General features: G+C 46.9%; 3 protein-coding genes across 5 annotated transcripts; 1 reads left to right on the top strand and 2 right to left on the bottom strand.

Moving 5' to 3' along the window:
- Nucleotides 1–5,389: 5,389 nt before the first annotated feature.
- On the bottom strand, nt 5,390–40,281 carry PRCP (prolylcarboxypeptidase). Its single transcript, XM_075417133.1, has 9 exons — nt 40,126–40,281; nt 21,334–21,474; nt 19,860–19,961; nt 19,384–19,565; nt 17,683–17,840; nt 16,428–16,600; nt 14,225–14,389; nt 11,665–11,852; nt 5,390–7,450 (listed from the first exon to the last, which is right to left on the bottom strand). Exons 1-9 carry the CDS (start codon nt 40,237–40,239, stop codon nt 7,246–7,248), a joined length of 1,428 nt encoding a protein of 475 aa, XP_075273248.1. The 5' UTR covers nt 40,240–40,281; the 3' UTR covers nt 5,390–7,245.
- A 464-nt stretch (nt 40,282–40,745) lies between these two features.
- DDIAS (DNA damage induced apoptosis suppressor) lies at nt 40,746–50,411 on the top strand. 2 transcript variants are annotated; one of them, XM_075417112.1, is made up of 6 exons: nt 40,746–40,926; nt 41,204–41,301; nt 43,251–43,379; nt 44,381–44,542; nt 45,700–45,817; nt 47,609–50,411. In XM_075417112.1, the coding sequence occupies exons 3-6, from the start codon at nt 43,267–43,269 to the stop codon at nt 50,168–50,170; spliced, it is 2,955 nt and encodes a 984-aa protein (XP_075273227.1). In that variant the 5' UTR covers nt 40,746–40,926; nt 41,204–41,301; nt 43,251–43,266; the 3' UTR covers nt 50,171–50,411. The 2 variants fall into 2 exon arrangements, with proteins under 2 accessions (XP_075273227.1, XP_075273236.1); XM_075417121.1 differs by having other exon boundaries at nt 40,746–40,965.
- Nucleotides 50,412–55,280: 4,869 nt separating this feature from the next.
- RAB30 (RAB30, member RAS oncogene family) lies at nt 55,281–116,770 on the bottom strand. 2 transcript variants are annotated; one of them, XM_075417089.1, is made up of 5 exons: nt 116,221–116,770; nt 72,800–72,900; nt 71,317–71,400; nt 66,397–66,580; nt 55,281–63,862 (listed from the first exon to the last, which is right to left on the bottom strand). In XM_075417089.1, exons 2-5 carry the CDS (start codon nt 72,890–72,892, stop codon nt 63,612–63,614), a joined length of 612 nt encoding a protein of 203 aa, XP_075273204.1. In that variant the 5' UTR covers nt 72,893–72,900; nt 116,221–116,770; the 3' UTR covers nt 55,281–63,611. The 2 variants fall into 2 exon arrangements, with proteins under 2 accessions (XP_075273204.1, XP_075273214.1); XM_075417099.1 differs by lacking the exon at nt 116,221–116,770 and adding an exon at nt 115,970–116,051.
- Between the last annotated feature and the right edge of the window lie 5,126 nt (nt 116,771–121,896).

Below are 121,896 nucleotides of genomic sequence, written 5' to 3'. Positions count from 1 at the left end.
AGTCCTGACCCTTTGGAAAGGAAGGACCGACTGCAGCGGTGCAGTCTGGGCACGGATCGCCTGGGGAGCAGCTCTGCGGGAAAGGCCCTGGAGGTCCTGGTGGACATCAAGCTGGGCATGAGCCAGCTGTGTGTCCTGGCAGCAGAGAGACCAACAGCCTTCTGTGCCATATGAGCAGGAGCAGAGCCAACAGATCCAGGGAAGGGATCACCCCCCTCTAGTTGGTGCTTGGTGACCACAAATCAAATGCTGCACCCAGTTTGGGGCCTGCCAGTGGAAGACATCGATCTGGAGCAAGTTTAGGGGAGGACCACTGGGGTGGTTGAGGCTGTAGCACTTAACATGTGAGGAGAGGATGGGGGAGCTGGGCTTGTTCAGCCTGGAAAAGGAACAGCTCTGGGGGCACTTAACAGCACCTCCCAGTGCCTATGGGTGTCATCAAGAAGGCAGAGCAGGACTCTCCATGATGGTGCATGGTGGGAGGATAAAAGACTACACACATAAACACGAGGTTCAGATTAGATGTGAAACTTTTCCACCACACGTACAGTCAAGCACAATGCGCAGAGAGGCTGTGCAGGCTCCGTCCTTGGAGGTTCTCAGCACCCAACTGGATATGTTGCTGAGCATCCTGGTCTGACCCTGTCACTGACCCTGCTGTGAGTAGGAGGCTGAACCAGAGATCTCCTGAGGTCCCTTCAACCTAAATCGTCTCACAATTACTGATTGTCAGCAGCCTGCTAGGGAGGTTCCAAGGCCTCATCTGTACAAATTGCTTTCCCCCGCTTCAGAAAATTCAGTCTGATACAATCTGGGACTGATTTCTAGGTTGTGCACTGAGTCCTTGAATGCTGTCTCTCTCCACAACAGCAAACCCAACCCCAACTCCACAGCCGGGGTAGCCAGACGAGTGTGCAGGGCTAGAGCTCAGTGCCTGTCTCCGTGAAAAGGATCCAGTGACACTGAGGTACCTCTTTTCCCTGTGTTACTCTGCTGGGTGGTGAGAGGAGATGGCGCGTTTCACTCAAACTGGGAAAGGCAGCAGCTCAATGCATGCACACTCTTGCTGGAGCGTGTCCAGAGAAGGGCCACGAGGCTGGTGAGGGGTCTGGAGAACAAGTCTTATGAGGAGCGGCTGAGGGAGCTGGAGCTGTTTAGCCTGGAGAAGAGGAGGCTGAGGGGGGACCTTATCGCTCTCTACAACTACCAGAAAGCAGGGTGTAGTGAGGCAGGTGTTGGTCTCTTCTCCCAAGTAGCTAGCGACAGGATGAGAGGCAATGGCCTCAAGTTGCCCCAGGAGAGGTTTAGACTGGATATTGGGAAAAATGTCTTTACTGAAAGAGTGGTCAGGCATTGGAACAGGCTGCCCAGGGAGGTGGTTGAGTCACCTTCCCCAGAGGTGTTCAAAAAATGTGTAGATGTGGCACTTCAGGACATGGTTTAGCAGGCATGGTGGTGTTGGGCGGATGGTTGGACTTTATGATCTTAGAGGTCCTTTCCAACCTATGATTCTATGATTCTATATCCTTTTCCTCCTTATGTGCTGTTTTGAGGATGTTTGGATAACAAATTACAAAACACCACCTGTTTGCCCCTGCTGTAACACCAAACCCACGTGCTACAGAGTCCCAGAGCCAACACTTGTTTCGATAAAGACTTCAGCAAGGTGGAGGGGTCTACCTATCTTGCTAACTGTTGCGGACAATAGGATTTTCTCATGTTTCTAAGATCTGTGTATCCAGACGGACACGGAGAAATCAAAGATTCACAAGCACAGACCTACGAACAGCGGAAGAGCTGAGCAACGCCAGGCTGGTACCAGCCGAGGTCCAGCTGTGGCTGTATCCTGCAGCATCACCCCTCGGTGCTGCCCTCCCTGCCCGAGCACAACCACGTTCACCCCTGCTCAGGCTTCACCCTGAAGGCAATAACTTGTCAGCAGATCCAGACCTTTCCCAAGGGTTGATACGGACGACAGGACCTTTGGAGATCTCCCCAACGCCATGGGTCCGTGGAGGAAGGGCTGCTCGACACACAAAACCAGGCAGGGTTCTGTCATCGTAGAATCACGGAGCCGCTTCCCTGCACGCTCAGAAAAGAGCGTTTCTCTATTTCACGTCGTGGGGGACGCGGTGTTGCAGGAGGGCGAAAGGAGGGACCCTCTATTCAGGTCGCTGTCAAAGGGAGCGGAGGGTGCTCGGCCGCCCGCCGGAATTGGCCCCGTATTGGTTACACCCCCGGCTATTTGAGGAAAAACTTGGCCTCTCAAAGCTCTCTGCCTCTCTCCTGCGCCTTTGTGTTCTCTAGAAGGTGAAGCATAGGGGTATAAAAAGCTGCAAACAAGTTCCTACCTCTGGAGAGCAGGCATTTACTCTAAGAAAGAAAGACCAATTGCTTCCCAGAGCATTGTCCACCCACATTAGAGAAAGGATTAAGCAGATACATTCAGCTATTCTAACAGATTTTCTTTAAACCTTGAATACGCCTCTCACACTCGGTAAGATAATCACATTAGTTTTGTCATTAAAAGATCCCTTTTATAGAAAGTACCTAAACCGCTTAAACCACCCAGAGAGGTCGCATACATTAGAAAACAACAAGACAAACGGAAGGGATTTGCTATTCCCGGTCTCAGTGTTTTGCTGCTCCTACTTTCTCATCTGGGGGATGGAACTGAAAGAATTCGGAGATCACCGCGGAGGGGAAAGCCCCCGAGCGCTGGGCAGCAGCCACCCCCCTCCCCCCCCCCCCGCAAAGGAGCCCTCGCTCCCCACCAAGGAAACACTCGGATACAGCACTGAGGGCAACGGAAAATACATTTTCCGGTATGGAGATGCCCACACGTTAGACCCAAAGCACCCCAACAGCCAGCGGGCACCCAGATGTTTGCATCTGGCACCCAAAACCCGACTGCAAGACAAGCAACGGCTGGCGTAGTTTATTGCTGCCTTGGAGAGCACAAATATGGGAGGAGCACGCTCTCGCTCTTCTCAAAGGCTGCGGGCATTTGCCGTCTCCACACCGTGCCCCGGGACCGGGGGGCCTCCAGCGCGGGGCTGCCGAGGGCACGGAGCAGGTCCCCACGCCGGCGAGGCTCAGAGTAGCAACACAATTAGCTGTTCGCAATAGGACTAATGCTATAAAGCGATTTCTTTATTGGGCTTGTGTTACGGGAAGGACAAAGAGAAGGAAACTGCCCTAAAGGACGTGGATCAAACACTTTTAGATTTGCCAGTGAAAATGAGCTGGGCGGGGGATGAAAGGCTGACCTGGGGCTTCAGTGCTCACGTCTCTGCTCCTGGAGGCAGCGCTGTGACATCGGGGAGCCAAGATAAGGCAGGAGCACAAGTCTGCTGATGTCAGCGGAAGCTGCAATCAGATGTCCAGCGTCTTTAAAATGATAAAGTAAGGGCTTTTTTATTTTTAAAAATCGGAAGGGTAACTTTGAAAAGCACTTAAGAACCATGAATGTATCCCACATGTCAGCCTCAGTTCAGATCTTCTTCTGCCATTCCTTCGCTGCTCAGGTAACACACGGTAACACACATTTTCTGCTAAAACAGACCATTTTAGGTTTTTAACATGGACACTCTTAAAGAAGCTGGATATGTAAAGTTATTTGTTTAAGACTGAGGCTTTGGTTTAAAACCACACAGAGAGGCTGAATTATAAAGAATCTCGAGGCTACAGTAGTAACCCCTGGACAGGCTGCAGAGTTGGGCAGAGAGGAACCTGATGAAGTTCAACAAGGGCAAGTGCAGGGTCCTGCACCTGGGGAGGAACAACCCCATGCACCAGTACAGGCTGGGGCGGACCTGCTGGAGAGCAGCTCTGAGGAGAAGGACCTGGGAGTGCAGGCAGACAACAGGTTAACCGTGAGCCAGCAGCACGTGTTATGGGAGACAGCGTCAAGTCTTGCTTGTTTTTTCCCCCACTATAGCTAGCTCGACTGCATTCAGCATGGTCACCCGTGGAGAACCACCAGTTCATACAGCTGCTCCTCCCCGGGCAGCGAAACCTCTGCCACAAGAAACTGCCAAGTGACAGCAGACTCCTCAGCACCCGACGCCGCGACGGCTGCGTGTGTGTGCGCAGCTTGAGGGTTGCCCTGACCAGCTCTCCTCCCGCTCCACCGGAGTCAAGCACAAACCAGACAACGTTATTTGCAGAACTCCAAATCTGCCAACGTATAAAAATCCATGTCCTTGCAAAACAAAATCCGGTTCTGGAAACTCACGTTTCATTATTTCACTGCATTCTTATTGATACACACTCCAGTTTCACCAGTAAGATTCATGCTTTGACCAAATCATTCATTCTTTTTCCTTCTGCTTTTTCCCCAGTGAGCAGGAAATGTACATTTTTAAATTCCGGTCATTCCCAACACGTGCCAAGGACATGCGTAGGCCTCAGAAGAAGTCTGGCCCATCATCACATACCCGGGAAGAGAAACCAGCCATTTCCCATGGCCTCTTTGTTCCCACCAGCACGAAACAAGCTGGAGAGCCAACATCGATGTGAGGGAGCCAGACACCACAGACAGTCCCCAGGTAGGGTGCAGACACGTGTACAGGGATTTTAAGATGAAGTCTACATGCTTAAGGTAAGATCTGAAGTTTCAACTACTGAACTTGAGGGAAAAAGCAGTAAAAAGGAAGCACAATTAAAATCAACAGAGAGCCAGTCACCCAATTCATAAGCTGGTCCAAGTAGGAAGAACCTGATCCAAAGGGCACTGGAATCCGAGTCTCGCAGACACAACCTGAATAGAACAGTAAAATTTAATACAAAAACAAACAAACAAAAAAGCCCCAACAAACCTCAAGCCACAAAACACTGAACAGTTTGTTTTTAAATGCAATTTCTCAAAATTCAAAAAAGCAGGGTTGTTTTTTTAAAGTTTCATTACAGCCAATTTTTTTTCTGCTTACTGGGGGGAGGAACAAAAGAGGAACAACAGTTTAGATCACTTATTCTGACTGAAACTACAAAATGTTTTCTGGACAACAAAGCAGCAGCTGCTTCCTGCGACAGTGACTTCGCTGGCAGGGGAGAGAGAGGAGGAGACCCAAGCTGATCATTTGATATTGCTACATAGAGGGGCTGTTGACTGGGACCACTCGCAGCCCGTTGCGTGACTATCCCGCCGTCTGGCTCCACACCACGTAGCAGGGTTTTTCCCAGCGTTTGCACTCGGAGCAGCCCCCTGAGCCATCAGCGGGAGCAGCTGGACCAGGCTCTCGCTGGCAGTTACCAGCCAGTGGTGAACCCCAAACTGACATTTACTCTTGCTGATTCCATCTCTTGCCTTGGAGTAAAACCAGGATACTACTGCACATCAATTAATACATAAGAAAATACAATGGCATTTCTAAAAACTTCACTGTAATTCACTTTATTAGAAAACAATCGTTTTTATTCGTTTCAGAAAAATTCAAGGCCACCATGCCATTATAAAGTACCACGAGCAAGACACTAGAGCGTATTTACAGGAGAGTGCCAAAAATTGGAACTATTGGAAAAGGGACTGCCAACAGGTTTCAGTCAACAGATTTCAGGCAAATTCTACGAAGCTCTTCCTTTTCATCCCGCCGTAGTTCTCTGGTCTTGTTCTCTGCAGTCTCTTAAGTAATTATCTTGCCCAAGAGCATGAGAGGTTCAGATTGCAGACTCTATACACAAATGCCATGTTTCACACAAGGCGAGGGAAGGCCAGGAAGTCTATTGGAAGGAAGATGCAGAGGAGTGGTTTAAAAGATAAAATTTCAGTGTTGGGTTTGCTTTGTTCCCGGAAGATGGGAGGAGACTGGAAACAGAAAAGGCCAACCAGTGCCTTCAGAAAATACACAACTATCAGGCACGTCGACAAAGCTGAGAAAACTTTTCAAGAGAATTGCAGTTTTAAGAGTCTGGGGAGAAGCAGCCTTGCCCGAGCCTTTCTGAAATGGAGTTGTCCTTTAAACGGCAAAGGATCCTTTCTGAAGGGCTTCAGTGTGAATGAAGCCAAAGCTGGAAAACGAGGGGACTGCCCTGGCCATTTATTAATGTCAAATATGCCGTCTCATGAAACAGGGCAGTTTGTCTGTGCTGGAAGCCTGACAGAAAGCCCAGTGCACCTGGCTTGTTGAGCCCAGCATCAGCTTTAGGCTGATCCAAGAGGATAGCTGCATTCTGTGTTCTGAATAGTTTGTCCCGCAAACAATTTTTTTAAAAAGGCTTTTATTGAAGAGCCATCAGCAAACAGATCATGCAGAATTTGAACAATACACAGAACGGGGGGGAGGGAGGAACCCACACAAGGCACAGCCCTAATTATTTGTCACTTCATAAGATCTCGCCAGCACAAGTGTCACATTTGCTCTTCCAGAGAACAGCTTCAAAAGCTTCCTGACTCGAAAAAGCAAAGTGTTTGTGGGGGGATACACACATATACACACACACAAAATATACCCAGAGCTTTCTTTGGCAACTATTGTCACAGTGGCAGGTATTTCAGGATTAGGACAAACAGCAAAGGAAGAAATAAAACCCTGATGCAGATTGCGCGCGCTCAGCCAGTTATCAGCAGAGTGAGCCTGGGCCCAGCCCCGACCAGTCAGTACAGCGCAGAAGGGAAGAGCCACCTAAGGCAGCTTTGATTACTAAGCTGCCAGAAAACTAAGAAATAAAAATATTTACTACTTTGCCAGCATTGATTCCAAAGGGTAAGGGCTGTTTAGTTTCTTTACAAACAGGACAGCCAGTGTCCCCATGCCTTCCCTACCTCTCCATCCAACATCACGTACGATGTGATTCCTGTTCCCCCAAGTTCACCTCCATGCCCCTGCCATGGAAGTTTACACCAGCTGAGGATGCCCAAAAGTCAGTCCCATGGAAGGCAGCGGGAGTTTCATCACGAACAGCACTGCCCTGGATGTACCAGCAGTCAGGACAGTCACCTGGCACAGAGAGGAAGGCATCAAGCCAAGAACAGGAACTCTTTACCATAAAGTGCAGCATTTGAGCAGAGCAGAAGAAAGCAAGCCAGAGCAGGCAGCTCAATCCATGCACTTTGACTTATTTTAGTATCTGGTAACACTCTCCATCCATCTGCTGCCTGCTTCTCTCACAGCACAAGCAATGGTTAGCACTGCAACGCAGGTGAGGAAGCAGGAGTGAAATGTTCGGGTGACCATGCGTAAGGCCTGGCCCTGCTCCCAGCAAAGCCAGCGGAGGTATAATGGCCGCAGTTGTCACAGTACAACTTCAGTGGCTCTGCCCGGCCTTCTCAATCCACTGCTTCATGTAGCGGATTTCCAAGGCTCGAGCTTGCTGCACAGATTTGGGGTCCCCAGGGTTGCGGCTGCGTAGGTCCAGGTGATGGGCTCCATCCGGGATCAAGATCGCCACGAGAGAATCAGTGATGTTCTCGGTCACTCCACCTGCAGACCACGGGTCCAGGCCACCGTTGCTGTAAGGAGAGAACACTTCGTTAGGGTACCCCTGCACAGCAGGCGGCAGTGGGGCTGCCGCTCACATCGATGCATCCACACTGACTTGTAACTAGTTTTGCATATGTACCCACAGAAACAGACCTCAGCCCTTTCTCCAGGTCTTGTGCCCACCCCTCTGCTGAGGGGAGCCTTCTGGACAGAGCTATGGAGCTACTGGCAGTGAGCAAAGCTATGCTTCTGTCGTTAATTATCTGCTAATTCAGACAATAACCTTTAACAGTGCCACAGCCTCTGGAGACAGATCTGCTGCCTGTTGTCATTGTCATAAAGGTTCAGGTTCCCCGGTCCTGAGATGTCCAAATTCCCAAATCAAAGCACTTCACTTTCCTTCTTCAGTCTGCCATGAACCAATAACCAACTGGACCCTTCAGAGCTGAATTTTCAGGACATTCCACCTTTTGCTGTCTAAGCTGTGTGCCAGCCTGGTTTTGCAAAGAAATACTTGGACATTTCATTAGTCCTCTTATTTGTAACACGAACCATATTAAAGTAAAGCTTTTATCACTCAAGAAATTGTCTAAAATTGCTTCCTCCGTGACAGGAGAACTTAACGCAATTTACTCCCCCTTCTCCCTCATGTCAAATCAATGAAAGCATTCCTTGCACGGAAGATCTGGCTCCAAATAACGCCTGGTCCATGGATCAAGCCAATGGGGCGAGAGTTTCTCATGTCTCAGTCCTAACTTCAGACTTGACCCAGTAATCCCTACATCTTATTTTCCACTACCAGAATGTTCTTCCCACATGTGGTTCATGTTTCTGCACAGAGAAATCCACATCCATATACTTATGGAACTACGCAGATCGAGATCTGCTCCTCACTTAAAACACTGGACCTGTCCACAAAAGGAAATATTAGAGATGGGCTACTGCATGTCAGTGTAAATTTCTAGGAGGGTCTAAGAAATTAAAACATCCTTAGACATTAAGAGATACGTAGCTAGAAAAGTATCACAGTACCAGAAAATAGCAGAAAGAAATAATGAGTCAAAAAGTTTTGTAGAAATAATTAAGAGTAAAAACCTGATGGGATCTGAAATAATACTTCATTTCTCTATTGAAAAAAACAGGTATCTTGGATCTCTATAGTTCTTTCAGAACGATTCTAAATATGACTTAGGAGAAGAGAAATATTTTGTGTTGGCAAAACAAAAACCATACAGAGCTGCCCAGTAAGCAAAAAGCACTGGATTTAAAAGGTCGCCTGAATCAGCACAGCACCTTGGCAACAGGGGGATGAGTTGCTGAGAGACCCAAGATGATCCAAGTCCAGGATCTTTTGGTCCCAGTCACGTGGAAACGAAGCATGCCACAAGAAAACAACGCTGTCTCTGGCTTCTCTTGGAGCTCCTGGCTACGTCGTCCGTAGCTCCTGCCAAATGACGCACCAGCGGCACTGACGCAGTTTGGGAAGCGATACTTGCTGAGAGGAGGGGGGCATGGAGGGCTCACCACAAAATAGTCATAAGTCTAACCAGTTTAACAGAATAAGATAGTTAGGTACCAACTGGAATGGATTATTTATGTGTTAAAACTAAGCACGTATACAAGTGCTCCGCTGCCCGTCTTACAGGACGGAAGTTTCCCAATGTTCCCTTTCCCAAGCAGCTCCCTTCCCTACCATCTCTTCAGAGCCTCTGCAGCCCTCCAGCCCTGCCCAGAACAAGGAGAGGTTTTACACAAATCTCAGCAGCACTGGCTGTGCAGCCTTTACAATGCCAACTCTCCACAACTGCCAAGTTTCCTCTTCTTAACTTTTTTCTCTTGCTGCTTCTCTTCAGCCAGGCATTATTCTGCCTTCTCCTCTTTTCCTCATTCCCTTCTTTTATGCTAACAGTCCCCGCTTCTGCGCATAGCTCCAGTATCTCTCAGAACAGAGCCTTCACTTTGTGCCTCTCCCCTGCTAGTGCAGAACGGGACTGGTGGGTGCCCTAACTTCAAAGCATACAACCCAGGTGTGATCCATCCAGACTGAAACAATTGAATTTTCAGACTGTGCACACAAAATGCCATACCGTCTGATAGAACCTGGGCTGATTTTGTCTACCACAGTATGTTGACGATGAGACACTACCAACTGCTACAAGCTCTCTGCCACCACATGCATGAAGAGTATTAAAATGCTGTTTCCACCACTGTGCAGCACCTCCACACCAAGTACAGAGCATGTTCCAAGAAACAGTACCAGGACTGGAAACTGCTGGAAGTGAGCTGGCAAAGGGTTCTGAAAATCCCAGTTTCCTTAAGCTAGTGTTTTAATAAAGATGTGGTGCCCAGCACAAGCATGTAATACCTGCCCACAGCCTAAGTAAGCACTCGCACACTAATTGCACACCTCCAAGCAGGTACCAGGGTGGCAATGGCGACTCCTGCATCAATACCACCCAATACATACAGCACAGTGTCAGTCTGCAGAGAGTTTAAACACCAGTTCAGGCATCCTGGCCAAATCCCTCCACGGCTGGATAAATCCACCCTACAGCGGTTCTGTTGAGAGGGAGGATCCTTTCCTTCCTGCGCTGAACTGTTGTGCAAGTTGCCTGACACTTGAAACAGTGGTTTTTACCCCACAGGGAGCCGCATCCCCTGGTAAACACAGGGATATTTTTTGTAGAGCACTCTGCAGTGTTCAAGGATAAAGGGCTCTTCTATAGAATGTACAGTGTTGACAATGTATTTGTTTGAAGAGAAACAACCCAGCTTGAGATCCAAAGCTTTGTGTGTACAGCACTACTCCTTCATTCATTTGGTGGCTTTCAAGCGTTTCTCATTTCAAGCTCCTTCAGCTGGCATAAATTCTGAAACACTTAGATTTGTTTGCTTGTCTATCACTTACAAAGTGGATTTCCACTGTACAGAGCTGTGAAGTCTTGGAAATAAGCACCACTCTGTAGAAATTAAGTTAAACCAGTATTTTTTTTTTTTTTTATTAAAAGTTTTTATTAAAGTTTTCCAAAAGAGCATGGAATTTCTCACTCTAGAACAGATATCCTGCTGGGACAGAAACAGTAAGAGGCAAACGAGGAAAGCAACAGGCCTTTGGGGCTAAACAGACCAATGCTAACAGCTGAAAACCAGAGAATAATCCCCAATTCAAGTGAGGACTTCTTACTTTTAAAATACACACCTATTTACCAAGTCCAACAGACTAATTCTGATTTTTGTTTAAAGAACTGGTGGTTTGTTGTTTTTTTAAAAAAGGTCTTGCACAATTTGAACCAGAGCGCAGAGGAGTATATGCAGGAGATGCCCACGGTGGGCAATCAGTACAGCAAGGCAGGATTCCTGAGGGCACAGCCTTCAATCTGTTTATTAAACACCTCCCTGACACGTAACAACCTAATGAACAGCCAGTACTTAGCTGTTCAAAATTTACATCACCTCACAACAGAATTACAGCTACATGAACCTCCCTTTAAAGAAAGCAGAGTTTAACCTTAAAAATAAGGAAAGTGAGGGCTGAGCAGAGAGCAAGCAACATGCACTAGTTTTTACACTAGACCAAAACATGTCTTTCATTCTTTGTCCACATGCAAAGGTGTTACAGACAAACTTCTGTTGTATTACCAGTATGCCCTACTAGAACGGAAACATCTCTTTGTAATTGGATCTTACACAAGTTCGTTGAAACTCGTCTAATTACCACTAAAAGGAAAGGGCAATTGGCAGTGATAGGAAAGCTCCCCAAGTTACTTCCCTCATTTCTCTATCAAAGGGAAAAATGCCAGATCACGACAGCCCCTCCCTGAGGCTATTGCCCACAGCAACAGTTTTAGTGACCAAGATCCTGTGTCACAGCTAGAGCTTGTTTAGACTTTCCTTTTATGTGGAAGAGACAGTGCTTTGGCTTCACAAAAGCTAGCTGGACTTACCAGCATGGGAAACATGGACTTTGGCCACGAGATAAGAAGGAATCCACACAGGAAGAAAATTATGTTTGGCAGAATCCCAATCCAGATTCTTCTTTTAGAAGCACATAGGCAGTGACAGAACAGTTGGGAGTAAAATGGTCAGTCTGCAGTGGCCGAAGAAGCCAAGAGCAACACAAAGCACACCCATCATTTATTCAGCTGGAGCACTGGAGACCAATCCTCTCGCTACTCAGGGCAGGCTCTCTGCACTGACAACCTGAACTGGTAGAAGACTGCACTCCAGCTGAAACAAGGCTCACCTGAAGACAATGTTGCTGTGTGAGCTGATGTTTTTCCCTCCATACATAGAGAGAATCCAAGAGGGGCGAGGCCTCACTCCCCACAGCCCATAACACTCTTCTGAAAGCGCATCAAAGTCCCATTTCTGAGGCTCGAACATGTCATTGACACCATCCGTGCACATGGGCATCACCATCTCAGTGCAAGCCTGAAAGAAAGAGCAGGGCAACAAGATGTATTCCCAGGAGACTGTCCAACAGCTGTTGGTGAAGTAGTTGAATAAAAAAAAGCTCAAACAGCAATTGATCAGTAATTACTGTCAAACTATCATAGAATCGTTTAGGATGGAAAAGACCCTTAAGATCATTGAGTCCAACCATTAACCTAACACCGTCAAGTCCACCACTAAACCACATCCCTAAGCACCACACATACACAGTTTTTTAACACCTCCAGGGATGGTGACTCCACCACTTCCCTGGGCAGCCTGTTCCAATGCTTGATAACCCTTTCCGTGACAAAGTTTTTCCTAACGTCCAATCTAAACCTCCTCTGATGCAACTTGAGGCCATTGCTTCTCATCCTATCACTTGTTATTTGGGAGGAGAGACCAACACCTGCCTCACTACAACCTCCTTTCAGGTAGTTGTAGAGAGCAATAAGGTTCTCCCTCAGCCTCCTCTTCTCCAGACTAAACAGCCCCAGCTCCCTCAGTCGCTCCTCATAAGACTTGTTCTCCAGACCCCTCACCAGCCTCGTTGCCCTTCTCTGGACACACTCCAGCACCTCAGTGTCCTTCTTGTAGTGAGGGGCCCAAAACTGAACACAGGACTCCAGGTGCGGCCTCACCAGTGCTCAGTACAGGGGCACGATCCCCTCCCTACTCCTGCTGGCCACACTATTCCTGATACAAGCCAGGGTGCCATTGGCCTGCTTGGCCACCTGGGTACACTGCTGGCTCATGTTCAGCTGGCTGTTGACCAACACCCTGAGGTGCCTTTCCTCCATGCAGCTTTCCAGCCACTCCTCTCCAAGCCTGTAGCGTTGCATGGGGCTGTTGAGACCCAAGGGCATGACCTGGCATTTGGCCATGTTGAACCTCATACAGCTGGCTTTGGCCCATCGATCCAGCCTGCCCAGATCCCTCTGCAGAGCCTGCCTACCCTCAAGCAGATCGACACTCCCACCCAGCCTGCTGTCATCTGCAAACTTAGTGAGGCAGCACTCAATCCCCTCATCCAGATCACTGTTAAAGATGTTACACAAGACCGGATCCAAAACTGAGCCCTGGGGGACACCATTTGTGACCGGCCGCCAGCTGGATTTAACTCCATTCACCACCACTCTCTGTGCTCGGCCATTCAGCTTGCGTTTTACCCAGCAAAGTGTACACTCGTCCAAGCCATGAGCAGCCAGTTTCTCCAGAATACTGTCGGAAACAGTGTCAAAGTCTTTGCTGAAGTCCAGCTAAACATCATCCACAGCCTTTCCCTCGTCCACTAAGCAGGGCATCACTAAGCTTGATCCCCTGGTTGCCCTGTACATGCTGTGATGGCACTCAAGATGATCTGCTCCATAACCCTCCTCAGCACCGAGGTCAGACTGACAGACCTCTAGTTCCCCAGATCCTCCTTACAGCCCTTCTTGTAGATGGGCCAGAAGACAGATACCAAGCAAAAGTTTTATCTTTCATACAAACTGTTCTCTGGCATCTTAGTGATACTAGCTAAAAAAGAAAACCAAGTTATATCCTGAAAGCAACATCATCCCCATCATGGCAATTAATCTAACCCACAGTGTGTTTCTACTTGCCCCCTTTCCCACACACCTGCAGAAGCAGGCAGGGAACAAACTGCAGAGCGGATGTGGTGTTTTGATGGGCCCAGCTGCCATATTCTTTGTTACCCATATGGTGTTTCCCCTGCTTTCTCAGAGGACAACTTATAAAGCCTGCACATCTCCTGGGGCTGTTCAGAACAAATACATAGGAGACAGCAGCCAAGAGCAGACGGTCACAACCTGAACACCAGTCCATAACTCCTTGCTGCTGGAAGCAGCTGCCCTGCTCCTTGGGAGAGAGACTGTATACAGCAGTGTTGCATGTGCTTAGTAAATGCGATGGGGAGAGCAGAATGTCCTGGACCCCTTTACCATACATATCTCTGGCTTTGTTACCTGCTTGATGAGCAAGGTTGGTCTTGGTGAGCTACAGGACAAACAGCTTTAGTTTAAAGAAATTAATACCAACATACCCTGATACATTTGCTTGCACAATTGAGGTGGACAGCTGTGATGGGGCGATTAGAAGACCAAGATGCTGCTGCTGTACATCATTTTCAGTCGCTATGAAGAGCTGAAACTCAACAATTAGCTAGATAATGAAGACACAACCTAAATCTCCTCAGAAAGCTGCTTCTCTTTTGTGCCTTGCCCTCCCCACTGCAATCATACTTGCTTCATGCTTACATTTGTCATCAGTACACCAGTTCCATCAGGTGCAATATATTGACAGTTAAATGACTTCACAATTCTCATCAGCTCAAGCCCAGAGTTACAATTTAGAAAGGACAGAACTCGTACCTGGTAGTACCAACCCAACTGGCCCAGATTCTTCGTTGCAGTCTCAGAGGTGTCTAAGCATGAGGCTTCTCCTGAGTAATTGTAGTACAAATTTACTGCCTGGAAAACACTCTGCAGCAACAATTTGTCAGAGAGACTGGGATCCTTCAAGAACTTGCAGACTTCCTGCAATGAAGAGAGAAGGGGGTAGTCTAAATCTGCAAGAAATAAAGATTAATAGATGATACCTCATGGGATATCAATTTCTTCTCAAAGTACAGTCAGACCACTTCCAGAAAGTGTCTTTCTATGCAATGCTATACCCGAGCATTGTCACGAAAAGCAGTATTCCATTCAAGCAGTGCATGCTACTCCGAGGAACCTGAAACTTTACATTTCTTGATTAAAACTTTAAAAACAGTGGAGCCTTAATATTTCATTCACCAAGCTTTTAAATCCATTTCCTGTTCTTTAAAACAGATAATAAAGAGTATTTAGCTCCTCTAATGAAAGATAACACATGCAAATATATAACAAAACCTTCAGGTATAGATTGGGGTTCCCTGCTGTTTGCTGTAGTACAAATGGAAACATTCATGTAAAGAATGTTCTAATATTTTTAAGTCCTTTTACATAGCAGCACTGCAAAATTCTCTTTGCAATACTCTTCTGCAAAGCATTTTCCTTACCCCTGCTCCCACAGAGCTGGGAATAACACAAAACAGTGAAGGGTAAAAGCTGTGACTGAGCTCCCAGACCATGGCAAGAATACAAAATTACTCTCTGCAGGGAGCAAAGGATGCACTGCAGCTCCAACACTGTTCAAGGACAGGCGCAGAGGCACACAGGGCCAACTCACATGGCCAACTGTGCATCTTCCAAGCAGTGAACTTACTACCCTTCCCTCCCTGGTATAATCTTTCCCCCTCATTTTCATTTGGAAGCTAGGAAACTGATCCCTCCCTTGCTCCCTACAGACAAGGTCAGAGCACAGCTTCCACATGTTGCCATTCCAAGCAGGTTTTATGGCTTGGCTGGCTCAGCCATGAGTTCTTAACTCCGCAGTCAGAGGCTTGGAAAGCTCACTAATTCATGCAATATACACTGCAGACAAGTATCAGAACAGAGGGCTGCAGACAGCCCTGTATCTGAAGCTCAGATTGCATGGTAGGGACAAGAGATTAATATTTCTGATAAATTACTGGCAACCCACAACACAGAACAGATTAAGCAACATACATATAGATCCAGCTACTCAAACACATTTTTCACCCCTTTCTAAGCCTCATAGTCAGACTAGAGCTTCTGTTTCATAAAAAGTATCTGAACAGATTAAATAACTCAGATTTCATACATCAGCATTGTCCAGACGAACTGCAACCTGTTCTGTTTTGGGTTTATACCTCAAACAGACAGCATGGACAGTGGTGAATGTGAGCACGTTTCTTCGGTTGTGTCAGATTGATAATAAAGCAGAAATAATTTTCAAGGTGTTCATACTGCCCTTTGCAGACAGCCACATAGGACAGATAAATGTCCTTCCCCTCCTCCATCAGACAGCTCCACACATGGGAATTTTTTTTTTTTAAACTACTGTTTAATAGCCAAATACACTAATACGTTGTCCACCTTACCTGCCATACACAGCAACCCAAAGCCATGCAGAGAAATACAGCCAGGGTCTTAAAAGACCAAAAACACTCCAGGAAAATAGAAATCTTGGAGAAAGCACTGGAGATAGACAGAACTGCACAAGTGAAGGTTTGGAAGAGTGAAAAGTGGTTCTGCTTTGAGAAATGACCCTCAAGGAATACATTTGTGGCGATCCGCATTTCCTCTCACACCAAAAAGGTCATAGGCTCAAAGCTTTCTTTTTCATTGCAAGCTCTGACACCTAAACCTGGCATCAGAAGCTCTAATTGTACGTGCTTTTTGCGTAGCATTTCTGTTCCTCAGGAACAACTCTGCAGGACAGCTGAGATTTTTCAGTCACCCTGACACTTTTCTTCTTCTGGGCTCTTGATGCAGCCTCTTAGCCCTACAATTCACAGACAGTCAACAAACCAGTTCATGCACAAGAAGACATTGCCCTGCTTCTCCTTTATTTTTCCAGCCTTGTTGGTTCTACAGAGCCAGAAGTAAAAGAAAAGGTGCAGACTGGGAGAGAAGGAGAGAATTAGTTAAACCAAATGCTCAATTCTGCAAGACACTGGTTCTCAATTACCTGTACAGGCCAAGCTGGCAGAGGCTGTAAGAAGTCAGCTTTATAGGGATAGTTCACCATAGCCAAGTTTACCCATGTTTCACTCAGCCAGCTTTTCAATATAGCAGCATCCTGGAGATTTTTTAATGGGCTGCACAAGTGAAATGTGCTGGAAAGCCACTGTAAACCTGCATCTTTAATAAAAAATAAAATAACATTTAACGTACTGTAACACATGTCAGTTGTGCTGCCGCTAAAAAATATTTCACTTTGTGTAAATAATCTGGTGAAGTTATTCCACCTGCATACAAGCATAGCAGATCAAATTTTAGTCAGCACCTCGAAGTGAAGGGAAATACAATATCCATACTTCAGTGTATGGGTATGTCACAGCTAAGACAACATTATCTAAAAAAAAAGAGAGACAGATTTACAAGACATTTGGCATTTCTTTGATAGGAAGTAACATCAGGGCGCCCTTCTTCCAATGAAACGAAAACTTCAAACCAGCTAGCTCACAGTGCAAGGCCTCTTAATAGATACTTCTCTTGGGACTCTCCTGACCTTTTCTTTCATTATTTTATCTGGTCTAGAACTCATCCAATTCAGCTTCCCTGATTTTAATTAGCTAAGTCATCATACCAGGACATACCTCTTTGGGACACTGAATTCAAGCAACAAGATTATTTTTTTTTTAAATTGAATTCCTCTGCTGTACAGTGAGCTCATCCAATAAGGAAGCATAGAATTGTTTAGGTTGGAAAAGACCCTTAAGATCATTGAGTCGAGCCATCAACTGTCAAATCAACACTGTCAAATCCCACCACTAAACCACATCCCTAAGCACCACGTCTACATGTCTTCTAAACACCTCCAGGGATGGTGACTTCCTTGGGCAGCCTGTTCCAATGTTTGACAATCCTTTCAATGAATAAGCTTTCCCTAATATCCAATCTAAGTCTCCCCTGGCACAACTTGAAGCCATTTCCTCTCATCCTATCACTTGTTACCTGGGAAAAAGACCAATACCCACCTCATTACAACCTCCTTTCAGGTAGCTACAGAATCATAGAATCATTTACATTGTAAAAGACCCTTAAGATCAAGATCAGCTGAGCCCCTAGCACTGAATCCATAAGGATTGCAGTGATTTTCTATACCTGATCACCTCTGTTGATATTTAAACTACTTTTTTTAGAGTAACAACTGTCTGGCTCTACTTGTCAGAAAGCAATACAAGCCTTGAGGTTCTGAAAAAGTATTAGTGAGGTCTCACCTGTTGAGGAAAGGTGGTTAATGGCGTTCCAGGAATTCCGGATGCTTTCTGAGCAGCCTGTCCCACTCTTTTTGAAATCATTAGTCACTATGCTGAAATAAGCACCACACGGAACCAAATCACCAAACTGCCAGATTGGGGCAGAGGCTGCCAGAGCTCTGCAAAGGGACATAAAAAGATTGTTTTGAAGAACATACACATCCTGAACCCCTACAAAGTGAACTTCTGTCCTCTGGTCAATACCCTCCCCACAGCCACTATCTAAGTAGCCTTTATAATTCAGCTTGGACACTGAGCCATAGGCAAACTAACCACAACATTGAAAAACTACTCCATAGGTCTGCATGCAAACACTGCTGAAGGTTGTAGGTCTTGGACTGTAGTATAAAGATATCAGTAAATACATAAAGTATAAATTTAGACTTGCTTACTTTATTATTTTTCATTCTCATCTAGCAGCTAGGACTTTCTCACTAGGCATTGTGCCAACTCAGCTGAAGACAACCCCTGCCCACAAAAATCTACTTCAGCAAGTGTGGTTGATGCACCTGAGGGACAGGATGCCATCCAGAGGGACATGGACAAGCTGGAGAAGTGGGCCCATGTGAACCACCAGTATTAATACAGGCTGGGGGATGAAGGGATGGAGAGCAGCCCTGCCAAGGAGGACTTGGGGGTACTGGTGGACAAAAAGCTGGACATGAGCCACCAATCTGTGCTCACAGCCCAGAATGCCAATCGTGTCCTGGGCTGCATCCCCAGCAGCGTGGCCAGCAGGATGAGGGAGGGGATTCTGCCCCTCTGCTCCGCCCTGGTGAGACCCCCACCTGGAGTTCTGCGTCCAGCTCTGGAGCCCTCAGCAGAGGACAGACCTGCAGCTGTTGGAGCGGGGCCAGAGGAGGCCACAGCAATGATCCGAGGGCTGGAACCCCTCTGCTGTGAGGAAAGACTGGGAGAGCTGGGGCTGTTCAGCCTGGAGAAGAGAAGGCTGCAGGGAGACCTTACTGTGGCCTTTCAGTACTTGAAGGGGGCCTACAGGAAAGCTGGAGAGGGACTCTTTTTACAAGGGCCTATAGGGATAGGACAAGGGGTGACAGCTTTAAACTGAAAGAGGGGAGATTTAGATTAGATATAAGGAAGAAATTCTTTACTGTGAGGGTGGTGAGGCCCCGGCACAGGTTGCTCATAGAATTGGTGGATGCCCCCTCCCTGACAGTGTTCAAGGCCACATTGGATGGGGCTTTGAGTATCCTGATGTGGCTGAAGATGTCCCTGCTTATTGCAGAGGGGTTAGACTAGACGACTTTTAAAGGTCCCTTCCAACCCAAACTGTTCTCTGATTCTATTTACTAATCTTGTTTCCCAGAAGGAAACTAAGGTACTGAAGAATTAAAGACCTGCCTCAAGTCACCAGAAAGTTTGGAGTCCCTAAGTTAGGTGCAAAGTCAGTGTTCATAATAGTTGCTTTTACAAAAGTAACAGATAGATCTGAAAATATACCCCATCCAGCACCTGCTGACCTACAGTTGCTTTATTAGGAAAACAGCGCCTCTTCCCAAATTCAAGGTAACTTAATTCCTCCTCCCAATACTGAAAATTTCAAGCGACCTTGAATTATGGTACTTCTCCGCGTGCTGTTATATTTATAGTACAGAAGTAACAAATGCCTGCTCTGTGTTTGAGCAGGATGAGTACACTCACCCAACTACCACATGGGGATACTTCATCCTAAACCAGGCTGCAAGCATTCCTCCATAAGATCCTCCTATAGCTATGACAGGACTGTAACGGGCTCCTGCAATAGTTGTCTTTAAGTACTCAATCAGTACTGCGAAGTCTGCCAGAGCTTGTTCTGATGTCAGATAATTCAGATGCTTGGAATCCTGAGACAAAGAACACAGGTTATATACAGCACAGGAGTGATTTCCAGCAGCTGTTGAGTTCTAAATCTGTGCCTGATAACAAATGACATTCTTTGCAGGTGACCCTTGAAGTACTAGAAAATATAATTATTTTTTTTTAATCCTGGAATTCATAGTTACAAAAATAGGACAGTTGTGTGCTTCTAGCACATCTAAATCATACTCTGGCTAACAGTCATTGCACTGGCAACAGTTACAATAGGCAGAATTACGTTACACAGAACGCATTTAAGGAAGACAAAAGACAAGACTTACGCTGAAAGACTCATTCCCAAAGGGCAAAGATTCTCCATAATATCTATGTTCAGCAAATACTAACATTGCATTAAGTTCTTCAGCCACATCCCACATAAAACCCTGGTTGGAGGAAAACAGACATTTAAATAAGTTGAATAAATTATTCTCAAAGTCTCTACTTTCAGTCTAGTGTATTCAACTCATTCTTTGATTAGAATTATATCACTATCAAAACACAACTCCAGAGACAGAGTGCAATTTGGTTTTAACTATCACTGAAGTAAGAAAGCACACAAAACAGATATCTACCCAGAGACAGGGACACAAAGAAAGTGTTTATATTTTAGTGCTCCAAAATACTAAGCAGTATTGTTTTGAGTACATACAGGCAATCCTGCCAGAACTCCTATCGCACAAGCTTAATCCATAGGAAATGAAAAACACCACAGAGGAAAAGCATGCATTTGAGTTAGGAATACATTACAGAAAACATGAAATTTGCTTGGTTTATTAACAATAGTCTAGAGCATTGCAATACACTTATTTGCAACTAGTAAATAACTACAGCTTGTTGACAGCAGCTAGATCTTTTCAGTGGTGCCCAGCAACAGGACAAGGGGCAATGGGCACAAACTGAAGCACGGGAAGTTCCACCTGAACATGAGGAAGAACTTCTTCCCTCTGAGGGTGACGGAGCACTGGAACAGGCTGCCCAGGGAGGTTGTGGAGTCTCCTTCTCTGGAGATATTCAAGACTCGCCTGGACAAGGTCCTCTACGGCCTACTGTAGGTGACCCTGCTTCAGCAGGAGGGTTGGACTAGATGACCCACAGAGGTCCCTTCCAACCCCAAACATTCTGTGATTCTGTAAGGGAACGGGCAGACAGATATCACCTGCTGACAGCACAAAGTGTGTAAGCAGTCCTTGGTTGCTTTGAGCCCAGCACATGTCACCTCCTGTTGTGTTACCGGACTTTGTATGGAAGCAGCTGAAAAATGCCCGCACGTGCCACTCGGCATTTGTATCAGTCAGGGAAGTAAAAACTTCCACAAGGCTTGCCAGAGAACAAGCATCATCTATCTTTGATTTCCAGGCCCCTTCACTTCACACTTTTCTTATGGAGGGAAAAAAAACCCCAAACATCAAAACCTCCCATTGTAGTTCGGGAATCTAAAGCACTGGGATAGCTGTAACTTGGTCCAAAACTTTGAATTCTTAGCTTGAGGCATCTTCCAGAGTTTTCTTCACTACTCCAGGAAGTTAATACAGGTGTGTCCCTTTGATTTTTATGTGCTTCAAATGGGACCCTGAACCCCCTAAAACTTTTTCTGTACTTTTTTCCAGCTTCCTCTTCCTCCTATAACAATTATAACAACCATTACACACTTCTGCTTAAATGATATTCTGACACTGTGTCCCTGTTCTTTCTTATTTTTCAGTAGGCCACTACTGGAAAGCAGGACTGTAATTCAAGAACCTATTTTCTACAAACCGTATTGTTGCAGAACCATGTGATGTCTCCTTCATTGCCTGTATAAAATAATATTGGTCCATTGTCTTTCTTCCAGTGCTGATCTGCTACTAGATACCGCTGCTGGAAGGTGAGATCTTCATCAAATCCAAAGTGATCAATCTGTAAGACCAAGGAATAACAACATGTTCAGAAACCTAAAATTGATCATGGAGTCCAGCGCAAGTGCTGACAGTCACTTTGCAGTTGAAAAAGAAAAGCAAGAAAGTTTTACTAAGATAAAAAAATGACATTGAATTAATTCATATTTTTAGATTCCTAATACATCAAAATTCTTCTGCTTTATGATAGAACCAGACAAGATTATAGGTGTATACACTGAAGGAGAAATGTTGTTTTCAGCTATAAAAAACATCCATGTCCTCTTTATAGTATCATACCTAACGTGAGATATTCTAAATATATTTACAAAATCAGACAAATCTGCTGAAGGATAGCAAAGTATCCGTGGTAATAAAACTGTATCAACAAGTAAAAAGAATCATTGTCCTGAAACATTTTGAGTCTTTGAAAATTCCTTACTAGTCTTATAATTTCTTTAAAAAAATTTAAAAAAACCCCCACACACCCACAACAAAAACCCCACCTCTTCCTTCTCCCCTCCTTTTGGCATAAGATTGAAATTTATACAGATTCTTGTTAGAAAGTAGGAGTTGTTTTAATTCTTAGAAAATACTAATTCTCTGTACTTCTTGTGCTATTGACAGATTTTTCAGACAGTTTTATGGAGTGCTTCTCCTTTTCTCCTTGCAATTTTCACTAACTCACGTATCCTCCCCAATTTTTTCCACTGCCCTATAAATATTGCAAGCCTACACATACCTCTTAACCCAAACCCCACAGTGTTAGCTTTATTCCCTCATTAGAAACTTAACTTCAGTTCCTAAGGTCAATTTTTCAGCTTTCATTCACACTGCTTTATATGCACTACCCCTCCTGACTCTTTCCCAAGTATTCATCCACACTAGAAAGTTTATCAATCGCTTTTACAAGGTAGCTCCCTGCGTGGGCACAATCTTATTCTGGAATACCCACACAGGCTTTTACTATAAAAGATGAAAAAACCAAACCAAAACACAAAACTACTCCAGATGAGCTATGCTGCTTAATTACCACATACTCACAAATCATCACTACTCTTGCTCATCAGCTGAAGATGACCTGTAGTTTGCCAGTTTTGACTTTGTCAGCACAAAGCATCATGCTTCCCTTTCACACTGCTCCTCGCTGGCAGTAACAGCCTGACATCTGCTGGCTTGAACACCTCTGCTCACCCCTCCGCCTCTCCACTGACAGCTCTGCCAAACCTCAGATGCTCCAGGAACCAACCCTCCACATCTCCTGCTTTGAGAACACCTGCAAATACGTGTTAAAAAGCAGCAAATCACACACAAATCCAAGCACTCCCTGCTAACAGAGTGACCCAGCTGCTAGGCAGACTCCTCCGGGCAGCTCAGCAAAGCCAAACCCTCAACCTGCAGGATCCAGCTACTCCACGCCATGTAATTATATCTGCTTTGTGTCAAAGAGAGTTCAGGAACTTATTTAATATATACAGTCTGCTGCAAAGTGTCTTTTCCAGACCATCTCTCCTGGACTGAAGTGAGAGGACAGCTGTGTTGCACCACGCTGCTAGCAGAACAGCAGAAGGTTTGTGCATGGTCTTGATAGACAAGAAACAAGCTCTTTGCCCTGAAAAACTTCAGGGACTGTTTCCAGACCTAAATAAAATTAATTTCTGGATGTTCTACAGTTTTACTCAGTAGGACCATTTACTACTTAGTCACAAGTACGTGGTGAAGCTATCATGCACATACCTAAGGGCTCTTTCACTGAATTCAAGTGCTGGCAACGTATGCTGGGCGCATATTTCACTCTGACAACTCACCTGCTCTGTTTTTGTTTGCAGTTCTCAATTTTAATCTCACTTTCTACATCAAGCATAATCAAGAGTGATTAGATGTAGAGAGGCAGAACAAGGTCAGCAACTGAAAAAATCTTTGGTCATTAGACCTTGGGAAAATTAAAGAGAAGGACTAGATAGTGCACATCTAATCAAAGTCACCGTATAGTTTATTAAAACTCACAACTTTATCAGAAAGTACAACTACTACATCTTTTGTTCCAGGTCTGTTTGTAAAGGGGACAAGTATCTTTTTCTATTTAACTTTTTCTCGTTAAGGTGCCAAACAGAAATAGGAAAAAACAGGCTCATGTGTCCTGCCTGCCTTTTATGGAATCATCTAAAATTAAACATTTAGCTTTAAAACTTGATCCTGCATCCTTCCTGCCTGAAGCCACAGCGCCAGCTACAAGACTACACCACAAAAAGTATTCAGCTTCCCTGAACTACAAAGATAGGTACCAAAAATCTTCTCAGTGCAAACAACTTCATAGGCTACACAGAAGAAACATACAGTGGAGGGTGGAGAAAAAAAAAAAAGAGACTAGTTTAACGGATAAGCATCCTTTTGGCACCAGGCTGAGGTTACCTGATAGGGTATTGGGCAGAACAGATTTTAAAGCCCATATTACTGTTCCCGTTCCACAGGAACTGGAAAATTAGGATAATAATATTCAGATATTAATATATTTCCAAATGATGGCTAATTTTCTTTTTAGAGATATGATTTACTATGGTTTCCTTATGATGTGATCTGTCAGTCTAATTCCACAAACAAACCTCAAAATCCCAATGCTCTAGCAAGTCTGCCTCTCAGTTCTGAGACAGAGAGAAGTACAGGAATTGAAGTTTTCTTTTGCCAGTTTAAGTAAGCACATTGATCAAAGCGTCCATCTCCATCTTGACTCTGAGCCACACTGTAGACACACTCATTGCCATCAGTCATGCTGTTCTTTCCCATTCCTCCCTCAATCTGTAAAATTCTGATAGCCTCACAGCAGCTAAGATGCCTCTGTTCATCATATTCACAACACATCAAGCCATGAACACGTGTAAAATCCCAGGCAAAACAACTTCAGACTTCTCCAGAAAAAAAAAAAAAAATCACAAGTACCTATTACTCAACTGAAGAGCAGGAACTCCTTTATTGCTAGATGATGGGGCTTCATACCCAGTAGTAACTTCTCTTTGCAAGGGTCAGACACATAATGTGACTGAAAAATCCTCAGGTTTGTAAAGCAGACAGAGAGAGACGTCACAACTGCTGGTTATTGTCAAGAAATTCAACGAACTACTAAATCCAGAACATCAAAATGCAGTTTGGAGGTGTCCCAAGGAGTATCTCCTCACAACAGCAAGAGCTGTTTGAAAGTGTACCAAGTCAAAGAGAAAAATTAATGAACAAAGGCCCCACCTGGAGTACTGTGTCCAGTTCTGGGCTCCCCACTTCAAGAAAGATGAGGAGCTACTGGAGAGAGTCCAGCGGAGGGCTACGAGGATGATGAGGGGACTGGAACATCTCTCCTACGAGGAGAGGCTGAGGGAGCTGGGCTTGTTCAGCCTGAAGAAGAGAAGGCTGCGAGGGGACCTTAGAAATGCCTATGAATATCTGAAGGGTGGGTGTCAGGAGGATGGGGCCAGACTCTTTTCAGTGGTGCCCAGCAACAGGACAAGGGGCAATGGGCACAAACTGGAGCACAGGAAGTTCCACCTGAACACGAGGAAGAACTTCTTCACTCTGAGGGTGATGGAGCACTGGAACAGGCTGCCCAGGGAGGTTGTGGAGTCTCCTTCTCTGGAGATATTCAAACCCCGCCTGGACAAGGTCCTGTGCAGCCTGCTGTAGGTGACCCTGCTTCGGCAGGGGGGTTGGACTGGGTGACCCACAGAGGTCCCTTCCAACCCCTACTGTTCTGTGATTCTGTGAAAAAGCACAAGAACTGATATAAAATTGTGAAGCGAGCGGCTGGGACCCACGGAGAAAGCTGCAGCTCAGTGACAGCAGATGGAGCTGCGGCATAGCCAAACCCTGCTGCAGGAACACGTGGGGCTGCCCACGGAGCCGCTGGGTCCCACTCAGCAAGCGCTTCCCTTCACTGGCCTTTACACAACACACGTGCAAACGAGTCAGAAACCCCACAGACTGTGTCAAGTATACTTTACAACTCCAGTCATCCAGAGTTTTTTTTCTTTTTTAAGTCAGATTTCATTAAAAAGTTGAACCAGAAAATTTCTTTTCCACCCTTATGTAAAAGGAATGAGACAAAAATCAATTACTTTTGCAACCAGACTTATTTAAAATAGACCACAACAGTAAAAGGAAAAAATCCATTTAGTATCCATTTACAATACCTTAACTGTTGGTTAAAAGTAATAATGGTAACAATATACTAGCATATATGAGGTTTTTCTAATTACAGTTTCCATAATTACAATCATTGCCAGGATGTCAGCAGTAAGTACAAGGTCCTCAGCAACCCAATGCCCTTTGAATTTGGCCCTGCTTTGAGTGTGAGGTTGAACCAGATGACACGCAGAGTTCCCTTCCAAAACTAAACTATTGTAGGATTAATCCAAACCAGTTACACAGCCTAAAATTTTAAGCTTCTGTAAAGAGGACTACCTAGCAAGTTTGGTTAAAGTCAGAATACAGTCATCATCGGCAATAAAACAGCGATGTTTTACAAATGAAAGTATCATGTACATGGAAGAATGACGCAAAATCAGTCCTTCTGATACTAATAAAATGGAGGATACAAATAGAAAAAGGAATACTGGAAACAGTAATTTATGAGTAAGTTTCAGGGAAACTTTTGTCAGCTGAGGTAGGCAGGATGGGAATGCTCTGGAGAGCTGGAGGTGTGAGGCAAAGAACGCGAGCAACAAAAGTTCAGTTCCATGTACACAAATCTTCATGAAATTTGTGTGGTTAAAAAGGGGAATCACCTTCTATTTTCCTGCACATCTTTGAGTCAAAAGACTCCCAGAGCTCTTGGGGAAGGCGCACACGTACGCAACAGACAGCTCAAGAGGCAGCCAGCTCCAGACAGAAGGCTGCAGCCGCTTCCCACACCACGGCCACGGCTGTGAGAACGGCACGCTCCGAGCCCGATTCAAACCGGCAGCAGGCAGCGCGGGCTGCTGTGCCCAAGAGGCTGAGGAGAGCTCCAGACTGAAGGCTCCAGCCAGCAGCTTTGATCCTGTAGCTCGGGGAAACCTTCTGCAGTGACGTGCAGCTCATCAGCTCAGGGCAAGGAGCTTTCTCTGGACTGGTCCACTGAACAAAGCTGGAAGGACCAAAACCCACCTCACTGCCTTCCGCACAGAATACACGGCACACTGCTCTGACTTTACCTTACATGTGCACATGTATCATGTGCTTATGTTGAACTCTCAAAGACAACTTAGGGTGTTTTTTTGTGTTTTTTTTTTAACATGCTTTTGTGTTGCTTTAGAAGTCCATTTAAAATAAAATAAGCCACTGGCACACATCTCCCCTGGGGAGGAAACAAAGAACAGCACAGCAGATGGTAGTTATTCTACAGATGTTATTCGGCTTAATATACTCCTGGAAGTATGCAGGAACTATAGCACTGTGTAAAGCATAAAGACAAAACAGGACACGTGGGCTAAAGCCCACTTCCTTCTCAACAGCATCTTAAGGTCATCAGTGACTACAGAGACAGGACAGCAAACCCAAGCCTTTACCAAAAAAAGACTAAAATTCATGGAGTAGCTTCCAATCAAAAGCATTTAATGTTATTCAAGGTGGTGAATCAGCACCTGATGGTTTTATGCTTTTGAGCTTCTGGCAGTATCGCCAGTGTCTGACAGCCTTTCTGTCACGCCTCGAATTTCAGCCTTCTAGGCAATAGCTTGATTTTCCCAAACTTGGATATTCCATTTGAAAACAAGTCAGTTGTATTACTAGTGAGAAGCCTGGGGGTTTAAGAGGCACACTCCACGCCCCTCCCAGCGCTCATGGAGCTGTTTTGAGTGCTCATCCTGTCTGAATTATTTCCTGAGGACAGGAAGGCACAGGACAGCCTGAGGATATCCTCCTGCGTGAACAGCAGTGTGGGCACTAGCCTCTTTGGGATTTCACTGATGTGTTTTCTGTTCCTGGTTTTACCCCTGACAGGCTGCGGGACTTCAGTCCAGTTAACTGGCCCTACTAGTTTTCTTTCCTCTTTAAAAAAAAAAAAATCTTTGCTTCCTCCATTTGAGTGCAGGGACTGCCTTGCTATCTTTGCAGAGCATAATATCCAAGGGGCCCCAAGTTTTGTTACAAGTACTACTACATATAATTAAATATTCAAGCTCATAAAAAACATTGCTGCAGTAGAGTGCCACTAAAAAAAAATACATATACACCATTTACGTCTTCATAGCAGGCAAGACACAGAACCAGAAATGAAAGCTAAATAAATAAAATCAATTTTAAAAGTCTCCCTCCCTGACACTATGCTTGTTACTTTCTCCTACTGCACATTTTTGCATATCATAACATGCCAGGACTCAGGCTTTATCTCACCAAGAGCTGGTAAGATTCTTGCAGTTTGTCTCTGCTCATTTAGTGAAGAAAAAAAAAAAAAGACAAGATCAAGGTTAGCTTTGTTTTATCTTTTCTATTTTACATGCAAGGAATTAGGTGTTTCCTTGCTTTCTAGGCTGATATTTGTAAAAGGGACAGCAAAGATGGAAGGTTAGCTCCAGTCTGTTGAAATGCAGAGTCATTTGATGCTCTGTTGAAGAGCAGGGAGATGTGAACTGCACTTCTTTGCATCAAAGCTACATTAGCCCACTAAGTGGAAAAGTCCTATTTGTAGCTGGAGAGGGACTTTTTACAGGGGCATGGAGTGATAGGACAAGGGGCAATTGCTTCAAGCTGAAAGAGCTGAGATTTAGATTACACAGAAGGAGGAAATTCTTCACTCTGAGGGCAGTGAGGCCCTGGCCCAGGCTGCCCAGAGAAGCTGTGGCTGCCCCCTCCCTGGGGCTCCTCCTTTGAGGAACCTGGTCTGGTGGAAGGTGTCCCTGCCCATGGCAGGGTTGGAACCAGATGATCTTTAAGGTCCCTTCCAACCCTTACGGTTCTATGATTCTATGATGCTAATATAAGAAAATTGGAAGAGATGGACTCTGTCATTGTAATCTTCCACACTACCCATAATTCATAGGTTTTGTTCCCTGGATTTAATTTTATTTCAATTATCTGTCACATTTCACAAAACATATGGGCATAATACACATGCTTTTTGCCTATTGATTCCAACTTCTGTCTATGGTCTAGCACAACAATTACCAATTTTTCCTTAGTCAGAATTAGCTTTCAGCCAAACACGCTCCCCAGAACAAACACAGGCTTAAGATCCTTGTAAGGGAGGGATCCCTTCGATTGGGATGATGTCCTTGTGAACACACAGGCCTTTGACCAGAATCATGCTTCATGTATTTTACTTCATTTTAAAAGCTTCTTTTACGCTGAAGAAACCATGTCACCTGCTCTTGGGAGGTTGCAACCATTTAAGGAAGTCTGCTTTTAGCACTCATTTATCGCTTCAGTGATTAAAAAGCACTGACAAGGAAAGCTTCAGACAGGAACTCTACCCCTGCCCTGAGTCACAGTTTGGACAAGCCACTGAAAAGAAAAAGACTGAAGAACATTTAAACAGCTACAGGATACGCTGTAGGAAAGCACCAGGCTACTCAGGTCAGCTCTTTTAGAAACAAACAGTTCCCAAACAGCCTATGATGAAAGGTTATTTTTATGTTGGAAACCTAAGCAGCTAACAAGAACACAAACAAATTGCTTTCAACTTCCACAAACCATTAGTAATTTCATGCTGCAAGTGAAACTCCAGATTCTCCTTACCATGCAAAGATGAAGCCCATAGACACATCTAGGCTTCAACTACTCCAGCATAAAATCCTCCTCCAGTCACAGTGAGGATGCAATTCCTTGTTGCAACTCCTGCACTTGGAGGGACACTCTGAGAGGTCCCACAGGCCCTCCCACTGTCTTCTGCCCCAGAATCATAGAATCATGGGTTGGAAAAGACCTCTAAGATCATCCAGTCCAACCATCCATCATCAGGTCCAACCACCCAGACTAGAGAGTGGCAAGGCTCCAGCCCAAGGGAGAGAACGGGTGACCAAGGCAGGAGATGGCAGGAATCGCTTCAGTCAGCATTACTGCTGATGCTCCTCAACCACGCTCTCCATTCCCCTGCCACTCCATTCTTCTCCAAGCAATGGAGAGGCTTGTGCTGCTGAGTCAGTCAGCTACACAAATTCATAACAGACTACCATGGCAACAAACACACCAAAAGTTCACATCATTGATGCTTCCATTCAAGGCAGCATTATCCTGGCAAAATTCTTCCACAGGACAAGGGATGGGGCAAGGAGTAGGGAACAAACGTATCAGAGCTATGTTACCCAAAGTGCATTATATCATAAGGCTCAAATAAGCACGAAGAAGATGCACTACACCAGTAAAAGCAAAGTCATCCTTGTGAAAGGTCTCTCAGACCCTTAACACACAAAGGCCTGTAAATTTTTACATCTGCCTTCAACACTGAGTTACAAATCCATCACATTTCGGAGATTAACTTCAGAGGAGAGGAGAAATTGGACATGAACCTTCAGTATGTCACAAATTAAGTAGTATAAAAATATTCCAGTTTTGCTGTTTCCTAAAGTTTTGATTAGGACTAACTGATACACAATACAAAAAAAGTTTGATCCTCCCTGATCAGAACGGTTTTCATTTGAAAGACTTCCTCAGTCTTTTTGTGAACAAGGACATGAAAAGGAAAGCATTTCAGATTCAAGACAATACTTTGATTTGGTCAAATTAAATATTTAACATACCTCTACCTCTCCCCAAAAAGGGCTTGACCTTTGTACTTTGCCAAGTATTTTTAAAGGTTCAACTCAAGTTGCAATTGTTTTACTTGCCAGATTTTCAGACCTACAAGGAAGTTTTCTCTGTTCTATCACTCTCCCAGCCTTAATTCAACCACTATTATTTGTATTTTATTTTCTACAGCTAAGCCCACACAAGACAGGGGATCCAAGCAAGAAGAGACAGATGTAGTGAAAGCAAACAGGAAAACCATCCTGTCATACATCTGGATATTCTTCTAATTAGACAAAACACATGCAAAACAGCAATAGCTCAGTGCAGGACTGGCAGTTTATCTGTATTATCATCATAGAATGGTTTGGGTTGGAAGGGACCCTATAGACCACCTCATTCCAAACCCCTGCCACAGGCAGGGACACATTCCACCAGCCCAGGGTGCTCAAAGCCTCGTCCAACCTGGCCTTGAACACTTCCAGGGAGGGGGCAGCCACAGCTTCTCTGGGCAACCTGTGCCAGTGTTTCACCACCCTCATGGTGAAGAATTTCTTCCTTATATCTAATCTAAATCTCCCCTCTTTCAGTTTGAAGCCATCACCTCTTGTCCTGTCACTACAGGCCCTTGTGCAAAGTCCCTCTCCAGCTTTCTTGTAGGCCCCCTTGGGTACTGGAAGGCTTCAACAGCTCCAGGTCTGTCCTGTGCTGAAGGCTCCAGAGCTGCACACAGGACTCCGGGGCGGGGGGGGGGGGTGTCTCACCTGAGTGGAGCAGAAACCCCTCCCTCGCCCTGCTGACCACCCTGCTGGGGATGCAGCCCAGGACACGGCAGGCCTTCCAGGCTGCAAGCACACACTGCTGGGTCATGTTGAACTTCTCATCAACCAGCATCCCCATGTCCTTCTCAGGGCTGCTCTCAATCCATTCTCCGCCCAGCCTGTGCTTGTGTTTGGGATTGCCCTGACCCACATGCAGGACCTTGCACTTGGCCTTGTTGAACTTCATGAGGTTCACACAGGCCCACATCCCAAGCCTGTCCAGGTCCCTCTGGATGGCATCCCTTCCTTCCAGCATGTGGACTGCACCACAAAGCTTGGTGTTGTTGGCAAACTGGCTGAGGGTGCGCTCGATCCCACAGTTCACATTGCCAAAGATGTTAAACAGTGCCAGTCCCAAGACTGACCCCCGAGGAACACCACTCATCACTGCTCTCCACTTAGACTTCAAGCCATTGACCACAACTCTGAGTGCGACCATCCAGCTAATTCCTTATCCACCAAGTGGTCCATCTGTCAAACCCATGTCTCTCTAATTTAGAGACTTCTTAAAAGTTTAGAGACTTAGGGGGTATTAAAAGGCACTGGACACCTACATAAGGTGGTAGGGATTTTACACGTGCCACTGTGGATCATTTATTTAACAGCCACCAATTCTGATGAGCATCTAAGATGGAGGAGGGGAAGAAAATTTCAGAAAACAAAGGATCAAAACAGCAATTAGTCATACAGCCCTTAAGCAATAGCAAAAATACCACACAAAAACTGCTGCTCTTGCAAGCTTGCAACACAGCCGAACCCTAAATAACAAATGTCTGCTTGCAGGGCCCCAAGACATTGGTAGACAGGGTCCCAGGGAGACCAGCAGCATTCAGGGAAGTAACATCCATAGCACCCCACAGGCAAAAAGTTTTTCTACAGATTGCTCTGCTTTAAAACAGAAATATCCAGGTCTCTTGTCACAACCATTACAAAAGTTCTCCAGCGGCTGAAAAGCTCTAACAAACATATGGATAAATGATGGGTCCTTATACCAGTGCAGTTAACACCCACAACTGAGCTGGACCACAGATGCTTTTCTTCCAGCAAAGCAACATCTTTCTCGTCTAAATAAAGGCTATCAGATTTTTATCCCAAAACATATTTCTGTTTTTCCTTTTCCACTTAAAACCAGGCAGGATCATTTTGTTATGAACTACCCTGTTCAGAACAGGATCTGAACAACTCCACAGACATTGCTAAAAGCCATTTGCCACCAGGTTGTAGGACGGGAGCTCCTGCTTAGGAGTCTTAGGAACTCTACATTCCCCCTCTCAGTAGCAGTGACTTGCAGGACTGAAAACTGTTCACTCATAGGTGGCCAGCCATTTATGACTGTATAGGAAACGCTACAGAAAAGCCAGCATTTCCAGAGCAGCACGTGGTTCTGAACAGCTTTTGTGGAAGACTTGGTTTTCAGGTAGTCAGGCAGTATGGAAAAGCAAGCTGCTGCTTTGAGGCATAAATCAAACATTTTGTTAATGGTAGTTTTCCTTTCACCCACTTCCTCTAGTTCAGCCTGGCCTCAGTCCAAGCCCTGCTGAAATCAAAGGGCCTGATGCCCATCACTTTCTGTTCCTGTTGTCTTCAAAGGAAGTTCCTGCACGGAAACTACCACCTAAGGCTACCTCTGACTAGCTTTTTCACGCTAAGTCCCTTTGTGGATGCTTTTAGAAAGGGTGTTTTTGCTTCACAGTGCAAGAAAACTTACTCCCTTTTGAAGCAGGCTAAATTAATGAGGAATGAAAGGAGATGCACCACCAACGGTATCCATATCAGCAGTCAGAAGGAGAAGCTAGCACACAGTATCATAGCTCCCCACATACTCACATCCCATGCAGGCAGGCCTGTCGGTGAACCCTCTCCTCTTCTGGCAAGAGAAGCTTCTCAGATCTTACTCTACAAACACCTTGTCCAGATAATTTTCACCTAATCACTCTCACTTTCAGCCTGGCACAAGGGTAAGCTCGTACATGAACTTTGTATCTTGGCTGTAGGAACGGAAAAAGATGTTATTTCAATTTGAAGATAGAAACAACCACCCAAAAGGATCAGAAGTTTTGTTCTTTGCTCACTATGTGCATTTAGAGACAGCAACCACAGCACAACTGACAGTAATAATGCCACTTGGCAGTAACACTACAACAGTGTCAAATATTAGAAAATATCCCAGGCGCACTAGGACTGAACTAAAGCATAGGAGACAGCAACTAAAAAGAAAAATGATCCCACTCTACACCACAGACAAGGAGAATAGTATCTACTGACTGTGCTGAAAATGAAATGCAATTCCCATTCTTCTGCCCATATTTAATTCTCTGAATTCACATGCCTAGAAAACAAATAAATGAACCATTTTGCAAGTACATGGAAGATGACTGAGTACACCCTGGTTTTCCTCATTAAATTTCTTACAAGTTTCACGGCTTTAGATAGAAAACACAAATACTCCAGAGTGTATGAAATAAAATTAAGGCATTTCTTCAGTTTTTGAAGATTTAAAATTAAATAATCAAGTGTGACCTCCAGTCTCTCACCAATTTGGCACATGTCACAAATTACCTGCGCAGTCTACGACAACTCATGCTGTTGGCTGATCTTGATCTCCTCAAAGTCAGATGAAGAAATCGATAGAGAACACATTCACATCAAATTCCATCTTGAAGTTCATTTCCCTCCCTACCTCCCCACCCAGGCCCTCCCACAAAAAAACCCCAAGAAATTCAGAGCTAAGACTTTGATTCAACTGCTGGAAGCTCACAGGCAATTGGTACAAGTCAAAATAACTTCAGTGAAATTCACAGGATTTCTCTGATGCACATCTGGCTTGTAAACAGCTCGCTACTTCAGCCATGTGCAGTTTTGTTAACTGCTTAGTCCTCTAGACTTTCTTTAATCAAGACAGTCTATCAGAAATCTTTCAGTGGCCTATTACAGTTTTTAATGATTAAAGGTAGCAAGATAAAAAAAATGCTTGTTTTCAGAGAGTGTAGTGATCACTGATGCTTTTTGTAGTCTCTAGTATTAACCGCTCAGCTGAAGGAAGAGACTGCAAGTTGTGAGGAAATTAAGTGTTTCCTGCTTAATTTGAGAAGCTGATGTCTGCATTGTGACCTACAGATAAATAGTGCATAAAAATAAAAATTCACTGACAAGCTTTAACAAGTACTTCCCCGTCTTCCTGTCCACTGAATAAGAGCTATTGTTTCTGCTTATAGACCTGGTTTATAGCTTACAGCTCCTGTTCTAAATCATACTGTGAAATCACAGAGTAAAAGCTGCCAAGTACTCCTGTACTACTTGATGAGTAAAACATCTATTCCAAGTAATTCACCTCTGAGACAAACATCAGCATCACTTCTTCTCTAACAACTGACATAACTTTTAATTGGTACCAAGGGGCTCTGTAAAAAGCACTTTGTTTTTTCCCTTCACCAGAAGTTAAAAGTGCTATTGTATTATGGTGCCAGACATGAAAAACAAACCCATTTTAACCATTCCCAACATGTGTTACTATTCCGAGACACCAACCTGAGTCACTATAAAACGCTGAAAAAATTGCTAACCAGAATTTCAGTGCTAATCTCAATCTGTCTCAAAATTATAACAGCGAGTTTTAGGACCATGTTTGAGACTTACTTCACTAGCATTAAATCAGCTTATACAGTACTGTTGTATGTATGTTTTTAGTGACACTCATTCACATACAACAGTGAAAATTTCAAAGACTGGAAAATGCTGAATTGAAGCCATCTTGTTCCATAATTGTAACCTACCTTCTTGTGAGCACAACACATGTAATATTTAAGAGCAAAACTGCACTCACTTTGGATTAATCCATATTTACCATCTCACCATCATCTAATCCAAATTTATCATCTTAGATGACATTTATCTTAAGATGTTAAATTAAGACAGCATTGTCATCAAAAAGGTGATTCAATCTCTTCACCTCACTGTTCTTTGCTCGGACCATTTATGCAGTGACCCGAGACTGAAGTTAAATTGGTTTGCCTGAAGTTAAATTGGTTTTTGCTGTAGTACATTTTCAGTGAGCCCAGGAAAATTCTGTGATTCACTAGCTTCCTCTAAATTGGCCCTTCCTGTAAAACGAAAGAACCATGTCTGAAAAATATATCTTTGCTTCTCCTTTGCGGTCCTTCTCAAATTCTCTTTTCTTGCATTCTAATTTTTGCACTTTCCATCAAGGCTTTCATTTTCTAGGCCTCAGAACTTCAGTCTGTAACACAAAATAAGGTATTAAAGACACTTGATATAGCCAAGAAAGATCAAATTGCATTACTTCTGAAACTTTATTACTTTGAAGCTTCAACATCGCTTCCTTTTATGTACGCGCAGTATGAAGTGCAGATGTGTTTCAGAGCACAAAAACTTGCATATGAATTTACTAAGCTATAAAATACTGACATAGGTATGAAATCTAGGAAGGTATTAGAACCCATCTTCCAGAAACGGTGACATCACTGACATGTGTCAGTCCAAAAGACTATTGGACTGAAGGACCAGGCTCAGTATCACTGTGAACAAAAGTTCATTTTGTGCTTGTTACATCGCTTCTTAGACAAATTCACAGCAGTTCACAAAGCAAGTGATGTGCGTACAAAGCGTGACTGAGGCAAAGGGTCCATCAGCCATTAAATCTCACACAGCCATCGATTATCAAATTGAGCAAAGAGACACCACATCCAGTCTCTCTTCTGAAAAAGACAGTTTATCACTGAGAATCCTTCAAACATCACAAAATTTAAAGCATCACCCTCTCAGCAGTACTACACTTAAAGCACCACAAGTTCTCAAGCTATGGTTTTTGTAGAGGCTCCTCCAAGGCCAAAAAAGCTGCCCGACTCCAGACCTTTCTCACTACACTACAGGTTTATTTCTATTCGGACAAAGAGAAGTAGACAGCTCTTGGATACTTCACCAAGCCTTTCCAATGAATTTGAATTGTGACCGCTGACACAGCTGCCTACAGAGAAGCCATTCATGTAGTGGTGGTCTTCCTGCAGCTCTAGACGTCCTACACCATTCTCTGTGAATCTCTGTTTTGGATGGATGAATATAGCACACAAACACCAAGCAACCTTTCAGCAAGAAAGCTACCAAAGCAGAAGCGAGAATAGTCTCGCCTGTAAAAGTCACGCTAGTACATCAGAAGAGCTGAAAAGAAGACCAGCTTCCCCAAGATAGACACAATTTGTTGATATCAAGATGTGGATGATGGCAGAGATTCTCCTTCAAGGGCCATCTACTCATCTGGGTCAGCATGAGGTACTTTTACACTGGGGCAATTTCACTTCTGCACTGGAGGAGCAGAGGGCTGACAGGCATCAGTTACTTCTGAAGGGGGGGGCAGTGGGAATCACACCGCCCAGCCAAAATAATAAGAGTTGATAAGGACATACACAGGCCAGCATGCAAGCTAAGATCCTAGCCACACTGACATAGGCATTGCCTGACTTGTTTCTCAATATTCTAGACTTTAGCCCCATCTTCAAAGATGTCTGATACTTAAAATCGTAAACAGAGGGAAGTTCAATGACTTAAAATCATAGAGGGAAGTTCAATGTAAGTGAGTGCTGACCTGAACTCTGACCCTGTTACTTCTCCATTTTTATGAAAGCAGACTTACATGTCGTTGCTTCTCAGTAAAGGCTGACACTAAACCCTCAAGCAACGCTACAGGTCTATAAGGCTTCATGCCAAGAGGCTCCATTTAGAGACTGAAAATTCTCAGCTTCTGAAATTCACTTCTCCAATGTACACCATTGATCAGCTGTTCACAGTGCTCAAGACTTACTTTTAAGCAACAGAATTCATGCAAGAAATCTGCTTAGACTTTTCAGAGTTTTCTTCTGGGGAAGTACTAAATATTTAAAAGACTATTCAAAGATTTTTTTTATAGAAGCAGGTATAAGGAATGTTTCCTTTGTGACAATGTAATATTTTGCGATATTATAAAATCACTTTTATATTGCATGATTTTATATAAATAACTGCAACTGATGCTGAAAACCATCAAAGGGATAAACAAGAATCAAAACAGGAACTTTAGATAAAAGAAACACTCCACAGAACAGAGGCAGATGATTCATGCCATAAGCAACTATAATGTAAATAATTGAACAATCCTGAGAGGTGGCAAAGTATCACCGCCCCTATTTAGTATGTTAATCATGGTATTTATGTTCCACTATAGAATCGTAATTACAAACTGCCAGACAGCAGCACTCGGTGCACGTTGCATAAGGACTGAAGAGCTTGCCTATCAGTTCTGCATGCTATGCCACAGACAGAGAGCAGCCTCGGCCCTCTGTGTGATTCAACCCCTCATGCTAACCCTACATCTTGGAGGTGCCAGGCAGCAACATGCAAATCTGATGAACACAAAAAAATGCATGAACACACACACACATCTCCAACCATGTTCTGTAATACTGATAAGTCTTTGGACAAGGCAAGCAAGGATTTCAAGGCCTGTGGATAGGATCCCTCTTTCCTGCAGCAGCCAGTCTCAGTCAACATGATTTTGCTTGAAGTACAAAGGAAGAGAACGTGGAAGAGACTGAAGGGAGCAAGATGTGGCATCAGCTTTACAAGATGATGTTACTAGTGTTATCCTAAGGAATAAATATGGGAATCAAAATGTGAAGTGATAATTGAAATTAACCAGACTACTGCTGCTGTAGGTACTTCTGTGAAGCCATACCCTTATTACAGTTAGAAGTTTTTTAATCTTGTAAGTTTAAAATTAACTACGCTAGGTTTAGAGAAGCTAAGAAGCAGGATTTTGAATAATGTGTTGTTTCATAAGAAGGATGTAGCTGTCCACAGTAGAACCAGAGAGTGAGGAATTCTAAGAATAGCTAAGGAGCTACGAAAGGCTGCCGAGATTGCCAAAAGGAACCGGTACTTAGGGAAAAGGTAATTCTGGCAGGGGGAGGTGGTGACCACCGACTCAGGGACCACTTACCCCGATTATAGCCCAGACTCAAAAGATGAAGAAGCTGAGCATGTATATTAATTTACATTCTAGATGAAGAGACTTTAACCAATCATTTAACAGAATAACAATGCATATGTATTAGGAAGATGAATATGGTAATGTTAAATGTATAAATGACTGTCAATTTGTGAAGGAGGTGTGCTGTCTTGGGACAGTCACCCATATCTGTGCAAATATGCAATAAAATACCTCTGCTCTGTGTGTATACTGGTGTATTGCGCACCAGGTAAACGAACCCCTGTTTTTGGGACAACACTAGGACTCTTCTGGCCGTCCTCTCAACATCTACTTACCTCCCAAAAGCCACAGATCTCAGGTACACATTAGCTCTGATGCTTTGCTGGCAAACGGAGGGCACACTGCTGTCTCTGCCGATAGTCGAGGAGAACAACCAGCTGACACCACAACCCAGAGAGGAGATGAGGACAGAGGTGTCACAGCATGGTGACAAAGGGTGGTTCAGACCACGGTATAGAGTTCGTATCACCGACACTATGACAGCAACATGCAACAACCGATGCGCCAGAACAACGAGGTGTCACGCTGAGAGTTACAACACTACCACAGGACTGATGTCCTGGCCAACGCTGACCACACACGGCAGAAGGTATCCAAAGTAGGTCACCAAAAAACGCTTCAGGACTGTTAAGAGTTAATGGAGAAACCCAAATCTCAAATCACTACTCAGGTGATTGAAAAGCATTAGTCAGAGATGCTTGCAAGACACGGGATTTATGCAGGGAGACCGCTTGAAGACAAGTTCTGCCACACCAGTAACACAGCCTGCAGAAGAATATAACCTCAGTGTACGGATTTATCACTAAAACTGTTCCCAACCCACCTTTCACACCCTTAATGACAAGGGCCTGAACGGTAAAATTATTCTGTAGCTGTTCAGGATACTCTTACAAGGGTTCTCTGTTTTCTTCATGTCAGTTCGCTCTGAAAGCGTCATCCTCCTGTCGTAAGATCACCTTCTACAAAGTTGAAGCAGGAGATGTTCAACCCATGTATCATCCAAGATGCCTGTAAATTATATACCTCCTCCTTCCAACCGCTCCCTATATAGACCAGTGCATGAAATTCAGGTGTAGGCTAAAAGGATGATTGTAATCAAACCAAGAAAATACAAGAAAAGCATCCTCTCCCCTTTCTATGCCTCCCGGTAAGCGGAGGCATTACCTCCCCCGCAAAAATCAGGCACAGCACAGCCGAGGATCCAGACATTCCCTGACAGAGGGGAACTGCTGACTGGTTTTATGAAAACCTATAAACAAGTGGGGTTTCAAGTTTTCTGCAAGGGGTCAGCACCAGCATTGTGGTGTCTCTGTTCTGCCCACACGCTATGGATTTTGCCAACAAATCATGAGGAGAATTGTCAGAGCGGACAGGCAAAAACAGCGCAGGTTCGCAACAGAAATCTGCTCCGTATTTAAAATAAACAAAGAAAAAAGTCATACGACTGCTATTTGCAGTCAGGGTACAACTGAGGCCGCCGGTCCCTCTCTGCCAACGTGCTACGCAGCACGGTTTGGAACACCAACCTCAGTTCTAGGACATGGTGTACAGACAGAGCAGAGCTGACCCCTTGCCACTTCAGTCGCAACTTCACTGGAATATTCAAGACCTGGAACGTTTTACCAAAGGGACTGAGCATCGCAACACCCAGAAATCCACAGAAATACAGCACTGTCCTGTCTGCGGCTAAACCACAGAACGGCTTGGGTTGGAAGGAGCCTTCAGAGGTCACCTAGCCCGACCTCCCTGCAGCGAGCAGGGACATCTTCAACCAGACCAGGCTGCTCAGAGCCCCGTCCAACCTGGCCTTGAATACTCCCAGAGACGGGGCATCGACCTCCTCTCTGGGCAGCCTGGGCCAGGGTTTCACCACCCTCGTGGTAAAAAACTTCTTCCTTGTCCCTAACTTAAGCCCACCCTCCCTTAGCTTAAAGCCATCACTCCCTGCCCTGCCACAGTAGGCGCTGCCGGAAAAGCCTCCCCCACCTTCGCCACAGGAAAGCGAGGCGCCCGGTAGCACGAAACGCCCCCCGAGTCCCCTCGCCCGGCTCCGACCCGGGCCGCCGGAACCGCCCCGGGGACAGCCCGCGGCCCGGCGGGAGGGCAGGGCCGGCTGCCGGGCTCCTACCTGCTGCCTGAGGTAGCGCGTGAGGTAGGGCCCGGCGGGCGGCTGCGCGCCCCGGCGGCGGATGGGGGCGGGCAGGGCGCCGAGCAGCGGGAGCAGCAGGAGCAGCCGCAGCATGGCCGCAGCAGAAGGCAGCCCGCCCGCCGCCCGCCACTTTATAGCGGCCCCGCTGCCCCCCGCCCGCCGGCAGCCCCGGGCCGGCCCCGCGGCGGCGGCGGGACCCGGCGGAGGCTGCTACGCGACCCGCCCCAAAGGGGCGGGGTTCTCGCACGTGAGGGGAAGCGGGCGCTTTCCGATTGGCTGCGGAGTGGAGGATGGCGCGCGCGCGCATTTCGCGGTTGGCTGCCGGCGCCTTGGATAGGGGTTTTTTTTGGGTCGCGCGGCGTCCTGCGAGCAGACGGCGATTGGCTGCTTGTAGCACGCGGTCCGCCATTCTAGTTGCTATGTGTCGCGTGGAGGGGCCGTGTGAGCACCATCCTCGCGTCTTATTGGGCAAGTGGGGCGGCCCTGCTGGCGATCTGCGTCGCGATTGGGTGAACGCCGCCTCGTCCCCGCCCCCAACAACGGGCTTCAGCAACCTCCCTCACTTCCGCCTTCCGGGCTCTCCTCAGAGTCGGGGCCGTTGAGGGGCCAGAGCCGAGGCGATGGGGCCGCCGCCGCCCCGGTGACGCCCTCGCGTGGTGCGGGCCCGAGGGCTCCGGGGCTAGGCCGCACCGCCGGCCGCGCGGCCCGTCGCCCGGCTGGCGGCCCGTCGCCGTTTCCCTTCGGCGCGGGCGAGAGGCGGAGGCCCGGCTAGGCACGCCGGTAGGAGCCCGGCGCTGCAGCGACAGGAGCGTTCCCGGGGTGCTGAGCGGGTGAAGGGGGTGTGGATGGCGACGTGGGGCCGGTCGCAGCTCGCCCGGCCCTCCGAGAGCGCTGCGGGCAGCCGGGGCGCCGGTGGGGACGCGGGGAGGCCTCGGGGCTGGCGGGGGGAGCGGCTGGAGCGCCCCGTGGTTCCCCGGCTGCCTCTGGAGGGTTGGTTGGTTTGATAAAAACAACGAAGCAAACCAGCTCTGTTGGCGCCGTCCCTGTTTTAACGTAGGTCCGGAGAGCGAGCCCCACGTTTCTGCTGGAGAGCGACAGAGGTGTGGATCCCAAGTCTGCCTGTGCCGGAGGGAGCTCCCGCCAGGACCCGTGTGGGTGCGTACGCGCTGCGCCCTGTCTCCCGTGTTTCGGTGGAATCCTTGAAGCGTTCGATCTGTGCGGGTTCGTTTTTCCTTGATTTGGACGGGGCTTTGAGCAGACTGGTCTGGTGGAAGGTGTCCCTGCCCATGGCACCGGGTGATCCTTAAGGTCCCTTCCAACCCAAACCACTCCGTCATTCTGTGGTCATTCCTTTAAAAAGTGCAGATGACAGTGTGCTTTGTTTACGTAGTTCTGAGTTGAAAACCTGTTGGAATGCAAAACGCCTGCTGGTTTCTCCAAGGCCACCTTCCTCGGTAATAACGAAATCAGACTTAATTTTATAACTTCTTTTCTATATATTGATATGCTTTCCATGTACTTTTTGCTGACCTCTTTACTGTAACTAAAGCAAAATAGTTCCATTTTGGCAAGTATTGAAGGCATGCGCCATCTAATATATTAGGTCAAATGAGTCTCTCTTAATACGTGTTCTGAAGAGTGATATTTTTCATGTTGGTTGGCCCCCCAGTAAAGCTTTCACCTTTTCCTGCCTCTGTTTTCGTGGCCTTTCTGCCATAGGGAATATTGGGATTCCTTCCTCCCCCCTCACCAACCCCCCCCCCCCCCGTATTACTCAGAGTAATGATTTTAATGATTTTAGTCACTCACTTTTTTCTAGTACTCATGTTACAGATCTTGATTTTATCAGAATGCTGAGAACGGTGCCCCTAAGGGCAAAGGAATAACCTGTAAGTTGAACTCTTTGTGGCAAAATACAGACAAAACAGCATTGTTGATTATTGAGTCTTTTTTATCTCTTTGGCCTTTCGCCTCCCTGAAGGAGTTATGGGATGAACATACGAAATTCACTTCCTATTCTGAGTTTATTCTGCAGCTTACATTGAAAAGAGATGTATATTTAGTTACTGCTGTGTTTTGCGAAGAAGGATTTTTAAGGTGTCCTTTCATTCAGCTGTAGAGAACATTTTGGTCATTTAAGTTGGAACTCTGTGATTTGAGGTACTTTAGGGTATTTTTGTCTACATGTTTCTAGCATCTGCTGAGAAAAAAGCTAACTTTCTAAGATAGGGGAAGTTCCCTAAAAATTGGTATTTGGGACAGTGAAGTGATAATAAAGGCAAGATAATTCTGCAGGAAAGTAGTAATACAAAATAAAAATAATTCCTATTTATTTAAACATTTAGTTCGTCATTTATGTGTCAGATCCATGTGGCCGCTTTGTTGAAATTAATGGTAAATACTGTAAAGCTGTCCCTTTGCCTCAAAGGGTGTGAATATAGTTGCAATTGCAAGCCCTTTTGAGATTTTCTGGCCGCCCTCTCCTTTCAAAGTCATTGATATTGAAGGTGTTTGCAGAATTACAAGCATAGAATTATTCCAGTTCTTAACCCTATGTTGTGATTGCATTGTAAAGTACAGAAAAAAAGTCAGAAACAGATTTGCTGCAGTGCTCTGCTGAAGGATTGTTCTAATAAAGATTCCCAAAAAATGCATGGGGATTTGTGTGATTTATCTGCAGTGGTGTGCAAATATCATGAACACTTAGAATCATAGAGTCATTTAGGTTGGAAAAGACCCTTAAGATCATCGAGTCCAACCATGAACCTAACCCTGTCAAGTTCACCGCTAAACCATGTCCCTAAAGGCCACGTCTACGTGTCTTTTAAACACCTCCAGGGATGGTGCGTCTGCCACTTCCCTGGGCAGCCTGTTGCTTCTTACTACATGTCTTAATCTTTTTTTTTTTTTTTTTAATTCTTTTTAAAGGGTTAACTAAGGGTAATAACAGATGTTGCCGCAGCTGGGATACCATTTTCAAACAGAGATTATTTTTTCCTGAGGGTTGCTTTTCAATATGTTCAAAAAACCCAGCTAAAAGCAGTTAATGTTAAAATCTCAAAAAACTTAGAATGCTTTGAGCCATTTTGACTTACTTGTTTCAGGTGATGCTGTGAGCAGATGAACAGTGTGAGAGGACTCTTGGCCGCCTCTGTAATTTCTGTCCAGAACTCCTGCTTCATCTATCCTGCCTGTCAAAAATGCTTTTCAAGGCTGATACTGGATTCTAGGAGGTATGTCCTGGTTTGGGGATCATTAACTGTAACTGTACTGTCAGAGGCCTTGGGAATCTCTCTGACCTGGACACAGGTTAAAACAAATTGGTGAAAATCCAGTCACTGTAGAAATAAGTGCTAATTTCAGGTATTTATGTTACTTATCACTATCTAGAGCTCTTTTTATTCCAGTAGCAGTTTTGGAGATTGTTATGGATCAAGAGTTGTATTGTGTTCAAAGGACAGTTTAGGAGAATAAATGATGTGTGTTAATAGCTTCCAAGTGCATCCCCTGCAGTCCAGTTCTTCAGTGCCCTTCCTAAGTTGGAAGGCATTGACTGAAAGCCCTTCCAAATCAAATCCTTTTTTTTTTTTTATTTCTTCTCATTCTATATGTGCAGTGTGTCAGGTAGTCCTGTATGACATTTCCACTTACTGTGTGTCCAGAAACGCATGAGCCTTCCTTTTTAATCCCACTGTTTGTGAAATCTGTGACACACAGAAGAACACAGAAGAACAGTAAATCAATGAATGTCAGCACTAAATGGAAGAAGCTGACTTTGCAAAACAAGAATATCTGTTGTTTCAAATGCTGAAGTAAAAGATAACAGTGCTGTTTCCTGATGATTTTTTTAATCTAGGTATTATATTCAAGCTACAGGAAGAAAAATCCCAAATGAGAATGAAATGCAAAAAGTGGGGGTGCGGGGAATTAAAAATTAGTCCCCAACAGGTCATTCAAAGCCCACTGTCTCTCTCCAACTTTACAACAGGCTAGCATTTAATAAATCAACAAAAAAAGCCAGAGGGATTCTGTCATGATACAGACCCCTTGCTGAGCCTCTGGTAAGATTGATGCCTCAAGGAGCAGAGAATAAGAAAGAATCTTATAGTTTGTAATGGAATATTTGATACATTATAACAGTAATACTTATGGCTGCCAATAAGTTCTTACCTCAGTAGTGATGAGCAGAAGTTCACCTATTCAGTCTTTTTTTATCCTTTTACTGTCCTGTCAGGTTTAACTGTCTAAAATGTGGCTGCACAGGTGAAGCTAAAGATGCAAGCTACAGATACAGATTGTCCCTAAAGATTGCCGACACTAATGATTTGTTTGACATTACCGTGTTTGGAAGTTGCTTAGAGCCATTCTTCGGGGACACTGCAGAAAATCTGCGGAGGTAAGGAATGGAGTGTTTCTGACTGTATAGCTGCTGCTTTTTCAGCCTAAAAAAACTGAGATGAGCTTGGATGGTGGGGAGACCAGTGGGAAGAAGCTGCTGAAGTGTTCCAGCATTTCCTTGATACCCATCACCTTGAGAAAACGCTGAAGTTTGGTTTCTTCCTGAAATCTTGAAATTTTGAGACGGAGAGATCCTCCACTTGCCAGTTGAAGGCAGCTACCACCTGCTAAGTGAGCTTTGCAGTTTGGTTGGTTGGGCTACCTCCTTGCGTCCTTCTTCCTTTATCTGAGATGATTGCATTTTCTTTGTCCAATGGCAGATTACTAAATAAATGGGCTTTTCCAGCCATTTAGACCTTATTTTTCCTCAAGATTTTAGAAGAGTCTTAAAGTAAAGATAGAACCTTTATTGTAGGGTGATTTTTTTCCAATGGTTTGGATTTGGAAAAAAAAAAAAGTGTGCACCTTATAACTGGTCTTCAATATAACCAGTTTTTCCTTTAGCAAGGAGGGATTTCTAACAAAGCCTGTTAATTCTCACAGCCTGACCACCCAGATTATAAACTTCAGACCTTCTGACATGTGAAACTGCTAGGACGGGATACTGGGATACATTCACTGCTTGTGTCTCGGTTCTGTTATTGTCCAATGCCTTGTGCTGTCACTGAGTCAAAGATGAACACTTTTTAAATCCCATATTAGCAGCATTAATAACATTCTCATGGCAGGCATTCTACACTAGACTGCGGTGCTACTGTCAGCTGTGAAAAACAGAGCTGTCTGCATGTCGTAACATGGATGCTGCTGTTGCTGTGAAGATAAGGGCGGAAAGGGTGTGTAAGCAGTAGCAGCATATTGACAGCATTACACAGCCATTGCGTTGAGACAAGAATCACAGCCACACAGGGAACACCCGAAAGTTGTGTGTCTATTAAACCTTTTCAGGGTGGTGGTTTTGTTTACTTCTATTTCACTAACAAATTAAGTGAAGTAAACAATTGAACTTACAGGTTCATGGTTTCCTGTTTTCATTCCGTGTTTAGGTTAAGCTACCACAGTGTCTTCTCTTTAGCACGTGTCCTACCTATACGACAGTGAAAATGCTATGTAAGGCTTCCTCGGTTGGTGCAATACTTCTGTATGTTTTCACTCAAGGTATATTCAAGACTGCAATCAGCTGTCAGGAGAAGCAAACACAGAGGCGTCTCCAGGAGCATTAGTTCAAGCGGTGGAAACCTGTTTCATTGGAAAAAGATTTATATTTGGAGTGACGGTAACTTTTAATCCACGTGACTCTCTTATAACGAGTTTTTTCGTTAGCTTGTAGCCAGTTAGGGGCATAGACAGAGTACCAAAGCATCATGTACAACATCTTTTGGGAATCTGAGAAAACTTAGGACTAGGACACGGGAAGGATTCTGCTCCTCTTCCCTCAGACTCCTGTGTTATTTTAAATCAGTCACATTGAAGAGTCATCTTGAATGGCAGTAGTCAGCTTGACAGCTTATCAGGGCTGCTGTTCAGAGAGCCTGAGCCGTGCCAGCTCCTGTGCGTATCAGTAACAGCTTGGAGTCTGTAAAAAAGCCATGTACAGTCCAGGCAAGAAACCGACTGTCTTTTCGAGCACCGTCCTACCTTTCCTGTGCCACATAGTCCCCTGGCATCTGAAATGTAAGGAGGAACACATCCCCCTGCAGCATTTGGATATTTTTTGATTTAAGAGCCTGTTTAAAAATGTTGATAAAGTACAGCTGTTCAACATATGCATCTGTGGCTCTTTTATGTGTTTAACAGACTTTGAAGTATTAGTTCTTAGTAATATTTCTATAGAAACAGTTTTCCAAGTTCTCTTCAAGTGGTGCTTCTGTAAGTCATTCCTATTATGAAGCCTGTGAACTCAATTCTACCTGGCAAGTGTTTTGCCTCTCCAACAGGTACCATGAGGTTTGTATCTGAGCTGAGATTATCCTAATGCACAGTGTCTTAATAGTGGAAGTTGGAGGACTTCATGGATTAACTTTACTTAACTGGAACCATTCGCCAGGTCTCTAGGTCTGATGCCTTTGCAAATATAAGTAATCCTATGTATCAACAGCCTTGTTCGTGCTCCTGTGCACACAAAGGCTGAACACACATTCGAAGATGATTTGTTTAGCCTTTGGCTGTGGACATTTCTGTATAGTTGTGTTCAGTTATGCATGCAGTTGCACTCTCCCACATAAAACTCAGAATCAACATAACATACTTTTTTAAGACTAGGTAACCAGAAGGCTATTATCCTTGGCTAACAGCCTTCAGCCTCAACCTTTGCGAAGACTCAGAGCAGGAGGGTTGTTGAATTTGAAGTCAGCTGTATTTGCTTTTTGGCCTCTCTGGCATTGGCAGACATTGAGGGTTTATCCACTTCTCAAAACATTAGATAATTCCCTCTGCTTTTAATGTCATTTTTCACGTGTAATTTCTGTGTAGAGAAGCAGGTTCTGCAAAGAATTGCAGGTGAAGCTTCTTTGAAACACTACTCCCCAAATAAATCTGAGAAGATAAAGGTTGTAGCTTATTTCCCTTTAACAGAGGTAGCACAGAGGAAATGTCACGCTGGCTTTGATGGCTGAGCTGCCAAGTCAGGTATCTGATACCTGGAGTGCTCTGCTTTGAGTGCTGCCCAGTGCCGCCTCGATAAAAGAAGAGCGCTGGCCTCGGGCAGCCAGCCACTTGCACAGAGCTGCACTGGAGGGAGCCCGGAAGCGCCCAGGGCCCCAGAGGGAGGAAGAAATGTTGTGTGAAGTCCTTTCTTAGAATTCCTCATTGTTTCTCCTGCTCCAAAACTGCGTAATTGCAACCAGCAAAGAACCTCTCACTGTGATGCCCTTTGTAGCCCTTGCCAGTGCTTATTTCCCAGGGAGTACTGCTTTGTGTGACAGACTGTTTTGTATTCTCTTCTCTGCAGATCCTGACAAAAAGGGAGACCTGAATTTAAGCCTGACTTAAGACATGCATTAATTCTTGTTTTTTCCTATCCCAAAATAAAGCATTGTACTAAGTTGTTGTTTTCTTTTTCCCCCAGGGTTGTGCAAGGGAAGATGGAGGGCGTTCTGCTGCCAGCAGCATCTTGCAAAACTGTTCCAGAATTAACAGAAGTACAAAAAACCTTACAGCTTGCCAAATCTTCCTGCCAAACACTGCAGTTACTGGTTTTACTGTTATCAGCTACTTCCATCGGCTCCTGCACTCGGCAAAACTCAGGAGCTGTAATAACAGCTCGTACTTACCTGATGCATCTTCAGCCACACTAGATGAACCTGTCAGTGAGCTTAGCAGCGTGTCGAGCCTGAGCAGAAACTCCTGTTTTGTTCAGTCTAGTGGCAGAGAAAGTTTTTTAGGGTCCTGGCAGCAGTCCTTCAGCCTGACTTCGTCTGTTGCTTGGGTAACAGCAGAAGACTTTTCCGCTCTGGAAGTGGGAAGGCTGGTGAGTGAGCAGCATGAACAAGAGGCATGGCCTGTCTCTGCAGAATCGTGCAGTGTAAGCCTCAGCGATCAAACTCTTCGGGATTCACAGTTCTGCAGCCCTTCTGTGAAGGAAAGGGATAAAGAGGAGGGTAATGAATTGAGTGCACAGCCTAGTTGGACTGACAGTATCTCTGCAACTGATAAATTAGAGAGAGTGTCTTCTTCAAAGACTGAGTGTTCACACAGAAACAGTTCCAGGTTGTTACAACATCCCTTGGAATATGGGGTAAAAAGCGTTTGCCCAAAGTCTAAAAGTACAAATTATTCTTGCCCACAAAAATCACACAACTCCCTTTTTTACGTGAGAGATGCCTCAGCTTCTCATGATGTAAATGTAGCTGGAGTGTCTCTGAAGGACTCTGTGCTTTGGGAGGAGCTCCCATTTTCGGAAAGCCTAAATGAATTTTTAGCCAGAATAGAAGATGGCGAGAGTGTTGTAACATCACCCAGCCTTGACACAGGCAGGCGTGCCCTTCCTGAAAGCAGCAAGCCAGGTGTAGATCTTAACAAATCGTGTCCCAGGCAAACCCTAGTAGCTGGTGATTTGCCAGAAGCGAGTGTCTCAGGGAGGTTCTTGCCACCAGCAGAGAATGATAGTTGGGAGAACATATTGCTTGCTTGTCTTCAGACAAATGCAAATCCTCTGAGTGATGAGGTGTCACAACGTGAGTCTTCCTCTAGTGTTTTACCTTCAACTGACAAGGACTGTGGAGCATCTTGCTTTATACTGAACCCTCATCCACCTATTCTGCCACAGTCCTTGCCAGTTACATCAGAGCCTTCTGTTTCCAAGAGCAGATACGTGCAGTCCAAAGAAGCAAATATTGACATTTCCAAGTCAGCTTGGTCTTTTATTAGTCTGCAGTGCACTGCTGAACATGGAGAAACCTCCTGTTTGAAAAGGAGCAAGGCAGCTGCCTGTGAGCATTCTGCACACGATAGCTGTTTAGCTGGTTGTGAAAACAAAGAAAATTCTCCTTCCACACCAAGCCAAAGAACAGATCTGACATTCACAGGGGCATGGGACTCTGAACCAGCAACTCCCAACAATACAAGAAGGCTATATAAAAGAGAATTAAAACCATTGACAGAACTGTCAGAAAATATCTTCAAAAGTGTTAATAGAAGAGAGAGTCTGTGGAGCAGTTTATTCCCTGAAGGCAGCTACAATGCTTCTGCTGATCTCTTTGATTCAACTGCAAGGGGGGTAGCAAAACCTGTTGAATTCTTAAATAAATCATGTAATTCTCTAATACAGGAAGATACTTTGACTGGAAAGGTCACAGCTCCTGAACTGGTGCTTTGTCCTGGAGATGGTACCTGTAACAGTTCAAAGCGGAGCTCATCCGTACACGGGTCCCCCCCTGTTGTCAGTAAGCACAGCACGCCGGTAGCTCACTCCTTGTGGGATGCAGGATGCTGTTCAGTTAGCGCTCAGGACTTTATTCCTTATTCGCAGTCGACTCCTATGACAAAACCTCTCCCGAAACTGCGGCCTGTTGGGGAAAGAAGCCCTTTTGTCACTCTCTTCACCCCTAAAAATCCCGCTAAAATCCATTCCAAATGCAAGCGATCTAGGTCTTCCTTTCAAAACTCTCTGCTGCAGCAGCTTACTGGCAGGTTAGTGAAACGCGAGAGGCCAGGTCCCAGGGAAGCCAAAGGAAGTGATAGCTCTGTTGCACGGCAGTTCCTTCACGGCCAACCACCTACCAGCTTCGAGGAGTGCATCCCTCCATCTGCAAACAAAAGGTGGAAACTAACTGTGCCTTTAACCTTAAAAACCGTTGGCTGGGCTACTGACTTACAGTTGCCCCGTGGGAGCGCTGGCGGGAACCCTATTTCTGAAGGCAGAGGGAACAGTGAGAATGGCGTGTGCTTCAAAAATGAGGAATTAAACCCTGGGAATATAGCCAGGATTCCAACAACTCCCGTATCGGCAGGTGTCACCCAGGCCTTGTTTTTAAACAATGCAGTCCTGGAAACTTGGTCCTGTTCAGAAGGCAAGAATCTCCTCACAAGTGCAAATTATTCAGGGGGTGTATTGGAAGGGGCAACTGGCTGGTCTCCTGAGTTGTTCTTCCAAACACAGGCCCCTTTTTCCAATAAGCCACAATACTAAAAAACCAAGATATTTCTGCGCTATGTTCTTAATTATTTTTTTAAGACTTTTGGGAAGGAGTCAGTAGATGAAAAGAGCTCTTTAACAATTAAATTGTTTATAGACCTATTGGCGTGTGTCTTCCTAAGATGAATTATTGCAGATCTTTGTACCACAGAGATGGAGGAAAACAGAATTTGCAGCTACTGGAATTTATTGTAAATTAACTCTAGAATGTGCAATAAAAACTTCTGTGAATGTGTGAGTATTTAACAGATCTCACTTTATCAAGCACAGGTAGGTGGAGTGTTTTAGCTTTCAGTGTTGTGTTTTCATTGCAAGAAGAGCCCTGGAGTCTGTGTCCACTCCAGATTCTCCCCCAACGACTCTCTGTGGAGAAGGGCCAAGTTTTCATCAAAGAATTTCAAATAGCATATGGGAGCCTTGCATTTGAGCCCGCTTGGGATCCCATGATGGAGTTGAATTGGGTGGAGGGGACCATCCCGAGGGGCTGGCAGCTGCTCCCAGTGTTCCTGCAGGCTTTTTCAAGTTACAGACTGCTGGCAGCGTCTCTCCTCTCCCTTGCTCTGGGCTCTTTCGTATCCTCCACCCAGAACAGCTGCATTTAGGGTCATGGAACAGAGAAATCTTGGAGCTGCTGCTGCACGCTTGTAGGGCAGGTCCTGCAGAAGGATTTGAGAACCTCATGCTGCAGGATCTCCTCAGCCTCAAAGTGCTGACTTGCAGAACCAGAAACGGGCCTAAAATTATCTGCTGTCATTCCTTTTTTTCTTTTACAGAACATACAGATAGAATCATAGAACGGTAAGGGTTGGAAGGGACCTTAAAGATCATCTGGTTCCAACCCCCCTGCCATGGGCAGGGACACCTTCCACCAGACCAGGTTGCTCAGAGCTCCATCCAACCTGGCCTTGAACACTGCCAGGGAGGGGGCAGCCACAGCTTCTCTGGGCAACCTGGGCCAGGGTTTCACCACCCTCATGGTGAAGAATTCCTTCCCAATATCTAATCTAAATCTGCCCTCTTTTAGTTTACAGCCGTTCCCCCTTGTCCTATCACTACACACCCTTGTGAAAAGTCCCTCTCATCCTTCCTGTAGGCCCCCCTCAGGTACTGGCAGGCTGCTGTAAGGTCACCCCGGAGCCTTCTCCAGGTTGAACAGCCCCAACTCCCTCAGCCAGTCCTCATAGGAGAGGTACTCCAGCCCTCTGATCATCTTCATGGCCCTCCTCTGGACCCACTCCAACACATCCATGTCCTTCCTATGTTGGGGGCTCCAGAGCTGGACGCAGGACTCCAGGTGGGGTCTCACGAGAGCGGAGTAAAGGGGCAGAATCCCCTCCCTCGCCCTGCTGGCCACGCTTCTCTTGATGCAGCCTGGGATACAGTTGGCTTTCTGGGCTGCAAGCGCACATTGCTGGCTCATGTTGAGCTTCTTGTCCACCAGTACCCCCAAGTCCTTCTCCTCAGGGCTGCTCTCGAGCCACTCTCAACCTGTGCTTGTGTTCCCCAAACGTGGGATTGCCCCGACCCACATGCAGGACCTTGCACTTGGCCTTGTTGAACTTCATGCGGTTCACGCAGGCCCACCTCTCCAGCCTGTCGAGGTCCCTCTGAATGGCATCCCTTCCCTCCAGCGTGTCAACCACACCACACAGCTTGGTGTCATGAGCAAACTTGCTGAGGGTGCACTCAGTCACACTGTCCATGTCACCGACAAAGATACTAAACAGCACCGGCCCCAGTACCGACCCCTGAGGCACACCACTCGTCACTGGTCTCCACCTGGACATCAAGCCATTGACTGCAACTCTTTGAGTGTGTCCATCGAGCCAGTTCCTTATCCAACAAGTGGTCCATCTGGCAAATCCATGTCCTTCCAATTTAGAGACAAGGACATCACGTGGGACAGTGTTGAATGTATTGCACAAAAAAAAACCCCTTTTTGGTTTCTCGGTCTCTACCGTAAGTTCTGCACCTTCTAATCAAATGCATTTCTCATCGCGGGGCGGGAGGGAGAAGAGCATTTGAGATCCAACAAGCCACCTGCAGCCAGGCAGTGCGATAGAGCTGTGCCTGCAGCGGGCTCGGGGTGCTGAGGCTGCAGGCATTCCTGCAGGCTGGACGAAGAGCACAGCTCCTCACGGCTACACAGCAAGTACGAAACAGGTCAATTCACTTTGCAGAGAAGTTTTTCCGTAGCAGTCAGTGTTGGCTGGGGGTGGTTTTTTTCCCCACTACTTCCTTACAGTTGAGGAAATTGAGGCACAGGTTGAAAGGCTTGCCCAGCATTAAGAGAGTGTGGATAGCGCTGAAGGACCTGAGCCAGCAAACCATCTTTTCTGCCTGCTGTCCCACCCAGCAAGGTATCACGCACGACCCAGAAGTTCATCCTGGTGTTCAAGGGTGCTGCAGCAGTAGGTGGCTGTGCCAGGAGGATCGAGGTCTCTTCTTACAGCTCCCAGCCTAGGTCCCTGCAGCCCCTGGATCCTAGACATGAGCAGAAGGAAAAGGAAGATCTGGTTATAGCAAAAAAATGGGGAAAGGAAAGGCAGGATTAAACAAAACTAGACGACTAGAGTAACTTCAAGCATCGTACCTGTGAGCGGAGTCATTTCTTAACTGCCGTGCCAGCGAGGCCAGCCCGAGGCACCGCAGCGGAACATGGCAATGCTGTGCTGTACGTCCCCGCCGCAGGGCTTCTTGGCACAGCCAACGGGACATGATGGTGACAGAAGAGACATACTGGCTTTATAAGCTGTGGTGGCTTCCTCAGCTGAGCGCTAGCCCTGTGCTTGGCCACAAATCGGAGCACCTTAACTGCACCAGGGCTGCTTCAGGGAGGGCGGTGCAGGGCTCTAGGTGAGCCCAAGTGAACAAGGCTGGGCTTGTGCCTGCATTTCCCAAGGTTGTGCCTGTTCAAAAGATTATTGCAAATAAAATCCTACTCGATGAATCCATGCTAGAGGCAAGTGGAAAAGCATTAATAAATTTAGCCTGCCTTGAAACAGTCTGTCTGCGTTGATAGTTTGTGTAGAAGAAGTAAAGGGAAAGACAGCATCGCTCATACCCATATCACAGAGCACAGGGAAGGCAATGTTGAAAGAGCTTTAAGATACCAGTGCTCAAACAAACAAAGCTTGAAAGTCGTTGCTGCTGCAGCCTCCCACACAATACAAGACTGCAGCATCACCGGCTCTTCAAGCACTCCTTGCGCTGAGCTGGACAAACACCCACTTCATCACGGGGGTTAGGCCGGATCCAAGCGACACACCAGAGACCTGACGTGGCTAGCAATGAAACGCTGCCAGAACTCCTACATCATACACCCGGCAGCATCTTGACATGACATGTTTTGCCCAGCAGTGTGATTTTATTCAGCAGAGAATCCATCCACACCCTACGGCAGGCAATAGTTTGGTGCAAGCTGATGTGATTATAATTATAAGCTTGTACAAAAAGAATAAAGCCCAGCATGTTTCATTCTGAAGGTAATAAAACTCCTGAAACCGCATACCGGGTTTGTGGCTGATTCCCTATGCATAGAAATCCATAAATCAAGACTAGGTTTTAAATGAGGTAGGACTGTCTGTACGATACCACTGAAATTAATGCGGGGCAGTCAGATCTCTTGCGCCTTGCACGAGAGGGCTGCGCATGCAGCGAGACCGAAAAGTACTGCTGCGTGACAGGCTCCTGCCAGCCAGCAAGGTGACATCTTCTGGGCAGAGCTCCCCAAGCGCTCCATGGGAAGACTTTGCGTGTGAGAAGGTGGAGGAGAGGCAGCGAGCTGCCTTGGGTTTGCCCCTGCAGCCTGTCTGTCTTGCAGCTCTTCCCCTGGGCAGTCTGTTCCCTGTCTGCAGGGAGCCTTCATGCTCCTACAAACTGTCTGCCCACAGCAGAACCTGGCACAGGCTGTGCCCTTGCTGCTATGCCTGCTGAGCAAGGAGAAGGTTGCACATCCCACTGGTTACGTGCTCCTTGCAAGGAAAAGCTGCCACTCTCCACCTGCCGCTTACTTTTCCTCAGGAAGAGCTTGGTTTGGCTTCTCCGGCCATCACCACCACAGGCACCGCACCCCAACCCTCCTCCCATTCAGGAAATACTCAATTCCCAAGCTGTCGGAGCTTTAAGGGTGTTTTCAAACCCTCATTTGCCCAGTTCCTACCTAGAAGAATGCAGGGACTTTTCCCTCACTGAACACCTCTCTGTTTTATCACGGACTCAAACTGCCAGCTTCCTGGGGACCACAGAGCAGATGGTGCAGCCCTCATGTCAGACATTTACCAAGGAAGGAGCTTCAAGGTCAGTGGAAGAGGCAATAAAAGACACATGGCATCTTCAAGCTTCACAGCTCCTTTCTCAGTGTAAGTATTAGCAGAAGCTGTCTTTGATGTGGAGCAGAGCACAGGGGAGGAAACCTGATCCCCAGAATGAGCCAGAGCACAAACTTCATGTATTGACCAAAAGGCTAAAAGCTTGAAATGGGAGATCTTGTCCAAAAGTATTCTAGGCCCCCGGAAAGGCAAGTCGTTAGGGCACGCCAGTGGAAGAAGCAGTCTTCCGTGAGCATGAAGAGAGCAAGTTGAAGGCTGAAGAGAAGAACTAGCATCAAAAAAAAGGCACAGGGACAAAGAATGAATTCAATAGAAACATCCAAATGGCACCTTCATCCAGCACAGCCCTAGCATCCTGGTGGGACAAGAGCTTAACCAGCTATGGGTTTGCAATGATGGTGAATGAAGGTACTACCTCTGTCAGCGACCACCCTCTAGTGACTGATACCAGCATTTCAAACTGCTGTAAACTGGTTTGGAATAAAATTTTTCTTGTGCTCTAGGGCAAAGGGACATTGCTCCCATGGACAGCAGCTCCACCTTTGCTCTTCTTGTGAGGTCCCAGTGGTGCAAGAGCCTTGATATGCTCAACCCAAGCAGAAAATCCTCAGCAGCCACTCATTTGTTGGTCTGACATTAAATCACGTCAAGTGAATCGGTTTGTCTTGTACATAATTTTAAGGCAACTTTGCTTCGCAGTTCAAATCAAAAACCCACCAAAATCAAAACACTTTAAACACCAAGTGGAAAGGATTAAACATTTATTTACATACAGATACATATGTAAGCCATTTCTAAGTATAAAAAAGACATTACAAATAAACATGAAGCATCATACATTCATCATCCTGGTCATCCAAAATACAGTCCTTTCTCCACCCCACTGTACCACACTTGACAACAGGAACTTAAAAAAAAAAAAACCAAACAGACAAGTCAAATGCTTCTGACGGTCAATGATTCACAGTTTTGCCAACACCTATTCCCTTCCCAAAGACAGCACTACCCCAGCCACTCCAGCTCCATGGCCCGACCAGACATAGTGCATTTTCTCCACCGAAATGGTTGTGCTTGATCAACAAGAAACGCATCCTCTCCTCATCCTTCTGGCCACGTGTTTAGGAATCGAGGTTCTTGCTAAAGTTCTGTACATTGTGCTAAGTTCAGAATTGTTGGGGAAAAGACAGCAGACCTTTGTGGGAAAAACTCCAACCCAGGAAATTCCTTTAATGCTGTGACTTCCCTGGCATGGAAGCTGCAAATAAAATGCTGCTTTTAGTGCTTAAGCAGGTTTTTTAACAACAATTCAAACTACAGTTGATAGTATAAAACATACTTTGTTCATGCTGTAAAGAGAATTGTGTGCTTCCGTATGGATTTGCTAGTAATCAAAGCTGAGAGCAATGCAGGTCTTCTTCTGAGGAAGTAAAGATGCCTTTATAACAGCGCTAAAAACGATCATAGCTTTCAGGAAAGAGGAAACATTTTAGACTCAAAAACCTAAAGGTAATGCAGAGCACGATAAACTTGTCAGTTAGATAACATTACAAAGGGAAACAAGCCAGTAAACATAAAATTAAAACACCTACTCAAAGTATTAATGAATTCAAATGAGAGCTGGGTGAGTCTTTCTGTATAGATCAAAGGCAGTTCAAAAAAAATCTCCCGATCTGCAAATTCACGGAACAGCCAAATATGTGCAGCAGAACAGAGCAAAGTGGAAATAAAAGAGGAGCAGAAAGAGCCTTGTCCCATATTGACAGCTGAGTGACTGCAGCTGCTCCAGTCTCAGGGCTTTTTATTTTTTTTTTTCCTTTTGTAAACAGCTGTGGGGAATAAAACGGATGTGACATATCTGCAGTGCATCTTATTATGCTAAAAACCATGGCACATTTTAAAGTACTTCTCTAATATCCAGAGATATACTTGTCACTCCAAACCAGCATAGCAACAAGCGCTGGGCTCCCTCCACACTCTCATTAGACAGCCTTTACTCTCCAAAGCGTTGGCTTAGGAAGTCAGTTTTTCCCCTTCAGTGCTGACTGTACGTGGAGGCCAGTGGTAAGGCTCCTTCCAAACAGCCTGCGAGAGCTGAGGCAATGGCAGTGCCCGAAATTGCGGCGGCTCTCCCTGCCGTAGACCAAACATTTTATTCTCACTCCATCAAAATGTCAAAGCAGCATTCCCCTCTCCTCCGCTTCCCCCTCCCTAAGGGCTTGGCTGCTGGGGATGCCACGGCCATCACTAAAGCTCATGCCAGTGACGCAACCCAGACCCTCAGAGATATCTGCCCCACCACCCAAGTGACAGCTCAGAATGACTCTCCTCCTCCACAGGGCCATGAGTCTCCCTGGATGGAGAGCAGCATCCACCTGCTCACCAAGATTTACTCACTCGCACCAAACCCCCACCGATTCCCAGCATCTTACAGGACCAATACAAGAGATTCACAAGGGAAACAATCCTGTAAGCAGGATGCCCTGGCTGAGAATGGGCTTTTGGAATTAATTAGCTTTATAGTCATAGCAAGAAACTCGAGGTGGCACAGAAGAAGAGCCACAGATGCTCTTCCTTCTAGCTAAAGTAGGAATTGGATCCAGTGGTTCATGCAACCAGGATTGTTTCCAGTCTGAGACCTCCACATCACTCGAGGCACGAGCGATATTGGGAAGGAGCAGATTCGTGCGTGAAAGGTACTGGAGGAATGAGGCTTTGAAAAGCTCCGAGGTTTGCATCCATGTGACGCCAGACATACCAGAGCCCTTGACCACTGCCCATGATAGTGTCAGAGTATTTCTAACATCCCCACTCCCACAGGGAACCATGCACAGCTAGAACCATAACTGACACAGGTTCTGGCCATGTCAGGTGCCTGCGGACCAGGGCTGGACTCCAGAAGATGCTTGGCAGGGACACGACCACGGTCCACTCACAGGCGTGCATGTCCTCAGGAACATTACCCCAAGATAAGCAGTAGCAGAAACATTAAAGGTGGCATCTGCTTCTGGAGTTTAATTGTAGCACTAACCAGAGCTAAAATTATCTTCTGAGCTTGCTGGAAAACGATAACGGGTTCAACAAATGTGATCACATCCAGGAAGCACTAATAGCCAGTTATTAATGTGGAAACAGAGACAATCTCCAAGTACAGTACAGCCAGCTCCTGTTTATCCAGACAGATCAGCTGAGCTGTTAACCCTGGCGATACTCTTAAAACCAGTCTCATTTTTCACCGTCAACATTTACAGCCTAAATGACACTCATTGCCATTTCAGTTTCTGCTGTGCCTGGGTTATCTGCCCCCAGTTACCCAGCTGACTGCACCTGGAGGTGCAACCATTAGAAATGAGCTTTTTTCCCTGGATCTGTGGCCCCTTCCACGGAAAAAAAAACAAACACCACACCCAGAAAACACTCTCAACTCCCACGGCACAGTATTCGCTTCTGGTTTAAGTTACAGCTCATGCGCATGAGGGGAAAGGATGTAATGGCACCCATGGGTGACGACAGCCGGCAATCTGTCTCAGCTAGACATAGGACAGTACAGTAAAAGGAGGCTTTGGGTCAGTTTAACGAGGTGGTGATTAGCGAGGTAAGTCAGAGCAATGCAGCGGGCTGCTTTGGGAGCCTTGCATCACGGTCAGCACAATTATCCTGCTGTCCGTTCTCCTAGCCAAGACAAATCCTGAGCTGAGGCAAGTGGGAGATCCGTAACCCTCACGGTACATTTACCTGCTGCTCCAGTGGATGATCACATCTCAAAGGCGCGACCAGTTCCAGCTGAGGCTGCTTTGCTGGGGATGCACTCACTACTCGCTTGTAGGAAACTGAGCCAGTGTTTCCCCACCACTCCTCATCGTAAGGCAAAACTGTCCTTCAAAATGACATCCTTTGCTGCTTGTGAACAGTAACCAGAACAATTATCGCCCACAGCAACAAGGGGACAGACTTGATGCAAGGAAAGCGGGTGGCATCGACTCAAATTTGTTCAGATAAGCAAATAAAGCTAGAAACGGAGGAAGAAAACTTCCTGATCTAACACCTTTCACGGGGTTTTCACTACTAGAATTGATTATAGAGTATTTCCTTTGGCTCCAGTGGGTTTTCTGGTGAGCCCTTATGTACATCAACATTTCAGAGAGTTTCCATACTTGCTTACTAGGAATTCACAAAGTGCCCTCTAGAAACACCTTTCTCTAACTGAATTAACTCAAAAAGGTCTTTGTCGGTAGGAGCAACTCATTTAAGGGTACTGGGTGCTTTGCTACTGAAAGCAACAGAATGCAGAAGAATTTCAGGTGAGACTCAAATTCAAAGCATCCCTTATTAAAGTCCACAGCAATCAAAATCTAAGTCATAGATGCATTTTTTTAAAAGAGGACGTGATTGAGAAAATCCTGAGCTAGCAGAACCACCTCTTTACTCTGCATTTGCTGCTCCATGGAGAGATCCTTCCCCCTGCACCAAGGGCTGCGGCTCTGCCTGCCCCACAGCCGGGAGAGGGTTTCTGTGACTACGTCTCCAGCCATACCCGACCCCGACGGCCCCCCGGGTCCCCGAAAGGCAGCACATCCTGCATGTTTGCTCAGCCTCTTTTCATAGCTGGAGAATTTCACCTATTTTCCCACTGAATTCAGCCTCTACAGAAATCATGCCAGCTCAACATCTTGATTTACAGACAGGTCTTCATCCTGAAAAGAGAAGACAAATGGAAAAGCAGCTGAACAAACAGCAGTCCTTAGGGATAATGAACAAGTCAAAACCCAGTGGGTCTGACCATAACTAATTGCACCCCTTGTCAGCAAATCTCGGGAAAGCCTGTTCTCCCGTGTGTGTGCACCCACCATGCTTCTGCACCACTAATTTCAACTTTCCCTCTTCTCAAATCACTGTCTCCTGTGTCAGCCTCAGTCTGCTGCTATCATTACTGATGCTGAAGAAATTCAATAACCATTAACCGCTAAACCTAGACTAGCAGGAGCCAACTGTTACCAATACAGCTATTTCCAAAAAGACAAACAGCACCAGCAGGCTGACAGATTTTAAGGGCTGTTTCATGTGTTCTACAGCACAGAACAAAGGATCTTGCCTGACAATTTGTCATGTGTGGTTTTCATTAAATAATGATCACAAAGGCATTTAGCATCCAACACAAACACGTATCTGACTGCACGCTCAAACAACTTACCTGTAGATCAAATCAGGACTTCACTGTTAGAGGTGGCAAGAGGCACCCATTGTCTCCTCCTTTATAGAGTTCATAATTCCACTTTTTCCATCACACCTCTTTGACCTAAGGGCTTTCTTTTTTCCTAGCACTTGGTCTCATGGGGAACACGCACAGGAAGAGGAGGGAGTCATGGCATCTCCCAACAAACTTGCAGTGAAAATACCCAGTGCAAAATACCAGCCAGTACCTCACCGCGGACCTGAAGCACAGAACGTTTAGGGGTTTACCCAAGATCAGCCTGACTGAATCAGTGGCTGAACCAGAAAACAAAATTTAGACCATCCAGTTTTCAGGAGTTGCTTTTACAGGTTTGCAAGTGTTGGCCATCCAACATTGGCTTCTGGTTGGAGCTACTTGTGCTAAAAAGTTTAAAGAAGCATTCTCATTATGGGACTACTGTAAAAATTAACACTCAGCCAGAAATAAGAAGATTACTCCATGACTGTGAACATATCACCCTAAAACCACATCGAAATCTAGCAACCACGCTAAAAGCAATGCCTTGCTCTCCTGATAGTAGAGAACTTTTCCAGTCAGTTTTGGCCCCATCGTATCAATTCTGCACGGCTTTTGGATGCTCGACCCAGCAAGCATCACAAGGCTTTTACTGGCAGTTCTCTCAAAAATCCCCTCACCTAGTGAGGTGCTGGCCATAGCTGGAGAGATGATTGTCAGCTAACTGGGATTTTTATTTTTATCTCCTTTTATTTTTCAAGACTTTGATCACTATGCCACAGCTCTAAGTTGTCATTAGCAGTTGATAAAGCTCCTCTTCTAGTTGAGAAGCCTTCAGCAAGTGTCCCAGACTGCAGAAAAGATCAGCCCTCATTGCTACAAGGAGAGGTGGGTTGTATGCACTAGAGAGATATTCGAAGGTGTACAAAAATAACTCCTGTGAAGGAGTTACTACAATGAAATGTAACTTCTTCAACAGGTAGTGTGTTAGTTAACCGCAGCAAAAGAGGCTACAGCTTTGGCTTACGACCTTATAAAACAGTGCACATACCACCATTGCTTCCTTTCAACTTCTTCAGTCTACAGAGAATAAATTTTGTAAGGAGTCAGCTCAGATTTGTCCCTGGAGAAGTCAGATACTTCACTGTAACATCAGCCCAACTGCAGCACTCCACCCCGCTGCAAAAGCACATCGCTGGCTGGAAATGGACTCCTTATACAGAGAAGATTTGCTAGCAATAAAAGGAACCAACTCTTGGAAGTTGGTAGGCAGCTAGTCTCCAGAAGAGTCACCTACAGGCTAGGAAAGCCCTGGAGAGAAAGACATAATCTTCTAGAAACCTCAAAGTGAATATCCATTAAAATGAAGTTAGTTTCTATTTGACCAGTTCAGCTTGTTCGGCCATGACGATGTGTTAGAGTTCAACCTCCAGAAGTGATGCGAGGAGCACTTTAAAATGCATTTATAGAGGTACTCGGCAGGAATGCACAGTACCTGCCTAGCTTTGATGCTGTTGGAAACCAGGCTGAGGAGCCCAAAGACCTTTCCGTGGGCAGTCTCCTCCCTTCTCAATTAACTCCATCAAACAGCCCTGCCCTATCCGTTATCAATGACATGCTGACAAGTCCAGCATCCAGAGAGTAAGGACTTTTACAAATTAAACATACATAGTATTGATTTTTAACTTGGGTGCTACCTACATGTAATGCTCTTAGCCCTGCTCCCAAGAGCTACCTGAAAGCTGTGCAGACCCGGCTGTCTCAGAGACGGGTGGTCTTCACACACTCAAATGAAGCTGCATTTGGCACTGTGGGGAGTGCTCAGGAAGGACACTGCTCTTCAGCACAGGCTGCACCATACAGTCCAGCACAGCAGAAGCCACCAAGTCCCACACATTTCTGAATCCTCCGGATTACACCATAAGCAGAGCCTGAAGAGGACCAGGGCAGGCCAGCGCAGCAGATGATGTGTCCCCCAACATCTCACACTTACAGCAGCACTTTGCCAAGTGTTACCTAAACCACAAACCATCCTTGTACCACAACTTTTACATCTTCCTTTTTACCACTAGTCATAAAAGAAGAAAGAGACTTAAAGAGGAGCAAGAAAAGATTAAAAATGGCGATATGACACACCGATACCCCCTCTCTCCGACACAGAGTCAGCTCCCCATTACAGATCAAAGGCACAACATGATACAGCCCAAAGAAGCTTTTCCAGGAAAACATTCTAAAGCATTTTAAAATGCCTTTTTTTTTTATTGTTATTCTTTTTAAGAAGTACTTACTGGCAGCTTTTTATGTCAATACAAAAGCTCTGTTATCTTCAGTAAATGCCAAATAATATTAAATCGATTAACTCTAAATTACAGCGTATCACAGCCATGTAATTGCCAGGAGAGATTTATCCAGATTAGCTAAACTGAACTCAAACTTCTGAAAATCATTTTTTCATGTGCACATTCACTATCTTCCAATGTCGCTTTAACAACAAAGTGTAAATTTGCAATGCGTTATTCGCATATGGCACTGGAGGTGTAATGACACACCAAACTCCACAGAGCTTCCAAGGTTTGGGGTTTTGTAGAAAGAAATTGCCTGACGTTACACATCTGCTGGAGTCTGAGACTAAGAGTACAAAGCATCAAGTAAACGAAATGACTCTGCAGCCCTGAACCTGAAAGCTCCTCTGGCAGAGGGACGAGATGCCAAGAAGACACTTTCAAGAGCTTCCTCGAGAGCAGTTCCACAAGGTGAGCACTGGTGGGTCACACACAGAATGATACCCGTTGCAACCCGTCGCTATTTCCACTTAGCATAAAAAAACCCCTCTACAAAATTGTACGCCTGCCTTTCAACAAGAGTTGTATCTACACGTTGTATTTTTAAGCCGGACATATTGCAGACTACCACTTCAAGCTGTGCTCTCTTTGAACCCTTATACACAAGATTTTAGTCATGTCTGGTGCGCTTCTTCCAACTCCACCAATAACGTTTCCCAAGGCTGAGGACATTATTAATTAGAGGAGGGACGGTTAATTTTCTTTTTTTTTTTTTTTATTTCTGGAATGTCTTTTCATCCTGTGTTGGATATCAAAGCAGCACAGTCCTTCCCTGCTATGTTTAGGCCTAGAAAAAGAGGTAACAAGATTTTTTTTTTGAATGAACAGTGCTTATTAGTGTTTTTTCCTAACTGATCTAAGTTACACATTCAGAAGACAGTAATCTAGTAAGACTACGTTTGGTCTATGGAATATTTGCCGAACTGCTAGCACCAAAGGGAGCAACTGAGCTGTATCCATGTCTTCTTAAATCTGAAAAATGTCGATATACGTAGCTTTTTTTTTTTTTTTTTTTAATTCCATGTTCATGAAAGTGCCTGTAGACAAGAGACGTAACACTATTTCAAACACCAGCCCTCTATGAAGACACACGGGCAGACGCTATGTACACATCCTAAGAGTTTACTCGCTGGCAGCCTGGAAGATTGCCAGTGTAGTCCAGAGTCAGTGTTCCTTGTTGGTTTTTTTCTTTCTTACTTTTGCCTTAAAAAGGACCAAACACATTTTTCTGCAAGAGAGATTCTGATCTCTTCAGTATCTTCTTCAAGAGAGGCTCCTCTAGTCTCCCACAGAAGAAAATACAATAGCTCATATTCTGCATGACACGAAGCACTTGTGCAACTCTTCTCTTCCTAACCTGCTCCAGAGACTGCAAGAAAGGTGAAATTTAAACCATGTTCTATTCTGCTACGTTGCCATGCAGCTGGAGCCGTCAGCCTGCCATGCTTCCAGGTCTGCAGCCTGACTCGGGGTTAAGTCAGATGGGTCAAAGCGGCAGGAATTCCTTTCAAGGAGATAAATCCCAGCAAAAAAATCCTCTTGGCCCATGGCGGAAGGGGAAATCACATGCCAGCTCTTTAATTAAAATTACAGCAAGTCAAGTAGCTGATGCTTTTCCCCTCTCCTGGTAAGGGGGATGAGACATTGTTCACAAGGGTGTTCTGTCGTGCCTCGCTGATCAGCCGGCAGGCCAAGTCCAGGAAGAGTTTTTCCACATTATCCGATTCTTTCGCCGAGGTTTCCAGATAGTACATGTCCTGCGCTTCGGAAAACTCTGCAGCTCTTTGCTGGGAGACTTCCCTCTTATCAGCTAAATCAATCTTATTACCTGCATTGATAGAAGATTTTAGAAAGAGAATTAATTTGACTTCCAAAACAAGACAAACAGAGGTCGATAAGGGACAAAGAAGAGTTTGGTGGTGTATCTACGTACGGACAGTGGTTTTGATGTGAAAATCTTAGCGCTTGCTCTCCCCTCCAAATAATGGATTGCCTGATACACCTGACCAAGTTCCTTTAATATCAGCTCATTTAATGGAATATGCCCTGTGAACATCCAAATCAGTTCGCTTTAATTTAGCACCAGTGCATCTGTTTGCTGCTACGAACCGACATTAAAGGATTTTCATTTTAATATCTATCGAAAATTCTCCCGTTCTTGCTGGGGAGCACTTAAAATGTCAATTATAGCACGTGAGATGCTAAACGTGATATTTCTCATGTCACTACAAGCTTTAAGAGAAGCCTGGCATGGAAGGCTGCTTTCCTATTTCAATATTCCCGTGAAGGATTTGGCTGTTGATGCTGGGAGAGGGATGGGTTCGGGGGCACTCACAGAGCGAGGTGGGGTGAGAAACCAGCCCCTTCCTTTGGAGAGTTCGGCTTAGCAGAGAGTTGATTAATGCCTCAAGCAAGCGTCTGATATGATTATACCCTATTACTGGCCACTTCACTTCAAACATGACATTTTTGCCACAAATTGATCTTATGAAAAAGATAGCAGACCAGGACCTGCGATAACAGGGGGCTGTGTCCATGGACTCAGAAGGTTCAGGAGGAAACATCTTCTACCAGCAATTGTGTGAGAACTAGTGTGAGGAAGATTGCACTTCCACTGGCAAGCTGCATCTCATTACCCTCCTCTCATCTGAGGTGCCCTTTCTTTCTTGATAAAGCAGTTTCTTGGACCTGAGGCATACACTGAAGTTACTTTTCTAAACAAATTATCACTCAGCACAAGCAGTTTATGGGTGTCACCCTCTTCAAAGTGTGTGTTATGGCTGCTGTCATCTATATTTTGTGCTGTAGATGCTGATAATTAACTTAACATTCCCTGGAAATTCACATATGCATTTTTTACTCATTTATTAACTATTTCTGCACCATTTGTACTCGTGCAATACCCTTTGCATGGAGTGTAATGAGTTCCTTGCTTAGAAGCTCCTTAAATCCCAGGGCTCACTTGCAATATCACTGAGACATGGAAAGCTCAAAAGATTTTTAGAGCCACCTTAAACACACTTTACAATCCTCCAGCTTTTTCTTTATACAACAAACTATTAAAGGAGATGACGACACTGCAGTATGAAACTTTTTGGCTTTCTCCAAGTTATTTTTCCTTTGTTATTTACATATCCTTGGGCCTTTAAAAGCCACGTCCTAACTATCAGATGCTGAAAGCAGAGCATGGAAAATCACAGGGAGGCAAAATAACCTTCACCTTGCTTGCAGCAGACAGATGACCCGAGGTCTACTTTAGCTTGAGTTGAAGCTCTACAGATGAACATAGAATTCAGTTATTTATTTTTAAGTTTTCCTAAAATTCATGAAAAAATATCCAGTTTTCCAGCTCTATCCCAACTGTGTGTGCTATGATCCAGACAACCATCACATCCTGACCTGGTTCCCAGATCCTGACCCACTTGAGACAAGACTTTGGTTGTCCCACAGCAAAGGGGGACAGCAACTGCAGACAACTCTAACTTGAGCAGATCCTTGTGTATTTGTAGAGATCCGAGCTGGAAGTCACAATGGAAACTGCTCTCTCTTAGCTCAGTTGGTAGCTGAACCGTCAACTCTTTAGTCCCATATGGGACCAAGTGGTGGAAAGCATCCACCTCTGCATGCAACAGCTTCAGACTTGAGACAAGGCCACACTCAGAGAAGTTGCAGTGGTGTCCAGAACATCACTATCAGCATCTTGGGGTTATTTGCAGAAGGAACAGTCCAAGCACAGGGCAATGAAGCTGGTGAGGGGTCTGGAGAACAAGTCTTACGAGGAGCAGCTGAGGGAACTGGGGCTGTTTAGCCTGGAGAAGAGGAGGCTGGGGGGAGACCTTACTGCTCTCTACAACTACCTGAAAGGAGGTTGTAGTGAGGCAGGTGTTGGTCTCTTCTCCCAAGTAACTAGCAATAGGACAAGAGGCAATGGCCTCCAGGTGCATCAGTAAAGGTTTAGATTGGATATTAGGAAAAATTTCTTTACTGAAAGAGTGGTCAGGCATTGGAACAGGCTGCCCAGGGAAGCGGTGGAGTCACCATCCCTGGAGGGGTTCAAAACAGTGTGTAGATAAAGTACTTCAGGACATGGTATAGCAGGTGGTTTTGGGTAGATGGTTGGACTTGATGATCTTAGAGGTCTTTTCCAACCTTAATGATTCTAAGATTAAAGCACCAGCTGCACCCTGCGCCCACCTGCAGTTACAATTCTGGTTGGCAACAAGACCTGCTGCACCCGTTCGAGCATCCTGCACCACCCGTTCACACAGACACCACGCTTTCCTCCCGCTAACGCCTCCAAAGCCCTGGCACGCGCAGCCCACCCCCCATCACGCCACCCTGCTAGGGACGAGCGCTGCTTACCCACTAGCACGGTTATGACCTTGTTGCTGGCATACTGCTCGATTTCTCGCAGCCATTCTGGGAGACACCGGAAGGATTCTTCGCAGGTGATGTCGTAGGTCAAGATTAACGCATTAGCGCTGCGATAGTAACTCTGCGTGATGGACCGGAATCGCTCTTGCCCTGCCGTGTCCCAGATCTGCAGCTTTTGGCATACAAGGAAGGAAAAAAAAATAGTTATTTAACTGTATTTGATAGCAGCACAGTTTTGACCTAAAAAAGCCTTCAGGGTGAAACCAATGCTGGGAAAGCACTTCCCTCTTCTCCCCTTTGGCTTCCCCTCCCCCAGCATTTTTTGTGTTTCCATTCCTGCACTTGTGGATTGAAATGCAAGGCACAAAGTCAGCTGGCACCGCGGCCAACGGCCCCTGGGAGATGCAGATCTGCGGGCTTTCACGCGGCTTCTGGCATCTCCCTCTGCTGAGGACAGAGCTGCTGGCCTGGGGTTACAACGCCGATGCTAGTGGGACAAAGTCACTTCTCCCGCCCCTGATGTCCAACCAACAGCAGCATCTATCCCAGGGAGAAATAAGAAAGCCTCTCCACTAGCTCCCAAAGCCAGAGTTATCCTAAGATGATGCACCGATGGGTGGAAACCACGGGAGTGAACAAGCAGCTCAGCTGAGGGCTGTCCAAGGACTCACCACGTTTCCTCTCTACACCTTCACCCATCTCACCCAGTTGCTTGCTGCCTGCCTTCCCAACACGTGGAACTGGTTGACACATCCTTAACTATACCAAAGAGGTCCAGGAGTGTTTGCCAAACCTTCTGCATCCAGGAAGACAACATACATTTCCCAATGCAAACTAAACTCATACTGTTGTTATAATTTGTCCATCTGATAGTTTTTAGTGGGTCATCAAAATCTCAGTTCTTCAGAAAGGCAGTCAAAGAAACAAACAATCAAAATTAAGCCATTTCAGCATAGAAGTGTGGTTCTCTGCTTCAGCTTTTATTTTTTTAAAGCATCCCTCCCTGGAATTAAAAATATGAAAGGTTGATTTCCAGCCAGAATCATGTGTACTTTGGGAAGAAAAAAGGTGAAGTATTTTAGATTTTTTCCATATATTCAGCAGTCTGCAACAGAGAAAACCTTATTCTTGCCCAGTTCCAAAGTCAAACTACGCCAGCTACTCATCATAATTGTGTTAGTTTGAAACGAGAGCTCCCACAGCAGCTTTCAGGTGTGGGGTATGATTTTGAAAAAGAGCATACTTGCAGAGAAAATAATCTGTGGCTGGTTCACAGCTCCTGGGCACCTTTGTGCTTAATCTCTTGGCACAGTTGCATTTAAATGGCTGAGCCTGGCACCTGTAGTTAAGTGACATACAAAACCGTAAGTGAAATAATTTGCACGTGAAATTCAGACAACAAATGAGTCCCCGTCAAAACAATCCAGCATCCAAACTCTGGCAGATGGAAAAAATCCAGATAGTTTTGTTGTTGCTCAGCTATCTTCTTACTGGCTACAGTCATGAGCCTACCTGTGAGCTGGGTACAGAAGGCAGGGAAGAGCCCCTGACCTTACAGCCACTGATAAACTCGTCCTGCACACCAAACGCACATCTCACACTTCACCTTAGTGATTATTTCTGCCAAATAAAGTATTTTTAGCAACCATTTTACTTGTATCATTCTTTCAGAGCGACCAAAGGACAGTGCCTAACTCAGCCTGAAGAAAACCCAGATGTTTATTTTCTTGGAGCCAGCTGGTGCTTCATGCTCCCCCAATTTTTGCACACACCTTTAGCTTTATGCATACAAACATTTCCACCAAATGCAGTAAGCTCACAGGTCCACAGAGCACAGCCCTCTGCTTGCAGCATGGAGGATGCTTAGCTTTGACCAGCACAATAACTGCCATCTACTTGGCTCAAATTTTGTAGCCTTTCAGTACACGTGTTGTACATATGTTTGGTTTTGTTAAAGGCCAGGCAGATCAAAAGCCCCCTCGACTGCACAGTGCTGCCTCAGCTCATCTGTCAGCGAGCTTTAGCAGCCACTCACATCTGATATGGCTCACACACAGCTTTCATGCCAGCAAGTCCCTCTCCGCTGACTTTCAAACGCAATTTCGAAAGCTGGAAAGTATTTTTCCCCAGAAATCTATAGTTTATTTTCAAGTCTGAAAACCTTTTTGGTAAACAGCTCTGCTCTCTCATCCTGGATTCCAGCAGACGCCCGGGGATGCTGCCCGGAACAGAAGCGGAGTCACAGCTCAGGCACCGTTAAATGAGCTAACAGTCAGAGAAGCGCCTCGTTTGACTGAGATGTCATTTTTATTGCTCTGTGCCCTGACTCATTCCTGCTTTTCCCGCTCATTAAATGTTTATTCTCACTAGCACTGCTTACTCAAGAAGTTTTGGCCACAAGATCACTCCCCGAAGGAAATTCATTTGCCGTTCAGACTCCAGAGGGCTCATTCAGATGCCCAAACACATCGCACTAAGCTGCCTCCCAAGCCTGGTCATTGCGGCTGAGCTCCGGCGACTCCAATTTACTCCACTGGTGGGGTCCGGAGAGGCACTTTGATTTAACAACTCATTATTTACTATGAGAAATACAGCTGGTACACCAGCTACCGCTCGCTAAGGCTCTGTGAAACACAAGCCAGCCCCCAGGTGATGAAGAGAGAGTTGCTTGGGCGGGCACTTGTGCATTCATCAGACATTTGCAGGGCAGCAGGGGCTTACCATGCTGAGGAGTTTTCATTTAGCTTGTAGAGCTTCCCTGAACCATCCTTGCCCCTCAGATGGCCCATGTTGGCACGACTGCTCCCAACTTTCTCTTAAGGAGTTTGCATCTGTAGTCCGACCTAGTCTGAAAACAGGGTTATGCCACGGGAGCAACAAATCAAGCACAGACAAATCCTTAGGGCGAGTTCACCTGTCCAAAAACCAGACTTCAGATGTAAGTGATGTTCCTGAGGCTCAACCTGTACTTGACAGGGAACCAGATGGTTGGAAAGGAAAGGTGGATGGGATTAATCTTTCTCCGAGATTGCTCTTCTCCCTTCATCAGCCAGGACAATCTTGAGACAGCTGGTTTAAACCAAGTACATATGGGGAAAAAACTAATTCCACCTTCAGTGCAGTACTTCAGCCATTTTACCAGCTGAGATCCTCTGAGCTGCTCCCCCAGAGCTGGTTTTGGCTGAAAAAAGCACCTCTGCTGTCCAAGGAGCTTGGACAAGCAGCATCCATGTCCTGGCCAACCCTGCTACGCCGGGCATCTGCCATGAGCATCACAACCACCAAGCTAAGCACCGACACCACAGGGGCTACACGTGATCCTCACCGCTTTCCTGCCTGCTGTGTCCCACCTGCACAGCGATGTGCTGAGCATTAACTTGGTCTTTATCAGGGGAAGGTATTTACACCTCTTGTCTTTCAACTGCTTCGGCTGGAAGGTCTTCTGGCCAAGGACCACCACTTGCCTTGAGTTTGTGCAGCTCCTCACGTAGTGGGGGTGGCAGCCTGCCAACGTGATCATGGCTTTTAAAAGCTATGCTAAACTCAGGAATACATCACCTAACTTTCTTCTTAAAAACCCTCTGGGCTGAAATACAGGCTAAAAAAAACTACAGTGGTGAAAATCTGTACAAGTCCACCATTTCCATCCCATCACTTACACAATCCAGCCACTGTCACACTGCTGCTTCTCTCTCGTTTGCTCACTATTAGATTTGATAAAGGCAGCAAGGGGAAAACCACTGTTTTTCACTTCACAGAATCACAGAATGGTAGAGGTTGGAAGGGACTTCTGTGGGTCATCTAGTCCAACCCCCCTGCCGAAGCAGGGTCACCTACAGCAGGCTGTAGAGGACCTTGTCCAGGTGGGTCTTGAATATCTCCAGAGAAGGAGACTCCACAGCCTCCCCGGGCAGCCTGTTCCAGTGCTCCGTCACCCTCAGAGGGAAGAAGTTCTTCCTCATGTTCAGACGGAATCCTCATGTTCAGACGGAAACTGGACGATGCTGCTGGATTTAATGCAGGCAGAGTAATTCCAGAGGCAGCTCAGGGACCCTGGACACCTTGACATTAGAGGCTCAGATAACCATACTCTTCCCCCATCTCTTGGGCACCACAGTAGCTCTAGTGAAATCTCTACTAATGAACGAAGCGGCACTAGCCAACATCCCTGGGTGCTGGAACCCACCCATGGATCCCATCAAACACGCAAGTGGTCCCCTGTGTGTTTTGGCCCAGGCAAAGTAGCTCTCTGCTCAGTGATGTTCAGGCTCCGTTTGGGAGTTAGCACGGGGCAAGAACAGTTTCCGAACAGCAGTTTGGTTGCAACCACCCTATATTGGAGGGTGAAAGAGTTAACAATACGGAGGACATTGCCCTTCTCAGTTCAACCTGTTGACTGAAACACCAGTATTGTGACCACCTCTGCTTCTCCCAAATCCATAACTTGACAGAAGTGGAAGATGACCCTTCGTTGTGCAGAACCACTGAAGTCCAGAAGCCTGCTCTCCCCAATGGCTGTCTTGGGAGCTCACAGGAGAAGACCTTCACCAAGCACATCCCAGTGGGAATGCAACAGATTCCTGCTTATCAGACATGCCGTGAGCAGAGGGTGCACTGAGGTGCTTCTTTGCTCAACCGCAGCCAGGCATGACCTTAGCGTCTCCTAAGCAAGGACAAAGTTTTGCAAGATCTCCTGTTCCCATTTTCTCCCTTGGAGCAGGTTCACCGTTACAATCCTGATGGTAATTGTGGAGAGGGGCTCAAAGATCGTTAGAGCCCGCATTGGCTGAGCCACGCCAGACAGCCCTGCGCTTCCCCGCGTGCCTCCCAGCAGCAAGAGGGCTGCAGCAAGGAACCTCAGCTGTGGTACTGCCACGTGAGTTTACACTGAAAACCATAGGCTCCTACCTTTACTTTTTCACCGTTTATCTCCACAGTTTTAATCATAAAGTCAACCCCAATCGTGGCTCCTTGACCCGGTGGGAAAAGCCCCTGAAAGGAAACAAGAGTTTCATTAAGCAAATTTCTGTAGCAAGACAAAACTCTCTGGGTGCCAATCCTCACACTTTTCCAGCCTCAAAACTATTCCTCCCTCATCCCCTCCCCCGGACACTTATTTCCATCACATTTAGAGAGGAAAATGTAACATTTTCCCAGCAAAAAGGTTACCATAATTCAACCCCACAGCATTTTCCCTGCCTACACATCCCTAGTCATGTAGCAAGTCGTTGACTTCAGAGGTAGGAAAACAGGAGAAGCAAAGGAGGATGCATACAAGAAAAAAGAGAGGGGAAAAGCCCTTCTGTGCAGCTGGAAGAGGCAGGGGAAGGGTAGACGAGGACCCTCCATCCTCCTTCTCAATGCCTTGAAAGGGGTGGGAGCACCCACATGGGATGAGATGCCTTTGCTCCTACAACCTCACGCCTTCCCTCTCCCCTCCACCATACACCACAGCACGGAAAGGCATTTCTGGCAGCTCCCACCGCCAGGGTCACATCGCTGCACAGCATTTCAGAAGCAAAGCATGGAGCCAGTCACTACTGGTGCCACAGCAATGGCAAGGGCATCCAAAACAAAAAAAACCCAAAACCACAGCTTCTTGATTTCTGGTGTCCAGGTCTACAAAGTCGTGTTGGTTTTGAGGCACATCCATTCCCTACAGCAGCTGGGCTGCCAAAGCACAAGCAGCAGAAGTGGCCACAAATTTCTGCGGTTAACCCCTTGGGGTTGACTAGCATTATTGCCACCAGCTGTCACATGCGGTTGGAGAGTGTTTAACATCACCACAGCTTTAAAACTAAAATTAACAGTGAGGGGGAAAATTGCTGACAAATCCTAGTGGAAAGTGCAAGGAAAAAACCTACAACTTATGTTTCATGGTGCATCGTGCAAAGCCTTCTCTTGCCCCAGATCACAGAAGCCTGGTCCTTTCCCTGTTATTCTGCCACAAAAAAAAGGTCTGGTGTTTAACAGAAGACACCGAGAGCCCAAGACCCAGATTATTTAATCATCTAATAATGCCAAGTAAGCTTCGTGCAGCGGCAGGAGGGACGGAGAAAAAGCACATGGGAGCACACCAGGAGATGCGCTGGTCCTTATAACTGGTCCAGAGCACCTCCAAATCAGGAGTTGTCATCCCAGTGGCTTTCAGAGGGGACTTTCTGTCTCCGGGGAGGGATGAATTTTCTCCAACACAAGACTCCCACGGGGCTGAGCACAGCACCAGCTGCACTGCTCATGCCGGTACGTCGCTATAGGCAATGCACACACCAGGAGCGTAGACAACAAAATGCTTCAGAGCGGCGATGCCAGCAGAGCCCTCGGTGCACAGCTCCCATCCCAGCGCTGTCCCCACCCTGACGTCCCGCGTCCCAGCGGCAGCCAACCTTACCTGAGTGAAGCGGCGGACCAAGCAGGTCTTCCCCACACCGGCGTTGCCGATTAAAACAATTTTGAAGAGGAAATCATAATCTTCCATACTCATTTAAGCAGCTGCAAGAGAGACAGAGCACGACATGATGTGAATCAGGGCAGTGTGAGAATTCCCTTTTATGCCTGCTGAACTTTATTCCTCCAAATATCCAGAACAAAGGTCCCCTGGCGTGTGCGTGACACCTCAGATAAGGGAGGAGAGCCCTTCCCCTTCCAAGCTGGGACATCCACGTAGTCCAACATCAGCTGCTGTGAAACCTTGGCCACGTTCTGGCTTTCACGCCATCTCACCTGGCTGCCCGCGGGTTAGAGACGCTGGTTCTCAGCTTCCAGAGCAACGCTCCACAAGCCCAAGCCACCATTTTCTAGGTTCCCCCAAATGTTTGTTTCATTTTGTTTTTAACTGTGTCAGCTCCAAAGGACAGCACGGACTTTGCCACCTTGTCTGAGGGGAAAACGTGATTTATTTCTGTCAGGGCAATACCCAGAACCCCGCTGTGAGCTCCTCCAGGCGGGTGCTGGGTACCCAGGGAGCAGGGCTGGGGGGCACATGGGGCAGAACAGACAGGGAAATTTAAATATAAAAGCAGCAGCGTTTGCCTTAAAGGCGGAATGAGCTCATTTGCTAGAATCCTAGTGCGGAGTGGGGTAATGGTTTGGCTAAAGTACATTATGAGAGGATTTTAAAAAAGAAGTAGTAATGGATGATATTAGGAACATTCCTACTGAGACAATTTTCTTTAGTTTTGTGAGGATAGCTTGCTTGGCGTAAAGCTCACATGGGAAGGGAACACAGAGGAGCCTGGGGGGAAACCAGCACACATCCTCCCCCACCCCGAACTCCAAGCTCCTTGGCAGGATGCAGAGACCAAGGATTCAGCAGGGTCACAGGAGATGGGCAGGGGTGCCTATGCGGGGGAAGACCCACAGGGCTTCCTTAGGCCAGTCGAAGTATGGGGAAGACCAAACGGATAACAGTAGTTTGCTGCGGCTGAGCAAGGCGTGAGGGATGAGGACCCCCACCTCCATCTCCAGTGCACCAAAGGGTGTCGCCGACACCATGACCAGAGAAGGGGTCTGTAACCTTCAAGAAAAGCAACAACAGGCAGAAGAGATTCAGCTGAAGGCTTTAGGCAGACAGAAAAACCCACAGACAAGGGAGCAGAAGGGCAGTGTCCAAACCCAGCTGTGTCCACAAGGATCCAGATATTACACATGGTGTCAAAGACCTGTCCTCAGGACTGGGTAATGGTATAAGATAGGTCAGTAAAGAGACAGATTTACCAGGCACCAGTTGAGATACCAGGTAAGGCAATACTGGAGCATCGCTACCTGACCCACCAGTACTATAGGCTAGGCACTGGATGAGGAGATAGAGCCAAAGATGGGAAGCACAGGAGATGGGTGGGTGGAAAAAAAAATAACAAAAAAAAAGTATTTTGAAATTGCTGTCCTCAGTAAAGCCCCGGAATGCATAGAGGTTTTTTACAGAACTGACAAAGGAAGCAAATCCAGCACGGGTGAAACCAGCTTCTCATGCTCAGCCCAAAGGCAGAGCCTCCAGAGGTCCTTCCTTGGGAGGGTGCATGGCCCTATCTGCGGACCCCAGTCCCACCATACAGCTGTGACAAGCCTATAGTCAAACAGCTAAAGAGTGTAAGATAAAACTGAGCCAGTCTGGGTCTGCCTGGCAGGGCACACCAAAACGGCTCTCCAAACACCTCCGAGAGCCTGGGCGACCTGCAGGCCAAAGAGGTGGAAACCTGACTCAGCTGCTTCACATCTATGCTCCTTGGCCTTTCCAACAGCCTAAAACAAGGGTAATCACACCAATTAATGACTAACAACCTGCATCACATCAGCAGGTGGTTAGCAGGGACAGGGCTGAGTCACTACACGGACATGTCACTGCGCCCAGGCCAGTGACACAGCATGGCACTCGCCCTGCTGCTGCTTTGCTGAGCTGGAGCTCCGGTCCCCTGCAAAGTGCCACCAAACAGCAGCAAGCTGGAGCTGGCCCGAGGACGCTCTAACATCACCTTGCTCTGACACACAAGACCTGGCAGCTCTCTCCCATCTCTTCATACAGTGAAACAGTGGGGCCTTAAAGAGCAGCCTCAAAAAAATGACCTTTTTTATTTCTTGGGGTTGTTATTTTGTGTAATCATTTCGTGTCTCCATGCCTGGCTTTCCCACAGCAGGACTGGACAACAAGAGTATTAAGAACATGTTGACAGTGCTCTTACAATCAAGGCTAAATATTAATATACAATTTCAAGCTTTCACACTAGCCAACGTGAAGGAAAACGTGATCATCCACTAAAAGCTACTTCAAGACTAATGAGACTTACTCAGCACTGGATAATTATCCCTGGGATGCTTCAAGTCCCGGAGAGCACTGCTCTCCGCCAGAGGGATTTCAGTTCTATTACTCGTACCCTAAACAACCCAACGTTCAAATTTATCTTCTCAGGAAGCTTAAAAATAAACTTTGTCTGCAGATCTTTGAGCTCAGAAATGCTAAATGGCTCAGACATACCCTAGAGTTATGTCTGATCCTCTTCATTAGGCTCCACGACTAATCATATGTGATAATGACCCCAAACGAGAACTGGAAGATGAGCCAAGGCCATAAAACAAACAACGCAACGATGATATTAAATGCCAGAACTGAAGAGACAGAAAAAGTGGGGGCACGGGAGGGGAAAAAGCAAAGGACTGAGCAAAGGAGAGAGAGAAGTGATTTGGGAGGTGGAGCGGGCAGGTGAGGTTGACCATCGCTGCCCTACCACCCCTGCTCACTCAAACTGGCGTTTGTCCCTCCAACGTGCACACACACCAACCTACCATGCTGTCAGCACTGAACACAGAGACACTGCATCAGTCACCATTACGAAATCTTCTCCTCCTGCGAGCCCAGCCTTTCGGCCAAGCGACCTTTGCTGCTGACTCACGATCATGCAACCCTCCCTCTCCCCGGGGAAGATGTGGCTGAACCTCTGCCCCGCTCGCCAGGGTCGGGGAACGTGCATCTCAGCAATACATCACACTTTGCATTACATGGAAAAGGGAAAAAGGAAAAGGGAAAAAGGAAAAGGGAAAAAGGAAAAGGGAAAAAGGAAAAGGGAAAAAGGAAAAGGGAAAAAGGAAAAGGGAAAAAGGAAAAGGGAAAAAGGAAAAGGGAAAAAGGAAAAGGGAAAAAGGAAAAGGGAAAAAGGAAAAGGGAAAAAGGAAAAGGGAAAAAGGAAAAGGGAAAAAGAGCAGAGTGCAATGTTCGCTTGGTTTGGGGGTTTGGGTCCCCCCCCCCCCCCCCCTGCTTTGTCGTGTTCGCAGACGCACGGCTCTGCCCTGCACCCCTGCAGTGGCTGCAGGCATTAGGGCTGCGGCTGCCTGTCCCACCCCTTGGCAGAGACGAGACCCTGCAGCAAGGGCAGGGGATGAGATGTCCATCCATACCTCAGCCACCCCTTGCCACCTTCATCTCAGTCGCAAGCGGGGCTGGTTACAGCGCAGAGACATGGCCTATCATGATGAAGCAGATGAAGCACGAGCAGAGCCTGAGGCTGGCAGCAGAGCAGAGTTTCACGGCCAGTTTTGCCAGCGGCAGTTTAGACAGCTTGCATCCCGACCAGCCCCCATGGCTTGTGGCCCCCCGGGCTGTTCCCACCAGCCTTGCAGGGGATGGGTTTTGCAGGGTTTTACTTCATTTTGGTTGCTGCTCGGCTCCACTCCATCACACAGCCCCACGCACAGTCGCTGCGGGCAGGAGCAAGGAGCCAGAGGGGCGAATCGACGTGGGACGACCACCCAGAGAGGTGGTCTATCAGCAGGAACGCAGCCGAAGGACGGCAGGACATGTTTTAGGCTGAGCTGGTTTTCCTTACTCAGGCGAGACGGAGCAGTAATCTCTGGGTATTTTTCAATGACTAATTCCAACTCAACCAAAAGATTGGCGAGATCCACCCAAAATGAAAGCGCAAAGGCCAGGGGCTTTCACCCCTCCTTGCCCCCATGCAAGCCCATAAAAGCAAGCTCCAGCTCCCACGGAGACGCCCGAAGAAGCAGGAGCAGAAGCCGTGGGCTGCTGTCCCCATACAGCGAGCGTTGCTGCAAAGGCAGACACACACCGGTCCTTCCCACTTCTCCCAGTGTCCTGCCTGCTCCACACTCCCACAGTGTGCTCGGTGGGACTCGGTCCTCTGTTTCACCCTGCCATGGGCTCTTCACTGCCTGGAGATGTGGGGCAGCAGGGCAGCTGATGGAGGAGAAAGACACAGGCCCACCTGCTCCTGCTGTTCACCATGTGCCACCAGCCAAGGAGTTTATCCACAGTAAACAGATGCTTCAGGAAATAAGATCTCCAGGTATGTTTCAGTTTATTGCCCAAAATGATTTCCTTTCCCTGCATTTGCTTCATTCCCCTCTTAGTACTCCCTGATCCACTTCGGTTCACTTGACAGTGTTTATCACCATCTGAACCAATTATTTTGCCGCCTTTTTGCAGTGTTTTTTCACCCGTTAGTTTGGACAAGCACAGAGGGTTCCTCCTCATCTCTGTCCTGCTCTGACCATGCCATGCTCAGCCTCTTTGGGTACCAACCAAGTGGCAGAAACGGAAGGCAAAAGTTCAAATACTATCTGGGAGACACAAATGACTTTGGAGTGCTCAAGTTCTCCTTCAAATGGATGAAACCATGATTCTGCCCATCCCTCATGAGCTTTTACACAAGCACCAGTCTTTGCACAAAACAACTAGTAAGTATGAGTGAGGTTTTCAGCTGATAAAGAGATCTCTGCCACTTCTCTCCCGACTCCGTTGCTCGAGGAAGACTTTCCACCTCTAGGCGTGATCAGAGCAGGCTCTACGATGATGATTTTGCCCAAACTGTTTTGGCTCGTGAAGCCAAAAGGGGAGCGCGATACTTCAAAAGAGCAAGCCTCTTTCAGTCAACTGCAAGGTGTGCCAACCTCTGCCTGTCTTCTACCCTTCCTGGAGATCACAAGATAACACGTGCTTAGGAAACACGATGGACAGCCTTCGTCTGAAGTCAAAAGCCTTTCATCTCTAAATAAATGTTTTGACACCTTCATTTTAGAAGAACAAAACAGAAACAACCTGTTGTTTCTAAACCTCCATGGTATCTTAGTCCTCTTCTGAGTTAGAGGTGCAGGAGTCATGGAGCAGCAGTTCACATCTCCACAGGGCCAGGCAACAACCAGAGCAGGGAGTGCATGGCACATCATGGCACCACCTGCTCTCCCCACCAGTCTCACTCAAGGATTTTCATTTCCTGTAGCCTAAAGAAGCATCAGAAGGCTTCATGGGCATGTCCTGCTTATGAGCCACGGCTAGAGGACCACTGTCCCCAGATCAGAACAGGTCAAATCAGAGCAGGCTTGCTGCAGCCAGGTGATGCAGACCCATGCATGGCTATAGAATCACAGAATCATTTAAGTTAGAAAAGACCCTTAAGATCATCAAGTACAACCATAAACCTCACACTGCCAAGTCCACCACTAAACCACATCCTTAAGTACCACATCTACACGTCTTGTAAATACCTCCAGAGATGAGGACTCCACCACTGCCCTGGGAAGACTGTTCCAGTCCTTGATAACCCTTTCAATGAACAGATTTTTCCTAATATCCAATCTAAATCTCCCCTGATGCAACTTGAGGCCATTGCCTCTCGTCCTATCGCTAGTTACCTGGGAGAAGAGACGAACACCCACCTCACTACAACCTCCTTCCAGGTAGTTGTAGAGAGCAATAAGGTCTCCCCCCAGCCTCCTCTTCTCCAGGCTAAACAGCCCCAGTTCCCTCAGCTGCTCCTTGTAAAACTTCTTCTCCAGACCCCTCACCAGCCTCATTGCCCTTCTCTGGACATGCTCCAGCACCTCAATGTCCCTCTTGTAGTGAGGGGCCCAAAACTGAACACAGTACTCCAGGTGCGGCCTCACCAGTGCTGAGTACAGGGGCACGATCACCTCCCTACTCCTGCTGGCCACACTATGCCTGATCCAAACCAGGATGTCGTTGGCCTTATTGGCCACCTGGGCACACTGCTGGCTCATGTTCAGCCGGCTGTCAACCAACACCCCAAGGTCCCTTTCCTCCATGCAGCTCTTCAGCCACTCTTTCCCAAGACTTTAGCATTTCAAGGGGTTGTTGTGACCCAAGGGCAGGACCTGGCACTTGGCCCTATTGAAACTCATACAGTTGACCTCAGTCCATAGATCCAGCCTGCCCAGATCCCTCTGCAGAGCCTTCCTACCCTCAAGCAGATCAACACTCCCACCCAGCCTGGTGTCATCTGCAAACTTACTGAGGGAGCACTCAATCCTCTCATCCAGGTCATGATTAAGATGTGAAACAGAACTGGCCCCAACACGGAGCCTTGGGGAACATGACTCGTGACCGGCCTCCAGCTGGATTTAACTCCATTCACCATCACTCTCTTGGCCCATCCATCCAGTCAGTTTTTTACCCAGCTAAGAGCTGGGTGAAAAAACTATCCACAGCTGCAAAGGCTTCTCCACATTTAGGGATAAAGACTGAAACCATACAAGGCCAGGAACATTGACAATTTGCACCTCAGCTCTATCCAACCTCAAATCCTCATTTACAATCTACTGCTTCAACTGGACACAGAGAAGGATCTGCAGCTTCTTCCTCCTGCTGGATCTAACCAGTAGGTCAGGGTGGGGTTTGACGTATTTATATAATTCTTAATTAAGAAGTATTTTTTGCTTTTCATCATCCAATGGCTAAAAACAAAAATAAATGTAGCTAAACATCTCGAGTTCAAACGGCAGCAGTTATGTATACAGATATTACGCTGATCACACATGCCATATAAACCAGGAAATTCAAAGCTAAGGCTAATATTTCTAGCAGAAAATTATTCCTTGCAGGCCAGAAAATTGCAGGGAACTCTGGTCTGGACATGCTGCTACATTACACAACTCAGTATAAAATGTTTTCATTTCCAGATCAACTGCCAACCCAAGCGGGCTCCTGCACTCAGCAAGCACGAGCCCAGCTCATGCCCCTCTGCAAACAAGTAGCCTGGATTTCCTTCTGCTCCACTGCCCACCTTCCTCACACCTCTCTACAAGGTTTAATTTCACTTCCATTCACACTGGAAAAACTAAGAAAGACTTCATCCCCATGAACGCCTGGATCACCCATACCTCTGTGCTGCTGGTGGCAAAGCCACAAGCACATGGGATCCACGCTGTCAGCTTGGTGCGACATTCAAACTCCAGAGATGTCTTCCCCAAATTCCAGGGAGAAAGATTTATTGCAGGCACCTGGGGTTGCACAGCCCAGCATTTCCCATCTCCTCCCATCGCAATATCCAGTTGCCTGTGCACTGGCAATCCTAAACGTGTGTCTTCATCAAGGATGGTCCTTCATAGGACGGGAGAAGGTCCTGTGTGCAGAAACACCATGCCTCTAAGTGTGATTTCCCAGGCAGAAACACAACGGCTTTTATCCCGCACACGCATCTCCTACAGACTATCAGTGCACACACCTCCACGGCGCACTGCGCTTGCAGCGTGCTCGCACAACCACTGACAAACTCAGGCTCAATGAGTCCATCCACCACTTCCAGGAGGCATCAAGCAACTACACATGTAGTGGGGCTTCCCCATGCACGGCAGCCCCATCAGCGTTGGCCGCCCAGCTGCCACTCATTCAAAACTCTAGACACATTAAAAAAAAAAAAAAGAGCAAACTGCATCCAAATTTTTCATCTGGAGAAAGCAGTATATTATGAAAACCTCAGCCCTACCCAAAAATTTTATGTGGAGAGATTCCTGCTCCTCAGTCCTTTGCTCAGTGTATTTCTGCTGCAGAAACCAAGCGAGCTGCAGGTGCAAGATCTTGTATACCACAGGTATGCTTGATCTCACAGACATATTTCTACAAAATAAAGAAAAGCTGAAGTTGAGAAGTTTTGCATCAGTGGCTGCACAGAGCCCTTCCCTTTACCTCTTTCATCACCACAGAAAATTTGCAGCTCGCTGGACTACTTTGACCAGATCACGGCTCATACATTACTTGGCCTCCAGGAGCTTGTGCGAGTGTGTGCCACAGAGGAACCCACAGACACGCAATTACAGATGCTTCACCGTAAAACAAGCACGTAAATCCAGCACCAGTATCATCTGAAGGAAGATCCCAGAGCAGGACTTCTGCTTTACGGGGCAGAAGGAGCTTGGGGGAGCAGGATCCTCAGCTGTGATGCACACGCTCAACATGAGAGGATCCAGCCCTGCCACAGCCCATGGCTGGACACCAGCTTCCCTCACTTCCACAGATCATAGAACGCTTTGGGTTGGAAGGGACCTTTAGAGGTCATCTAGCCCAACCTTCCTGCAGTAAGCAGGGACATCTTCAACCAGATCAGGTTGCTCAGAGCCCTGTCCAACTTGGCCTTGAATGTTTCCAGGGATGGGGCATCGACCACCTCTCTGAGCAACATGTGCCAGTTTTTCACCATCCTTATAGTAAAAAGTTTCTTCCTTATGTCCAGTCTAAACCTACCCTCCCTTAGTTTAAAGCCATTACCCCTTGTCCTATCGCAACAGGCCCTGCTGAAAAGATTTTCCCCATCTTTCCTATAAGCCCCATTCAGGTGCTGAAAGGCTGCTCTGTGGTCTCCCCAGAGCCTTCTCTTCTCCAGCCTGAACAGCCCCAACTCTCTCAGCCTTTCCTCATAGGAGAAGTGTTCCAGCCTTCAGATCATCTTTGTGGCCCTAGCCACCTGTAGGCTGTTGTCTCCATCTGCCTGGTTTGCCCAACACTAGATGTTTCAGATCTCACATTTAGCAGAAATCTTTTGATTTTCACACTCTCCTGGCATCCCCTGATGGTGAAAGGCTTTGTGTCTGTGCTGTCCACCGCTGGGTGAAGTTTTCTGGGTGGCTTTGCTAGTACTGGCGTCAAGAGCAGCATTAACACATATCATTAATCATTTTTTGTTGGATAGTGGAAGGTTGGGTGGTGTTTGGGTTGGGCACCTCCTTGAGGATCTCAGTGCCACCAGAGGCACTCCAAGAGAGATCAGACAAGTCACAGACTTCTGGAGTCTGGTGTCCTCATTTAACTTTCCCACTTTCTGGAGGGAGGGGAGACTCAGCGACGTTTGTAACACACTGCTGTTGGGAACAGCCATGGAAATACAAAATATCACATGCAGACAGCAAGTTATATTCCATCAAATATATTTGAGGATTGAACTGTTAATCAATGAGGACTATCCTCACACAGCTAAATGAACTAATCTGATTTCTACATTACTTAGGAAAAACGAGATACGCAGTGTACTTGCGAAATAGCAAATAGAAAACTAATTTCTTCAGGATTAAAAAAAAAAAAATGCTGACATGCACATCCACGATGCCACAATAGCGGCTGACCAAACCCCACACGAGCAGCAGCACACCCAGGACACACACCATCTTCGGAAAACTGTTTCCAAGCCGGATAACAGCCCTGCACTCCGTTTACTGGCGGAATCTGGGTTCTCGCTGCAAAAAGCTTGGCGCAACCTTAACACACGCTCTTATAAACGTCTTTCAAGACATTCCTGGACATGGAGACCAAATACTGCATGCTCAAAACAACACACCGTTGGTTTTGGCCCCATTTGAGCAAATCCTGGGACCGCAAAGCTGTATGTTCTGCAGCAAGACATTTTTGCATGGAAGCAGTTAAAGACTCTGCCAGCACAGCAGACAGGCTGACTTCCAAGCGTGGAAAACTGCATTGCAAGAAATCCAGCCAAAAATGCTGTTTTATCCACTCAAAAACAACAGCCTCTTCCCAAAGAAAAAGAAAAAATATTTTTTTAAAACTACAGCCAAGCATTAACTGGAACATGCCTTGCATGGAAAAGCCAGGAAAGCTTCCTAAGCCCAGCTCTCTACAATGGGAAATAAAGCTCCCGCACCAAGACCTGACCCACTGAAATGCGGAAACCCATCAGCACCTTAGGTGAGAACTTCTCTGCCTTTAGAAACCAGGTGCAGTATCAGGCTGAACCTTGGACGTCTCCCACAAGCTGGGCAAAGGTTTTAGGGACAGCAGCCCTACAAGCAGGGAGGCAAAGCTGGAGGAGGAAGGATTCATCCTTGGTGCAGAAGAACGGTATGTGCACATCAGACAGGTAAAAGGCAAAGAAATCTCCTGATGCATTAAGTTTGCTGGGCTGGCATGGGTTTGAGCGGCATCACGGTCATACGCGGAGATGTTTTGACACTGGGTGACAGGGCTCTGATAAATCACTTGCAGCATTAGACAGTGACACCGATGTTTTTGACTACGCATGAGAAAAAGCTATCACAACTACAGGATTTCAATAAAATATTTACGAGAACATCATGACTCAAATGAGGTTGCAAATACAGAAGTATCACAAGTGTAAGGACGTCATCAAGCAACAACAGAAGTCCCATTCAGTTCTGTGAAATATAACTATGTACATTAGATAGTTTGGGCTATAAAAGCACACCCAAGAAAATCTTCTGGAGTATTAATGACAATGACATGCCTCACTGCTGTTGACCGTCTTGTTTTGATTGCGCCAGAGACTGTGGTATGAACAAGCTAAAAATTTTTGCTAATAAGGTTTTGTTTTGTAAGAATGCTTTTTAATTAAAAAAAACCTGTTATTTCCACTTCTTGATTTCTGCTCAAGTTAGCTTGTGATTTACTGGGATTTACACCACTTCTCCACCAAACCTAGTAGAAGTAAGAAGCAATTAAGGTTCATCTAATCTTGCTTTCACATGGCTGAGATCAGTGTCCGGAGAGCTTGGTACCCTGCAGCGTGGGCTGCGGGGGCCACAGCACCGTGCGTGATGCTCCTGCACGGTGCCGTGTCATGCCATGCCGGGCCAGCCCAACAGCATCCTGCAGTAGCAATCAAAAAGCTAAAAACTAACTACTATATTAAGATGAAAGTTTGCTGTCTGTTCAGAAGGGACAACAGAATACACAAAAAACTCCACAACAACCATACCCACTTTTCGCTCTTGGCTTTGTGGCTTGGATCAGATATATCAGACTTGAAAGGTAACTTTCCCAAAATACAATGATAAATTAGCAACACCAGCAGTAAAGGGAAGAGATAGTAAGCAAGATAAAAATCCTAGAATGGTCCTAAGACCTTTCAAAGATCATCTCATTCCAACCCCCCTGCCATGGGCAAGGACACCTTCCACTAGACCAGGTTGCTCAAAGTCCCGTCCAACCCCCCTTTGAGTACCTCCGATGATGGGGCATCCACAACTTTTCTGAGAAACCTGTTCCACCTCACTGTAAAACAACAACAACAACAAAAAACCACACACACACACAAAAAAACCCACTATCTTGGACACTGTTCTTGACAACTTATTTCATCATACATTGAGTTGATCTTATTAATATTCAGCCAGCTACACCTCCTGAGGAGCAGACGCAGAACCTATCATTCCTCCACACCAGATCTCCAAAGAGGAGATGCACGTTCTCCTGCTACAGCTATGTGCCCTTGCGTTGGCTCTCTTTAAATGACAAGAATCAAAGCCAAAACACTACAGCTGTAAGAACTGTGCCTGCACTGTAAAATCTGTACAAAAACAAAAAAGAAAAAAAAAAAATAATGTTCCTCTGAAGCATTAAGACTGATAAGCTTTCAGTGAGAGAATCTTGACCCCCAGCTAGCACCTCTCATACATTTGATGCTGCAGTCTGACATGCAGCGAAGAAGCCTTCCAAGACAATTGCTTGAAGGAGCTTTCTCCAGGAAGGAACACAAAATCATTCGGGTAATTGATCACACAGTGCAGGTCACCCACCTTCAGTCAGTCATTCGCATCTGGATTTTGTGAGGCAGCATCTTCCTGGGGACTCAAGAGGGAGGCTGACATCCCCAGGGAAAGCCTTCAGGCATGCCCTCCAACTCCAGAGCACAGCCCGCTGCTACGGAGTAGGATTGCTAAGAGAAAAGGGGGTTTTGGTGGTTGAGTTTCAGCTGGAGGCTCCCTCCTCACAACCACACGTGCAACATCACCCAGCCACATGGGAGCTGTACATCACACCCACCACACATCGTGCCACCGCAATAGCAAAGGTGGCAATCTGCAACAGGGCGTTGGGGTTTAGGAAGGACTTCTGCCTGTTACACATTTTAAAGGAGAATTTCTCCTCCAGAAATGATAGCTTTTTTGAACATGAAGTGATGGAGGAATAAACCAGAGTCAAGCGTTACAGGCTCCTGTTAAGATGGCAGAGGCAATGCAATAGCGTTGGCTATTTAAATCCTCACGGGGAGGGAGATGAAGATGCTGGAGAAGATGAGGGCAGCTCATGGAAGCTCATCTGCCAGGTCCCCACTCCCTCCAAAGACAAGCTTGACATCCCAAACCAGAGGGCCCTCTCTACCTCCAAGATCAAGTTTGGGGTGACTGGTCTAGGCTAGTCCTAGGCTGATTATCATCCCAGTGCTCCCCAGTTCATCACCTCCTCTTATTTCCAGACATTTTGCCTGTAACATCATGCATGTTCATGCACCCAAGCATATACACTTCTGCTTCCCACCAAAACCACACCACCAGACCAAGCATCGGCCCCTCTAAAAAGTTTTCCCCTCTAAAAACGCTCTCATTTGATGGAAACCCCGCAGCTGGGATCAGCCAACCCGTCTGGCAAACGGCTGAGCTGACGGGGAATATTCTTTGCATTTCTGCAAAGAAACACTGCGGTACCCTTTTAACTGCAAGTATCTGCCAGAGGAGCAGATGTTTCACGAAAACAAATTGTTCAAAGGGGGAAGAAAGTGGAAATAATAGAGACTTGGGGGCAGTTTCGGGGCTGGTTTAAGCCCTGCTGCCTCCAAAGGGAAGGTTCCCAGCACTGCCCGTGCCCAGCACCCTGCCAGCTGCAGGAGGGACCCAATTCAGTCACGGAAAAAAAAAAAATCTGGGGGTGGGACAGCCAAGTTCAATTTTACAGCCCTGGTCACAGAATTCCATGTTTGTGTCATTTCTGGGAAAAAGTGTCTTTACTAGAACTAGTATTCCTGAGCAAGATTTTTATAAGGACATCACAGTGTCTTCATAGAGTAAGGAACAGTATTCATATTCTGGTGAAATTTTAGCTCACATGCTACTACGCAGCCTGTTTTCAGTTCCCCTTACAGTTTCAGGTGGTTGCAATACTTTCCCTTTGTCCTAAACCACCACAAAAGTACAGCTACTCATCTGAGGCAGCTGTCTGCTGTTCAAACCTCATTTCAGCTTGGGGCCAGCTGCAAGCCAAGAGACTGCATGGGTTAAATTCGATACCAGAAGAGATCCCGAAAAGCAGAAGAGCAGCTCTTTAGTGGAAGCTTTCTGCTCCAGTGGTCTCCTACCACTGCAGGGACATTACTCAAACAGCTTACCTAAAAGCCTGAAATCTGAAGAAATAACTTAAAAAAATGTGTTCCAGGAGCAGGGTCTTTGAGATTTATTATTCAGAGCTGATGCAGCAAGTGGTACCTTGAGGACTAAAGCAGGCAGGCCTCCCCAAAACCAAGCATCGCCTGTGCACACATACAGACACATTAAAAGACCGTGTGGGCCACAGCAGCTCTCTAGACCAGATAAATCATGTCTTCATCTCTGCACACCTCCACTCCCAAGTTCAGCTACTCCACATCTCCCACCACTCCAGTTAATTAATTATTGCAGAGCTCTGCAGACAGAGATTTGCATTTGGAGAGAAGGTGAAGGCACAACTGCAGCTTCTGCAGCACCAGTATTCACCCTGTTGATGTGGTCAATGTTCAGCCAACATATGATGTAGCCCAAGATCTCCCAAAGCATGGTACTTTTGCTCAGAAATACACTCCCATCAGAAATAGGATCTTTCAGGGGTTTTCCAATATAGACATTGCTGTGTTATATGTAATACCACATAAAAATACAAAGATTGTCCTTTACTACTACTGATCTCCTGGTAGCAGCCTACTGAAGTTTTGATGTCTTTGGGACAAATATTAGGAAGCAGAAATTTATTTCTTTTTGTTTACCTAAAACAAGAAGTAGCCAGTGCTCCACAGGCATGGATGCCAACATGACATGCGCAGCCCAGCTAGGGACCTTCACACTCACAGCGGCATGGTCATGGGGACACGACTTGGCACGTCAGCACCATGTTTGTGACTATTTATTTTCATTTCTTAGCAACAGAGCAGCTCTTGGGGTTGGGTTTTGGGTTTGGGTTTTTTTTTGTGTGTGTGTGTTGAATCTATATTTGGCACCCTGGGGAAATTCCTGAGCAGAAGACAGCGATTTTTAAAAGAGAAGATAAATGCTGGCACTCAAGCTTTGCTGACAGTAACACCACCCCCAGGCTTTCGGTTTAGCACGAAGTGCTCAGACCTGGAGCCAACAGGAATCCTCACAGGGACCAGTCATCAAGAGTCACGTCCATTACATTTTCTGCCTTTGCGAAACCTTGCCCCAGCGTAAGAACAGGAAAAGATTTATTGGCTCAAAGTCTCCAAGCCGTTTGTATCATGGGTAAACCAGCATCTCTATGGCTCTGAACCTCAGCACTGTTCAGCAGCACTCATGGGTCCCACTTTTTTTTGTCCTGTGGGAGCCAGGACCCCTCAGCCATAGCACTGTCTCAAAGAAGGGGGGGGGGGGGGCGGGGAACCACAAAGACTTCAGTACAACACAGAAATTTTGAACTAAGACCCCATTCTTACCATGTGTCATGGAAATACCAATATTCCCCAGCTCTCTACAGCTCCCAAGCAAACATGCAAATTAAATTCTGCCTAATCTACATGAGAAAAACAAATAACACCTGATGTTTCCCAACTCTGTTAGCAACATGGCCTTTAAAAAAAAAAAAAAATTTAATCATTGGAAGGAAGGATAGAGAAATCACATGGCTCGGTAGTTTCATTGGTTGTCATGGCAAACAAAAATCCCTGACTCTCCGACTTGTGTGTTTTAGAGGCAAGACGACAACAAAAATGCCCTTTTTTATGACTACAGAGGAATGTTTTCCTAATAATCACTTGTGAACTCACTGCACACTATATATAAACAGCTGCTCCTACCCAGGGAAAATGTTTGCTGTTTCTTACTGCGCGACTCACAGAATCACAGAATCACAGAATAGTAGGGGTTGGAAGGGACCTCTGTGGGTCATCTAGTCCAACCCCCCCGCCGAAGCAGGGTCACCTACAGCAGGCTGCACAGGACCTTGTCCAGTCGGGTCTTGAATATCTCCAGAGAAGGAGACTCCACAACCTCCCTGGGCAGCCTGTTCCAGTGCTCCGTCACCCTCAGAGAGAAGAAGTTCCTCCTCATGTTCAGACGGAACTTCCTGTGCCTCAGTTTGTGCCCATTACCCCTTGTCCTGTCACTGGGCACCACTGAAAAGAGCTTGGCCCCATCCTCCTGACACCCACCCTTCAGATATTTGTAGGCATTTATAAGGTCCCCTCGCAGCCTTCTCTTCTTCAGGCTGAACAAGCCCAGTTCCCTCAACCTCTCCTCGTAGTGGAGATGCTCCAGTCCCCTCACCATCCTTGTAGCCCTCCGCTGGACTCTCTCCAGTAGCTCTTCATCCTTCTTGAACTGGGGAGCCCAGAACTGGACACAGTACTCCAGATGAGGCCTCACCAGGGTAGTGTAGAGGGGAAGGAGAACCTCCCTTGTCCTGCTGGCCACACTCTTCTTGATGCACCCCAGGATCCCATTGGCCTTCTTGGCAGCCAGGGCACACTGCTGGCTCATAGTTAACCTGTCGTCCACCAGGACACCCAGGTCCCTCTCCGCAGAGCTGCTCTCCAGCAGGTCCACCCCAAGCCTGTACTGGTGCATGAGGTTGTTCCTCCCCAGGTGCAGGACCCTGCACTTGCCCTTGTTGAACCTCATCAGGTTCCTCTCTGCCCAGCTCTCCAGCCTATCCAGGTCACGCTGAATGGCAGCACAGCCTTCTGGTGTATCTACCACACCTCCCAGTTTGGTGTCGTCAGCAAACTTGCTGAGGGTACATTCTAACTCTTCATCCAGGTCGTTGATGAAGAAGTTAAACAAGACTGGGCCCAGTACTGACCCCTGAGGGACACCACTTGTCACCAGCCTCCAACTAGACTCAGCGCCCCTGATGACAACCCTCTGAGTTCTGCCATTCAGCCAGTTCTCTATCCACTTCACCGACCACTCATCCAGCCCACACTTCCTCAGCTTCCCCAGGAGGATATCATGGGAGACTGTGTCGAAAGCCTTGCTGAAGTCAAGGTAGATAACATCCACAGCTCTCCCTTCGTCTACCCAGCCAGTCATGTCATCATAGAAAGCTATCAGATTGGTCAGGCATGATTTCCCCTTGGTGAATCCATGCTGACTACTCCTGATAACCTTCTTTTCTTCCACTTGCTTGATGATGGCCTCCAGGATAAGCTGCTCCATCACCTTTCCCGGGATGGAGGTGAGGCTGACCGGCCTGTAGTTCCCTGGGTCCTCCTTCTTGCCCTTTTTGAAGATTGGAGTGACACTGGCCTTTCTCCAGTCCTCGGGCACCTCTCCAGTTCTCCAGGACCTCTCAAAGATGATGGAGAGTGGCTCAGCAATGACATCCGCCAGCTCCCTCAGCACTCGTGGGTGCATTCCATCGGGGCCCATGGATTTGTGGACATCCAGATCGCTTAAGCGATCCCTCACACAGTCCTCCTCGACCAAGGGAAAGTCGTCCTCTCTGTAGGCTTCTTCTCTTACCTCCGGGGCCTGGGATTCCTGAGGGCCAGTCTTAGCACTGAAGACTGAAGCAAAGAAGGCATTCAGTAGCTCTGCCTTCTCCGCATCCTCCGTCACCAGGACACCCGCCTCATTCAGCAGCGGCCCCACGTTGTCCCTAGCCTTCCTTTTGCTGCTGATGTAGTTGAAGAAGCCCTTCTTGTTGTTTTTGACATCCCTTGCCAGCTTCAATTCCAGGTGAGCCTTGGCCTTCCTCGTCGCATCCCTGCATGCTCTCACTATGTTTCTGTACTCTTCCCAAGTGGCCTGTCCCTCTTTCCACATGCCATGCACCTTTCTCTTCTGCCTGATCTCCGCTAGAAGCTCCTTGTTTAACCATGCAGGTCTCCTGCCTCCTTTGCTAAATTTCTTTCTCAGGGGGATGCATTGCTCCTGTGCATGGAAGAAGTGTTGTTTAAAAAGCGACCAGCACTCATGGACCCCCCTGCCTTCGAGAGCCCTGGCCCACGGGATTCCTCCCAGTAGCTCCTTGAAGAGGGCAAAGTCAGCCCTCCTGAGGTCCAGGGTTTTGATCCTGCTTATCGCCCTGCTTCCTCCATGCAGGATCCTGAACTCGACCATTTCATGGTCACTGCAGCCGAGTCTACCTCCAACCTTCACGTCCTCCACCAGTCCCTCCTTGTTTGTTAATACAAGGTCCAGCAGAGCGCCTTTCCTTGTTGGTTCCTCCACCACTTGCATCAGAAAGTTATCATCGATGCTCTGTAGGAACCTCCTGGATTGCGCCTGCCTAGCTGTATGGTCTTCCCAGCTGATGTCAGGGTGGTTGAAGTCCCCCATGAGAACCAGAGCCTGTGACTGTGAGGCTGCTTGCAGCTGCCTGTAGAAGGCTTCATCAACCTCCTCCTCCTGGTCAGGTGGCCTGTAGTATACACCCACCGTAATGTCACCCGTGTGAGCCTGTCCCTTAATTCTAACCCACAAGCTTTCAACTCCTTCTTCACTTGCCCCCAGGCCAAGCTCAATGCATTCCAGTTGCTCCCTCACATATAGAGCAACTCCCCCACCTCTCCTTGTTGACCTGTCTTTCCTAAAGAGTCTGTAGCCATCTATGACAGCATGCCAGTCATGCGAGTTGTCCCACCACGTTTCTGTGATGGCGACCAAGTCGTAGCCGTCCTGCTGTATAATGGCTTCCAGCTCCTCCTGTTTATTGCCCACGCTACGTGCATTGGTGTAAACACACTTGAGCTGGGCTGTCAATCTCACCCCTGGCCTTGGCACTCCAAGCCTAGGCTCATCCCTAGTGAGCTGGGCAATATCCCTTTCCCCCTTCGAACCTAGGGATCCAGGCAATTCAGCCCCAGCAGACATTCAGGCGTGGGTAATGAGAATCATGTGGTGACTTCTTGGCTGCCAAAGGGAGCCCAAACCAGCTGGGAGGGGGTCTCAGCTCCGTGACGGCTCCCCCACCAGCTCCCAGCACAGCCGGGGAACCTGGCAGCAGCACCAGTCCCCTCCCCTGCTCCCATACTCGGCATCACCACTGCATTTCTTGCCACGTGTCCAGTAACGGCAGTTTCTTCGTGTGTTCTCAAAGCAAGCCAAAACCACGAGTATTTGTGTGAGTTTTAATCTGCCAGTCAGGTAACAGCAACAAAGACACCCCGGGGCTTGCTCCAACACAGGCAATCCAGAGCACCTTGCACCCTGCCTGCATGACCAGCACCACACACCTCTAGTGGCAGTAGATTTTCTGAATATAGGTGGGAGATAATTTGGCCGTAACTTCAGGAGCAGGTCCCCACAGAGCCTGCTCCTTCCAGCCACGCTGCCTTTTGGTTTTGGCTACATGTGAGAAGTCTGGGAAGCTGAGGATATCTGTGCAGCAGATCTACATCACATGCTACATCACATGCTACAGCACTGCTCTGCCCTAGCGAGGCCACATCTGGAGTCCTCTGTCCAGTTCTAGGCTCCCCACTTCAAGAAAGGTGACAAGCTACTGGAGAGAGTCCAGCGGAGGGCTACGAGGATGGTGAGGGGACTGGAGCATCTCTCCTATGAGGAAAGGCTGAGGGAGCTGGGCTTGTTCAGCCTGAAGAAGAGAAGGCTGAGAGGGGACCTAATAAATGCTTATACCTCCTGGGTGGGTGTCAGGAGGATGGGCCCAGACTCTTTTCAGTGGTCCCCAACAACAGGACAAGGGGCAATGGGCACAAACTGAAGCACAGGAAGTTCCATCTGATCATGAGGAAGAACCTCCCTCTGAGGGTGACGGAGCACTGGAACAGGCTGTCCAGGGAGGTTGTGGAGTCTCCTTCTCTGGAGATATTCAAGACCCGCCTGGACAAGGTCCTGTGCAGCCTGCTCTGGGTGACCTTGCTTCGGCAGGGGGGTTGGACTAGATGACCCACAGAGGTCCCTTTCAACCCCGAACATTCTATGACTCTGTATTGCGGAGCGGAAGCGTTAGGGGACAGTGGACAGAAACCAGGAGGAATCCTGGATTCATTGGTTCTGCTGGTCAGGAAACAGCCTAAAGAACAAACAGCCCTCTCTTCCGCTCCAGGGGGGAATCAATGGATAAAGACCAACCCCTACCATTCTGTGATTTCACCACCAGGTCTTACTTGGTTGGTTTTGTCTCCAGCCCTTCCCCTCCTGCAAATCTTTCTCTTCGCTCCTGGACTCCAACGCAAGGTCTTTTGTCTAAAAGGAGCAACAGGACCCTAAGGAATAATGTTTATTATAGGATGTTGTAAGTGGTACTCCCCTGTGGGTTAGGGTTTTTCTGCTGACCCCATCCGCCGTGATTGCACGGGAGGAACCAGAGGTTGCACAACCACAGACGTGCGGCTGGCTGGAAAGCAGCCCCTTCTCTAATGAAAGCCACAAGCTCCTTCCCTTGCACTCCCCAGAAAGCAGCTCTGTATAAGCCACACCATCACACTCCAGCACTGCCTGCGTGCGTACACCGAGGGCCGTATCCAAAGTCACGGGCATCAGTGCACTGGACTGCAGAGCCTTCATCACAACCACAAACCAAACCAGACCGAGTTCCTCCCCAAACTTCGTCCACTGAACTGAGCCACAATCAGGGACAGACAGGCAAATTAGCTAAAGGCAATGGGATATAACAAGGATAACTAGTTTGGATCATTTATCTTTTGGATATGAAGCAGAAGGAAAGAGATTCATAGTCATCCTCCTCCCTGGCCGGGCTGTGCCTGCAGGTGAGACACTCACCTTCTCATTTACGCTTGCACGTACCAAAATGAGGTCACTTTGTATCAAGCACAAGAGAAATAGATGACTACAATAACTTTTCAGCTCAAACACTGTGAACTGTATCGCAAGCCCCATACGTTAACCCTTACCCACACCGCAGAGCTGAAACGTTGAGGCTGCTGAAGTTTCTGGAAATGCAATCACAACCCCAGGGACAAGGAGACTCAGCTCTTTCATCCAGATAAGAAGCCAAAAGCAGAGAAAAGAGGATCTTTCTACGCAGGACTCCAGCCGAAGCACCCCGGAGCACGCCGGTCCCGCAGCATCCCTTCCCTGCAAGGGTTGCTGGCTGGCACGCTTCGGGATGCAGAGCATTTCTGGATTGCTACGCATGTGGGTGGATGCGGGGAGGGGTGGGCAAGGGCGAAAGCACGGGCCAAGGGGGAATTAAAAGGCAGGTTGAGAAAGAAAAAGGGAAACAGAAATAAAACCAAGCAAGCATAGATCTCTTTAGGGTGTTACAACAGAGTGGGCTGACACTGTTGGACACCAGACAGTAAGTTGCAGGGATGTGACAGAGCAAATGTTTTTCATCCTAACTAGGAGACTTTGTCCAGAGGCTAATGCCAGCTAGTTACACTCAGGTGTTCAAGATCCCGACACACAATCCTGAAAGAAACGTGTGTTTTGGTCACAAAAAAAGATCATGTTAGCAGCTTTTTAAATATATACACCTTGACATTCTTTCTTTAGGATATGGCTTATCAAAGGAGATGGCATGAGTGAGCCAGACTGTGCTTATGCAGATATGGAACATCTCACATTCGGTTGTTCCTCGCAGTTCCCCAGTTTTGTACAAAATTATCTGGACTGCCACCATTTATTCTTTAATAGAATGGGCAGTCTACACAAAACCACTAACTGTAGTTCAAAACTCAACATAAGGCGTGTTCATTTAGTAAAACATAGATTTGCCCCTTCACATGTCAGTTTGCCACTTCTTCCACCAAACGCCAGCACAGCCTCGCTGCCCCCAGCACGCTCCCATCAAGCATCACGCAAGGCACGAGCACCAGCTCCCACCGCACCGCAAATTGCCATTAGTTGTGAACAGATTTCACAGCTAACAGAGCCCACCTAAAGCAAAGACTTCTCGAGAAGTTCTGTATTTATTTCTAGTCCTTTCTATGTGTATTTCTATACGACGTATGACTGAAATTGGATATCCAGGAGCAAACATGATTTTTTTGTGTGTGTGCACATTTATCCTCTCAGCAAGGAAAAAAAAAAAGGTAAAGACGAAGACTAGCAGTCAGAATATGAGAAGACTTTTTGGTTCTGCATACAACAGCTTGCAGGACAGGTCCTACATGGCATTTTGGGTTTTAGTCTTCCCTATGTGACAATCATTATACGCACTGCCCTGAAGCAGCACTGCCAGACCAGACCCCCTCCACCTTGCAAAGCTCTGCACGAGGAACGTTTGCAGCAGTATTATCTTAACTTTGAAAGCAGATTTACAAAGTCATCGGTTTTCTCTCTGAAAACAGAGGGTTCACAAGGACTTGCACAATTTTATTGCAGTGAGCTAACTCCAGCAAGAACAAGCTCATCCCAGCTTTGAACCGCCTTTTCAAATTATTCTGCTCTCCAGTCTATTTAAGCTTCTCTCCAAGGGAAGGGAAACCTTCACTGTTAATGTGCGCTGCTGCTCCCTTTTAGCATAAGCCCCTCTGTCTCTGCAATAGTCACGTGCAGAACAACTTAAATTTAGCCAACTTGAACTGGATACATGGATGATAAAAAGCGGAAGAGAAGCTGCTGCGGTGGTAAAGAATCCAGGCAGGGTAACAAGGCTTCCAACACTGGCTTCAGCTGGACTGGGCATTTGCTTAGCTGGCAGCACTCTGAATTGCAACAGATGATGGTGAAAGGAAACGTGAGAGAGCTGTAAAAATCTAGGTTTAACGGAAAAAAAGTGGTGGAAAGAAGATCTGAAGCAATTTTGTTTGAGAGTTTTATAAAAGGAAAAAATAAAGGTTACAGGGTGAAAGACAGGGAAAACAGGAAACGCAGAAGGATATGGGATGAATCTGGGATGAAGATGTCGATGTGGATGCTGCTGGAGCACCAAGGCACGAGCCCACCCAGCAGCACTGCAGAGAGAAGCATCCGCGCCCAGCACAGCAAGACAAGAGCAGGAGAAACGCAGCCTGGATGGGACGATGGGAAGACCTAACTAGCAAAAAACTAGTCCTAACCCTGGAAGGACACTTGCCAGCTACCTGCAGAGCCAAACTTAACAGCTTTAAGGCTATCTCTGCCAGAAGTTAGAAAATACTTCATTTTTAAGATTGCAAAGGAGACTCATATTCTGGCGAGCCCATGCCTCGGACCTGGGAATCTGAATTCAGACACTGGGCACAAATCGGGTTCGAGTGCAAATCTCAGCGCCAGTCTGAGCAACAGTCACTACCACCCCAGCTAACACAGCCGGCTGCGATAAAACCCGCGTCTGTAAGTCACACACGGGCTTTCAGTTCACTGTGAAAAGCACAAAGCAAGGCAAGACGATCAGGGAAAATGAGGTATTAAGTGTCAAGTATCCCATTTGTGGTGCGATACAAGGGGACAGGTTTGAGTATTGTTTTGGCATAGAAATGGAGGTTGGCTTGTGGCAAAGACAAGTGCTCCGCATCAAAAAAAGTCTTTGTAGCCTTTGGAGTGAAGAACTTCACTTCCAGTGAAGAAATCCAAGTTTTCACTGTGGGCTCACTAATCCGCTGCTTTGGTTCACGGCTCTATTTCTGCTGCTCTGCAGTAGCCTCACGCACTGCCCGGGGTTACAGCTGGCAGCTCCAAGTTCTTGCTTAAATTGGTTTGAGTTTCTTTTCTTGGCAACTGACAACCTCTCTTCCCCCTCCCACGAAACTGGGTAACTGAGAGAGACTCCCCACGTACAATACAAGAGCTGCAGGTAAGCTGGATCACACAGAAAGCACCACGCTTGCATTTCTATGTACATTTACTACACTTAAAACAGTCAGTGGAGACAGCATGTGCTCTTCAGAGCAGGCCCAAGTCTGCCTCAAAGCCAGCAAAATAAGGTCCAAGCATGGTTACAAACATCATCCCCTTCACCCTCACCACAAATATAATATTCAGATAGACCCAGATCCTGGCTGTAATGAGCATGCAGGGACTGGGAAACTATGATTGAAAATGTAATATTGTATCAAGTTAAATTATTCATTTATCACGCCATTAAAACAACCAACCATCTGAACATGAAAATAACTCAAGCACCAGGAGGGTTATTGAAGAGCACAAGAGGAGCGCTCCAGACCCTATACATGTGGCCTCTCTGCTTTGCCCCCTCCTCAGAGACTGTCCTCGCTTTTGTTTGACGCCGTGAAAAGCCGGCATTGAAGGCTCAATAGTCAGAGGGCTATTAAGCAGGTATTCTTCATTACGGCGCCCGGCACACGGGGATCTCTCCTCCAAACGTGCACACCGAAGAGACACAGTTACTAGGTATTTATGCTATGTTAACATACATATTAATTACATTTCCAAGAAATGCTTATCATGATAATGGTTCTTCCCAGAACTCATTAGTATGTGTTAATGTTCTTCAATCACTGGGGGTCCTGAGATCATCTTGCAGCCTCCTTCTCTCTGTAGTTTGCATACCTGTTCTCCCAGGGCCTAAAGGGATTTATTCAGGAGTCTCTTATCTTACAACTGTCCCAATCATTCACAAAGAACCAAGACTTGTTTTGGTTGCGCAATGATTCTGACCACCTGAAGTGATAACATCCCCTACCTGTTACGTTTGTTACCTTCACAGGTATCAGCTGTTTGCTACTCGTCGGTACCTCAGTGTGCATGACGTGAGTTTTCTTCATACCAGGCCGTACCAAAGGTTGTATGGACTCCAGCAACATAAATACAAGTTCTGCTTTGATAGAATACATTACAATTTTTTTTTTTTTGGTCTATCATGTTGAAAGAGGCCTGCGGCATTTTTCAAAGGTCGGAGTTACAACTCAAAAGCTTCGCTCAACTTTTAACTACTGCATGGAGGCAGTGTCCAAGGATGCTTTCCACCACATATATGCCCACATGTACATCCTTCAAATTTCAAAGGGAGAACAAGTCGTGCTCAAACAGCACGCACGTTTTTCCACTTTCTTCATCACTGAGTAACTTCAAATCTGTATCTTGATAACGCTCAAATCCAAGCCAGGCTGATGGCCTCACTGTACTCCGTACCACACAAAATATCACTTAATAAGCATTATTTTCCATCTCTGAGCACTCCATTCACACAGGCAAGATGGGAAAGAGTAACAGATCAGGTGATTTGCCTAAGGTCAGAAACCTGGGAGTAGCCTCCACGTAGCCAGACCCAAGCCTCATGCTCTCTCTGTTGGACTCTCTTACCTCTCCAGTCTCCTTCCTCCCTGCTGCCTCCAACTCTGCTTTGCTTTTCTTTACTATCCATGATCTCTCCTCCTCTTCTTTTCGTTCTGCAGTCTTGATACCTGCCCTCCTCTGCCCTGGTTCCATGCTCTCCGCACACATTTTAGTCTTTGTTTGCCAAGAAAGGTGAGGTAAGGCTGGTATTTTTTTCTCTGGGAACAACTTCTGGACTGTATTCAGCAGATTCCCTCTTTTAACTATGTCATCTGGTATAAAAGTTACAGCTACCAAAACCGAGAAGGTAATTCTTTCCTCCAGCTTCTCCTGCCCCCCACTCCAAGGTGCTGGAGGACAGGTCACCCATAACGGTGCAGCTTTCCCTTGGGGGTCTTCACCATTTCTCCATGCAGACAGGCCACATCCCATTGCTCTGCAACTGCCCAAATTCTCCCCTAGCTGCCTTAGTGCCACCTCTATCCCCAGACTCCAGCAGAAATGCTTTCTATCCTAATTTGATGTTCTGCAGCCAGCAATTGAACTGGTACAGCTGTCGAGCAAGAAAATAGCATTTTTCCTTGCACTGTAGGGTGGAAGACTCCTGGACAGCAAAAGCAGCTCTGAAGCTCCAGGAGCTTATGATACTTACCTCGGAAGGTTTCCACCTTAGAATGGACATCATCCACCTCTTCTTAAACCGTCTCCTCCCTTTGCTCCAGAGAACAGCCCTTCCATCTCCAACTAAAGCCTCACCAGCTAGCATCTTCGCTGTTCACACAAGTCATTCACGTGAAGAACTGGCTTAACCTTTGTTAGCAAGAGAGCTCTTCCGTGCAGAAGTGCATCAGTGAAGCCTTCTAATAAACCCAGAAAGTCCCTTCAGTCACTGCAGTCCAGCACCCCCTCATATCTCCGTCATTGTGATTGTCCCTCTCTGGCTTTGACAGATCTCATCTTGGATCACTGGCATCCCCATCAAAAAAAAAGGAAAAATCCTGTTAAAAGACAATTTTCCCAATTTGCATCTTCAGCCTTTCCCATCGTTCTTCCTTCCATGGCTCCCCAACTCCTTGTTAGTGCTTTTCACATTTATTTTACAGCCTAGCCTACATCCCAGTAATTATCCTCAACACAAAAGCAGCCATGTGAACCACGCTCTGCCTTGCATGGGGCTACATCTCCCTGCAAACACCCACCGAGCTGTCTCCTGCTCAAGAATACTGCTGCTACCTGGCCTTTCCCTGCCTGTTTGTGACCATGACCTGTCATCACCCACCAGAAAGCACTGAGCTCTGCCAGGTGGAAACTGTTTTGTGTTTGCTAGATGACCCACAGAGGTCCCTTCCAACCCCTACTATTCTGTGATTCTGTGATTCTGTAATGATGGCCCATGGGATGCTGCAGCAACACCCAGCAGTAAGAGGCAGAAGAAGGGATCCTGCTCAGTGGATCAACCTTAAAGCAGCAAGTCTTCCCTCTTGAGGCTTATCCAACTGTCCCTAAGTAGATATGCCAGGCTGTTACTCCCCTGCCACTCATTTTCCTCCAGGTCTGATCCATGGAGAATGGCAAGCCCTCCACCCGCCAGGCTCAGACGCTGATGGTAAGTTGAAAGCACGTGGCTCAGGTTTCTTGCAGACAGCAGGAGAGCGGGAATTACAAGGAAGGCTTTGAAGTGTCACGAGATGTGTTTTAGATAGTTACAGGGATTTCTGTGACTGTTCAGAGAGCCCTTTCCACCCAAAAGCAGAAGTGTGATGGAGAGTATCTTGACTTTCCCAGGAACGGCCAAAATAGCCACTATGAGCTTGTCTTTTGCAAGAGGCCAAACAACCCCAACCACACACTGAGGCATGCTGGGAACCACCTCAGGGTTAGGATAAAGTGACAGATGCTTCGGCAGGAGGGTTGGACTAGATGACCCACAGAGGTCCCTTCCAACCCCAAACATTCTGTGATTCTGTGTTCCTTTTTGAAACCAGAAGTTGGAGGGTAGGATGTCAGAGCCTCAGACAAAACCCTCAAATACCAAACAGCCTTCCCAAAACTGCCTGCATGTCAGTCCTTCAGCTCCTGAGAACAGCCCACACTCCCAGCAACATCCACCTCTCACATGTGAGAGATCCAGCCAGCTTCAGCGTACAACTGCATGCAGTGTATCCCTATGTGTCACAACACATATTAAGATTCAATTAATCCATTCTCCCTTTAAAAAGGGCACACAAATTACAAGCCCTTCCTTCCTAGGAGGAGACAGATGCTGATTACAGGAAGGTGTTCTCCTTAACCATTCTCTTCCTAAATCATACCAATTGCCTTCTCCATTTGCAAGGTGCATTTGCAATATCAGAAGAAAAAAGACCCTTATTGTTAGCAACATCTGAATCACCAGCCATCAAAGTTGTTTGCATATTGGACATGTTCTTTTTTTCCTGTGCAGCACTGCTTGAATCCCCGTAACACCTTCCCAGGCACAGTGCCACTAACGTGCAAATGAAAAGCTCACACTCCTCCTTCGCGCGGTCCTGCTGAGACGGTACACAAAGTCACAAACAAAGGTACCGAAAGGATCAAAAGAAGACAGGTTGGTTACACGTGTCACACTAATGCTTGCAAATCAACCTCTCCTCTAATTACCACAGTATTTCCAGGAGAAATCAATTACAGCAATATGGATGACTGGGATCCTAAACCTGAAAAATGTACTGGATTAAACATTAATGCAGTCATTGACCGTTATCAATATATATATTTAATGGAGGGTGGGGCCTAACAAAATATAGAATTGATGGTTTTTTAAATGTCTAGAAAGACCAGAATCCTGGACATACAGGCTTTAAAATAGTCCCAGCAACACAACATATCAAAAATAAAAATTCATCCACCAGGCTATCATTATCTTTTGTGTTTTATTTTTATTATAAAGATGGGTGTAAGCATATAGCCAGGCAAGAAGCCAAGCCTCAAACCGTGCTCTATTGACTGCTGAGGTCTCCATTAGCCCAGGGTGCTCCAAACAGAAATACTGAGTTGCCCAGACCAAGTCTAAAGATGATACAATGCAACCTCTTCTCCATACCAGGCAAGCTTTGGATGAACATCGCCAGACAAGCACCTGACTTCAAGAAGCTCCCCGCTCCTTGAAGAGTTATACACACTTTAACCTTATTTTCTAAGGAAAAACCAGCTTTTGCAATCACCTAGCCTGGCCAACAGGCTCAAAAATTACTGAAGGAAAGATTATTTTGGAAAAATTACAAAGAAAATATAATTTCTATGATTTCTGTGACCAACAGGCAGCTGGGACGAGTCCCAAATCCGCACCTACGCTGTAAGTTGGGCTGACCCTTGCCCTTTTTGTTTGGCTGCAGTTGGGTGGTTGCTCAGGACACTAATGCCTGTCCACCAAGAGCATACATAGCAGCCATGCACCTCTTCTCCAGATGTTCCTGTCGTAGCTTCGAATTGCAGCTACTCATTTGCGTTACCCAGTTTCTGGACCTCTCTGTCTTGGTTTTTAGAGGTTCCAAGCCCTTGAAGTTTCAACACTCAGCCACCAGAATTGAAAGTGCTCAAAACCTCTCCAAAATCTGTTCCTGCATGGGACACAAAAGCTGATGAACCTCTCGTTAATAAATGATTTGACAACTTGAGCCCTGTGTCTCGACTATTAAAGCAGTAACTGGTCTGACAGATCACCCTGCACACGGTGGCACTGTTTTGTCTAACCTACCTTTGAGGAGCTAACCAGAATGTCCAAGTTAGTCTTCTACAAGTTCTGGCCTCCCTACCAAACTGTGAGACAAGCATCTTGGAGCACTTCTGCATCTGCCGTCTCTCTCCAGTAATGGTATCTGGGACCTACAATAACAACACCCAACTTCAGACAGCCCAGCTTAGGTGCCTACAATTCAAGGGAGAAGCCAAGGCTCCATCACTCAGTGAACAAACCCAGCTGAACACAACAAATCCTTAGCCAACATCTTCACAAAAGTATTTACACTTTCTGAAAGGATTTAGGGTTAACGAGACTTCCGTTTGAGTGTAAGTTATCTGGGTTATACTTTCAAGTCTTTTCAGATGTACAGAGCAAACTTCCAGTGACTATGCCTTTTGCCTCCATAAGAGGAGGACAGTACACAGACAGTCCTACCAGCCTGAGAAACCACTGAAATCATATTGTGGGACCACAGTATTTGAACCAAGACCTCCAGAAATGTACGTGTTCTGCAAGAAAAGCCCCTGGGAGCTAGCACGGCTCTTTCTGCTTGACTGGAATTGATCCAACATCGCAGCACTGTGGGACTGCAACAAAAACACCGTGTTTCACATGAGAGCGTCACGGGATCTCTAGAAATCGCTGATCACATCAAAGCTAGAAGTTACAATTCAGGTAGTGTCACTTTGCCTTCCTATTTCCCTCCCTGTGCCATCTCTACTGCTTGCAGTATCCATTCCCTTCTTCGCTATCCTCGCGCACGCGGCTGCCAGCTGCATCGCAACATCCATCACGCTGCACCGCACCGATAGCTGGCGGCTGCTGAGGCAACATTTACACTATGGTTTGCATTACAGCTTATAAAATTCTTTGGAGCTCTTCCAAAGGAAAAGTCCCACGTAAACTGAAGTTATTATTGTCATCTACAGGCTAAGTCCAGTTAAGAATTTGCTAGCGCTCACGGCTGAGACTGCGGATGTTTGAACCGACCAACGTGCAGCAGAGAGGCCGAGTAATAAACTTCATTAACATTGCCCATAACACTTTTCTTCATCGGCTTACAATAAATCACTGATGAATATTCAGGGCATGCCTCTGAGGTTATCTCCATTTTACAGACGGAGGCAACCAAGAGACAGAAAGTTTATAAATGGCTTGCCTAGAAACACAAAACAGACACAGAATTCAATTGCCTTGCCTTAAAAGTCCAAAATACATCTTTCTAGACAAAACTGCAAATTGTATAGATCGATTTGCAGTGAAATTACAGAGACTGTCACTCCCCAAAAATCACTAACGGCTGTTCCCTCCCCTCAAGTCACAGCACTGGTTACTCACATTACAGTACCACCTCCAGATTGCAGAGAACTTCAGGTTCTCACTGCACAAGGTAGGGACTACTAACAATTAAAAGCCCTATTGCAAAGACCTTACCACAGATAATAAAATCCAAACTATACATAAAATCTAGGGACAGTCAAAAAGAGATGAGTGACTCAAAAACTGCATCAGAGGCTGGACTGGGAATGGACCAGTCCTCCAGAGCGTCAGACACGCACCATTAAATGCATTAACTAAGCATCACCCACCATTGCCCAGGAGATATTTTTAAAACCTTCTCCTGCAGCTCCAACACCTGATGTCATCAAGCAAAATGAGGAATATTGTGAAAGAGGTTTTAACAAGATGGAAGGAATTTTTATGTAGTTTCACATATTTTTCAGCAAGGAGTCTGACGTTTAAGCGGGATGGCCTGGTTACTAATGGCTACTCCATGAACGGATGCAACACGTTCACCACCATGATGACTGACAGCTGCAGTAAACAAACAGTATCTCACACCAGGTTTTTCCTCCCTGTGGCGACAGCTTTCGCAAAACTGCAGAACTTAATGAGACACTTTATTTAATACTTATTTCACAATCAGCCTCCTTTGTTCTAACAGAATTAGCCTCAGCCCACAATGAATGTTTTCCTTGATTATTTTGTTGTGTAAGTCAATATTCAATTTATTTTTAATTTCTTCAGTTCTGAATTTCTAACTAGGGGGATTTGTTTTAAAGATGCTTTTTTTTTTTAATTATTATTATTATGAAATACCAGCTAACCACCTGCATGGCTGCAAAGTGAATCAGCCTGAGCACACCATCCTCAAAAAATTAACCTACCAAAAAGAATAATTTTAAGATTGGCTTTAACCAAGCAGTTTCCCAATCCAGAGGCACAACAGAATATTTGCATATTCTGTTATACGTATATATTCAAATTAGTAGAGACACTGATATAAATGGGATGGTCATTGGCAAAAGACTGAAGGTTTACGATGAGGAAGGTGAAGTTACTAATGATAGAAGCACAAATGTCTCTGGCCATGCAGCAGCTTGAGAAGCAACTTTCAAAACTCCCCATACTACATTCACATCTGCAGAAGAAAGTCCATGAATGGTCTGTAGAAACAATGTATCATGGCACAGAACAGGGGAATCTCAAGCACCTCCAACAAGGGAGTGTCCAGTGACCCAACAGACACTCCTCCCAGGCTGTGCGTTTGAAAACACTTCTGCTGATGCTTCCTGGTGCCATATAGGGACCAATTACCTGCAGGGGACATCCCCACACTGTTCCCCACAGCATCCTCCTGGAGAAACTAGCTGCCCATGCTTTGGATGAGTGTACTCTCTGCTGGATAAAGAACTGGCTGAATGGTCGAGCACAGAGAGTGGTGGTGAATGGAGTTAAATCCAGCTGGCGGCCTGTCATGAGTGGTGTTCCCCAGGGCTCAGTTTTGGGTCCAGTCTTGCTTAACATCTTTATCAATGATCTGGATGAGGGGATTGAGTGCTCCCTCAGTAAGTTTGCAGATGACACCAAGTTGGGCAGGAGTGTTGGTCTGATAAAGAGTAGGAAGGCTCTGCAGAGGGATCTGGACAGGCTGGATCGATGAGCTGAGGCCAACTGTATGAGGTTCAACAAGGCCAAGTGCCGGGTCCTGCACTTCGGTCACAGCAACCCCATGCAACGCTGCAGGCTTGGGGAAGAGTGGCTGGAGAGCTGCCCAGTGGAAAAGGACCTTGGGGTGTTGGTCAACAGCTGGCTGAACATGAGCCAGCAGTGTGCCCAGGTGGCCAACGGCATCCTGGCTTGGATCAGGAATAGTGTGGCCAGCAGAAGGGAGATGATCATGCCCCTGTACTGGGCACTGGTGAGGCCACACCTCGAGTCTGTGTTCAGTTTTGGGCCCCTCACTACAAAAGGGACATTGAGGTGCTGGAGCGTGTCCAGAGAAGGCCTACGAGGTCTGGTGAACAAGTCTTATGAGGAGCGGCTGAGGGAACTGGGGCTGTTTAGTCTGGAGAAGAAGAGGCTGAGGGGAGACCTTATTGCTCTCTACAACTACCTGAAAGGAGGGTGCAGTGACACAGGTGTTGGTCTCCCAATTAACTAGCAATAGGATAAGAGGCAATGGCCTCAAGTTGTGTCGGGGAAGTTTAGATTGGATATTAGGAAAAATTTCTTTACTGAAAGAGTGGTCAGACATTGGAACAGGCTGCCCAGGGAAGTGGTGGAGTCACCATCCCTAGAGGTGTTTCAAAAATGTGTAGATGTGGCACTTTGGGACATGGTTTAGTAGGCATGGTGGTTTTGGGTGGATGGTTGGAATTTATGAACTTAGAGGTCTTTTCCAGTCTATGATTCTACAGCCCAAGTGTATCAAGACACAGTTTTCCTGCAGAACTGTGACAACAGAACTTCTACTAAAAAAAAAAAAAGATATTTTCTAATAGAGGGAAACTGTACATTAACAAAAGTAGTTTCCAGGGTTTACAAACATAATGGAAATACTGAGAGGTACCTCAGGATCATGATATGCATATATTCAAATTTGCTTTCCAGTTTTTTGGGGAAGGCAAAAGAGAATTTGGGGTTAGCAACTGCTATAAAGACGCAGTTTGTTTCTGCATCAAACATACGCTATATCTGTACACGAGATGGTCAGCATGTGGCAACACCCAACAACAGGTCACAACAGGAGGAAACCTCATTCCTACCCATACCACAAAGCAGCTCCCAGCCAAGCCACAAGCTCACGCCTTCCTCTCCTAAGTAGGTCGAGCAGAAATCCTGGAGTTAACAGCTCAACTCCCCTTTGCCTGCTGAAATTAAAGAGTTAACAGAAACCTGAGTTTATTTGGGGGTTTTCTATGCCCATACACCCATATCCATCTAGCTATCTGCGCAACACACTACTACCATATTTTAGAAATGTGAATACTGCTGGCTTGAAAATGGGCACAGTTCCCTTTTTAGAAGGAACAAAATGTTCAGAACAAGCACAAATGCAATAAAGAAATCAGGCACCGAATTTGCTTCTTATGTTTCAAGCTTCTGGTACATGCAGCTCAAATAAAAAAAAAAATCACGCAGGGATTGTAATAGACCCATCATCGTTCAAGAATCACCCCATACCTACCTAATGTTCTCAAGAGCAAATATTTACAGTGAGGATTTTTATATTACCAGATACATGAGAAATTAGAGGGTGACACAATCTTCTGTTGGCTACAGAGAGGAGGCAGCTATTGGCCGCAGGGACGGTGCAGATACTCTCTTCACTTCAGCAGAATTTAGATAGAAAACATGGAATTAGTTCCAAATTGTGTTAAAACGATCCCTTTAGAGTGAAAACACTTTTCTGTAGTTATGCCACAGAAACTGGGATTACAGAGAAGAGGAGCAGAGCCCAAACTCATCATCACACACGTCAAACTTTCAGTCTACAAAACCTGAAGCTACATCTCCGGTCAACCAGCTCATGGACCCAAACGCTGGAACCAGCCATCCCGGGCTCCTCGGCAGCCCAGAGACCTACGGAAATCCCAAACCTGCCCTTCGGCTCCTGTGAAAGCTACAGATTACTCCAGTCTTCGCCGAGGTTTTAATTATACTCATTACCACAGGTTTATCCGAGTTAATACCTTTTCTCCACAGGACACGATGCACCATGAATTTCAGGGGAGGTACAAGAATAAAAAGGCTAATGTTATTTCTCTCAAACTTTTTCCCAATACACAAAAATGAATCAATACTTCCACAGCAATTTCAGGCTACCTGATTCTCACCTCCAAATACTACTCATCACAGGATGGAATAATCCGATGTCTCCAGAGAACTAACGGGGATACCAAACGAGTCAAGACAGGTTTTTCAACGCTAGATTTATTTTTCAGGTATTTAATAGCTATAAAGCAAAAACAAACAAACGGATTATTTTTTCAAGTGGCAGTCATCTCCTCTCAGTTACTCAAGCTCAGTAGCCATTATACCAGAGCTTGAATCTCCAGTGTTGGAGAAGATGGAATTTAAAACTCCTTTCTGCCAGCAGCAAGCAACAGGAAAATAAGACCACACAGCGCGGAGACCCCTTCAGGGACTTCTTGAGGTCACTAACCAGTATTCAGGTTGTCCAAGAAATAAATTTGTATACAAATTTGCCTTACTACATTAAGGCAGGATGTTATTTTAAGTAAATATTCCCATGCTGCAGCCACAACTGTCATGAAAACACCATGCGCTAAACCCTGGAAGCGTAAGAGATGGCACCATGGAGAACTTCTCACTAATTAGACATGAAACTGGCTTCCTTTAAAAACTTGTTAGATAAAAAGCCTTGACTGATGTATTTTCCATGACTCTGAGTTCAGGCAATGAAATTTAAATCACAGGGAAGTGCTAATGATTATTTTTCAAGTCAGCTTTTCATTACTGAAAGCATTCTTTGCAACACAGCAAACCCAGAGTCTGGAGGGTTTAGAAATGCGATTTCTTTCCTAATCCTGGCAATCCCTTTCACTTGTCCTTTGATCGCCAGTAAATCTGCACGTTGGCATTCACCTCAAGTTGGTGATCTTCATCCTCAGTACAGATCTGGGACTTTTCTGGAGCACAGCTTTTTCTGGAACTCCCACCACTTCTGCATCCATGGATGAATGGGTATTTGGAGCAAAAGAGTGACCGCTGGAAAGACAGGAGGGCTTGACAAGTTGCTGTGCCTTAAGTTTCACCTGCTGCAGGGCAGAGCATAGGTGGGCTAGTTTGTTAATCAGACACACGTTCTTCTTTCCACCCTACATCTTTAGTAAATTGTTCCCTATTGGCATCATGTCTTCTTTGGACACAAGTCTCCATTTACACCCATTCACAGCATTCCCCGGATTCATTGGCAGTTGGGGAGTATCCACTCTCCACAACGTTGTTGGTGAACATTGCCTGATAGAAGAAAGGGGGGGGGGGGGCAAGAGGAAGTGGGTTGGCTGCACTGGAGCAAGGAGAGGCTTAGGCAGATGGAAAACAAGCACGGAGAAAGCGGCTGGGGACAGGCAGTCAGCAGTTCCCCTAACGCTGGTACGGTCTCAGCAGTGACAACCCGGGCAAAACATCCCGTACAACCCCGTACAGCTTTGTTAGAGGGCAGCAAAGCTGGTGACAGGGCTGGAAGGCATGGCCTGCGAGGAGCAGCTGAGGACTTTGAGCTTGTCTACTTTGGAGTAGAGGCTGAGGGATGACCTCATGGCTCTCTACAGCTCCCTAAGGAGGGGACATGGAGAGGGAGGTGCTGAGCTCTTCTCAGAATCACAGAATGTTCGGGGTTGGAAGGGACCTCTGTGGGTCATCTAGTCCAACCCTCCTGCCGAAGCAGGGTCACCTACAGCAGGCTGCACAGGACCTTGTCCAGGCGAGTCTTGAATATCTCCAGAGAAGGAGACTCCACAACCTCCCTGGGCAGCCTGTTCCATGGCTCCGTCACCCACAGAGGGAAGAAGTTCTTCCTCACATTCAGACGGAACTTCCTGTGCCTCAGTTTGTGCCCATTGCCCCTTGTCCTGTTGCTGGGCACCACTGAAAAGAGCTTGGCCCCATCCTCCTGACACCCACCCTTCAGATATTTATAAGTATATGTTAAGTCCCCTCGCAGCCTTCTCCTCTTCAGGCTGAAGAAGCTCAGCTCCCTCAGCCTCTCCTCGTAGCAGAGATGTTCCAGTCCCCTCATCATCCTTGTAGCCCTCCGCTGGACTCTCTCCAGTAGCTCCTCATCTTTCTTGAACTGGGGAGCCCAGAACTGCACACAGTACTCCAGATGAGGCCTTACTAGGACAGAGTAGAGGGGAAGGAGAATCTCCCTCGACCTGTTGGCCACACTCCTCCTAATGCACCCCAGAATGCCATTGGCTTTCTTGGCAGCCAGGGCACACTGCTGGCTCATGGTTAACCTGTCGTCCACCAGGACACCCAGGTCCCTCTCCACAGAGCTGCTCTCCAGCAGGTCCACCCCAAGCCTGTACTGATGCATGGGGTTGTTCCTCCCCAGGTGCAGGACCCTGCATTTGCCTTTGTTGAACCTCATCAGGTTCCTCTCTGCCCAACTTTCCAGCCTGTCCAGGTCACGCTGAATGGCAGCACAGCCTTCCGGTGTGTCTACCACACCTCCCAGTTTGGTGTCATCAGCAAACTTGCTGAGGGTACATTCTCACTCTTCATCCAGGTCGTTGATGAAGAAGTTAAACAAGACTGGGCCCAGTACTGACCCCTGAGGGACACCACTAGTTACCAACCTCCAACTAGACTCAGCGCCGCTGATGACAACCCTCTGAGTTCTGCCATTCAGCCAGTTCTCTATCCACTTCACCGACCACTCATCCAGCCCATACTTACTCAGCTTCCCTAGGAGGATATTATGCGAGACTGTGTCGAAAGCCTTGCTGAAGTCTAGGCAGACAACATCCACAGCTCTCCCTTCATCTACCCAGCCAGTCATGTCATCGTAGAAAGCTATCAGATTGGTCAGGCATGATTTCCCCTTGGTGAATCCATGCTGACTACTCCTGATAACTTTCTTTAATTCCACTTGCTTGATGATGGCCTCCAGGACAAGCTGCTCCATCACCTTTCCTGGGATGGAGGTGAGGCTGACCGGCCTGTAGTTCCCTGGGTCCTCCTTCTTGACCTTCTTGAAGACTGGAATGATATTGGCCTTTCTCCAGTCCTCGGGTACCTCTCCTGTCCTCCAGGACCTCTCAAAGATGATGGAGAGTGGGTAGCAATGACATCCACCAGCTCCCTCAGCACTCGTGGGTGCATTCCATTGGGGCCCATGGATTTGTGGACGTCCAGATCGCTTAAGTGATCCCTCACACAGTCCTCCTCGACCAAGGGAAAGTCGTCCTCTCTGTAGGCTTCTTCTCTTACCTCCGGGGCCTGGGATTCCTGAGGGCCTGCCTTGGCACTGAAGACTGAAGCAAAGAAGGCATTCAGTAGCTCTGCCTTCTCCGCATCCTCCATCACCAGGACACCCACCTCATTCAGCAGCAGCCCCACATTGTCCCTAGACTTCCTTTTGCTGCTGATGTAGTTGAAGAAGCCCTTGTTGTTTTTGACATCCCTTGCCAGCTTCAATTCCAGGTGAGCTTTGGCCTTCCTTGTATCATCCCTGCATGCTCTGACCACGTTCCTGTACTCTTCCCAAGTGGCCTGTCCCTCTTTCCACATTCCATGCACCTTTCTCTTCCACCTGAGCTCCGCTAGAAGCTCCTTGTTTAACCAAGCAGGTCTCCTGCCTCCTTTGCTCGATTTCTTTCTCAGGGGGATGCACCGCTCCTGTGCATGGAAGAAGTGACATTTAAAGAGTGACCAGCACTCATGGACCCCCCTGCCTTCGAGAGCCCTGGCCCACGGGATTCCTCCCAGTAGCTCCTTGAAGAGGCCAAAGTCAGCCCTCCTGAGGCCCAAGGTTTTGATCCAGCTTACCGCCCTGCTTCCTCCACGCAGGATCCTGAACTCGACCATTTCATGGTCACTGCAGCCGAGTCTACCTCCGACCTTCACATCCTCCACCAGTCCCTCCTTGTTTGTTAATACAAGGTCCAGCAGCGCGGCTTTCCTTGTTGGTTCCTCCACCACTTGCATCAGAAAGTTATCATCAATGCTCTGTAGGAACCTCTTGGATTGTGCCTGCCTAGCTGTATGGTCTTCCCAGCTGATGTCAGGGTGGTTGAAGTCCCCCATGAGAACCAGGGCCTGTGATTGTGAGGCTGCTTGCAGCTGCCTGTAGAAGGCCTCATCAACCTCCTCCTCCTGGTTAGGTGGCCTGTAGTACACACCCACAGTAATGTCACCCTTATGAGCCTGTCCCTTAATTCTAACCCACAAGCTTTCAACTCGTTCCTCATTTGCCCCCAGGCCAAGTTCAATGCATTCCAGTTGCTCCCTCACATATAGAGCAACTCCCCCACCTCTCCTTGTTGGTCTGTCTTTCCTAAAGAGTCTGTAGCCATCTATGACAGCATGCCAGTCATGAGAGTTGTTCCGCCACATTTCTGTGATGGCGACCTGCGATACAGGGATATGGCACACGGGAGTGATTCAAAGCTGTGCCAGGGGAGGTGTAGGCTGGACATTGGGAAGCATTTCTTTACCGAGAAGGTGGCCAAGCACTGGATCCGGCTTCCTAGAGAGGTGGTCGATGCCCCAAGCCTGATAGTGTTTAAGAGGTCTTTGGATAATACCCTTAACATGCTTTAACTTTTGGTTAGCTCTGAATTAGTCAGGCATTTGGACTAGATGATCCTTGTAGGTCCCTCCCAAATGAAAATATTTTACTCTAACAACTTCATTACCCTGGAGAGGTATCCCATGCTTTCACAGCCAGGTAAGCGAGCGAAGCAACAATAGCTCCTTTTTGTTGGATGCCAGAGGCTCGGTCCAAAACATTCTGCAAAGCACATGCAACCGACGGGTACCGCGGCACGTGGGAGTCTTGTACACAGTCAGATTCATTTTCTTCACTGTTCCAAACAAACTGGCATCAAGGCTCAGCACCAGCCTACGGGATGGTAGTTCCACGGCGATTCCCTTTTGCAAATAATAGGCTGGACTCATACCAAGAAATACTCCCACTTGAAATGCACACATGCTGCCCTTTCAGTAACTGACTTTCTGCTTAATCAGAAAAGCAGAGTTTAGTTTTTGATAGTTTCATTGCAGACAAGCAGCAGCACAGTGCAGCAGTGGGTCGGGCTGCTGGAGCCCCACACTAAGTCCCTCTCTCCGTGGAGAGCATCTTTAGCAGGACAGTTACCCAAGCACTGCTTGATTTCTGTATCCTTTGGCACCTGACACCTTTTCTCTCCCTTTTAAAAATCACCCTGCAGGACACAGTCTTTTGAGAAGCCTTGTGCAAGCTCATCTTTTTTCATGCCAGCACAGCCTTTCCTCCCCTTCCTCTTCTCTCTCCCCTTTCCCATTACTCTTTTCAAGGTCTAAAAGCAAACACTAGTCAGATACTCGAAGGTTACAGTTAACTTTTAGTTCAGCAGTAGCCAAAAGAAAGCATTTCTGCTAAAAGGAAAGAAAATAAACAGGGTATGCTGTGATCTTGGAAAGGACAGCAGCAGACTTCCGTGAGGCTCTAGCTATATCGAGCAAAGCAAGACCTTACTGCAGGTTTTCTCCTCTGTTTGTACAAGTATTCCTTAATTATCTCAGGAAACTAATAGCTAGGTTAAACAGGTGGTTTAAATTTTGCCTGAAGTACATTAGGGAGCAGTGCAGCTCTGCAGACCGAGCTAAGTGCAGCAAGAGCAGTAACTCCAGGCGAGGCGAGATGACAAAAAGCAATCCGGTCTCAAGCTGTTCGCAACCTAAATATCTATCCCCAGGTCAATGCAACAAAGCTCTCTAATGATTTTTCTCTATGCAGGGTGAAATCAAATGACATTACAACACAAACCTCACTAATTCCTCATTCAGGGCCAATGTTTAACAGCACCGATTAGTTTTGAAACTACAGTAACAGCAACAGACCTTAATGTGGTCTTCACTGTTTAAATACTGACAATGATTTTAAGGGACAACTTCATCCTTGTTCTGCCCTAATTAAGTCAACATATTAGCACCTAAGGAATATTTGACTGAACTCTCCCAGTTTAAACTCATGATTTAAGCAGAGGCTGAGCAAGAGGCACCAGGGTAATACGACAAACATGACAGATCAGCTGTTTCACACTAAGAGAGCCATTAAAAATAAAATGAGGATTTAGTTAGTTATTGACAGAATCACTGGGAGGGAGGAACGCTAAATGACTTGCTACAAAATGAAATTATGGAAATGAGCGTCAAAACATTGCCTTAGGTCATCTCATCTGTCCTCCAGCCAAAGCAGGGCTGCTGCTGAGAACCTCTGCACCAAGGGTTGATGTTTTCGGTGTCGGAAACTCATCTGTGATACAGAAGATGATTCTACTGTCTCCTAAATCTCCCGCTCTGAAGACTTGCAAGCATCCATAGAATCATGGAATGGTTTGGGTTGGAAGGGACCTTCAAAGGCCATCTAGTCCAACCCCCCTGCAATAAGCAGGGACATCTTCAACCAGACCAGGTTGCTCAGAGCCCCATCCAACCTGCCGTTGAAGGTTTCCAGGGACGGGGCATCAACCACCTCTCTCTGGGCAACCTGTGCCAGTGTTTCCCCACCCTCGCTGTACAAAAATTTCTTCCCTGTACCCAGTCTGAATCTCCCCTCTTTTAATTTAAAACCATTAACCCTTGTCCTATCACAAGAAGTCCTGCTAAAAAGTCTGTCCCCACCTTTCTTATAAGCTCTCTTCATGTACTAAAAGGTCACAGTAAGGTCTCCCCGCAGCCTTCTCTTCTCCAGGCTGAACAGCCCCAACTCCCTCAGCTTTTCCCATTGGAGAGGTGCTCTGTGCAGGCTTCCTGGTTTAGACAGCCCCACCACTGCAAGGTACACCCACCACGTGCCACCTTCTGCTCTCCTGCCATGCCAGCCACACTACTGTAATCAATCTCTTGAACTTCTTCAGCGCCTGGGTAGTTATTTGGGAATAAGCACAAACTAGCTCCTAGCACATCTCCCACTCCTCTTTCTGTACTTGCGAAGAGCAAGGCTTGTACTCCAACTGTTGGTCCTGCCCTAAAAAAAGGGCAATACGCTCTTTTAAAATTAGAAGAGGAATTTACCCAATTCCCAGCTATCATCATTTCTTGTTTGGCTATATTTTACGTAAAAATAAGAAAAAGCCAACAACTCCATACCCTACCTGCAGATACACCTGCCTGGGACACGCCACAAACCTTAGAGCAATGGCCTCAGTTTGCTGACTGATGGATGCCAGCTCAGCTCTCACAGCAAGGCCCAAATGAGGGCAGCTCCAGAGCTAACACCAGGAGCTCTACAGCTTGGGTTAGAGACCCCCAACACTTCAGCTCAGGCTGCGAGCAACATCTGCCCCCCACAGCTGGGCCTGGGAGAATGGGGAGCTCACAGCACAGATGTGCTAACACAGGAAAGCTCTTTCAGGGGAAGGCAACAAAAAGAGGATCCATTTGCTCGCAGACACCTTTCTCCCACTCCCCAGTTCTCACCTTCCCTCCCCACGCCCGTTTGGGAAGCGACTGCTCAGTTCCTCCCTGCAGAGCCTTCTTCATCCACCCACCTCTCACTTCAGAGACTCCAGCTGCCTAGCCAGACCCCAGCTCCAGGCTACGAAAATCACTGTCCTCTCACAGCTCAGCTCTGGAGCAGAGGAAAAAAAAGTGAAGCTTAAGAGACAGCAGCTCTGTCCCAGCTCTGGCTCTTCCCAGTTCCATTCGTCTCACCAGTCTTTGGTTCCCCCCACACATGATGTCAGGAGAAACCCAAGCATCCCAAGGCAACTCGAACCTCATTCTGCAACAGTTCTGGGATGGGCAATTTAATGCAGGGCAGGGCGCACAGGTGATGCTGATAAACCCAACTCACAAAGACATGATACCTGGCTTTATCAAGAAGCCAATCAATGGCCTCAAACTCAATTTGATTAAGAACAGGACTAAAGTACAAGAAAACTGCACAGAGTATGACCACAAGACCACCCAACCCTGAATCCCCTTTCAGAAACCAGACACTAGTAAGAAATTAGGGAAAAAGCAAAAGACCAGGGGAAATATTTAGTGCTGCACTCCTGGGACAAACTCTCTGCTTCCAGCAACTGGCATCTCAAAGACTTCTAGACTCACACTAAATGCACGCATTGCATTTAGGTCTTTGCAGGATCAGGACTCAAATTACTCAAGAGGAAGGGCCCCTTAGTTTAGATTAGATATTAGGAAAAATTTCCTAATTTACTGAGTGATCAGGCATTGGAACAGGCTGCCCAGGGAGGTGGTGGAGTCACCATCCCTCGAGGCGCTCAAAAAAACATGTAGATGTGGCACTTCAGGATATGGTTTAGCAGGCATGGTGGTGTTGGGTGGATGGTTGGACTCAATCTTAGAGGTCTTTTCCAGCCGATGATTCTATGATTCTTAGCTCATCTGTGCTTTTTCGCAGCAATCACTCATCTGTGGAGTGATTTGCAGCTTTTGGTCCATTTATGTGCCCATATTTCTGTTGCTGCAAGGCAAAATTTTATCTTATTGATATAATAGTGTAGATTTCTGAGCTACATTTTTCATCTACTTCTTGCAGTAGTATAATATAGCTTGAAGATGCTATCATGCGAGACAACATAGTCACAAGTCTTTCTAAATTCAATCAAATAATTTTCAAAAATAATAAACCAAGCATAAATACCAATACATATTTGTAAAGTTATATATACACATGTAAAGATGAAAGCAGAATCAAAAAGAGTGACATCCCAAAAACTGCCTTACTTAACTACAAAATCCTGGCCACAGATTCCCTGCTTGTTCTCCCCAACTCCTGTATCAATACATCCCAGAACCATTCCCAGGCTCCATTTCCAGTGCCTTCTCTTCACAGCTGACAAAATCACTGCTGGAAAACTTCTCCTTTTACAGCCAAGATGGGAAACCCTCTGTTAGATTACCCATTCCCTCCCTTGTAAAACAAAGAGGAAAATGCCATTCCAGGAAACAAAAATGTTAAAAAAAGACCCACCAAACAAAGGCAACTCCTGCACGCAGTGTTGTTCTTCCCCTCTGAGTCAGTAACGAAGAGGAAGGAAGGAAAAACCACAAATAAAGCAAAGGCAAGGAGGAGGTGTGGACGCAGCGCGTTTACCCCACTTGAAGCGGGGAGGCTGTAAGACGCCGTGCGTCGCACACGGACACCCCAACCACCGCCCTTGTGTTTACAAACACTTTGATTAAACCGAACAGCGAGTTTCATTGTGCCCATCGCACTCGTGTCACCCGTCCGCCAGCGCCGTGACTCCAGGGAGAGTCTGCCAGAGGACACGCAGCGCCGGTTACACAAGAGAAGAGCAGAAGCCAATACGCAGCAGAAAGAAATAAAACAACAAAAAAAGAGAAATAAAAACTATCAGCCGAGCTGCACGCTGTCTCCCTGCTCTCAGCACAGGCTCCGAGCCAGACTTTGGGGTGGGTTAACTTTACAGGGCACCGAAAGATGCTGAGAGCTTTGAGGCGAGCAGGACCCCTCTGCGCGCACGCATTTCACTGCCACCAGCGCAGGACTGGACGTCTGGGGTCCCCATCGCAGTGACAATGTAATTGTAGAAGGGGACAAAACCCCCGATGTTATGCACTAAGGGGAAAAAAAATAATCAAATATCTGGCACTAATATCACAGCACTGTTCCAGCAGAGTTCTGAACGGCACCACGCAAACAGCAAGGAATAGGGAAACGAATTAAAACGCCGCACTGAAACGAAGCTCTGCCGGACCACCAAGTTTTTAAAAAGTTTAAAACAGACACGCTTCTCGTATTTATGACAAAAGGGGAAGAAAGACTGGAGTGATAGTTTGGAAGCCGAAATAAATCACCGGACCGTCCAGCTGCCAATTTTCGAGGTGCGCGCTCGCCGCAGGGCTTGGAACAGCAACGCGCAGTGACGGTACGCAGGCGGCATCGGGCTGGACTCACCCCCCCATCTCCCTCCAAGGGGGGAGGAAAGGGGGTGTCAAAACACAGAAGCCCCACGACGCAGCACCCCGAAAAAAACCCATCCTAAACCGGACCTTGCTCATTCCCCCGGTCCCCGCGGTCCCGGGCCGCCCGGCGCGTCCCTGCGTTGCGGGGTCTCCTGGAGACTGCGGCATCGCGCTGGTTTAGGGGGGTTTGGGGTTCCCCCCTCCCTTTCCAGCATCGCCGGGGGAAGGCGGTGCGGCCCGGCTCGGCTCCCGGTGGGGAAGCGCGGCGCGAGATGGGGGGGTGGGGGGGGGCGGTGCAAAACACACACAGAGAAAAGGAAGAGGAGCGCGGAACTCACCGGGTTTGGGATTCTTCCTCCCTCTCCACGACCATAAAACGAGGCGGGAGCCAGCAGCCGGTCCCCGGCGACGGGAGGAGGCCGGCAGCCGCGGGCCGCCCCACGACCGGGATAGCGGGGCTGGGCGCGGGGCGGACCCCCCCACACACACCCGGGGTAGGTGCCGGGCTGCCCCCGGCGCCGCGCAGCCCCCCGGGGACGGGAGCAAGGCAGCCTGCTGCCCCGGGGATGGGTGCCGGCCGCCCACCCGGCGCAGGGCAGCTCCCCGGGATGGGCGCAGGGCAGCCCCGCCGGGGAACCGGTGCTGAGCCCCCCCCTCCCCGTGCAGCGTGGCCCGCCGGGATGGGCGCCGAGCCACCCCCGGGACGGGTGCAGCGGAGCTCGGTGCGAGCCAACCCCCTTCACGGACAGGTTGGCGGTGCAACCCCCTGGCTGGGGCGGGAGCGGGGCCGTCCCAGTGCCGGGAACCCGGTGCCTGGGGGCCGGAGCGGGATCGGGCCCCCCAGCCGCGGCCGCCACCGGCGGAGCACAATGAGCGGCGGCGCGCCCCCGCGGCCGCCCGCTGGGCAATGACATCACCCCCTCGCCAGCCGGGGCGGGGCCAGCGGCCGCGTCGCCGCCTCTCCATTGGCTGGCGCCCTGCGGCAGCGGGAGCTTCTGGGATTTGTAGTTTCTGAGAGAAGGCGCCGCGGCGGCTAGGCGCGGAGCGGGGACTCGGTCTCCCGGCAGGCCGCGCGGCCGCGGCGAGGAGCGGGCGGGGGACAGGGGGGTGTCGGCGGCCGCCATGTTGATGGCGCGGGATGCTTTTAGCTCGGGAGGAGCGGCCGGGGACCCGGGTTAAGATGTCGGAGAAGAAAGGGCGTGGGAAGGCGGGCGTTGGCTCAGCGGGTGGGGGGAGCTCGGGGGCGGGAGGGAAGGGGAGGCTGAGGGGGTGCGGCGAGTCGCGGAGGGCCCCGCAGGGCATCGCGTGGCGGCCGGCGGGCCCTGGACGCCGGGCTCGTCCTCCCCCTTGTCAGCGGGGCCCGGGCGGCGGGGGGGGGCGGCTGTGGCGGGGCGGGCTGCGGGGCGCTGCGGGGAGCGGGCCCCGGGCGGGGGCTGTCGCTGCCGGGGGTGCGAGGCCCTCGCTTGGGGTGTGAGGAGCGGGGCTGAGCTCTGGGCCCGGCCTCGGCGCGGTGGGGGGGCCCTCGGCGGGGTGCGGGGTGGCCCTCGGCGAGGTGCGGGGTGGGACGGGCCCTTGCCGCAGGCCGGGTGATGGGGGGTGCTTGCCGAGGGGGGGCTCTGCTGAGGGCCGTGACTTCTGTCCCATCGCCGCACCGAGGGCGTTTGGCTGTCGTAGACCCGTGGCTTATTGTGAGCTTTGCTCCCTCCGAAAGGCGGCTGTCGTCAGGATGTCCCTAGAGACATAAATCAACCTCATAACACCTGAGAGGATGGATGGGGCGGTGTGAGACCTCTCAGCGCAGCACGGGAGCAGCCCAGCTGACTTCACCCTTCCCTTACCTGCGCTTGCAGGAATTGGCATGGCATAGCCAGCGGGGTAGCCGCCGTCTGAGGTTCAGTGTACCCTCTGGCTGGCTTGTGGGTGGTAGGTTAGATGTTGAGCAGTCTGTAGGTTTCCCTCTACTGAATGTCATCCCTGCTTGTGATAGTCTCTGCATCAGGGAGTGGCAAATGATCCGCTCACCAAACAGGAGATGAAATAAATCTCTGTTAGGCTTAAGAGGGCTGGAGTTCCCTGAAATAATGTGTGGAAGATCTTTGCTCAAAACTGGAAGGGAGGGCACTCAAATTATTGCACAGTTTGTGAAATAACACCGTTTCTAGTTACAGCTGATTCCTGTGAAATAAAGTGCTTTGTTACTTCAAGAAGGTGCTCCATTGAAGAGAGTTGTGAAGAGTTTTGCAGGCTTGATGGAGGTCTTGGCTAAAGGCCAGCAGTGATATAGCTAAGCAAAAATGGGGTTACAAGTTTTTGTTCCATAATTTGGCTCCTCCTGGAGGTAAGTACAATGCATTTGCTCAGGATACTGCCTCACAGTGACTGCATGGGCCTAGTAATCTGTTTGCCCCAGGATACACTTGGATGATGGCGGAAGGATGTCATGAGATGTCCTGTGATGCAGTTATAAATTAATGAACCTGAACCTTGCAGCCTTTGAAGATTTGTTGGTACTGCAACAACATGTGTCATTCTTCCATCTCTTCAAATCCAGCTCCCTCCATTTAAAGAATCTGTACCAGTTGCTTGCCTTCCACATTCTCCTGTATAATGTCTGGTGTCGTGGGACAGGAGGTGCTGCTCTGCACACTCAGGTTGTCTGGTTTTGCCATACTCATCAGTGAAGGAAGGGAGGAGAGGGAGTATAATGTCTGTTGCTGCGATAACTTTCAGTAGTAGTTGTGTACATCTGAAGAATTCTGAGATACAAGTAGAGCCCCTTTGTTTCTTTCTACTTCTGATTCTTCTCTACACAGAAGCTTTTAGATTAGGTGTACTGTGGGTGAAGAAAAGGGGCAGTGGCATGATGACTTCTATCCCAACAGTCGCCCACTGCAGCCTTTAAGCCTATGCTTGTATCTGTGCAGCCGGTACCAAATAATGAGGGTAAGTATTGCGATGGGGTGATTGGCAGGCGGTTGCTTGTCTTTTCTATAACTGGCAGAAAAGGGGTATGTGAGATCTTCATCCAAGGTGAGTCTGCTGACCTAATGACGGTGTGCTTTGTTACTTAAACTGGTTTAGAGATGATTGACGTCACCTGCATTGATTCCCTCTTTCTCCCTTCCCCTCCTTGTTTCAGTGCTGCTGCTCTGGGTAGGAGACAAGGATGCATCCTGCTTTACAGATAATTTTATTTTGTTGTTTGTATCATGTTTCTTCATCTGAAAATGTAGACGCCACTGATGTCCCAGCTAAGAGTTGCTATAGCAGATTGATATGTGGAAGAACTGACTTCAGAAACTACCCAAATGAATGGCCGATGCAGGAGACAAGTAAAATAGTTTTCTGTATGTATAGTTCAGCTTCATCAGTTTGGGGGTGTCTGATATTTGTCAATGTGTGGGTTAGACTTGCTGATCACAACTTGTCAGAGATGTTAATGATGAAGCTTGTGTTGTATGTCTCAAATTTGGATACTCTGCTGACCTGAAAGAGCTGATGTCCAAGTCTCTTCTGACCCAACAGGTCTTAATGGCAAGATCCACAAGAAGCTTACAGCCCTACTGCAGAAATAAGTGTTGTCTCAGCATTTCATACGACAAGACTTAAGGTGACGATAGAATTGAAAGCCTGCCTTTGGCATTTCTTAAATCCATGGGTATACGCTAGTTTACTGCTGCTAGTGAAAGCTTATGCCAGTGTTTGTATGGTCCTGAGCCTGTGGAGCTGATACTTTACATATACTTGGACTACTATGCCGACAGCCTGCGCTGCAGAAACTATGGGTTGTCTTTGTTACTAAAGTGGTTTTGGTCACAGTGGACTCGGGTAAGCAACCACCCAGTGTCCTGAAGACCAGGAGGAGCAGTTGGAAGACGCTGCAGGAGGGATGCGGAAGATGAGCATAAGTAGGAATGTGTGATGGCTTTGCTCAAAGAAGAAATTGCTTAGTCTGAAGTTCCGTTGTAGAAACCTGGCTTCATATCTCAGCATTCATTCTGGTAAGTTCTTGCTGTCAGTGGAAACTTGAAGGATTTGGATGCGCTACATTGAGGTCTCAGTGGATAGTATACCAAAAGCAGCTTTGCAGTCTGCATGAGAAATACAGGAATTTACGAGAGTGAATGTACAGATACATTATGTGATAACATATCAGCATCCACGTCCAGTGCAGCAGGGAGAGCTGGCTCGCTGGTGGGGTTGTCTCAGTTCTTGCAAGTTGTCAGGCCTTACAGAATTCCTAGAATGCAAAGTAGCTGGATGGAAAGATCTTCATGTGCACTCAAGCAGGGGGTGAAATATGGTTTCTAAGGGTGATTGATACGATCTGTGCTGGTTTTGTTTCAAAATTCCATTTTCTTAATTATCTCGGTGATAAAATTTGGTTGTCCGCAGTCCCCTTGGAGGAAGGAGGAGAGTTGAAGTGTCACTGACCAACTGCTTACTTCAAAGGCTGTGGGGGAAGGGTGTAAACTCTCACATCAAAGTTACTCCTCAGATACTGGAGGCTGGAGAAGCTGCTAGGGAGGATTTTTGTTTGTAATTGTCTCCCATGGAACTATTTCCCAAAGAGTTACTGGAGCTGAAAGGTGAGAGGGTGAATTCAGCTGGGTAGAATAGGTGAGTACTTCTGTGTTGTCGTATGATTTCCAAGTATCTTAATGAAAACAGTACAGAAAAAGTCATTGTTTTGTTTACTTTCTTCTTGAACAGGAAGTGCTTGGGAAAACACAGGTAAGAGTGGGAGGCTTCTGTGCCTTTTTAAATGTTCTAATGAAATCGTGGGGAAGCAGCTGTTAAACCAATTTCTGGAAGAACCTGGTATCCCTGCATAGCAAAAAAGTTTGTAAACCTTCCCTGAAAATAATTCTAGTGACTGGTTATGAAGTGTTAACTTTTTTATATCTTTCAGCACAAGAAGAGTGCTCTAAGAGCAGTCAAGAACCTCTTCAGGTGGCGTGGACACGTTCTTGGACTGAAACACTGCAGCAGCTGAACGGCAGTTACGCAGCAGGAAGGGGTGTGCAGGCTGCTGCAGGGCCCTGGGTTTGTGAGAACTGGGGTCTGAAAGAACTCAGTTTAGTAGAGAGAAAAACTCTGTTTCTTCCACAACTTTTAACTCCCTTGAATTTAAATGCGAGCTCATCCTGAAACAGGAAATCACTTTTATTGTAGGTACTGGAGAAAAGCATCGGAATAGGGGACTTAAAGGTGCTAGCTGGGGCACTGGGATGAGCCTCAGAAAAACTGCAGGTTGGGCACAAGAGACCCCAGCTATGGGAAACTGGCTTTTGGGAACACACACTAGCACTGGGGGAAACTTGCTAAATGGAGGAGACTCCCAAGTTGGGTATGTTCTGCAGCTGTTCCTTAGCTATGTATGGATTTATCTCAAGGTGGGATGGCCTAAGCTGACTTCTGAAGAGCATAGGGTTGTAGGTAGACCACGTTTCTCTTGAGACCATGTATGCAACTATTGAGAACCACCCAGCCAGCTTCCATTTTCATCAAATAAGATTATTCCTGATTTAAAAATCAGCTTTGCTTGGTCCACCTAAGTCCTTCAGAGCTAGCTGTCTGGTAGCGGCACCGCACTGAAGAGAAGAGGCCTTCCCCACCCATCGGTTGCTGGAGACTCTGCCACACAGACACGACTCAGATGGGCTCCAGGGCTGAGTGTAAATCTGTCCGTTGCCTGTGTTGCAGCTTTAATATACGCAGTGGGTGCAGCTGAGCGCTTCCAGGTGGAACCAGAAAAGATTTGGGCTGCCCTGGTTGGGATGTACTTCGTGTGTGCACTGCCCTCTTCAGCACAAAGCCTGATAAAACCCGGTATTGCATGAAGCAGGCAGGGCTGTCACGCTGGGGTGATGCGAGGGGTGGGCCTGGCTCGGCTGCCGCTGATCCTGGAAAGGTCTGTTTTTGTTGTGTGGTGGTAAAACTTGAGTTGGGAACTGATAGCGTTCGGCTGTGCGCATGCCCATGCCAGATGAGTAGTCTGTGAGCTGACAAAT

The sequence above is a fragment of the Opisthocomus hoazin genome, chromosome 1, assembly GCF_030867145.1.
Source record: "Opisthocomus hoazin isolate bOpiHoa1 chromosome 1, bOpiHoa1.hap1, whole genome shotgun sequence".
Lineage (NCBI taxonomy): Eukaryota > Metazoa > Chordata > Aves > Opisthocomiformes > Opisthocomidae > Opisthocomus > Opisthocomus hoazin.
This window is presented reverse-complemented; position numbering and strand designations above follow the sequence as displayed.

Excerpts from the sequence above, each read along its gene's own strand:
- PRCP (XM_075417133.1), bottom strand. The coding sequence starts at position 40,239 with ATGCTGCGGCTGCTCCTGCTGCTCCCGCTGCTCGGCGCCCTGCCCGCC. Across the intron at positions 16,601-17,682 it reads TAACCACCTTTCCTCAACAG|ATGCAGGTTTACAGTGGCTT; the intron begins GTGAGACCTCAC and ends TTTTTATTAAAG. Across the intron at positions 7,451-11,664 it reads CACAGCAACATTGTCTTCAG|CAACGGTGGCCTGGACCCGT; the intron begins GTGAGCCTTGTT and ends CTCTCCTTACAG.
- DDIAS (XM_075417112.1), top strand. The coding sequence starts at position 43,267 with ATGAACAGTGTGAGAGGACTCTTGGCCGCCTCTGTAATTTCTGTCCAG. Across the intron at positions 44,543-45,699 it reads ACTGCAGAAAATCTGCGGAG|GTATATTCAAGACTGCAATC; the intron begins GTAAGGAATGGA and ends TTTTCACTCAAG. Across the intron at positions 45,818-47,608 it reads GATTTATATTTGGAGTGACG|GGTTGTGCAAGGGAAGATGG; the intron begins GTAACTTTTAAT and ends TTTTTCCCCCAG.
- RAB30 (XM_075417089.1), bottom strand. The coding sequence starts at position 72,892 with ATGAGTATGGAAGATTATGATTTCCTCTTCAAAATTGTTTTAATCGGC. Across the intron at positions 66,581-71,316 it reads TAAACGGTGAAAAAGTAAAG|CTGCAGATCTGGGACACGGC; the intron begins GTAGGAGCCTAT and ends GTATGCCAAAAG. Across the intron at positions 63,863-66,396 it reads GGTCATAACCGTGCTAGTGG|GTAATAAGATTGATTTAGCT; the intron begins GTAAGCAGCGCT and ends CTATCAATGCAG.